Here is a 144179-nt window from a genome sequence, read left to right as displayed (position 1 = left end):
TTGGAGTGAACATTAGGGTACAGGTGTCTTAGAATCGTGGTTTTCTCAGTGTATATACCCAGTAGTAGGATTGCTGGGTCTAAATTTTGTTCCAACTCTCAATTTATACATGACTCCTGGAAAAACCCTAGTTTTGACTATACGGACCTTTATTGACAAAGTGATGTCTTTGCTTTTAAGTATGCTGTCTGGGTTTGTCATATCTTTCCAAGGAGCAAGCACCTTTTAAGTTCATGGCTGTAGTCACTATGCTCTAATTCTCCCTATACAACCAATATTTTCTGTCTGAAAAATTAAAATTCTTTTTGTTTTCTTCAGCGAATGTTAAATGACTGTGTTTGGAGGGATGGATACTCCCTAATGCCATAAATGGGAAGAAATTTCTATATTTTGTGCAGTTGAAAAGTTAAGAGAGAAAGAGACATTCTACCCCTAGTGATTACTTTACAAATGGCATTAAGAATATAATCAGAGGAAAATGCATCATGCATCTGGGGTCAGGGTAGACTACAGAAGATTTGACATTCTAATTTGGTATTAAAAAAAAAGATTTTATGAGGTTGACATGGTGGAGTTGAAATATTTTAGCTAATAGAAAAAAGATAGAATAAATACATGGTAAGTTGAAAGTTCATGATGTGTTTAAGAAGTCACAAATATACTGTCTGATGGAAGAACTGGACAAAAGTTTGGGTGTTTCAAGAGATAAGATGGTATGGGGAGGGAGGAGAGAGAAGGGTTTGGCTTGGGGAACACGTGTTTACCTGTGGTGAATTCATGTTGATGTATGGCAAAACCAATACAATATTGTAAAGTAATTAACCTCCAATTAAAATAAATAAATTTATATTTAAAAAAGAGATAAGACTTGAAAGGATAATTGGGACTACAATATCTACTATCTCAATACTATTCTAATACCAGATAAAAGAGATAAAATACATGGGAGGTTGTATACAGTAACAGACTGTAAATATTTAAATGTTGTATTAAAGAAATAGGTATTTTTTATGTGGCTACAAAGAAAATTTGGGGGCACTTCCATGGTGGCTTAGGCTGTAAAGCATCTACTTGCAATGCAGGAGACCCAGGTTGTGTCCCTGGGTTGGGAAGACCCTTTGGAGAAGGAAATGGCAACTCACTTCAGTATTCTTTCTGGAGCATCCAAGGACAAAGGAGCCTGGTGAACTACAGTCAATGGGGTTGAAAACAGTCAGACACAACTGAGCCATGAACACTTTCACTTTCAGGCAAAAGTTGAAGCAAGTAGATATGTAGGTCTGGATATTGTTTGCAATTGTTTACTTTTCCATCTGCATAATAATTATATATCCATACCCCTAAGTATGTGTCCATGTATCCTTTCCACTGAAAGTAGATGGCATATTTCTCTGCTACATTTATACGTGTATGGTCACTTGACTTGCTTTGGAAAATATGGAGTTTGAAAGTAAGGACAGGGTACCAGTTCCAAGGAAACATTCAACACATTGCATCATTTGACTTGGACTCGGGCACGTCCCTCCACTGCTATAAGAAGAATATTTCTAGATTAGCCATTGTCACAAAGACTGGGATACACAGTGAGCAAACCTGATCCTAGTCCAAAGCCTCAAGCCAACCATCCAAATCCAGGAAAGTCACAGCTGACCTGCTTACCAGTTAGAAGAAAATAAAGATTTGCACTGAGATTTTGAGAGTGCTTATTATAAACAAAAAACTGACATTTTCTAGAAAAGCCTTTTAACAACCTAACTGTCTCAAAATGAAAAGAAAAACTTTGGAGGCATTGTTTCCAGGAGTATTCAAGTAAGACTGGCAGCTATTACTTTCCATCTCCACTAGCGCTAACGGTGATTACCTTCCTCTTGGAAGACTCTAAAAGCCACTAAACACATCTCATTATTTAAACTATGCATCAGATGGCAGCAAGAATGGTCTTTTATAAAGTTATTGGGTCATTTTATGCCCTTTGAAAAGTACTTCAGTGCTTTCAAGTTCTCTTAGAAGGAATCCAGACTCTCCACCAGACCCTGTATGATTCTCTGTCATTTCTTCATCTTCATCCTGGGCCACACTGTCCTTTTCTACTTGCTACACTGCACTTCACAGTATCTACATGCCCATCTCCTCCTGGTGTAGGCCATTGGGATGCCCAGCTGCCAGGTGTTCTTTTCCCACTCATCACTCGGCTTAGAAGTCTCCTCCGTGTGCATTTCCTGGCTGTGCCATCTTTCTCTATTCCTTAAAAGCAGTTATCAAAACCAACAGTTTATTTCTTAACTTAGCCTATGTGGGGAATTAACTTTCCCATACAAATGTACATTTAATATAGGCAAGAACCATATTTGTGCTGTGATTTTATTGACTAGATTAGGTGAGTGTATATTTCAGTATCAAAAATATTAAATGAGTAAACAATATATCATGAGATACAATAGTATTAAAGTTTAATTATTGGATAGAGAATAAATAAAATGAACTCTAATCATTTTAACTCAAAAATTCCCATGAGTACTTAGTTTTTCATGATTTATTCAAATGTAACTGGAAGAATTTGGGACTATATCAAAGTCCTTTCTGTTTGTCTGTTTTCCATGGTCATTTATGGACTAACGTAGAATAACAAAGGGAAGAGCAACTGAAAGGTAGTAGTGATTATGTACTGTTCCTGAGGTTCTCAAATGATATCAAAAAAAATCAATACATACATCAAAACAAATCTGGCTTTTACAGCATGTAAGAAAGAGGCAGTCATCTCCATTTTTTAGATGGCATGTTTTTCCTCCAATGTGAGTTATACTTTATTTTTCTTGATAATTCACCAGTCTAGAGAGATGTGCATGCAATTAAATAGTAGGCTTATCTAAAATTCACAGTGGTGTAACAATTATAAGAGGAATTCAGGGTTGGAAGCACCACACAAATGTTAAATCATAGATATTGGAACAACAGAACCTGCTCCAATCACGCAAGAATCATATCAGAGCAGAACTTCTCACAGACTGTTTTATAACATTATGTGTGTGTGTGTGTGTATGTGTGTGCATGCATGAGAGAGAGAGAGAGTGAGCTCTGATGTTTCAAATTTCAAACATTAGGGAAAAAACCCAAGGTAAAGATGCATTAAAAATATTGTGAGGGAGGAGGGTTCAGGATGGGGAACACATGTATACCTGTGGCAGATTCATTTTGATATTTGGCAAAACTAATACAATTATGTAAAGTTTAAAAAATAAAATAAAATTTAAAAAAAAAAGAAAAAAAAATATTGTGAAAACATTTAAGCACCAGCTAGGGCAAACAACCTAAAAGTCCATCAGCTGATGAATTGGTAAATACAACATAGTACACCCATACGATGGAATATTGCATATTGTTATATGTACCTACCTGGGTAAGACTTTACACAGTGTGTTAAGTAAAGAAGCCAGTCACAAAATCATATCAATACAATTTGAGCCACAGCTGCTAATGGATGCAGGGTTTCTTTTGGGGGTGACAAATTTTTTTTTTAAGTCACATGGCAGTGAGAGTTGCAAAACCCACTGAACTATACATTTTAGAAGGGTAAAATTTCTAGAATGTGAGTTATATATCAGTAAAATTCTGAAACAAATGCTTATGAGGCAAGACTCTAGTATAATAGAATTGTTCAAGTTAGCAATGTTTTTGTTAGTATGGATTTGTTTCTGATGGAAATCATCTCCAAACTATCTCCTCTGTACTCTGAAAATACATCACTAAGATGTGTCTGTTTATACGTTTGTATGCCGAACAAGTTATCAATAAATTAATCAGTGAATATCAGTGTATTATTGTCCTATGCTTCACTAATTCACTTCATTCTTCAAGCACCTTACGCTTTTGAAAGAAAGCTGAGTGTGAAAAAACTGATGCTTTTGAATTGTGGTGTTGGAGGACTTTTGAGAGTCCCTTGGATTGTAAGGAGATCCAACCAGTTAATCCTAAAGGAAATCAGTCCTGAATAGTCATTAGAAGGACAGATGCTGAAGCTGAAACTCTAATACTTTTTGGCCACCTGATGCAAAGAACTGACTCATTTGAAAAGATGGTATGGGGAGGGAGGAAGGAGGAGGGTTCAGGATGGGGAACACATGTATACCTGTGGCGGATTCATTTTGATATATGGCAAAACCAATACAATATGGTAAAGTTAAAAAATAAAATAAAAATAAATAAATAAATAAAAAGACGGGAAAAAAAAAAAAAAAAAAAAAGGAAAGACTCTGATGCTGGCAAGATTGAAAGTGGGAGGAGAAGGGAAAAACAGAGGATGAGACGGTTGGATGGCCTCACTGACCCAATGGAAATGAATTTGAGAAAACTCTGGGAGTTGGTGCAGGACAGTGAGGCCTGGCATGCTGCAGTCCATGGGGTGGCAAAAAGTTGGACAAGACTGAGTGACTGAACTGGACTGGACACTGATTTTACAAGTAAGATAAGTCATAAGTGTTTCCTAAATAAGGTTAATATTTAAAATATATAAAAGTAGATAAATTAATTTGTAGTAATATAATGTTTTAAAGGCTTGGATTTCATGCATACTTTTAATGCTACAATAATGAGGGCTTAATGTCTACAACTTCTATGTCTTATCTAAGCTTAGGATATTAGTGTTAAATTATGTTAATAAACTTTTGATATCTTTTAAAAATTTTTAAAATAAAAATATATACACATTTTGCCAACATCTGCTGGATCATCGAAAAAGCAAGAGAGTTCCAGAAAAACATCTATTTCTGCTTGATTGACTATGCCAAAGCCTTTGACTATGTGGGTCACAAGAAACTGTGGGAAATTCTGAAAGAGATGGGAATACCAGACCAAATGACCTGCCTCTTGAGAAATCTATATGCAGGTCAGGAAGCAACAGTTAGAACAGACTGGTTCCAAATAGGAAAAGGAGCATGTCAAGGTTGTATATTGTCACCCTGCTTATTTAACTTCTATGCAGAGTATATCATGAGAAATGCTGGGCTGAATGAAGCACAAGCTTGAATCAAGATTTCTGGGAGAAATATCAATAACCTCAGATATGCAGATAACACAAACATTCTGGCAGAAAGTGAAGAGGAACTAAAAAGCCTCTTGATGAAAGTGAAAGAGGAGAGTGAAAAAGTTGGCTTAAAGCTCAACATTCAGAAAACAAAGATCATGGCATCTGGTCCCACCACTTCATGGGAAATGGATGGGGAAACAGTGGAAACAGTGTCAGAGTTTATTTTTATGGGCTCCAAAATCACTGCAGATGGTGATTGCAGCCATGAAATTAAAAGATGCTTACTCGTTGGAAGAAAAGTTATGACCAACCTAGATACCATATTGAAAAACAGAGACATTACTTTGCCAACAAAGGTCCGTCTAGTCAAAGCTATGGTTTTTCCAGTGGTCATGTATGGATGCGAGAGTTGGACTGTGAAGAAAGCTGAGCACCGAAGAATTGATGCTTTTGAACTGTGGTGTTGGAGAAGACTCTTGAGAGTCCCTTGGACTGCAAGGAGATCCAACCAGTCCATTCTAAAGGAGATCAGCCCTGGGATTTCTTTGGAAGGAATGATGCTAAAGCTGAAACTCCAGTCCTTTGGCCACCTCATGCGAAGAGTTGACTCATTGGAAAAGACTCTGATGTTGGGAGGGATTGGGGGCAGGAGGAGAAGGGGATGACAGAGAATGAGATGGCTGGATGGCATCACTGACTCGATGGACGTGAGTCTGAGTGAACTCCTGGAGTTGGTGATGGACAGGGAGGCCTGAGGTGCTCCTACTCATGAGGTCACAGAGTCGGACACAACTGAGTAACTGAACTGAACTGGTACACATTTTGCTTTTTATAGTTATCTGTACTATTATTTTTATCATTATCAATGTGCTAAGATTAGTAGGATGTACCAAAAATTTAGGTCATTTTATATATATATATTTTTTCTTCTACCTTAAAATTTGTAAAAGTGATTGAAACTATTCAAGATGTAATACTTAACAGGTATATGAATATATATAAATAGTTACTATGATTAGTTTCTTAAAGAGATTGATAAAGTTTATTAAGATAGGAATTTTTTATAAAATTTACAGTTAAATATATTTATTAAACTAATTATATTTTGAAGGTAAAATGAAAAATTTTATTTCCATTTTTCATATAGTTTTTTTGTGTTTATGTATCCATAACAACACACTCATACATTTTTTTTAAAATTATAAAGCCTATGAATATGAAAGTACATATCAAAGAAATGGCAATATGCTACATTTTGAAAAAATTGACTCCATTAATTGATTTATTTCATAAAGATTAAGCTGTCATATTTGTTAAACCAATTATTACATTAAAAAACAAAGAAAATATTAAATATAATTTTTTTTGAATCTGGATTATTTCCATGGAATAAGAAATGTATTCCTTGTCAAAATAACAAAATTTCCTTTTTTAAAGTTATGTATCTACTAATAGTTGTTCTTGATTGCTGTAGCTTTTTATTAACTACTTTTTTCTTTTAAAAATGATTACCTTTAGTCATACTTTTCTTTTCTATCAATTCTTATTGATTTTGCTTTTCTCAAATCCAGCCCCCAGTCTTGGAAGAGAAATAGGAAATATTTAGTGGAAAAAAGTAAAATCTGATAAATTTTCTTGTTTGCTTTTACATATTTCACCATAGTTAATTACCTAATTTTAGTAATAAGTCTATTATTATGTAAACTGCTAGAGGAGAACTGAACCTATGTGCATGCTATTTGGGAGCTCTGTGTTGTACTTGTGTTACTTTATTGTAAGTCTAAGATTATCACAAAAATATAGCTAAAATAATTAACGTTTCCCATTCTAATCATAAAATTAAGATGTATTCTTTGCTAAAATCTTCTTTGTGTTTCTTAGAATGGTTACCAATCAACACAATATTTTTTGCTTCATTTTTTAGAATGAAGGTCAATAAACATTTTTAGATTTTGTGGTATTTCCTAAGTGATAATTAACTAATCACTACTATGAACAATCTTTGTTATCCAAATAAGACAAGATTATAAAAATGACATATTGAAACTTCAGTCTTCATAGTTTTACTCTATTAGTATGTGTTAATACATATATATGGCCTTTCCATGGTACTGGTGAATTTATTTGTAGGGCAGCAATAGAGCCACAGACATAGAGAACAGACTTGTGGACACAGCGGGAGAAGGTGAGGGTGGGACTAATTGAGAGAGTAACATTGAAACATATCCATTACTGTATGTGAAATACACAACCAATGGGAATGTACTGTTTGATGCAGGTAGCTTAACCTGGTGTTCTCTGATGACCTAGGAGGGTGGGACGGGGTAAAGAATCTGCCGGCAATACAGGAGACATAGGAGACACAGGGAAGATCCTCTGGAGGGGTAAATGTTAACCCACTCCATCATTCTGGCCTGAAAATCCCATGGACAGTGGAGCCTGGAGAGCTACAGTCCAAAGGGTCACAAAGAGTTGGACGTGACTGAGCAACTAAGCACAAGCAGAATATATGTATTTACATATAGACATAATTTCCTGTTTCTACATTAAATACATGTACTTAAAGTAGCATACAGTTGTCTGCAAATATAATAACTATCTACAAACTGCCTTTGCTTCTGTATAATAATACACTTGCCAGTTAATAAGAGACAATTGTTATATGCTTTTCATATAAATCAAATGTCACTGAAGAATTGCTAATATTCTCACTGGATAATCATTAACTCAATTCTTACACATTGACTGTGTTAGCCCTTATGAGTGTATTCCGATCACTTGCATTCTAATAATTTTGGCTAAAATAACATATTGTCCAGGACTCTTCAGTTTTATCTCCATAGCAAAGATTAAATTACATCAAATTAAAACCTACTTTACTGAGGATGAATTTAGCTCAGGTTCCATGTGTGAAACTCATCAGTTCAATTCAGTTCAGTCGCTCAGTCATGTCTGACTCTTTGTGACCCCATGAATCAGAGCACGCAAGGCCTTCCTGTCCATCACCACCTCCCAGAGTTTACCCAAACTTGTGTCGATGGAGTCAGTGATGCCATCCAACCATCTCATCCTCTGTTGTTCCCTTCTCCTGCCCCCAGTCCGTCCCAGCATCAGGTCTCTCCAATGAGTCAACTATTTGCATCAGGTGGCCAAAGTACTGGAGTTTCAACTTCAGCATCAGTCCTTCCAATGAATAGCTGGGACTGATCTCCTTTAGGATGGACTGGTTGAATTTCCTTGCAGTCAAAGGGACTCTCAAGAGTCTTCTCCAACACCACAGTTCAAAAGCATCAATTCCTCAGCACTCAGCTTTCTTCATAGTCCAACCCTCACATCCATACAGGACCACTGGAAAAAATGATAGCCTTGACTAAACAGACCTTTGTGAGCAAAGTAATGTCTCTGCTTTTCATACGCTATCTAGGTGGGTCATAACTTTCCTTCCAAGGAGTAAGCGTCTTTTAAGTTCATGGCTACAATCACCATCTGCCATGATTTTGTAGCCCCCAAAAATAAAGTCTGACACTATTTCCACTGTTTCTCCATCTATTTCCCATGAAGTGATGGGACCAGATGCCATGATTTTAGTTTTCTTGATGTTGAGTTTAAAGGCAACTTTTTCAGTCTCCTCTTTCACTTTAATCAAGAAGCCTTTTAGTTCTTCTTCACTTTCTGCCATAAGGGTGGTGTCATCTGCATATCTCAGCTTATTGATATTTCTCTAAGCAATCTTGATTCCAGCTTGTGCTTCATCCAGCCCAGCATTTCTCATGATGTACTCTGCATATGTTAAATAAGCAGGGTGAAAATATACAGTCTTGACATACTCCTTTTCCTATTTGGAACTAGTCTGTTGTTCCATGTCCAGTTCTAACTGTTGCTTCCTGACCTGCATATAGGTTTCTGAAGAGGCAGGTCAGGTGGTCTGGTATTCCCATCTCTTTCAGAATTTTCCACAGTTTATTGTGATCCACACAGACAAAGGTTTTGGCATAGTCAACCAAGCAGAAATAGATGTTTTCTGAAACTCTCTTGCTTTTCGATGATCCAGCGGATGTTGGCAATTTGATCGTTGGTTCCTTTGCCTTTTCTAAAACCAGCTTGAACATCTGGAAGTTCATGGTTCATGTATTGCTGAAGCCTGGCTTGGAGAATTTTGAGCATTACTTTATTAGTGTGTGAGATAAGTGCAATTGTGTGGTAGTTTGAGCATTCTTTGGCATTGCCTTTATTTGGGATTAGAATGAAAACTGACCTTTTCCAGTCCTGTGGCCACAGCTGAGTTTTCCAAATTTGCTGGCTTATTGAGTATAGCACTTTGACAGCATCATCTTTCAGGATTTGAAATAGCTCAACTGGAATTCCATCACCTCCACTAGCTTTGTTCGTAGTGATACTTTTTAAGGCCCACTTGACTTCACATTCCAGGATGTCTGGCTCTAGGTGAGTAATCACACCATCTGATTATCTTGATCATGAAGATCTTTTTTGTACAGTTCTTCTGTGCATTCTTGCCACCTCTTCTTAATATCTTCTGCTTCTGTTAGGTCCATACCATTTCTGTCCTTTATTGATCCCATCTTTGCATGAAATGGTCCCTTGGTATGTCTAATTTTCTTAAAGAGATCTTTAGTCTTTCCCATTCTGTTGTTTTCCTCTATTTCTTTGCATTGATCACTGAGGAAGGCTTTCTTATCTCTCCTTTCTATTCTTTGGAACTCTGCATTCAGATGCTTATATCTTTCCTTTTCTCCTTTGCTTTTCACTTCTCTTCTTTTCACAGCTATTTGTAAGGCCTCCTCAGACAGCCATTTTGCTGTTTTGCATTTCTTTTCCATGGGGTTGGTCTTGATCCCTGTCTCCTGTACAATGTCACGAACCTAAATCCATAGTTCATCAGGGACTTTATCAGATCTAGTCCCTTAAATCTATTTCGCACTTTTAGGTTATACCTGAGTGGTCTAGTGATTTTGCTTACTTTCTTCAATAACCCCAGACAAATTATAAAAGTGGGACATGGGTAAGAACTGAAGCCTTAAGATCTATTTAAACTTTTGCATGTAGGTTTTTTTTGTTTGTTTGTTTGTTTTGTTTTTTTAATAATTACTTCTTTGAATGGATATGTTCTTGCCATTGTCTAGGATGGCTAGAAGATTTTTGCTGCCAAACAACAACTGTATAATTAGTAAAAAAAAAAAAAAAAAAAGCAGCAACTAAACAAGGCAAATACAATTGTAAAAAAAAAAAAATAAAAATTCTAAAATTTGTGTTTCCAACTTCTATTATACCATGAATTAATTTCAATCTGAAATCAAACTACAGAATATAAAATGGAAAATCTCATGCGTTTGCACTCAGGAGACTAAAACTTGACTGATCGAAAGACTGATATCCCATAAATGTCTTATTTATAGAAAATTGATAATGTTGGAATTCCTTAAATGATGGGGAGTTGTTCAGGGGTTGCTTTATATCAACATTGAAAATTTTGTTTAAGGTTTTTAGAGACATGAGCAAGAAATTATCTAGGTCAGAGTGGTCTCACGAAGTGAGATGAATTCAGATTTGTTTGAATGATTGCTTGGTTTGATGTGCCCCAGGAATTTTCAAATATGCTGTCTGTTTGATTTTAACAGAGTCTTATTGAATTCTTTTTTTTTTTTTTTTTCTTTACATTTTCTTCCTATAAATACAGCCTACCCCAAATCCTTAGTGGACTCATTTGTGGTGGTGGTGTTTTAGTCATTAAGTCTTGTCTGACTTTGCAACACCAGGGACTGTAGCCCACCAGACTTCTCTGGCTATGGGCTTTCTAGGCAAGAAGACTGAAGTGGGTTACCGTTTCCTTCTCAAAGGGAAATTCCCAATGCAGGGGTTGATCTCATGGATTCTTTACTACTGAGCTACCAGGAAAGCCCCAACTTATTTGTAGCCATCTATAGCTTGCATGTCCCTGATTGCAATTTCTGCAGTTCTTGAAAAAACTGGCCACTTTGAGCTTATTTCTATTTATTTCTAAATTTAGGTCTACAATACCAATTAACTTATCATGTAAGAATGTTGCCTATTGATTGAAACTATGATCAATAAGCTTTGAAAGCTTTGAATTAACCTTATCTTTGTAGGTCATCAATAAATGAGAGAACAAATGATTCCACAAAAGCAAACTTATAAGTTTATTTGAAGCATTATTAAAAAGTCTTAATTCAACATACACAAATATATTACTGAGAAGATAGATAGCTTATTTCATATTTAAGTATAGAAATTATTTTATGCCATTAGTCCTTAGCACTGACTTTCAGAGATGACTCTAATGAAAGACTGTTGAACTATATTGGAATTAATCATATCAGAAGCTCTTATGTATTAAAAATTATTTGAGTTATAAGACATAAATCCTTAGAGCCACACATGACCCAGTAGCATACTGTCTTTACTTCTTACAAATTCACCACTAAAGCTCTTTCAAGAACAGATGGCATCAGGAAGAAAACACACTCCCAAGAACTTCAAATTAAGCAGCCATTTCCCATATGTAGTCAGCTTTCACCTAAGATTCACAAAGATGCTTCAATATTAAAAGCCACTATTTGTCACACAATTTCTTTGTCTCTATCACCTCCAATTTATAGGTATCTTTAAAGCTTTCTATAGTTTAGATTTATACATTATTAATTCAGTCAGGTCCAACTCCCAGTGACCCCATGGACTGCAGCCTACCAGGCTCCTCCATGGGATTTTCCAGGCAGGAGTACTGGAGTGGGTCGCCAGTGCCTTCTCCCATTATTAAATATTAAGGATAAAATAGAAACTTGCAGGCTTTTTTAAGAAAACTTTAAGTCCGATAATGTTTTCAAGGATTAATCCTCGATGTTTTGTCAGCATTTTACAAATAAGATGAAGACTGAGATGAAAATTATTATTAAACTTGTAAAACTGAACACTGTGCCAATCTCTAGGTCACTGGATTTAAGAAATTCAGATGAAAGATGGACTTGATTTTCTTTGTTGGGGACACCACATTATATATCGGTTGACTGAGGGAAGCATTGTGGAGCCTTTTAGCAAATCATCTTTCTCTATCATTGGCATCTTAGTTCTGTATTGCATTCTGGTATAAACTTCTATAAACCCACTAATTTCATATATGATTGAAGTCAACACACACATATATAACAAATTATATGGGAAAATAATGATCCTACTCAGACTCAACTATCTTTTAAGTTCTTGACCCCATTAGTTTTTCAGACTGAGAATTATCACAGTTCTCCGACTTTTGTTTAAGTTTGTTGACCTTGAAGCCACTTTGAAGGACCGGCAGTTCCCCATTGAGACTTGGAAAATTTTAGCCCTGGCTAAAATTTGTCAGTTTGGCCTGGCATCACAAAATTAGCATTGACTGGGAGGTTTAATAACAGGGGCTTATTCCTCACAGTTCTGGAGGCTGGAGAGCACAAGGTTAAGGTGCTATCAGGTGTGATGTTTGATCAGAGCTCACTTCCTGGTCTGCAGATGTGCACCTAGCTTCCTCACTGGTAGGAGGGCAGAGAGAGAAAGCCAGCTCCTTGGAGTTTCTTTGATAAGGGGGTTAATCCCATTATAAAAGGATTGCCTACCTCATGATCTCATCATCTCCCAAAGACACACCTCTAATATTGATCAGATTTCAATACCTGAATCCCACTGTGAAAGGATTACCTACTTCATTACCTCATAACCTCCCCCAAATCCCACCTCTTATTGATTAGGTTTGAACATATGAATCTGAGGAGAGATACAAATATTCATTACTTAGCAGCCCCCAATTATTCATCCCAAACTCTGGTTCCAAAATCACTGCAGATGGTGACTGCAGTCATGAGATTAAAAGGTGCTTCCTTCTTGGAAGAAAAGTTATGACCAACCTAGACAGCATATTAAAAAGCAGAGACGTTACTTTGCCAACAAAGGTCTGTCTAGTCAAAGCTTTGGTTTTTCCAGTAGTCATGTATGGATGTGAGAGTTGGACTATAAAGAAAGCTGAGGGCCAAAAAATTGATGCTTTTGAACTCTGCTATTGGAGAAGACTCTGGAGAGTCTGTTGGGCTGCAAGGAGATCCAACCAGTCCATGCTAAAGGAAATCAGTCCTGAATATTCATTGGAAGAACTGATGCTGAATACTTTGGCCACCTGATGTGAAGAATTGACTCATTTGAAAAGACCCTAATGCTGGAGAAGATTGAAGGTGGAGGAGAAGGGGACGACAGAGGATGAGATGGCTGGATGACATCACTGACTCAATGAACATGACTTTGAGTAAGCTCCAGGAGTTGGTGATGGATAGGGAGGCCTGGCGTGGTGCAGTTCATGGGGTTACAAAGAGTCGGACACAACCGAGTAATTGAATGGAACTGAACTGAACTCTGTGTTAACCTCATAGTTAACCTCAGCAAAGTCTGCTAAACTGAGACTCTCTTCTTGCTATCTCTATATACTGTCTCAGATATAACCTCACCTTCTTTCCATCTTCTGAGGACGTCAACAGTAAACAGTTTTCAGAACAGTGTATTGTGATTGAGTTTTCCTTCTCTGTGCCATAAAGCCTTTAAATTATTTGCTCTTCACTAAACAATGATTTCAGAGTTGTTGCCAGTTTGCAATGATTTAATAAAGGTTTGGCTAAAGACTTTGGTATTGTTATTTTTTTCTTCCATGTGCATAATAATACATAAACTAAAGTTCTATGAAGAAAACTTTTAGTTCTTTCCATTTCTTATTTTTCTAGTTAATAGAGCAACAGATTAAAGTTACTGATTTTTTAAAATATATGCAACATCACATAGTTTATTAAATTATCATTCAGGGAACAAATATTTGTTAACCTACAATGTGTAGCAATTGTATTGTAAATTTTAAAATAAATTTTATTCAAAATTGTGATAATTTAATTTTCAGAAATATTCATAATAAAATCACATATGTTAAATAAATGCTGATATGTAGACATGCTAATAAATCAGATATGCTAAATTTATGTATTAGAAGATTTTGCTTTATGCTATTTTCTTTTTTTTCAAAAACAAAAGCAACTAAATTTGACAAAAGACAACAGCAAAAGTTATTTACAATAATTTTTTCTCAAATAATTCAATGGAATATCTGTGCTTCTAAATAAAAAAATGAGTCATTAAAAAAAAAAACAGCAAGAAAAAGAGTCTTTGTGCAATTAATGTTGAATAATATTACATCATTTGATCATATATTTCTTCATTTTTGTGGACAATTTTAACTTCCAAAATTCTTTAATGTTTATAGTTGAAAAACCTGATGCATCTCTGTGTAACACAGAGGAAAGAAGAGAAAACACAAATCAGAGCACTAAAACATATAAATCTTAGTACATCACTTATTTCAATGTCCTGTACCCAGAATTTTATTTGGCCTCTCTCAAACGACATATTATTGTAAGTAAACACTGAATTTCCCATATCAGTTTTCAGGTGCATAGAGAGTAGATGAATTAACTATAGCAGATGCAAAATAGAAAAATGAGATTGATATATGGTTGCTACTCCCAAGAAGTAATACATTTCAGAATAAATTAAATAATTTATTTTATTTATTTATTTAAAAATTTTGGTAACTTGTGTCTAGCAAAAGGAATAACAATAAAACCTAGATGATGATGACCAGATTTCTCTAATAGTTCTTGTCTTACAAATAGCCAATGGAAATTGTAAAGGCAAATATGAGACAACACCATGATAAAATATACATTTATGCATTTATTCTTTGGAGAGTGTATTTTATTATAATCATTATTGGTATGATCTATTAACATATTTATGTTATATATGTTTATATATATGCTGCTACTGCTGCTAAGTCACTTCAGTCGTGTCCGACTCTGTGCGACCCCATAGACGGCAGCCCACCAGGCTCCCCAATCACTGGGATTCTCCAGCCAAGAACACAGGAATGGGTTGCCATTTCCTTCTCCATTGCGTGAAACTGAAAAGTGAAAGTGAAGACTCTCAGTTGTGTGTGAGTCTTAGCGACCCCATGGACTGCAGCCTACCAGGCTCCTCCGCCCATGGGATTTTCCAGGCAAGAGTACTGGAGTGGGGTGCCATTGCCTTCTCTGGTTTATCTATATATATGATTCCTAAAGGAAATCAGTCCTGGGTGTTCATTGGAAGGACTGATGCTGAAGCTGAAACTCCAATATTTTGGCCACCTGATGCGAAGAGCTGACCATTTGAAAAGATCCTGATGTTGAGAAAGATTGAAGGCAGGAGGAGAAGGGAATGACAGAGGATGAGATGGTTGGATGGCATCACCAACTCAATGGACGTGAATTTGGGTTTACTCCAGGAGTTGGTGATGGACAGGGAGTCCTCCTGTGCTGTGGTTCATGGTGTTGCAAAGAGTCGGACATGACTGAGCGACTGAACTGAACTGATTAATATATTTTGCAATACATCTGGGATATTATAGCATTTAAAGAAAGACAAAATGTTTAAGGAAAATAAACTATTAAAAAAAAAACTGTGAGAATAAAAATGTGTTTCATATATAGTGGTAAACCAAAGAAGGAGACAGATAGATTTGATTATATGAAATTACTGAAAATTGCAATTTAGAGCATAACATGGTGTTCTATTTCCATATCTGTACTGTATTAATAAAAATGATTGACTACTTGGAGGCAAAATCAAGGTTTGGGGAGCCACAGGCTGAATTGGATAGAAAGAAAAGAATTGTGGATTCTACTATGCTCCTAAATTCTTTTTATAGTACTTAAAAAAGTACTTTTTAAAATTCTGTAAAGAAAGTTTTAACTTCTTTATGGAAATAAAATCCGCATCTAATGTTAATTCACATACTGTTCAAAAAAATCATTAGGATATATCATTTTCCTTGCAAATTCCAGTTCTCAAAATTTAATGATAATCTTGAGATTATTTATTCCATATATAAAGGTTGAATTTTATAGTCATGATGTTATGGCAAAATAGTAAGAGGAATGATGATTTATTGTGTATCAATGAGTAGCAGGGTTTAAACTTCTATAGCTCTTTATTTTTACAAACACTTCTATAGCTCTTACAGAACTCTAAGCACTTAACATATTTATTTAAATCCCTTAATTAGTACCAGTTTAAAGAAAAGAAAACCAGGGGAAATGAAATTATATAATTTACACAATGAAACATATCTATTAAAATAGGACCAAGACCATCTAGTCAGAGTCTGTGCTCTTAACATATAAGATGTCATATTAAAATATACATTAAGGGAAAAATGAAAAGGGAGGGAATTGGGGTGGAGAAAAAGGGATTACAGACAATGACAGATGATAGCTAGCTAGATGATAGATAGGTAAATAATAGATAAATGGTATAAAATACATAGATGATAGAAATATGATGATAGCTATAGATAGGTGACAGTAATAGAAGATACATAGATGATTATGGATAATTAGGTAATATAGATAGATGATAGATGATGATAGTTATTGACAGCTGGGCTTCCAAGATGGGGGTAGTGGTAAAGAACCCATCTGCCAATGAAGGAGACATAAGACTCAGGTTCAATCCCTGGGTTGGGAATATCCCCAGGAGGAAGGCATGGCAACCCACTCCATTATTCTTGCCTGAAGAGTCCCCATGAACAGAGGAGCCTATATTCCATAGGGTAACAAAGAGTTGGGCACTACTGAAGCAAATTAGCATGCATGCACATTGACAGATAGAGGATAGGTAATAGACAGATGATGGATTGATAGATAGATAGGACCAATGGACAAATGGCAGGGAGAGTTACAGATAGTTCGCTCTCTGGTTACTCTCTCCAACTTCCACTGACAGGCACAATAAAGAAAAGTACTGACTGTTTTCTCTCCTCTTCAGCATCCTTCTGCCTCTCTGTTTAGAACCTCACATGGGGAAATATCTCGAGTTCGACACTTGCAAGGGCCCAGCTTTTCAGCCACACATCTCACAGGCAGTAAATCAAAGGTATTTATTGTTGATACAGGTAATTTTAGCATCTTTATTTTCCCTTTGATGGATGAGCAGAGGATGCTAACCTCTTTCTGAATGATTGCAACTGAATAAAACAGCCATGATTTTGGGTTATTTTACTATAGGAAGCATCTTTTGCCATGGATCACTGTTTTATTTCAAGGAGATTAATTCTTCTGAAGCAGAAAAACAAATTTGTAGCATGATACTGCTGTGTAGTTCTCAGAGATGTGCAAAATTAACTGATAATGATGCTTACAGATGCTAATGAGGACAAGATATATACAGTCCAGTGCTTCGCTCATCACCCAGAGGATAAAGGACAGAGGACACTTTCTCTTTCTTATTTCTCTCCATTGTGAGCTATGGACTAAAGGACAGGATGACGTATCTTTTTACCAGAAGCAGATGACTGTTAATACAGCTATTGCTCCTGGATTGCTAATGTTAATTGCTCTCAGTTTTTTCAGATGAAAGACAGGGTTACAACATTGGATTAGAAGTTGCTCCAGGCCAATTCCATACATCAAATTGGAAGATAGATCTTTTTTTCTTGTATATACCTCTGAAGAGGTCAAATTAATGAGGTTGAAAAAAATAACTTTTTGTCTAATATCACATTATATTGCATCATGTGGTCTTTTAATTTTTTAAAATGAGTTGAATACATTGCTAATCATATTTTTGCTTATCATTAGAATTAGACTTTGTGTATCCAAATGCTACTGCATAAATTTTGCTTTTTATGATATTCTAAAATTTTGTGTATTTTACTGCCAGGAGCCGGCATATTGCATATTGAGTGCATATTGCATATTGAGTGCTGCACTTTCCACAGCATCATCTTTCAGGATCTGGAATAGCTCAACTGGAATTCTATCACTGCCGGGAGCCAGCGTGAGGAGCTCCACCCATGACAAAGGTCATGAGGAAGGAGGCTCGGCATATGCAAAGGCGGGATCAAGCCTCAGGAGTCCCCCTGGAAATTCTCGAACATCTATCCCCCAAACCAGAGTTTGCCTACTTTCTGCTTTGTGCTTTCACCTACACCTCTGACTTTACAGGGGGCTGTCCCCAACTACCTCTCTCTGAAAAAAGAGTTAGCTTACAGCTCCAGTTAATAATTCCTGGGTGTGACAGTGTTTCAACCTACAAACTCCTTTGGAAATCCTCTAGCCTGCCTGAATAGGTTTTTCTGGCCACATGTGATTGTTCAGAGCCTCCCAACTGTGAGAGGCAGGAGATGTTCCAACTGTCTAAACACAGATTCTTTTGAGTAGTTAAAAGATTGATTAGAAATTGTATTGGTGAAGGGTTTTTCACTTATTGGGCCAATGTTTGCTGCTAAGTCTCCATACTCCTTACGTACTGTGTCCTTGGCAGTGTATTGATTGATATAATGGGTGTATAGAAATGTAAGTAGTAGCCTCAATGTTTGTAACCTTGGACCCTTGAGTTAATTCTTTTCTTGATTGAGCCCACCTCACCTTTGCCCTATAGGAATGCAACTCTATCCAATGCTTTTTGGAGGCTGGTGCCTGACTTTAGAATAATCATCTTTAGAGAAAAATAAGTTTCTTAAAATGTTAACAGGCCTCCTGGCCAGAAGATGATGTAAATCACCTGAACTTTTGCATATGGTAAGTTTGAAAGCCTGGCTTCGATTAGGATCAGGAACTGCTGTCCTTGCATGACTCCCCCCCCTTCCCCCATTATCCTCTATGCACAACTTAAGGTATAAAAACTACTTTGGAAAATAAAGTGCGGGCCTTGTTCACAGAAACTTGGCCTCCCCATGTCGCTCTCTCTCTCAAATTCTGGCTGAGTCTCCATCAGGAGCACGGAACCCGCCATGCTTCCTAATTATGCCTGAGCTTCTAAGATCCGACCAGGGAGGCCTCAGTGTCTCCTCTCCTTCAGGAGGACGGAAGGACGCCTGTGGCCTACGTAAGTGGTGCAAACTTCTTGTCTTGAAGTTTTATTGGTCTCCCGCGTAAACCAAGCTACTCAGCCTCTTTTCTCCACTGAATTTTCCTACTGAGCTATCCTCATTCTATTACTCTTTATATCTTTGATAAATATTTAAATAAATAGGTCGTTTACGCCATCTCTCCTTCGAATACCCTGGATCAGCCGGGGCTGGACCCTGGCATTTTACAATGAAAATATTACTTGAATAAAGTTTCATAAATCAAATTTTTTTTTAAGTTCCTCTTTGGTGACTTCCCTCGTGCTTCAGTGGTAAAGAATGGTAAAGAAACTGCCTTCCAGTGAAGGGACTGTGGGTTCCATCCCTGGTTGGGGAACTAAGAACTGGCATGCTGGGGGCAACTAAGCCTGTGTATGGCAACAAAGAGCCAGCACAATTTAAAAAAAAAAAAAAAAAAAGCTAAAAATAAATAAGTAAAAGTTCCCTCTTAAAAGGTGAGTCTTTTTAACTTTACCCAAGTTATTTCAAGTCCTGCTATGTATTTTTACACTTAAAACACAATATTTTACAAAAGAGATGGAGTCCCAGAAGGCCTGGGTCTAGGCCATTTTGAACAAAATTTACCCTCAATCTCTCTTTCTTAAAAAATGTACACCTTTTCTCCTACACTTTGATCTTCCCTATTTTTTAAAAAATTTTTTTCTCATCAATGTTTCAGGCTTCTTTTCTCTGAAGGAAACATTTGATTATGTTTCCTTAACCAAATGAGCAAGAGGCAGTCACCTGCATTATTATTTTTTTTTTTTAATTTTCTTTTCTTTTTTAACTTTACAATATTGTATTGGTTTTGCCATATATCAACATGAATCCGCCACAGGTATACACATTTTCCCCATCCTGAACCCTCCTCCCTCCTCCCTCCCTGTGCCATCCCTCTGGCTCATCCCATCACACCAGCCCCAATTGTTGAGATAGGAGACCACCTTCAGCAACAATGGCAAGAACAAGGAGCAACTTTATGGTGCTCTCAAGTTACAGCATACAGAGCCTCACATGGCTTGAAATGTCTGTGTGGGCTTGATGCCACTGAAACAAGCAGTGTGTTTCAAAGTTAAAAACAATAATGTAACAGCCATTCAAAAAAAAAACAAAAACAAAAAACAGTAATTTCTAATCACCTATGCTAAAGCTTGTTGTAATTATAACAAGTCCCAAGAAACCTGAGAATAAAGAATTTGTCATCATTTAATGATGCTTACAGTAAATGAGTGATTTGTTTTCTTTTATAAATTTTAAACATTTTATTGTGCAACTTAACACACTGATTTTGGGGAAACGTCAAAAGGTGTGAAAATAAGCTATGTAAACAAAAATAATATTTTTGCTTAAAAATTATTGGTTCAGAATGATACCAAGTTATTATTTTGTCTGGAAGATTGTTCCCAGTCTAAATACTGCTACTGCTGCTGCCAAGTTGCTTTAGTCGTGTCTGACTCTGTGCAACCCCATAGAGGGCAGCCCACCAGGCTCCCCCGTCCCTGGGATTCTCCAGGCAAGAACATTGGAGTGTGTTGCCATTTCCTTCTCTAAGTCTAAATACAGTCATGCTTTATTCCCTTGAAGTACCACAACGTTTGTAATCTGAGTTCTGTACCTTTTCTCCTATGTTACATATTTTAAAGTACACATTTCAGTTCTGATATATCTATTATTTTTTTTATTGACTATAACTCTTTAGTAAAACATATGCACATGTAATGGTGAATAATGTATAAGCATGTCTACATATACATATATGTGTTGTTTTGATACATGTATCAAGATGTACATATATCTTGATAAGATTTTATAACTTTTAATCTATAAGGGCCAACCACAAATTTTAATATGATGTTCAACACAGACTTTGATGAGAAATAATGTACCCTCACTGAACTTGAATTCCATCAGAGTCTGAATTCTCCTGCTCTGGGGCATATCATTGAGGTTTCAGGGTAGCCAGAGGTCCTGAATGATTTCTGGAATGATTTCTTTAGTAGCTTTTAGCTCTCCTCATTGATCCATTAATCAGTTATTGACATCCTCATCAAAGAATGCACGCTTTACTAGGGGACGCTAAACCTGAAGGGAAAGTTTCATTTTATCACCACATATGTTTTAACAGAAGTTTGCACTGGGTGCTATAATAGAAGAAACCTAATATTGAGCAACTGAGCACATTACATATTCTCCAACTATTCAAAAAACCTGAAGCTGAGTTAGTCTAACCAAAATAGAAAGAGGAAAAAAAATAATCTTGTTAGACAAAAATAATATGAGCAAGTTCATTGAGGAATGAAAAAAATAAAACAAAAGGACAGGTACTTGCTAATAATTTTGTTGACTGTAATATATCAAATGCTGATAAGGGTGCCATGGGAATGAGCAACAAGACATGAAACCAGAGAAACATGTAGTGGACAGATTGTGATAAGCTCTGGAAGTCAATGAATTCCTTCAGGAGGTTACAAAGAACACAAACATGGAAGAAACCTGGAGAGGTATGAGCATAACTAGGAAGAATAAGCAGAGTTTTAGAGAATACATTGAAGGGCAAAGCTAGGATGCTCTTAATTTAGGAAACTTTCTTAGCAACCATTGTGAACAACGGCAAGGCTCTTAGGAAGAGTGAGGAAAGCTCTAAGAGTCAAGGAGAATTGACAACAAAAAATACATGATTAACAGCAATTTTCCCATCTTTCCTGTTTACCACCATGTTTTCCCTTTCTAGTGGATTATTCCATTGAAATATGCTGACTTTTCATCTGTAAAACAAGATATAAAATAAAGATAAGTGAAAGGTTGTCCCGCCTCTGTCTCCTCTTCAATCTACTTCATATTTTTACCACAAAACTGAAAGAACTGTCCATTCTCACTCTGTGAAATTTCTCTCTTCCCATTTTCTCTGAAACTCATTCAGTCCATTTTCCTATTTAACTTCACAAATGCATTATATCACTGTTTCCTGAAAAACTTTATCCATTTGGCTACTAGGAACCCACACTTTTCCATTGTTTCTGCTACCACTGCTCTTTCTTTCTTTCTCATTTTACTGTGAATACTCATTTCCAGGCCTCTGGTATAGCAGTTTTTCATGGCTCAGTGATTTAACCTCTTTTCTCTTTCTGTGTGATTTTTTTTTGTTTTGTTTTGTTTTGGTATTTTTATTCTGACTGATGGCCTTATTTGCATGAATGACATGTGATAACTTATGAATTTTAATACTTTACCTGGTCTTCTATTCTGAACTTAGGCTTCTAGGTTTTATACTGAGCTGCCTTTTCCACATTTCATAGCATGTCAGAATTATTATGTCTGAAAACAATAGCCCTTTCCATATAGATCATTCAGAAAGAGAGCCTTTCCAAATGATCTCTACCTACAATCTTTCCAGTTTTACTCAAGAGCTTCCCCACGTTCTGCTGTTCAGGACAAGTACCGAAGTAACTCCTGAGTTGAAATTGATCCTCTTTTTCTAGAATATAAGCAATAGGAAGAAATTTTGTCTGTTTTATGCATTGATGTATCTTCAGGATCTAGAAAGATACTTAATATATTGTAGTTACTCACAAAGATGTTAAAATGAAATTTGTCTTAAAGCCAGTCAGTTTTATTTATTTAGTATTTAAATTCCAGAATCAAAGGACTTGCTCTGTCTGGGTATACCACTGTGGGCCACTTGTTCTTGCAAAGACTACTGGAAGAAACTCTTAGTTCTGTTACTCTCCCTCTGTATTTTTTTCATACATCAGTAGCCAGGGTGATCCTATTAAAAGAGACATATATACTCTTCTGGTGAAGCCTTCCATTTTGTACACTGTATCACCAACCATAAAAAATAAAGCTTAACAGATCTGTTTCTTTATGGCCTTTCTGTTTCCATTGTTCTTTGTTTACTGTTCTCCAGACTTACACATTTCTCATTGTTTCTGAGACTTCTGCCTCCGGGCCTTTGCACTGTTTCCTTGGTTTGGGATACTCTGCTTTAGATATCTGCAGAATATATTCCCTCAACACTTTATGTCCTTGCTCAAATACTTTGAATGAGAACTTTCTTAGCCATGCCATTCCAGTTACAACCACTTTTCAATCTCTGAAAAAAAAAAAAACTCCCTTGCTGTATACATCTCTTTTTCACTTCCTGAATTTGAAATATGTTTCAATTTCCTTCATTTGAACTTTTAAAAGCTTTTCCACTAGAATGTAAACTCTATGAAAATAAGAACTTTTGTTTCATTTAATGATGAATAACTCCTGCCAAGTATGGCACCTGGTAACCAAATATGAAATTACTTAGTTTCCTAAACCTTGCTTTTTTTTTACTGAAGCGGCCTTGAGACTCACATTTTAGTTACTTTAAATTAGCCCTCTAACTCTCCTGTGATTCCATTTTCATATGTCTACAATCAATTGTAATGTTAATTTGGAGAAAAATTAATTTTTAAACATGATAGTTTTATTTTTTGAACATTGAAATTAAATTCAGAAACAGAATATTATTATCAAAACGTTCACGTCTTTAGTACATAACTTTGGGAACTGTTTATATATTAACTATAATTTGTTTTACTCCAATCATCTTTCAGTACTGGAGGGATTCTTGATGGATGGTGACATGTCCTATTTTAATCCCCCCTTCAAGTTCCTAGAGTGATTTCCATACAGTTGTGTTCTACACAGATACACTTTTATAGGCCAGGTTTCCACTGCCCTGCTACGTGACCAAATAGCCATGTCACTGGCCAGTTTCTACAAGATGGTTAAAGTTAAACCCTCATGTTAAGGAGTATACAATTCAGTCCACTGAGCTGATTTGTTTTTTTTTTTGTTTGTTTGTTTGTTTTTTTTTTTAATTTTATTTTATTTTTAAACTTTACATAATTGTATTAGTTTTGCCAAATATCAAACTTTAAATCTTAATTGGACCAGCAAACATCTAGTTCTTTTTTTTTTAATTTTATTTTATTTTTAAACTTTACATAACTGTATTAGTTTTGCCAAATATCAAAATGAATCTACCACAGGTATACATGTGTTCCCCATCCTGAACCCTCCTCCCTCCTCCCTCCCCATTCCATCCCTCTGAGTCGTCCCAGTGCACCAGCCCCAAGCATCCAGTGTCGTGCATCGAACCTGGACTGGTAACTCGTTTCATACATGATATTTTACATGTTTCAATGCCATTCTCCCAAATCTTCCCACCCTCTCCCTCTCTCACAGAGTCCATAAGACTGTTCTATACATCAGTGTCTCTTTTTCTGTCTTGTACACAGGGTTATTGTTACCATCTTTCTAAATTCCATATATATGTATTAGTATACTGTATTGGTGTTTTTCTTTCTGGCTTACTTCACTCTGTATAATAGGCTCCAGTTTCATCCACCTCATTAGAACTGATTCAAATGTTTTTACCTTTTTTGATCAGAGTCATGAGCTTCCAAACATTTTGTTGTCCATTTACCTCAGAACTGCTGTCCACAAACAAGCAACTCTTTGTTGGTCAACTGAAACTGTTTATATGGCTCTGTCTTAGTGATGATAGATTCTGGCAATATTTCATGCATTTACAAAGTTAGCCCTAGGGAAAAAGAGGCTCCCTACTCATAAATATATTTTCCCTACAGCCCCCCAGTGGCATGATCCTTCACAAACTGCTCTCTTTGTATTAGGGAATTCTGATCATTACTTTCCACATTAGAATGTTTTTTGGACATCTTCCATAATATCAGAAGGGTTTTAGTTTTCAAAAAATTTTTATGACCTTGAGTTATAAGAGTAGTTTTAATTAATGTCTTTATGTCAAACTGGAACTTGCCCCTCAAATAGAAAATCTCTAGTACAAATACCAGTTGAAGGTGTCCTTGGACTTTTTTTTTTTTTTTTTTTTAACAGGCATTAGTCTCTGTCTACATAGTGCTGTCAAACAGATTTATTTACAGAAGTTTCGATTCCACATGCCATCAGTTCAGTTCAATTCAGTTGCTCAGTCATGTCCAACACTGTAATCCATGAACCACAGCATGCCAGTCCATCCAGTCCATCATCAATCCCTGAGTCCACGCAAATCAATGTCCATTGAGGTGGTGATGCCATCCAACCATCTCATCCTTTGCGTCCCCTTTTCCAACTGCCCTCAATCTCTCCCAGCATCAGGGTCCTTTCCAATGAGTCAGCTCTTCGCATCAAGTAGCCAAAGTATCGGAGTTTCAGCTTCAACATCAGTCTTTTCAATGAACACCCAGGACTGATCTCCTTTAGGATGGACTGGTTGGATTTCCTTGTAGTGCAAGGGACTCTCAAGAGTCTTCTCCAACACCCAGTTCAAAAGCGTCAATTCTTCGGGGCTCAGCCTTCTTTATAGTCCAACTCTCACATCATACATGATCACTAGAAAAACCATAGCCTTAACTAGATGGACCTTTGTTGACAAAGTAACGATGTCTCTGCTTTTTACTATGCTGTCTAGTTTGGTTAAAACTTTCCTTCCAAAGAGTAAGTGTCTTTTAACTCTAGGGCTGAAATCACCATCTGGAGTGATTTTGGAGCCCAGGAAAATAAATTCAGCCATTGTTTCCACTGTTTCCCCATCTATTTGCCATGAAATTATGGGACTGGATGCCATGATCTTAGTTTTCTGAATGTTGAGCTTTAAGCCAACTTTTTCGCTCTCTTTCACTTTCATCAAGAGGCCCTTTATTTCTTCTTCACTTTCTCCCATAAGGGTGGTGTCATATCTGAGGTTATTGATATTTCTCCTGGCAATCTTGATTTTAGCTTATGCTTCCTCCACCGCAGCGTTTCTCATGATGTACTCTGCATATAAGTTAAATAAACAGTGTGACAATATACAGCCTTGACATACTGCCAAATACGTATATTACTCCTTTTTTCCAAAATAGGAAACTATTTGGAAACAGTCTGTCATTCCATGTCCAGTTCTAACTGTTGATTCCTGACAGGTTTCTCAAGAGGCAGGTCAGGTGGTCTGGTATTCCCATCTTCTGAAGAATTTTTCACAGTTTACTGTGATCCACACAGTCAAAGTCTTTGGCATAGTAAAAAAAGCAGAAGTAGATGTTTTTCTGGAACTCTCTTGCTTTTTTCATGATCCAGCAGATATTGCCAATTTGATCTCTTGTTCCTCTGCCTTTTCTAAAACCAGCTTGAACATCTGGAAGTTCATGATTCACACTGAAGCCTGGCTTGGAGAACTTTGGGTATTACTTTACTAGTGTGTGAGATAAGTGCAATTGTGTGGTAGTTTGAGCATTCTTTGGCACTGCCTTTCTTTGGGATTGGAATGAAAACTGACCTTTTCCAGTCCTGTGGCCACTGCTGAGTTTTCAAATTTGCTGGCATATTGAGTACAGCACTTTCACAACATCATCTTTTGGATTTGAAATAGCTCAACTGGAATTCCATCACCTCCTCTAGCTTTGTTCATAGTGTTGCTTCAGGCCCACTTGACTTCACATTCCAGGATGTCTGGTTCTAGGTGAGTGATCACACCTTCATGATTATCTGGGTCGTGAAGATCTTTTTTTACAGTTCTTCTGTGTATTCTTGTCACCTCTTCTTAATAGCTTATGCTTCTGTTAGGTCCCTACCAGTTCTGTCCTTTATTGAGCCCATCTTTGCATGAAATATTCCCTTGGTATCTCTAATTTTCTTGAAGAAATCTCTAGTCTTTCCCATTCTATTGTTTTCCTCTATTTTTTTGCATTAATCATAGAGGAAGGCTTTCTTATCTCTACTTGCTATTCTTTGGAACTCTGCATTCAGATGGGTCTATCTTTCACTTTCTCCTTTGTTTTTTGCTTCTCTTCTTTTCACAGCTATTTGTAAGGCCTCCTCAGACAACCATTTTGCTTAGACCACACTCCATGGCCTAAGGAAAACTTTCCTGTTCTCATTTAGCATGTCCAGTTGCCAGTTCTTGAAAGGCAGGTTTACATGCCTTCTATTTCCCAGGAATATTTTTCCAGTCAGATCCAATGTCTATCCCCCAAATATATCCAAGTAAAGGAGAAAGAATTACTTAAACTATATCAATTTTGTTCCAACTTTTGCATTAGTTTTAATTTTGTTGAACATTAAAATTGAATTCTGAAGTGGGAAACTACTATTAAAACTCTCACATCTTTGATGTATAGCTTTGAGAATTATTTATATTGAAACCATAGTTTGTAACTTAGGAGTCATGAATGTAATTTGTAAGAAGATGAGAAGATGGAAGTTAAACATCTGTAAAATAAGATAAAATGGAAAAAAATATACAAAGCTTGAACTTCCTGTAACATATTTTCATTTGTTCCAGTTTGTTTGGATTTCTATCCATAAAATGAATTAGATTTTGATCTGACATGAATTTCCATAAATCTAAAATTGTGAATTTAATTACAAAGTTTTAAAAGTCAGTATAAATCAATACAATTCTCATAGATAACTATTTAGATTAAAATTAATTCTTTGGAATAATATTGTTATAATTTAAACAGAAATAGATTTAATCTATCCTATTTCATCTTACATGTTTCAAACTAGGCTTCAAATCAATATGGGTAGTACTGTCTTAAAAAGCCAAGAAAAATAGTATCAATAGGAGAAAAAGAAAAAAGAAAAAAAATATAAGACTCTGTGTCATTGTGACATTGGCAAGAAATAAAGATGAATAGACATCTGATACCTTTGGATGTCTGGATAATGCTGAATGCAATATATTACTCTAATAAAATGATATACAACAATCTTTCAAGTGTTTAATTCCCTGCTTGGCTGGCTGCTTTTCCTGGACTTATAGTCCCCTAATCTAATTCCATAAAGATCTGACAAAAGATCTAAATACTGTTTAAGAGCTTAGACAAGAGAATTCCCTCTCTCTCTTTTTTTTCTCCACTTCTAAATATGAGAAAATTTTGAATGATAAACGTCCCTTTCTCATTATTCTTTTTGTTTTTCAATTTCTTTACTTTTAATGACCTCTCCTTCACTTTGCATAGGAAACAGTAAAGTAGAAGTTGTAGTGGAACTATTTTCAATTGATAATTTTAAAAATTAAAGTGCCACACATCAAACAAAGGAACTAGCCTTTTGCCTCTTTTATTCATGAACTTACCCTTTCTAAACAGAAAAATATCCTGATAATTTTCTGATCTTAGAGTTTGTAGATCAGTTTTGTACATCAATGTATATTCTGTGAAAGGCATCCTATGACATCTTTCCTGCTCATTCAGAATGGTTATGTGTCCTTCTTGGAATCAGGAGCAGATGGAGGCTCTCTTATCACATGAGTTTAGTGAGAGGCCTCAATAAGTCAACCCAAATTAGTCTCTATTGTTTTCCCTAGTGACACACCAAAACCCAAGGAGTCACAGCAAGATAATCATTCCGCTTTATTGCTTTAAATCAATTGGTGGTTTCTTCTTCCTGTGTCACAGGAGAAAGTGCTGATTATCTCTTTAAGACCCCTGGGTATGCCATTGACATAAACTGTATTTACTCTCTGTTAAATACAACAGTGATTGAAAACAACATGACCATCTTGTCTATGATTCATCAAAAATTATTCCAATTAGACTGGTAACTGTGTGGCATTTTCTGTATGGCACTCACAGGAATCATCATGTTCTTCTCAATCTATTATTAACTCGACCATTTATTCCTTTGCAGCTTTACTCAGATGAGAAAAAGTGAGTATGGACTAACCATATAATTAGATTAGAAGACCTGATTTAAATGGGGTTCTTCATTGTTTCACACGCCTATACATTTAAAAAATATTGAGTTAAAAAAAAATGGCTGAATAGCTAACAGACCTTCAAGAATCTAGAACATCACAGTTTAAAAAGGTAGAATCTCAGAGACAGTTTTTTCTTCCCAAAGGAGAAATACATCTATATTCTAAACCCCCAGAGTTCTTCCTTGTCTCTTAGGAGAGTGAAAGAAAGTGAAGTCACTCAGTCATGTCCAACTCTTTGTGATCCCATGGACTGTAGTCTACCAGGTTTCTCTCTCCATGGGATTTTCCAGGCAAGAGTACTGGAGTGGCTTGCCATTTCCTTTTCCAGTGGATCTTCCTGACCCAGGGATCGAACCCAGGTCTCCTGCATTGCAGGCAGACGCTTTACCCTCTGAGCCACCAGGGAAGAGTAAATATTTCCAATTCCATGTTTGTGGAGACTTTCATCTTTCTACATCACCCTCCTAGTTTGATCCTTTCATACTGTACATGTAGTGAGTGATATGTGACTTTCATAACACCACTTGTAGGGTATTTTCATGGGGGACCTGTGCTGCCAGTTTATTCTGTCTGCTGTCTTAATGCTGAGGGCTGAACAAGGGGACTCATCCTCCTGCCAGCAAATATGCATGTGTGTGTGTGTGTGTGTGTGTGTGAGGTAAACTTTCAGACTCATTATTTTTTATTCAATAGGGTATAGATCCCCAGGTGTAGATACAGTGGGTATCCCTTACAGAGCAGCAGAGTTGAGGGATGCCTTATATCTATTTCGAGTAAAAACAGCTCCAAACCTGTAATTGTTAAAATAAATTTTGAAGGAACATTACCCTCCAATATAACTCTAAGAGTTGTTTCTCCTGGAAATTAGAAATCAAAGGAAGAAATCTCAACATGTTTATACTTTTGTCTTTGATACAATGATACCATTCACTGGATCACTTTTCTTAGCTTCAGGTTCCTCATCTCTTAAAAAGTACTATGATATATCAAGGTTCACATAATTCACAAGCCTATTATTAAAATTATTATATAATAGAAAAATGTTATGCTGTTTAATGAGTTATTTGAGGTAAGTCTACCTTTCTAGACTTCCCTGGTGGCTCAGATAGTAAAGCGTCTGTCTACAATGTGGGAGACCTTGATTCAATCCCTGGGTTGGGAAGTTCCCTGGGGAAGGAAAAGGCAACCCATTCCAGTACTATTGCCTAGAAAATTCCATGGATGGAGGAGCCTGGGGTCCATGGGGTCGCAAAGAGTCAGACATGACTGAACAACTTCACTTTCACTTTCTTTCTACCTTTGTATTCTCTATCATTTTCAATGTTCTAAGTTCAAAATACTTTGAAAAATAAAAATGTAATTCAGTAAATATTACATACTTTCTCCTGCTTGAAAGTTTACAACACTATGTAGTACTGAGAGTTTGATAAAGCTCAATATCAATTTTTTCCACTTGGAATCCCATCAATTTACTTGACCATAGAAAACTGTTTACTTAACAAATTTTGTTGTTGTTGTTCAGTCACACAGCCATGTCTAACTCTTTGCAACCCCATGGACTGCATGGACAGGACCCCATGGACAGGCTTCCCTGTCCTTCACCATCTCCCAGAGCCTGCTCAAACTTATGTCCATCGAGTCGGGGATGCCATCCAACCAACTCATCCTCTGTCATCCCCTTCTTCTGCCTTCAGTCTTTCCCAGCATCAGGGTCTTTTCTAAAGAGTTGGCTCTTCCCATATGGTGGCCAAAATATTGGAGCTTCAGTATCATTCCTTTCAATGAATATTCAGGATTGATTGATTTGATCTCCTTGCAGTCCAAGACACTCTCAAGAGTCTTCTCCAGCACCACAGTTCAAAAGTATCAATTCTTTGGCATTTAGCTTTCTTTATGGTCCAACTCTCACATCCATACATGAGTACTAGAAAAGCCATAGCTTTGAGTATATGAACCTTTATCAGCAAAGTAATGTCTCTGTTTCTTAACACACTCTTTAGGTCTGTCATAGCTTTCTTCCAAGGAGCAAGTGTCTTTCAATTTCATGGCTGCAGAAACCATTCACAGTGATTTTGGAACCCAAGAAAATAAAGTCTGTCACTGTTTCCACTGTTTCCCTGTTCTATTGGACATGAAGTGATGGGACCAGACGCCATGATCTTAGTTTTTTGAATGTTGAGCTTTAAGCCAGCTTTTTGCAACATATATTATCTATCTCAGGGAACAACAATATACAAGCAAAAGCCTTCAATGAGCTTTCTTTTAACACCTCACGGAATAATGAATAATGTTAGGTTCTAGATCCTGCTGTCTCGTAAGTACTAGAAGTTTTTTTTTGTTTGTTTGTTTGTTTTGTTTTGTTTTGTTTTGTTTTTAGAATTATATCCACTTTTACAGCTTTCTTTCATCTTCTGTGGGGGAAGCACTCTATTCCATCTCTGTGTTATTTATGTATTTATTTATTTTTCTCAATCAGCTGGACAGAGGAGCTAAGAGTACTACAAGAGCAGGGATAGGCAGGACTGAGAAAAGCTGCTGCTGCCATTGCTCCTAAGTTGCTTCAGTCGTGTCCGACTCTGTGCAACCCCATAGACCGCAGCCCACCAGGCTCCCCCGTCCCTGGGATTCTCCAAGCAAGAACACTGGAGTGGATTTCCATTTCCTTCTCCAATGCAAGAAAGTAAAAAGTGAAAGTGAAGTCGCTCAATCGTGTCCGACTCTTAGTGACCTCATGGACTGCAGCCTACCAGGCTCCTCTGTCCATGGGATTTTCCAGGCAAAAGTAAGGGAGTGGGGTGCCATTGCCTTCTCCTGGTGAGAAAAGCTAAGAGGTGGTGAAAAAACTTCAGCAAAGCAGCAGATTTCTAGTCTCTGTTATATAACATAACATGGTTTCTTATTTTTAGAATATCAACATTTCACTTAAAAGAAACAAGCAAATGTGACTTGTAACCATTCATAATTCTGTTGTAATTTCAAGTATTTCACAATGATAAGAATGCAACTACAATGACACTTTTATTTCAGTTCTCCATGCTTCTTTATTTGGCACCAGGAGATATGAACTGATGCCAAGCTGTTAAATTGTAAGCATCGTCAGGTCTGCTGGATAGATGCTTTACGTACTTAGACCAAAGCTATTACAAGTCTTGACTACTTTCCCCATCTCTTCTTTTCTCCCTAAGGGCTGTTCAATCAAGACTCTATAAAAATTGTTGAACTGTTCAGCTTTTTATTGAGAGCCTTGATGCTACAGCCCCACGGGAGTCCACTGAAGAGAGGATTAGCCTCATTACAATAATGAGGCAAAGAGAATGCCAAGGACAAGGAGAGGTATAAAACCAAAGACTGCAGCACACTGTAATTGGCCAACTTAGTCACCTTTAAAAAGGAGGAAGGTGAGCAAGACACCAATGTTAGAAGAAAACTAATGCTATAGGACAAACAGCTTTCATTCATAACTTGTGCTTATTCATTTTTATTTACACAGAAAAAAATGGAGCCTATTAAATAGAATGATCTTCTCCCACTAAAAAGTTAAGTGCACATGGATATAGAGCCATTTACTTATGCTTCATTTCATACATAAAGTCTATGTATTAAGATAGGCTGTGTCGCAATTATTTTTTTACTTTCTTAAACTGAAATTCTTTCCCAATTAGACACTAATTTCCCATTCCCCCTCCAGGTACTCCCATCCCCTGGCCCCTGGTATCTATTAATGTAGTTTCTGACTCTATGAGTTTGACTATTCTAGCTGTCCTGTATAAGTAGAGTCAAACAGTGTCTGTCTATACTTAATGTATTGGACTGCATTTTTAAGGTTAAATTTTATACATGTCCTACAGAGTGTCAGTAAGATGATGAATTTAGAAAACAGATGATAGCACAGCAATGCAAATGTACTCAGTGCTACTGAAATGTATAGTTAAGCATGGTTAAGATAGTATGTTTTATATTATGTGACTTTTACCACATTAAAAACAAACAAACAAAAAAACAGGCCACATTTGAAACTTCTTTTTTATTTTTGTAGAAGCATCCAACTGCAAATTATTAACCACATCTCAAGAACTTTGGCTTAGATATCTTCTCAAAATATTCAAATTTATTTTAAGAAATTTTGTAAAAAAAAAAAAAAAAAAGAAGAAAATGTAAAATATAACCCATAGGAGCTGGAATAACTTTATATGTGGGATGAAAAGAGCAACAGTATAATTTGGAGAAAAAACTTATTAGACCCAAAGATGTCTACTCTCATTTGAGCATCTCATTTATTCATTCAGTCACTTGACTTGATCAGGCACTCTACTTGGCCTTGGGGATACAGGCATAAATAAAACCTAAATTCTGACCTTAAGGCATCTGATCAAATCATCTTAAGTGACTGGTAAAAGGTAAACAGCTTCAAGAACATTATTAATAATATTTATTTCAATAGAGACCAAAATATGAAACAGTGATTATCTTGATTTTAATAAATCTGAATTAATAATTCAGCAATTATTTTGGTAATGAGCTCTAAATTATTTGGAAAATTGTAAATTGTTGGATAGTGATAGGTTCTGTTGAGCATGAAGAATTAAAGGTATTTCACATGATGAACGTGTCCATGTTTTATGAGTTTTATACAAAACTTAGTAGGTAAGCTAGTCAGTTCAGTTCAGTCACTCAGTCGTGCCCGACTCTTTGCGACCCCATGAATCGCAGCATGCCAGGCCTCCCTGTCCAGCACCAACTCCCGGAGTTCACTCAAACTCATGTCCATCGAGTTGGTGATGCCATCCAGGCATCTCATCCTCTGTCGTCCCCTTCTTCTCCTGCCCCGAATCCCTCCCAGCATCAGAGACTTTTCCAGTGAGTAAACTCTTCGCATGAGGTGGCCAAAGTATTGGAGTTTCAGCTTTAGCATCAGTGCTTCCAATGAACACCTAGGACTGATCTCCTTTAGAATGGACTGGTTGGATCTCCTTGCAGTTCAAGGGAAGCTTCAGAGCCTTCTCCAACACCACAGCTCAAAAGAAGCAATTCTTTGACACTCAGCTTTCTTCACAGTCCAGCTCTCACATCCATACATGAACACTGGAAAAACCATAACCTTGACTGGACTGGCCTTTGTTGGCAAAGTAATACCTCTGCTTTTGAGTATGCTAACAAGGTTGGCCATAACTTTGCTTTCAAGGAGTAAGTATCTATTAATTTCATGACTGCAATCACCATCTGCAGGGATTTTAGAGCCTCCCAAAATAAAATCTGACACTGTTTCCACTAATTCCACATCTATTTCCCATGAAGTGATGGGACCAGATGCCATAATCTTAGTTTTCTGAAAGTTGAGCTTTAAGCCAACTTTTTCACTCTCCTCTTTCACTTTCATCAAGAGGCTTTTTAGTTCCTCTTCACTTTCTGCCATAAGGATGGTGTCATCTGCATATCTCAGGTTATTGATATTTCTCCCAGCAATCTTGATTCCAGATTGTGCTTCTTCCAGCCCAGCATTTCTCATGATGTACACTGCAAATAAGTTAAATAAGCAGGGTGACAATATACAGCCTTCAAGTACTCCTTTTCCTGTTTGGAGACAGTCTGTTGTTCCATGTCCAGTTCTAACTGTTGCTTCATGACCTGAATATAGATTTCTCAAGAGGCAGGTCAGGTGGTCTGGTATTCGCATCTCTTGAAGAATTTTCCACAGTTTATTGGGATCCACACAAAGGCTTTGATATACTCAATAAAGCAGAAATAGATTTTTTTTTCTGGAGCTCTCTTACTTTTTCCATGATCCAGCGGATGTTGGCAATTTGATCTCTGGCTCTTCTGCCTTTTCTAAAACCAGCTTGAACAACTGGAAGTTCATGTTTCACGTATTGCTGAAGTCTGGCTTGGAGAATTTTGAGCATTAGTTTACTAGGATGTGAGATGTGTGCAATTGTGCGGTAGTTTGAGCATTCTTTGGCATTGCCTTTCTTTGGGATTGAATGAAAACTGACCTTTTCCAGTCCTGTGGCCACTGCTGAGTTTTCCAAATTTGCTGACATATTGAGTGCAACACTTTCATAGCATCATCTTTTAGGATTTGAAACAGCTCAACTGGAATTCCATCACCTCCACTAGCTTTGTTCATAGTGATTCTTTCTAAGGCCCACTTGACTTTACATTCCAGGATGTCTGACTCTAGGTGAGTGATCACACCATCATGATTATCTCGGTCATGAAGATCTTTTTTGTACAGTTATTCTGTGTTTCTTTGTATTTTTTTTTTTTCTTGCCACCTCTTCTTCTTACTATCTTCTGCTTCTGTTAGGTCCATACCATTTCTGTCCTTTATCGAGCCCATCTTTGCATGAAATGTTCCCTTGATATCTCTAAGTTTCTTGAAGAGATCTCTAGTCTTTTCCATTTTATTGTTTTCCTCTATTTCCACATTCCTGACAGAATGTGGTCCACTGGAGACAGGAATGGCAAACCACTTCAGTATTCTTGCCTTGACAACTCCATGAACAGAATGGAAAGACAAAATGATAGGATACTGAAAGGGGAACTCCCCTGGTTGGTAGGTGCCCAATATGCTACCAGAGATCAGTGGAGAAATAACTCCAGAAAGAATGAAGGGATGGAGCCAAAGCAAAAACAATACCCAGCTGTGAATGTGACTGGTGATAGAAGCAAGGTCCGATGCTGTAAAAAGCAATATTGCATGGAACCTGGAATGTTAAGTCCATGAATCAAGGCAAATTGGAAGTGGTCAAACAGGAGATGGCAAGAGTGACTGTTGACATTCTAGGAATCATTGAACTAAAATGGACTGGAATGTGTGAATTTAACTCAGATGACCATTAAATCTACTACTGTGGGTAGGAATCCCTTAGAAGAATTGGAGTAGGCATCATGGTCAACAAAAGTATCTGAAATGCAGCACTTGGATGCAATCTCAAAATGACAGAATTATCTCTGTTCATTTCTGAGGAAAACTATTCAATATCACAGTAATCCAAGTCTATGCCCCAACCAGTAACACTGAAGAAGCTAAAGTTGAACGGTTGTATGAAGACCTACAAGGCCTTTTGGAACTAACACCCAAACAAGATGTCCTTTTTATTATAGGGGACTGGAATGCAAAAGTAGGAAGTCAAGAAACACGTGGGGTAACATGCAAATTTGTTCTTGAAATACAGAATGAAGCAGGGCAAAGGCTAATAGAATTTAGCCAAGAGAACACACTGATCATAGCAAACACCCTCTTCCAACAACACAAAAGAAGGCTCTACACATGGACATCACCAGATGGTCAACACTGAAATCAGATTGATTATATTCTTTGCAGCCAAATTTGGAGAAGCTCTATACAGTGAGCAAAAACAAGACTGGGAGCTGACTGTGGCTCAGATCATGAACTCCTTATTCCCAAATTCAGACTGAAATTGAAGAAAGTAGGGAAAACCATTAGACTATTCAGGTATGACCTAAATCAAATCCCTTATGATTACACAGTGGAAGTGAGAAATAGATTTAAGGGACTAGATCTGATAGATAGAGTGCCTGATAAACTATGGGTGGAGGTTCGTGACATTGTACAGAAGACAGGGATCAAGACCATCCCCATGGAAAAGAAATGAAAAAAAGCAAAATGGCTCTCTGGAGAAGCCTTACAAATAGCTGTGAAAAGAAGATAAGTTAAAAACAAAGGAGAAAAAGAAAGATATAAGCATCTAAATGAAGAGTTCCAAAGTATAGCAAGGAAAGATAAGAAAGCCTTCCTCAGCGATCAATGCAAAGAAATAGAGGAAAACAACAGGTAAGCTAACTTATCTAAAATTGCAAATTTAAGAATATTTAAATTAATGTTCCAGATTTCTTTATTTTTATTCATTTTATTTTATTTCTTTATTTATATTTATATTACTAATTCTCTTGTATAAAAAATAAGGTCTTTTCTACTCACCAAGAGTAGAAGACACAGCCTTGACTCATCAATCTTATTTTCTCAATCAGTTTCACATTTCATCCTAGAATCAGATCAGTTCAGTTCAGTCGCTCAGTCATATCTGACTCTTTGCCACCCCATGAATTGCAGCACGCCAGGCCTCCCTGTCCATCACCAACTCCTGGAGTTCACTCAGACTCATGTCCATTGAGTCAGTGATGCCATCCAGCCATCTCATCCTCTGTTGTCCCGTTCTCCTCCTGCCCCCAATCCCTCCCAGGATCAGAGTCTTTTCCAGTGAGTCAACACTTCACATGAGTTGGCCAAAGTACTGGAGTTTCAGCTTTAGCATCATTCCTTCCAAAGAAATCTCAGGGTTGATCTCCTTCAGAATGGACTAGTTGTATCTCCTTGCAGTCCAAGGGACTCTCAAGAGTCTTCTCCAACACCACAGTTCGAAAGCATCAATTCTTTGGTGCTCAGCCTTCTTCATAGTCCAACTCTCACATCCATACATGACCACAGGGAAAACCATAGCCTTAACTAGATGGACTTTTGTTGGCAAAGTAATGTCTCTGCTTTTGAATATGCTATCTAGGTTGGATGTAACTTTCCTTCCAAGGAGTAAGTGTCTTTTAATTTCATGGCTGCAATCACCATCTGCAGTGATTTTGGAGCCCCAAAAAATAAAGTCTGACGCTGTTTCCACTGTTTCCCCATCTATTTCCCATTAAGTGATGGGACCAGATGCCATGATCTTCGTTTTCTGAATGTTGAGCTTTAAGCCAACTTTTTCACTCTCCACTTTCACTTTCATCAAGAGGCTTTTGAGTTCCTCTTCACTTTCTGCCATTAAGGTGGTGTCATCTGCATATCTGAGGTTATTGATATTTCTCCCAGTTATCTTGATTCCAGCTTGTGTTTCTTCCAGTCCAGGATTTCTCATTATGTACTCTGTATATAAGTTAAATAAGCAGAGTGACAATATACAGCCTTGATGTACAGAAAGCAATAAATTGGCCATAATTACCAATATCTCTACTCTGATGTTTCTCAGTTCTGGTGGTGTCCATGTTTCTCTCCTTGGCTAATAGAGAAAATGTCAATGCTCATGTATCACTCAGACCAATTACATTTCATCCTTGGGTGCACTGTAGGCATGTAGTCTTTTAATTTTAATAATAAAAAAAATAACTGAAAATTAAGAGCAACCTTAATTGTTTTAATTCTAAGAGTCTCCTTTTTTTTTTTTTATTAGAAGCCTCAAGTAAGTAATTTGAGACACTGTGGAGAAGATATTTTAAATGGTACAGATGAGAATTGATTTGTACGTCATAAAAAATTAAAAGTTTACCAATTAATTATTAAAAATATAGCTATAAACATTAATAAATAGTTTATAAGTAATAAAATAGGGACATATGATACTTCTAAAAACATAGTCTATCTTTTGTTTTATTTTGAGGTTATTTCAAGTTTACAGTGAAATAACAAGTATAATAAGATAACTTTTTTTCTAAGACATTTGAGAACAAATTTCTGACCATTTTCTGGGCAAAGATGCCCACCAATTTGAAATCTCAAGTGAAGAGTATTCCTACCAAAGAAATAAACAAATAAACAAATCAGTAATTTAACAATGATGTAATCTTCTAAGTTACACTGTTAACTCAAAGTTCCAAGTGATTGGTTGAGGCAGAAAGTGCTTTTATTTGGGGTTTGTGAAGACTGGAAAAAGTACAAATCCAGGAAGATGCTTGAATTGTGTTCTGCTAAACTATACAATGAAAATGGGAAGGGTTTATGAAGACAAAAAGCCACGAAATTAACATGAGTATGAGTTGTTTGTCAGGAATTAGGATTGGCGCTGTCACAAAATGTGTTTGTTAAGCAAGGATTGGTCAGTTTTCAGACTAATTACATAATTGCAAAAGGGGGAGCTTTGAAACAAGCTGCAGGTGGTAGCTGCTAGCAGATATTGTTTTGAAAATAGCTGGTGATGTCCTTAAGTTTGATACAATTTAGAGAAATTTCAAGTTCTTTTTTTTTTTTTTTTTCATTTCAACCTTATCACCAGTACTTTTGTTTTTATTAACATTTTTTTTTTTTTTTACAGTAGGTCCTTGTTGGTTGTCTGTTTTATTTTTATTTTATTTTTTTAATTTAATTTTATTTTAAACTTTACATAACTGTATTAGTTTTGCCAAATATCAAAATGAATCTGCCACAGGTATACATGTGTTCCCCATCCTGAACCCTCCTCCCTCCTCCCTCCCCATTCCATCCCTCTGGGTCGTCCCAGTGCACCAGCCCCAAGCATCCAGTATTGTGCATCAAACCTGGACTGGCAACTCGTTTCATACATGATATTTTACACGTTTCAATGCCATTCTCCCAAATCTTCCTGCCCTCTCCCTCTCTCACAGAGTCCATAAGACTGTTCTATACATCAGTGTCTCTTTTGCTGTCTCGTACACAGGGTTATTGTTACCATCTTTCTAAGTTCCATATATATGCGTTAGTATACTGTATTGGTGTTTTTCTTTCTAAGTGATGCAGGAACATACCTAAAACCAAACATCCACAATGGACACCAGGTTCCATTTTGGATGCAAGCATAGTTACTCAATTTTTATTTTAAAATCATCTTAAATATATCAGAATTTCCCCCTTATGATCAAAATCTTTCCTTTGGAAGGCACTGATTATCAATTTTCGTCTAATTATGTTCCTTTTTGTTGCCAGAGGGAGTAATAATTTGCTCTAGATTCACAGCGTCTCTTGGAGCTGGGATTGGTTTACCCTAGGAGATCTGTGTTGAAGGGGAGAATGAGAAGAGAAGTAGATTACAGAACTGGGTCACATTTGAGTAACAGAGAAGTTTCAAGGATATGGTCCCTTCTAAGTCATATCTCAGTGTTTCAGGATGAGCTGATTGTTCCCCAAGAGGAAAGATGTAGTGAAACTTCAAGCCATTGTGCAATCATAACTTTGGTGGAAACTTTGGTCTTAAGCAAGCTGGTTACACACAGCATAACAAGTCTGAATACCATTAAGACAAAACCAATAATGAAAATCAAAAGAAGAATGGTCTGTAGTCTGAAGACCTGAGAGAGGCCAGCTAAAATGTCAGAAAACTTATTATTAAGCCCTCTGAGTGCAAAGTTAGAATATTCTTTAAGAGTTTTGGCAGGTATAGTTTACTTGTTTCAGGTTTCACCTAGAGGAGGTATTGATCCAAGTGCAACAAGAAGTATTAACACTAGCACAGATGCTTCACTGGGCAACAAGGAGATGATCTAATGCAAGATGGTTATCAAATACTATGTGAGCAAGAGAAGGACCTTTGCTGATCTCCAATAGCTCTTGCAGAGCTCTAATAATCCTATTGACAGTATGAGTAAGATATCTTTTAACCTCTAGATCAGTGGAACATGTTCCAAAGCAGGAACCCCAAATTCTGAGGAGGCAACTGAATTGATCCCCTAAATATCCTGCAGAGAGGTCACATCCTTGAGAATGAGTACAGCTATTATCTTCATAGAAATCGTCTTCATGGAAGTCAATTATTGTGAGGTCTCCCCCCTCCTTTTTTTTTTTTTTTTTTAAGATTTTAACTAACAGGGTTAGAATTTAAGCTCGTAAGCAGTTTTATTTTTTAAATAATTTTTTAATATAAATTTATTCATTTTAATTGGAGGTTAATTACTTTACAATATTGTATTGGTTTTGCCATACATCAACATGAATCTGCCACAGGTATACACGTGTTCCCCATCCCAAACCCCCATCCCTCCTCCTTCCCCATACCATCCCTCTGGGTCGTCCCAGTAAGCAGTTTTAAAATAGTGACTCCAGTCAAATATCCCAGTACATAAAGCCCTCTTATTCTACAATTATCTAAACACTCATGTGCTCAAGATTAGTTGTTGTACCTATAAGCAAATATAACCACTTTAGGGGCACATCCTACTACAGGTATTGCTGCTGCTGCTGCTGCTAAGTCGCTTCAGTCGTGTCCGACTCTGTGGAACCCCACAGACGGCAGCCCACCAGACTCCCCCGTCTCTGGGATTCTCCAGGCAAGAACACTGGAGTGGGTTGCCCTTTCCTCCTCCAATGCATGAAAGTTAAAAGTGAAAGTGAAGGCGCTCAGTCGTGTCCAACTCTCAGCGACCCCATGGACTGCAGCCTACCAGGCTCCTCCGTCCATCGGATTTTCCAGGCAAGAGTACTGGAGTGGGGTGCCATTGCCTTTTCTTACAGGTATTGACGTTTTTTTTTTTGTTTGTTTTTTGTTTTTTTTTTCTTTTTGTAGGTGAGTAACCACTTTTCTAATCATGGGCCAGTACTTGGGAGTTTCCAGTCAGTCAAATTGAGCAGACAGGTAGAAAGAGGAGTGTGTCCTACATTAACCCAAACAGTTTGGATTCTAATTTCCACATATAAAGTGGAATTATATATTTTGTCTGTAATATTTATATTGTCCTTATTATAGCACATGGTCAGTAAGTATGATATAGAGGGTAGGGAAGAGAAGTAATTGGTATTTACCGTGCAAATGGTGATATTTTCTTTTTTTTTTTTTTTAGTTTCCTTTTATTTTATTTATTTTTAACTTTACAATATTGTATTGGTTTTGCCATATATCAACATGAATCCGCCACAGGTATACACATGTTCCCCATCCTGAACCTTCCCCCTCCTCCCTCCCCGTACCATCCCTCTGGGTCGTCCCAGTGCACCAGACCCCTCCAAAAAATGTTTTGACTCTTATCATAGTCATAAGCGTTAGACTGGTTAGATCTAGGTCTCCCAGTGTCCCTTGGAATTGTTTCCTGTGGAGTCAGGAAGAAACAAGGGACAGTCTAGGACTGGGTAAAAATCTGAACACAGCAAGTGATCTCTGAGAATTCTCTTTTATGAGCTATGGTAAAGTTAGATGCATTGGTGAAATTGGTCACAATGATGGGGTCTTTATTTTTTGCAAAATACCCTGTAAGGAAGTGGTAACATGTCCAACAATCAGATAAATTTCCTGAAGTTGCAAGAAACAGATATTTAGAAAATGTCATTGTCTTTCCAGGTACATGAATGAATGGAAAAGACAGGAAACAATAGAACTACAGAGAGGGATTTTAAAAGGTCTTAAATTATATTGAGGACCATTTGACTATGACTATAAAAGAATTAGGCAGATGGTTTCTGTGAGTTTTTCAGGTGACAAGAGTATGACATTTAAAAAATAATAATATTTGTTAGTGAGAATGTGTAGGATTACTATGATTGATAGTAGATTATGCATATATTTTCAGTTGCTAAGTTGTGTCCCACTTTTTGTGACCCTATGGACTGTAATCCACCAGGCTCCCCTGCCCATGGGATTTTCTAGGCAAGAATATGGGAGTGAGTTGCATTTCTTCCTCCAGGGGCTCTTACCCACCAAGAAATTGAACCCATGTCTCTTGCATTGACAAGCAGATTCTTTACCACTGTGCCACATGGGAAGCCCAATAGTAGAATATATATGAAGAAAATAAACACTTAGGTATTCACTACAATTTTAACTCCTTCAAGAGTTTCACCAAAACCACCACTATACCAGTCCCACAGAAAGTAATAGGACTAGGAGCAAACATTGCCTCACAAAAATTAGATAGAACTCTCCAATATCATAGATATCAGGCATAAAGTACACTGGCCTGATCTGGATCCTCGGAAGAGCTGTCTGTTCCAGATGTTGCCTCCTTCTGATCCAGAAAATAGTTGTTTGCTTGTTTCTGGTTAGTTTCAGTTGGAGGTCACCAATGGGTTGAGAGATCCAGTCAGGATTATGCTAAGCCCTGCAGTTGTGTCTGACTCTGCAGCCCTAAGAACTGTAGCCCATCAGGCTCCTCTGTCCACAGGATTTTCCAGGCAAGAATACTGGAGAGGGTTGCCTCCAGGGGATCTTCCCAACCCAGGGATTAAACCCTGGTCTCCTGCATCTCCAGCACTACAGGTGAATTCTTTGCCACTGAGTCACCAGGGAAGCCCCCAGTCAGGATTGGGAACACTTTTTAAATGAGAAACATGATTCAATGGCATCGAGTTCTGCTACACATGGGTGAGTTAGCAATTCCTTATATGGTCCTTTTTCTGCAGTCATGAAATTAAAAGACCGTTGCACCATGGAAGAAAAACTACAACAAATCTAGACAGCATATTAAAAAGCAGAGACATTATTTTGCTGACCAAGTTCTGTATAGTCAAAACTATGGTTTTTCCAGTAGTCATGTACTGATGTGAGAGTTGGACCACAAAGAAGTCTGAATGTGGAAGAACTGATGCTTTTGAATTGTGGTGCTGAAGAAGACTTTTGAGAGTCCCTTGGACTGCAAGGAGATCAAACAATCCTAAAGGAAGTCAACCCTGAATATTCCTTTGAAGTACTGCTGCTGAAGCTGAAACTCCAATACTTTGGCCACCTGATGCAAATAGCCAACTCATTGAAAAAGACTCTCATGCTGGTAAACATTGGAGACAAAAGGAGAAGTGGCAGGAGTGTTTGAGATGATCAGATGGCACCACTGACTCAGTGAACATAAGTGTGAACAAACTCTGGGAGAAAGTGTAGGACAGAGGAACATGGTGTGCTGCAGTCCATAGGGTTGCAAAGAGTCAGACAGGACTTAGCAACTGAACAACAGTAACAACTGAGGTTGTGAAGGCTTTTTTTTTGTTTTCTCTCTCTCTCTCTCTCATAAACATAGTCAACTGACTGTAAATCATATTCTTTGTGGTCTCCATCTCCCAGAAGGCTGCTATTAAAATATTTCTATACTAGTGGGTACTTCTCTGTCAACTCCATGCTAAAGAGTCCACCTGCCAAGGCAGGAGATATGGATTCAATCCCTGCATCAAGAAGATCCCCTGGAGAAGAAAGTGGCAACCCACTCCAGTATTCATGTCTGGAAAACTCCATGGACAGAGGAGCCTGGCAGACTACAAACCACTGAGTTGCAAAATATTTGGACATGACTTTATGATTAAACAATACTAGTGAGATATTTATCCTTAATAATTTGGACAGTTCCTGTCAGTACATTAAACTTTCCTCTTTAATCAAACTGGGCTCATATAACTTACTATATATGTTCACTGATGTACCAGTAATTATTTCAAAAGGAGTATATAGGTGTTTTCCAAAAGAAGTAGACCTTAGATAAATAATACTAAGGTCAGGACTTTTGGCCAAGGGTAATTGAAAGGTTCAACTGATTTAGTCAAGTGAGTCTTAACTGTACAATTGGTATGTTACACTAATCCAGCAGTGAAAATGAAAATGTTAAAAAATATACTCAGTTATAAATTGAATAATTTGTCCAGAAAGAGGTTACTCAATTTCTGAGAAGCTCAGAGGGAATACCCCATGTGGGGTTTAATTTTTTAATTGTACCCATTGTAAATATGATAGCCCTCCAAAATGGAAATGACTCAACCCAGTTAGAAAACATGCATATCAATATAAGTATATATTTATATGTTCAATGAAGTGGCAGTTGGATAAAATCCATCTGCTATTCATCAAAGGGTCCAAAAGTTAAAGGGAAATGGCCTTTGGAAGAATGAATAGCTTTACAAAATTATGTATTGAGCAAAGGTGAATTTACATCTTCAGTTCAGTTCAGTCGCTCAGTCATGTCCGACTCTTCGTGACCCCAAGAATTGCAGCACGCCAGGCCTCTCTGTCCAGCACCAACTCCCAGAGTTCACTCAAATTCACGTCCATCGTGTCGGTGATGCCATCCAGCCATCTCATCCTCTGTCGTCCCCTTTTCCTCCCGCCCCCGATCCCTCCCAGCATCAGAGCCTTTTCCAATGAGTCAACTCTTCGCATGAGGTGGCCAAAGTACTGGAGTTTCAGCTTTAGCATCATTCCCTCCAAAGAAATCCCAGGGCTGATATCCTTCAAAATGGACTGGTTGGATTTCCTTGCAGTCCAAGGGACTCTTCGGAGTCTTCTCCAGAACCACAGTTCAAAAGCATCAATTCTTAGGCACTCAGCTTTCTTCACAGTCCAACTCTCACATCCATACATGACCACTGGAAAAACCATAGACTTGACTAGACAGACCTTTTTTGGCAAAGTAATGTCTCTGCTATCGATATCAATATGCTGTCTAAGTTGGTCATAACATTTACATCTTCCTTGCTATTTAGTGGGAGACTTCCAATAGTATTGCTTTTCCCACAATATAATTATGTATGGGCCTTGTGGGTGACCCTATGGACAATTGATAGAATATGTTCTTGAAAACATTGAGGCAGAACTAGGTTATTATTAAGTATATATATATATATATATATATATAGGCTATGATCGTCCCAAAACTTACAATATTTTTTAAGATATTTGTTTTATTCCTCTTGGAATAAATTTTGGGGGGCTTCAGCCAATAAATCTTACATGTTAATAAAAGATTTAGTGATCAAAACTGAGGTTTTACCTAAAGTAAAACAATATTAAAAAAAAAAAAAAAGCGTGCATGCAGGTGCTAAATCATATCAGTCATGTCTGACGCTTTGTGACCCTATGAACTGTAACCCACCATGATCCCCTGCTCGTGGGATTCTCCAGGCTAGAATACTGGGTAGCAATGCCCTCCTCCAGGATATCTTCCAGACTCAGAGATTGAACCCGCATCTCATGTCTCCTGCACCACTAGTGCCACAGAAGCGGCTCTTGCCATTGTATTGGCCAGATTATTTTCTTTACTTCCTTCTGAGTTTAGTTTTAAATGGTCTGAGATCTTATAATGGCCACAAGTTTTGTTTATTTAATGTCGTCAGCAGGTAAAAGACACATTGGTTATTTTTAATTGGTTGCTCTTTGGAGGTCAAAAAGCCCCTTTGCTTCCATAGCATGCGGCAATCCTGGGTGACACTGAAGGCATATCAACTATCAGTATAAATACTGGAAGTTTGATTTTTTGCTATAATATAAGCCTGGGCTAAAGTCATTGTTCCAGCTTGTTGGGCCAACATGACTAAAGGAAGTAATACTTTCAATAATTTCATGGTAGGACACCATAGCATATCTAGCCTAGAATTTTTCTCGATCAGCCTTCAGAGAAGAGCATTCAGTAAATAACATCAAGTCCAGATTATGCAAAGAAGTTTCCTCTACATTCAATTTGTGTGCTATGTGCTGTTTGCTCAGTTTTGTCCTACTCTTTGTGGCCCTACAGACTTTAGCCCACCACGCTCCTCTGTCCAGGGAATTTTCCAGGCAAGGATACTGGAGGGGATTGCATTTTCTACTCCAGGGGATCTTCATGATCCAGGAATCAAATCATCATCTCCTGTATTGGCAGGTGGATTCTTTACCACAGTGCCACCTGGGAAGCTCAATCTAGAAGTCAGTAAATGATAGGCCAAATCAAGGCAGTCATGATGTTTTTAGTCCAAGGCAAAGGAAAAAAGGTAGCAAAATTAAGAATGTGACACTGACATATAGTGACATTTGAGGGAGACAAAAGAAGAATTATATAGGAAGTCAATCTACTAGAGCAAAAGCATTGAGTGTGATGAAAACTTCAAAGAACTTCAACAGAATGGGCTATGTAAATGGTCAGGGGAGACTCCATAACAATACCTTTAGCAATTTTAAGTAAGGCTGATGTACTGAAAATAGCTCCCATGCTGCGGTGGGGCAAGCCTTTGTAGACAGAATCTAATTGATGACTATAATAACTTACTGACCTATTTTGATCACTGTTTCAGAATTAATACTACTAAAGCTAATTCCTATTATTCATGTATATTCAATAAAAAAAGCATTTTTGAGTTAGTTTGCCTGAAGTCTTGGACTTTAGTAAGCTGTTCAATTGTCTAAAAGCTAAATGGCATCTTCAGTCCATTGAAAGGGATCTGGATTACCGAATTTTAGTAATAATTATAATGACTAAGCCATAAGAGAAGAGTTTGGAATCCAGTTTCTACAGTAACTAATTAATCCTAAAAATCCTCTGAGTTGTTTTAAGTCTTAGTGATTGGGAAGGCTGAGCTTCCTTTAATTCTGTTTAGGTCAATTAGTAACTTCAGATGTCCTAGGTATTTCACTTGAGACTGATAAAACAATAATTGTCTCTGGAAACTTTAGGACCCTTTATAACTAACTGTTTAAGAAGACAGAGATTGTCCAGGTGAAAGGCTGCATATTTGGGGAAGAAAGGAGTAGATCTTCTACATATTATAGTAAAGTAGCCTTTTGGATAAACAATATGTGCAAGATCTGATTTTAGGGCTTGGGAATAAGTAAGGCTTCCTGGGGCATTACCATCCAGGTATGTTCTTGGTCATTTCCAGTGAAAACAAACAAATCTTGTTTGTCTGGGTCCACAGGGATGCTAAAGATAACCTTGCACATATCAGGCACTGCCAAAATTTTACTGCTTCAGACACTGCAGGTAAAAGGGTATGAAGATTCGGTGGAATGGTATGATAACATTGTTAATGCCTCTTGAGTCACGGACAAACTACAGTCTTCTTCCTTTCGATTCTTTAACTGAGAGGATGGGAGTATTATAAGAAACTATCATACCATTTTTTTTTTAAAATATTCAAGATAACAGTATACTGGATCCCTTTCTGAAAGAAGGTTGCTAAATGTTTGGACCAGGTGTATTTATTTATCTATTTCTATTTTACTTGGGGCTGCTGAATGAATTTTTCCCTATATCTGTGGAAGATTGAGATCATAGATGGTTTGGTAACATTTGTGAAATGTCATCCTTTGGGATGCAATGAGTATAAGGAAAGGAAAGGTGCATATGTGTGCTCAGTCATGTCTGACTCTTTGTGACCCTATAGACTGTAGCCTGCCATTGGAATTTTCCTCTGCCTAAGGAATTTTCCAGGCAAGAATACTGGAGCAGGTGGCCATTTCCTTCTGAAAAGAAAATGGGAGCTCCATGCAAAAGCTTAAACTTTAAATTATTAGATTCATACTTTTGTTGATTTGTATTATCCTTTAGATTTTAAAACATTTTCCTCTTTTGAGGAAAGACTTCTAAAACATCTCTTTCAAGAGATGCATGGGAGTGGAAGACATGAGAAAATAATATTCCTGAAAGGGAGCCCAAGTTGAAGTGGCATGAGTTAAGATTTAAAAATGGTCATAGGGCAATAAGAAACCCCCACCATTGAAATAGTTCCAGTACTCTGAGGAAGTTCAGTTCAGTTCAGTTTATCAGTCTTGTCCACTATTTGCTACACCATGGACTGCAGCACACCAGGCCTCCCTGTCCATCACCAACTCCCAGAGCCCACTCAAACTCATGTCCACCAACTCTGAAGAAGGAGGTGCTTTAAAGCAGTGGGTTGAGAAGAGTTATCAATTAACTTATCAATTAAGAGTTATCAATTAAGTCTTGATATCAACCAATATCAATTAAATCTTTAGTCTTTTTCCCCAAAACAATAAATTCAATCCCTCCAAAAATGCTATTGAAGAGAAAACAAACAGACCAAAAAAAAAAAAAAAAATCCCATAATTTCCTCAGAACAATACTGAAGAAGAAGGGAATAAAGGTGGACAGAGTTTTACTGTGGTTTAGGTTTATAATCTGGGGGGAAATAAGAAGGGTTTTATTTTTTAATCTAGGGAAATCTCTTCTGACATGTACAAATTTTTTGCAGTAAAAGCAAATGTTCCTCTGAGAGCCATAAGTGTTAGAGGATCTTTTATTTTATTTTATTTTTTTTAAATTGAAGGATAATTGTTTTACAGCATTTTGCTGTTTTATGTCAAACCTCAACATGAATCAGCCACAGGTATACATATATCCCCTCCCTTTTGAACCTCCCTCCCATCTCCCTCCCCATCCCACCCCTCTAGGTTGATACAGAGCCCCTGTTTGAGTTTCCTGAGCCAAACAGTAAATTCCCTGTCATTGATTTAGCTTGACTGCTTAATTACTGATGTTGTAAATTCATTATTTGAGTAGATCTTTTTCTTGACAATTTTTTGTATAACTTTAGAAAATCCAATTGCCAGGTTAACTAACTTATGAGCAGCCATGGTAGCTAAATTTAGCTGGTACCTTTTAACAGAGGCAGGGGGATGGGCAAGGTCTTTATCAAATCCATATGGAAAGAGTTGAAAAGGGTTTATGTTATTTTCCATCCCTGAGTGTTGTTTGAAAATTTTCTCAAACATCTCAAAAATTAAAGAATAGATTGATCAAGTTTTGGATGTATAATTAATTATTTTCAACCAGTAATTTTAGGGAAGACTTCTGGAATGACCAGGGAAGGGTTTTAGCTAACACTTGGGTTTTTTCTTGGTATTCCACTATATCCTTTTGTAAATCTGTAGGGTTTTTCCAACCTATCTTCTTGAGCCATTTCTTTGCTCTCTTTTCTCACTGACATATATGTGAGACACAGGTCAGTATGGTTGGACCAATAAGTCTAGATCACTGTATCTAATTTTTCATCAAAAGAGATAGGGTCTAGAAGAGGGTCAGGACATTGTTTAGCTCTGTCTCTTCAGCTTTAGTCCATGGGACTAGACAAATGAGGGTTCTCCTTACCCTGTGGGTTTGGTTTTTTAAAAGGCTTTTAGAGCAAGGGCTTTGAGAGGGGGCTTTAGGTTCAGTGGCTTCCCTGATAGCTCAGTTTGTAAAGAATGTGCCTGCAATGCGGGAGACCTGGGTTCAATCCCTTGGTTGGGAAGATCTCCTGGAGAAGGGAAAGGCTACCCACTCCAGTATTCTGGCCTGGAACATTCATTGGATTGTATAGTCCATGGGGTTACAAAGAGTTGGACAGGACTGAGCAACTTTCACTTTCACATTAAGTCCAGTAGAATCAAACTGATGGTGGAGGGAGAGATTCAGCAGTGGGAGAATGGTGAATTCAGAAAGAGATGGGTAAAAGGATAAAGGAAGGGGAAGAACACTCAGAAGGGAAGAAACACAAGGAGAAGACACTGCCTGGGCAGGAGCAGGATGGGAGGGAGAGAGTTCAGTTGGTTTTTCAGGTTTGGAAACAGTTTGAGTCATTGTTTTCATTTACAACCTGGAGAGAGATGACTGTTTCAGTGTTATGTTTAGATGCTTCTCAATATCTATTAAAATAAATCTATTCATTTTGCTTAGTTCTTATGCATTTTTTCTAATTGAGCACAGAGGTAAATTAACTTGGGGATTTTGGAACTTTCCCACTTTGACCAATGTAACCTTAAATCACCTCAGGTGAGTTGGACTCATTTAGGTAGATATTTAGAGGATGAGTACCATAGAATGTGGGTGGATTCTTTACCAGAATCCACCCACAGTGCAGAAGACCTTGGTTCAATCCCTGGATTGGGAAGATCCCCTGGAGAAGGGAACAGCTACTCACTCCAGTATTCTGGCCTGGAGAATCCCATGAACTGTACAGCCCATGGGGTCGCAAAGAGTGAGACAAGACTGAACAACTTTCACTCACCATAAATGCTAAACCTAAAGCTGGTTCTTGTTACTGAGGGATGGGGGGTCATATTCCTTTGAAACTTTAATATAAGAGCTTCCCATTATTTGAGAAATCATCCAGGACAAAACTCAAATATACTCTGCTGGAGATGGAAATCTTCAAGCAAAGCTAGATTGCCTACTCTATGGTAGAGACAGAATCCTCTTCCCCAGATGAAGAGAGGATGAAAGTCGATATCTAGAAATATCCAAATAGATATAACTTCTAAGGGACATTGAATCCAAGGAGGGACTTACCCTGTAGCTCAGACATAATTGAAGAAAGGCTAGATACAGTGGTTGCATGTATGTACCATTCATGACCTTGAAGAAGCTCGAGATTACTACTGCGTGTCTCCCTGGATCCTGTCTCCTGAACCACATTAAATATATTTTGCCTCATCCAGGTCTCTGCTACCGAAATTCTTGGTTAACATAATTGTATAATATTATAATAATTTATAATCATCATTTATGATTCCATCATGTTCCCAAAAATGTCCTTCATCAGTTCAGTTCAGTCACTCTGTCATGTCCGGCTCTTTGGACCACATGGACTGCAGCATGTCAGGCCTCCCTGTCCATCACCAACTCCCAGAGTTTACACAAACTCATGTCCATTAAGTAGGTGATGCCATGCAACCATCTCATCCTCTGTTGTCCCCTCTCCTCCTTCCTTCAATCTTTCCCAGCATCAGGGTTTTTTCAAATGAGTCAGTTCTTTGCATCAGGTGGTTAAAGTATCAGAGTTTCAGCTTCAACATCAGTCCTTCCAATGAACACCCAGGACTGATCTCTTTTAGGACAGACTGGTTGGATTTTCTTGTGGTCCAAGGGACTCTCCAGAGTCTTCTCCAATAGCGGAGTTCAGAAGCATCAATTCTTTGGCCCTCAGATTTCTTTATAGTCAAACTCTCACATCCATACACGACTGCTGGAAAAAAGCATAGCCTTGACTAGACAGACCTTTGTTAGCAAAGTAATGCCTCTGCTTTTTAATATGCTGTCTAGGTTGGTCACAACATTCCTTCCAAGGAGTAAGTGTCTTTTAATTTCATGGCGGCAGTCACCATCAGCAGTGATTTAACCAAACGATTTAATCCAGGATAATTATTTCATTCTGTTACTCTTTTCTCAGCTTCCTTCAATGTAGAACAGCTCTACAGTCTAGTATTGATACTGATGATCTTGAAACTTTTGATGATTACAGCCATTATTTTGAGGAATAGGGATCTATTTGGCTTTATTTAATGTTTCCTCATGCTTTGATTCTGATAATGATTATTTGGAAAAATATCATAGAAGTCAGAAATAATGATGGATTCTTCTTATTGCATCCATTATATGGCACACAATTTAATTTCCCCCATTATTGGTGACATTAACATTGATCCCTTGACTAAAGACCTGTCTGATGACTTCACTGTAGTCAAACACTTTTTTATGTTATAATCAGTAAATATTTTGGGGAAAACTATATAAATATTTCATTATTCTTTTAACTTTTATTATTAGTTTTAGTGTCCTTTGTTTTTCTTGACTGAATTAATTATTAATGTAATGGTATTGCTCTTTATGATTTCTTTAGCAAGAGATATTAAATCATTGAGTTCAGAATGTGTGTGTTAGTACTTCAGTTGTGTCCCACTCTTTGTAGTCCCATGGACTGTAGCCTTTCAAACTCCTCTGTCTATGAAATTCTCAAGGTAAGAATACTGGAGTGGGTTGCCATTTCCTTTACCAGTGGATCTTCCCAACCCAGGTATCTCACCTGGATCTCCTGCATTGCAGGCAGATGTTTTACTACTTGAGCTACTAAGGAAGCCCAATACAATTTGTGAAAAAAAAAAAAAAAAAAGGAACAAGTTCATGTTTAACTCTTTTAGTTGAATATTCTTACCTAGAAGGTACTTTTCCTTATTCTTCCAGACTTGGATTTAATTTATTATTGTCGTACTTATCTCTCTTTTAGCATATTCATTTCTTCCTTCTGTTGCTTTATTTAGAGGTCTAGAAGATGGGTTTATAGGGCATATGTGCTCAACTTACTGTTGGAACTGCATTTTCACCTTTAATAATTGTGCTACTTGAAACTGATCTGTGGATATATTATCTTATAGTGATCCACGTGGTATTTCTTTATCCAATTTCTCCACATTTCTAGTGGGTGTTGTGAGGCAATTCTCACTGAATATTTCAATATTTTGGAATGCTCTTTGCCTTCTACATGAATTTCAGACAACAAGGTAAAGCAAATTTTACTTCCCTTGTCATTATTATTGTTGCTGTTATTGCCATTTTTATTTCAATGTTAAGAAAACAGCTCTCCATGATTTCTATGATACAGGTTTTCTGAAGTGAATTCATTCCAGTCCAGTCCTTAGAATCCAGTCCCTTTTAATCTATTAAATTTCTTTCACATTAGACACTTTTGATCCAGTAAAGGTTAATCTGTGAAAATGCTTTCTTACATTTAAGAAGTTATATATAACAAATAAAGCAATAAAAAGAAATATATTCCATACATAAGACAATAGACAAAAATAATGTATGTTAAACAGACAGAGGAGAACAACAGAATGGGAAAGACTACAGAGCTCTTCAAGGAACTTAGAGATACTAAGGGAATATTTCATGCAAAGATGGGCTTGATAAAGGACAGACATGGTATGGACCTAACAGAAGCAGACGATAGTAAGAAGCGGTGGCAAGAATACACAGAACTGTACAAAAAAGATCTTCACAACCAAGATATTCATGAAGGTGTGATCACTCACCTAGAGCCAGACATCCTGGAATGTGAATTCAAGTGGGCCTTAGAAAGCATCACTATGAACAAAGCTAGTGGAGGTGATGGAATTCCAGTTGAGCTGTTTCAAATCCTGAAAGATGATGCTATGAAAGTGTTGCACTCAATATGCCAGTAAATTTGGGAAACTCAGCAGTGGCCACAGGACTGGAAAAGGTCAGTTTTCATTCCAATCCCAAAGAAAGGCAATGCCAAGGAAGGCTCAAACTACTTCACAACTACACTCATTTCATACGCTAGTAAAGTAATGCTCAGAATTCTCCAAGCCAGGCTTCAGCAATACATGAACCATGAACTTCCAGATGTTCAAGCTGGTTTTAGAGAATGCAGAGGAACCAGAGATCAAATTGCCAACATCCGCTGAATCATGGAAAAAGCAAGAGAGTTCCAGAAAAAAATCTATTTCTGCTTGACTGACTATGCCAAAGCCTTTGACTGTGTGGATCACAATAAACTGTGGAAAATTCTTCAAGAGATAGGAATACCAGACCACCTGATCTGCCTCTTGAGAAATTTGTATGCAGGTCAGGAAGCAACAGTTAGAACTGGACATGGAACAACAGACTGGTTCCAAATAGGAAAAGGAGTACATCAAGGCTGTATATTGTCACCCTGCTTATTTAACTTTTATGCAGAGTACATCAGGAGAAATGCTTGGCTGGAAGAAGCACAAGCTGGAATCAAGATTGCTGGGAGAAATATCAATAACCTCAGATATGCAGATGACACCACCCTTATGGCAGAAAGTGAAGAGGAACTAAAAAGCCTCTTGATGAAAGTAAAAGAGGAGAGTGAAAAAGTTGGCTTAAAGCTCAATGTTCAGAAAACGAAGATCATGGCATCTGGTCCCGTTACTTCATGGGAAATAGATGGGGAAACAGTGGAAACAGTATCAGACTTTATTTCTTTGGGCTCCAAATTCACTGCAGATGGTGACTGCAGCCATGAAATTAAAAGATGCTTACTCCTTGGAAGGAAAGTTATGACAAACCTAGATAGCATATTGAAAAACAGAGGCTTTACTTTGCCAACAAAGGTCCATCTAGTCAAGGCTATAGTTTTTCCAGTGGTCATGTATGGAAGTGAGAGCTGGACTGTGAAGAAAGCTGAGCACCAAAGAATTGATGTTTTTGAACTGTGGTGTTGGAGAAGACTCTTGAGAGTCCCTTGGACTGCAAGGAGATCCAACCAGTCCATTCTAAAGGAGATCAGTCTTGGGTGTCCATTGGAAGGACTGATGCTGATGCTGAAACTCCAGTACTTTGGCCACCTTATGCGAAGAGTTGACTCATTGGAAAAGACTCTGATGCTGGGAGGGATTGGGGGCAGGAGAAGAAGGGGATGATAGAGGATGAGATGGATGGATGGCATCACCGACTTGATGGAAATGAGTCTGAGTTAACTCCGGGAGTTGGTGCTGGACAGGGAGGCCTGGCATGCTGTGATTCATGGGGTTGCAAAAAGATGGACACTACTGAGCGACTGAACTGAACAGAACTGATAGAGACGGAATCAGAAAAGGGTATAAAGGAGAAGCGATGAAAATTCAGAAGTCGCTTTGGATAATGATGAAAATGAATTAATATTCCTAATATTTCTATGAAAGATAAACTAATCAATTTGAGGAGACTTTCTACTTCATATGGAACAGTCCCAAAATGAAAGACTACAATCAAGGTCATTCTGCTTGTTTCCTGAATCAAAGAAACCTAAAGTGTGAGGAGTATCACTCTCCCCATCTTTTTCCTCTTCTCAGGCCACTTTTAAGAATGAAAGTTAAGGAATACACACAGGAATCTTCATTATCATTTCCATTTATGTTCACTCTTCCCCAATATACACCTCAACTCTCATATACTGGGCATTAATTTTTTTTTTAATCACCTAAATATAGATTTTGTCAGAAACTATCTCTTAAAAGTAAGAGAAGAGATAAGCATAAGTTTACTATATTAATTTATATTATCATTTAGAAGCTGTGTGTGAAGCTTTTTGTCTGAGAGTAGAACAGAAAAGAGAGTATCACTAAAGTATAACAAATATGTGTATTAAATTTTACTATGTTGTAGAAAATAGTAAGGGATGAAACAATTAAAATGACACCAAAGGACAAATATTTTAATTAAAGGAATGATCAGGTAAAAGAACAGATCTTTTTATTTCTACATTAAATACATATATTTAAGAAAGCACATAGCATGTTTAGGAATTTACTAAAACTGTTTAGTAAATTGAAATTAGAGTGAGAAGAAAGAGATTTATCTGGAGGGAAAAACAGAAGCTGAATTAGGGAATGCTTTTTTTAAACAGATGTTAACCCAAGAGTTTTAAGAGAGCACACACATGGTCAGATAGGAGTTTTCAGAAGAATATGTTTTTGCAATGCAGGGAGGGGACTAGGAGAAGGGTGATCCAGTTGATTTTGAGTCCAGTTGCAAAGCTGTTGCTTACTGCAAAATATCAGCTGGATGTGTAGATGCATTTGGATGTGTAGAGATTCTAGAAATATTTTGGAATGAAGGTTTGCAGAGCATGGTGATTTGACACCTTGTGATGAGTAGTGAGAACACAAATGATAAGACATAGAGTGAACCCTGATTTCCTATTTCAGCCTTCAAGTAGATAATGCTGCTTTTTAGTAATAAAAGAAACAATAGAGGAAAAGCATATTTGTAGGGAGTGAGGGAGTCTTTAGCCTAGAACTGACTTTGTTGTAGGTACCTGTGGGACATTTAAGTGGAAAATTTTAGTAGACATATAAACCTACAGGACTGGAAATTACAGGAGAGATTTGGAGTAGGGATACAGATATGGAAGTCATAAGCAAGATAAAGAAAATACACACTCCCAGGGAGACGGTGAAAAAGAGGAGAAAAACTGACTGTGATAAACAGAAACATTTAAGAAGAATCAGAGAGAAAGATATTCCAAAAGCACCTGAGAAGGAGCAGCAAGTGAGGTGGAGAGCTATAGAGAAGAGTGACCCTTTGTTGTTCAGCAAGGCACTTAGCTGAACAATTTAGAGTTACCTCTGATGTTTGAAACCTCAAAGCAAAGCAACGTGGTTTCTGCCACCCAGAAGCAACTCTGTTTAGATGCAATTTTTACTGTAAATAGCTCTAGAAAACTAAAAGTATAAAAACAAGAGATCACTTAGGTCTGACTCACAATAAGTAGCACTGACAATGTGAGAAAGAAAACAAAGTCATTTCAGGGTATCTTAAGAAAAACCCAAACATGAAAAGTCATTTTGTTTTAGAATTTTTCAGAAGTTTTTGTGTCTCTCCTAAACATAATTTTTTTAATATATTCCCATGTTAAAAGTATATTTTGTTAGAAAAAAATGTATTTGAAATGTCTCTGTGCTAGAATTGTCACTCAGGTCTTAGCCATCTTACTAGGAGATAGAACTAAAATAGATATACTGTTTTCAAATTTTTGCCAAAAATCCTGGCAGAATAATTCTCTAATCTTTTGGAAGAACAAATAATGTGAATCATCTTCATGTACAGAAATGCTTCAACATTTTCATTTCCAACATTTTCATTCTAATTTTAGTGTTTGTAGACTATATTATATGACACAGTGACAACTACTATGTATTTCTTATGCAGGATGACTGCCACATATCCAATCTCCTTTTTTTTTTTTTTTTTTCCCCAGACAGCACCAACAGCAAGACTTCTATTTTTAAAAATGATGTATTTCAAAAGCAAAAGTTGGTATTTTGTTGTGTTAGCAATGGTCTTACTAACAGATGATACAGTTACTGACTTAATAATACATGTATGCAGATATACCAAAAAATATAGGCTTATAATAAGTGTTAATATATAACAGCTGATCCTAGTATCAAATTCTTATTTTCCACTTCAATAATCCAATTTTATATGGGCAGCAATGTAATTATCTAAACAGTTTTATCCCTAGCTTTCTATACAGCTAGACAGGAATATGGGATTGGGATCTAGTTAGCAAAGTAATTCTCAAAATTCTCCAAGCCAGGCTTCAGTAGTATGTGAACTGTGAACTTCCAGATGTTCAAACTGTATTTAGCAAAGGCAGAGGAATGAGATATCAAATTGCCAACATCTATTGGATCATAGAAAAAGCAAGAGAGTTCCAGAAAAACATTTATTTCTGCTTTATGGACTATGCCAAAATCTTGTTTGTTGTGTGGATCACAACAAACTGTGGAAAATTCTGAAAGAGATGTGAATTCCAAACCACCTGATCTGCTTCTTGAGAAATCTGTATGCAGGTCAGGAAGCAACAGTTAGAAATGGACATGGAACAACAGACGTGTTCCAAACAGGAAAAGGAGTATGTCAAGTCTGTATATTGTCACCCTGGTAATTTAATTTAAATGCAGAGTACATCATGAGAAACACTGGACTGAATGAGACACAAGTTGGAATCAAAATTCCCAGGAGAAATATCAATAACCTCAGATATGCAGATGACACCACCCTTATTGCAGAAAGTGAAGAAGAACTAAAGTGCTTCTTGATGAAAGTGAAAGAGGAGAGTGAAAAGTTGGGTTAAAACTCAACATTCAGAAAACTAAGATTATGGTATCTGGCCCCATCTATTCAAGGCAAATAAATAGGGAAACAATAGAAACAATGAGATAATTGTTTTTGGCTACAAAATCACTGAAGATGGTGACTGCAGCCATGAAATTAAAAGACGCTTGCTCCTTGGAAGAAAAGCTATGGCTAACCTAGACATCACAATAAACAGCAGAAACATTATTTTGCAAGCAAAGGTCCATCTAGTCAAAGCTATGCTTTTTCCAGTAGTCACACATGGATGTAAGAGTTGGACTGTAAAAAAAATCTGAGGACTGAAGAATTTATGCTTTTGAACTGTGGTGCTGGAGAAGACTCTTGAGAGTCTGTTGGACTGCAAGAAAATACAGCCAGTCCATCCTAAAGGAAATCAGTCCTGAATATTCATTGGAAGGACTGATGCTGAAGCTGAAACACCAATACTTTGGCCACCTGATGTGAAGAACTGACTCATTTGAAAAGACCCTGATGCTGGGAAAGATTGAAGGTGGGAGGTAAAGGGGTCAACAGAGGTTGAGATCATTGGATGGCACCACCCACTCAATGGACATGAGTTTGATTAAACTCCAGGTGTTGGCAATGGATAGGGAGGGCTGGCATGTTGCAGTCCATGGTGTTGCTAAGAGTTGGATATGACTGAGTGACTGAACTGAACTGAACTGGACTGGACTTCTACTTTTAGGATGTTAAAAATTGAGTTCAGTTTTGCTTAAGCCACTGTTTTCAATGTGGTAGCCTGCATATTGGTCCTGATAAGTAACTAGGTCCTAATGCCTGGAACATGTGAATATTACCTTACGTATTGTAAAAGTAACTTTGTAGATGTGATTAAGGATTTTGAGAAAGGGAGGTTATTCTAGATTGTCTGAATAGGTTTAATTATATTGAAAGGAGCCTTTAAAAAGGGTGGTAAATCATATTTGATTGTTGAGATAGATGCTACTCAGGAGCCGCTGGTATGAAAATTCAGTAAGAAACAATGAGCCAAAGAATGCAGTTCTAGAGACCAGGGTAAATCAAGGGAACCCGTTCTTCCCTAGATTCACCAAAAGGAGCTCAGCTCTGCCAACATCTTAACTTGAGCCTAAGGAAACTGATTTAAGATTTCTGTCTTCCAGAGTTATAAGAAAATTTCAGTGTTTTAAGTTACAAGTTTGTGGCACTTTGTTATAACAGCAACATAAAACTAATACAGTCCTTTCTTTCTGTAGGTGAACATAATATTTTATAGTTGTAGGTGAAATAACATAACACAAAATGGGACTGTTAAGAAAGCATGAATAAATAATTTAAATTTAATATTTTAAATTGTTTCAAGACAAAGATGAGTTTATTAATCTATGTGGTTGATACTGATAAATAGTAGCTAGTACATGACAGGTAATGGATAAACATTTTATCATTGCATACACTGACTCAATGGGCATGGGTTTCGGTGGACTCTGGGAGTTGGTGATGGACAGGGAGGCCTGGCGTGCTGTGGTTCATGGGGTCGCAGAGTCAGACACGACTGAGCGACTGAATTGAACTGAACTAAAAAAAAAAGAAAGGATTTTTGAAAAAGAAAACAATCAGTTATTTCCTCATCCATTACCTGAATGCAACATTAAATCTCATTCTTTTGTTGATTTGTAGTTCTGCAGGTGTACAACGGCTGTTTAGATTAATAAATATTATATGAGGAAGTGAAAATGCTTTGGGGAATCTACATGATTACACCAAAATAATCAAATTTCAAGATTAATTACTTGTTTATTGAGTCTGAAATATTATGGCAACTTTCAATAATTTTCAAAGAAATGATCTCTCTGTTGAAGATATAGGTTTGCCCTTACTTCAAAATTTATTGATATAAATATTTTATGGTGACAAAAATTTCATGCTGTAAAATAAAGTTTTGCCAAATATCAAATTTGATATTTGGCAAAACTAATACAGTTATGTAAAGTTTAAAAATAAAATTAAAAAAAAAAAAATAAAGTTTTGCTTCGTGACACTGTCTATGTAAAAACACAAGCAAAACACTCAATTCTATGTTTTTTAATAAAAACAAAGAAAGCAATTTTATGTTTAAAGTCAAATAGCTATTTTATTCAATTATATTTCTAAGTTGATTCTGAAACCTATTTAGTGACAATACGATTTAATGGATCTTAAACTACAGTGGATCAGAAATATAGTCCATTGTTAAAATGTAGAGATGCAGGGCCTGTCCAGTAAGCATGGATAAAATATAGAAATCTGTATTAGAACAATTTCTCCATATCATCCTTACACAGGCAGCCAGACATTTATATCTATGCATTAAAAAATAAAATTGCCATAACTTTTTTGCATTACAATTAAGAGACAGCTTGAGTTACTCATCTTACTCCAGTACATTTTGTTTTAGTGCAAATATTCTTGTGAAACTCATAATAAATAGTGTTATAATTGGAAAATTTCCTTCCTCTAAACAAGTGACTCTATATTCATAGTTTCCTATGTAGATGACTTTTTTTGAGGGAGGATTCCCAGGGTGGAACATTAAGAAACATCTGTCATCTTTGCAGAACCTCATAAAACAAGGGGCACTGAAGTTTTACCAAATGGATTATGCTACATAAAACACTCACAAAGTACCTTCATGTATTGAAACACCATGGAGTGCATTTTACAGTTTTCTAAAAGGTGGTTAATATTATACTGTAATCTGCATGATAAATTTTCAGAAACTTGCTGGGTAAAATGAAGTATCTAGGGACTATAATAAAAACAGCAAAAATTGAACATATTCTTTCATGTATAAGATAACATGTTTTAATTTTTAGCAGAACTAAAAATTTCAAGAATGACTAGTATGCTTTGGTTCATATATATCTATATAATAATATAGATAAATAATTATTTTTATAGTTAAGATAATTCACAATTTTAAGTTGGAAATTAATAGAAACATTTTATTAATAAATAACTCACTTAACTCATGGTGTCCTTACTGTTTGTCAAGCACTCTGCTACAGCCCAATATAATTAAGCCACATAAGGATCCCATGAGATGATGTTATTAGAATTCTTCAGAGAAAGAGAATCAATAGAAAGTATACATATTGAGTGTGATTTATTTTATGTAATAGGCTTACATGATTGTAGGGACTTGTGAGTATGATATGGAAAGGGCAGGGCTGCAGAATGGAAATTCTAGTAAGAGCTGATGCTAAAATCTTGAATCTAAAGGCAGTCTGAAAACAGAATTTCTTCCTCTGCAGAGAGTTTCTCTGGAGGCCTTTGGTTGATTCTATAAGGCCCAAAGATCTTGCGGAAGGTGATTTATTTTACTCAAAGTCTAAGTCCAAGGTCAGGGGAGGGAGCAGAGAGGAGCTACCCCACGTCCAAGGTAAGGGGCAGTGGCTGACAGGAGCTACCCCACGTCCAAGGTAAGGAGTAGTGGTTGCACTTTGCTGGAGCAGCCGTGAAGAGACAATACACGTCCAAGGTAAGAGAAACCCAAGTAAGACGGTAGGCGCTAAGAGAGGGTATCAGAGAGCAGACAGACTGAAACCACAATCACAGACAACTAGCCAATCTGATCACATGGACCAGAGCCATATCTAACTCAGTGAAACTAAGCCATGCCGACGGGGCCACCCAAGATGGATCGGTCATGGTGAAGAGGTCTGACAGAATGTGGTCTACTGGAGAAGGGAATGGCAAACCACTTCAGTATTCTTGTCTTGAGAACCCTATGAACAGTATGAAAAGGTAAAAAGATAGGACATTGAAAGATGAACTCCCCAGGTCGGTAGGTGCCCAATATGCTTCTGGAGAGCAGTGGAGAAATAACTCCAAAAAGAATAGGGGGATGGTGCCAAAGCAAAAGCAACACCCAGTTGTGGATATGACTGGTGATTGAAGCAAGGTTCAATGCTGTAAAGAGCAATATTGCATAGGAACCTATGTCAGGTCCTTGAATCAAGGCTAATTGGAAGTAGTCAAACAGGAGATGACAAGACTGAACATCGACATTCTAGGAATCAGTGAACTAAAATGCACTGGAATGGGTGAATTTAATTCAGAAGACCATTGTATCTACTACTGTGGGCAAGAATCCCTTAGAAGAAATGGTTTAGCCATCATGGTCAACAAAAGAGTTTGAAATGCATTACTTGGGTGCAATCTCAAAAACAACAGAATGACCTCTGTTCATTTCCAAAGCAAATCATTTGATGAATGATACTGGATGCTTGGGGCTGGTGCACTGGGAAGACTCAGAGGGATGGTATTGGGACGGAGGAGGGAGGAGAGTTCAGGATGGGGAAGATGTGTATATCTGTGGCAGATTCATGTTGATATATGGCAAAACCAATACAATATTGTAAAGTTAAATATATATATATATATATATATATATATATATATATATATATAACAGTAATCCAAGTCTATGCCCCAAGTAGTAATGCTGAAGAAGATGAGGTTGAACGGTTCTATGAAGACCTGCAAGACCTTCTAGAACTAACACACCAAAAGATGTCCTTTTAATTATAGGGGAATGGAATGCAAAACTATGAAGTCAAGAAACACCTGGATTAACAGGCCAATTTGTCCTCGAAGAACAGAAAGAAGCTGAGCAGAGGCAAATAGAGTTCTGCCAAGCGAACGCACTGGTCACAGCAAACACTCTCTTCCAACAACACAAGAGCAGACTCTACACAAGGACATCACCAGATGGTCAACATCGAAATCAGATTGATTATATTCTTTGCAGCCAAATTTGGAGAAGTGCTTATACAGTTACAAAAACAAGACCGGGAGCTGACTGTGGCTCAGATTATGAACTCCTTTTTGCCAAATTCAGATTTAAATTGAAGAAAGTAGGGGAAAACACTAGACCATTCAGGTTTGACCTAAATCAAATCCCTTATGACTATACAGTGGAAGTGAGAAATAGATTTAAGGGACTAGATCTGATAGACAGAGTGCCTGATGATCTATGGATGGAGGTTTATGATATTGTACAGGAGACAGGAATCAAGAGCATTCCCAAGAAAAAAGAAATGCAAAAAAGCAAAATGGCTGTCTGAGGAGGCCTTACAAATAGCTGTGAAATGAAGAGAAGCAAAAAGTAAAGGAGAAAAGGAAAGATATAAGCATTTGAATGCAGAGCTCCAAAGAATAGCAAGGAGAGATAAGAAAGACTTCCTCAGGGGTCAATGCAAAGAAACAGAGGAAAACAATACAATGGGAAAGACTAGAGATAACTTCAAGAATATTAGAGATACTAAAGAAACCTTTCATGCAAAGATGGCCTCAATAAAGGACAGAAATGGCATGGACCTAACAGAAGCAGAAGATATTAAGAAGAAGTGGCAAGAATACACAGAAGAACTGTACAAAAAAGATCTTGACAACCCAGATAATCATGATGGTGTGATCACTCACCTAGAGCCAGACATCCTGGAATATGAAGTAAAGTGGGCCTTAGGAAGCATCACTACGAACAAAGCTAGTGGAGGTGATGAAATTCCAGTTGAGTTATTTCAAATCCTAAAAGATGATACAGTAAAAGTGCTACACTCAATATGCCAGCAAATTTGGAAAACTCAGCAGTGGCTGAAAGACTGGAAAAGTCAGTTTTCTTTCCAATCCCAAGGAAAAGGAATGCCAAAGAATGCTTAAACTACCACACAGTTGACATCACCTCACACACTAGTAAAGTAATGCTTAAAATTCTCCTAGCCAGACTTCAGCAATACATGGAATGTGAACTTCCATATGTTCAAGCCGGTTTTAGAAAAGGCAGAGAAAGAGATCAAACTGCCAACATTTTCTGGATGATTGAAAAAGCAAGAGAGTTCCAGAAAAACATCTATTTATGCTTCATTGACTATGCCAAAGCTTTTGACTCTTTGGATCACAGCAAACTGTGGAAAATTCTCAAAAAGATGGGAATACCAGACAACCTGATTTGCCTCTTGAGAAACATGTATGCAGGTCAGGAAGCAACAGTTAGAACTGGTCATGGAAAAACAGACTGGTTCCAAATAGGAAAAGGAATATGTCAAGGCTGTTTATTCGCAACCTGCTTATTTAACTTAAATGCAGAGTACATCATGAGAAACGCTGGGCTGGAGGAAGCACAGCTGGAATCAAGATTGCTGGCAGAAATATCAATAACCTCAGATATGCAGATGACACCACTCTTATGGCAAAAAGAGAAGAAGAACTAAAGAGCCTCTTGATGAACGTGAAAGAGGAGAGTAAAAATGATGGCTTAAAGCTCAGCATTCAGAAAACTAAGATCATGGCATTCGGTTCCATCACTTCATGGCAAATAGATAGGGAAACAGTAGAAACAATGGCTGACTTTATTTTTCTGGGCTCCAAAATCGCTGCAGATGGTGATTGCAGCCATGAAATTAAAAGACTCTTGCTCCTTTAAAGGAAAGTTATGAATAAGTTAGACATCATATTAAAAAGTAGAGATATGACTTTTCAACAAAGTCTAGTCAACGTTATGGTTTTTCCAGTAGTCATGAATGGATGTGAGTGTTGGACTATAAAGAAAGTTGAGTGCTGAAGAATTGATGCTTTTGAACTGTCGTGTTGGAGAAGACTCTTGAGAGTCCCTTTGCCTGTAAGGAGATCTAACCAGTCCATCCTAAAGGAGATCAGTCCTGGGTGTTCATTGGTAGGACTGATGTTGAACCTGAACCTCCAATACTTTGGCCACCTGATGTGAAGAGCTGACTCATTTTTAAAGACCCTGATGCTGGGAAAGATTGAGGGCAGAAGGAGAAGGGAACCACAGAGGATGAGATGGTTGGATGGCATCACCGACTCAATGGACATGGCTTTGGGTGGACTCTGGGAGTTGGTCATAGACAGGGAGGCGTGGCGTGCTGCGGTTCATGGCATCGCGTAGTCGGACACAACTGAGTGACTGAACTGAACTGAACTACTGATGTAAAAGTTAATCACATCCAAAAACAGCTTCAAACTAACATCTTGATTGATATTTGGCCATATAACTGTCAGACATAGACTAGTCAAGTTGACATATTATGTTAACCATTAGAGGTAGATACTATTTTTATTCCATTTTCAGTTCAGTTCAGTTGCTTAGATATGTCCAACTCTTTGAGACCCCACGACCTCAACATACCAGGCTTCCCTGTCCATCACCAACTCCCGTACCCTATTCAAACTCATGCTCATCGAATTGGTGATACCATCCAACCATCTCATCTTCGTCATCCTCTCAATCTCAATCTTTCCCAGCATAAAGGTTTTTTCCAATGAGTCAGTTCTTCACATCAGGTGGCCAAAGTATTGGAGTTTCAGCTTCAGCATTAGTCCTTCCAATATTCAGGACTGATTTTCTTTAGGATTGACTGGTTGGATCTCCTTGTAGTCCAAGGGACTCTTAAGAGTCTTCTCCAGCACCACAGTTCAAGAGCATCAATTCTTCAGCACTCCGATTTTTTTACAGTCCAACTCTCACATCCATACATGACTACTAGAAAAACCATAGCCTCGACTAGAGGGACCTTAACTGGTGAAGCAATGTCTCTGCTTTTTATTATGCTGTCTAAATTAGTTATAGCTTTTCTTCCAAGGGGTAAGTGTCTTTTAATTTCATGGCTGCAGTCACCATCTGCAGTGATTTTGGAGCCCTCACAAATAAAGTTTCTCACTGTTTCCATTGTTTCCCCATCTATTCACCATGAAGTGATGGGACCAGATACCATGATCTTGGTTTTCTGAACGTTGAGTTTTAAGCCAACTTTTTCACTCTCCTCTTTCACTTTCATCAAGAGGCTCGTTAGTTCTTCACTTTCTGCCATGGGGTGATGTCATCTTCGTATCTGAGGTTATTGATATTTTTGTTGGCAATCTTGATCCCAGCTTGTGTTTCATCCAACCCAGCATTTCACATGATTTACTCTGCATATAAGTTAAATATGCAAGGTGACAATATATAGCCTTCAGGTACTCCTTTCCTGATTTGGAACCAGTTTGTTGTTCCATGTCCAGTTCTAACTGTTGCTTCTTGACCTGCATACACATTTCTCTGGAGGTAGATAAGGTGGTCTGCTATTCCCATCTCTTGAAGATATTTCCACACTTTGTTGTGATCCACACAGTGAAAGTCTTTTGTGTAGTTTTAAAATAGTAGTAGATATATTTCTGGAACTCTCTAGAGAGGATTAATATGAGGCAAAGATAAATCAAAACTTTATCCAAGATCATAAAATAAGTAAAAGTGGTATGTACTTCAGAGGTATGCTAAGTCACTTTAGTTTGTTCAACTCCTTGTGATCCTAGGCTCCTCTGTGCATGGGATTTCCCAGGCAAGAATACTGGAGTGGATTGTCATTACCTCATTCAGGGTATCTTCCTGACTCAGGGATAAAACCTGCTCCTCTCTTGTCTCCTGCATTTTTCAGGTGTGTTCTTTACCACTAGTACCACCTGGAAAGTGCAAAAGTTATATCGAATGATTGAATCCAGGCTGAAGACTACCTTTGTTAATGTGATTAACCAGTGAATACCAATGCTTCTTTCAAAGAACATTTCTTCATCTTGCCCACAAAAACTCATACACTGAAATTTTGCAGCATTAAGTATGTGATGTCATCTGTAGCTATTTATTTACCAAGGAGAACAGTAACCCCATAAAAGAAGTCAGGCTTCACTTGTGATTTTATGTTCAAATCTCAAGTAGTTATGTTTATCTTGCAAGAATGCTAGGAGAAAGAGGAGATATATCATTTCTGAGACCTTGATCAGAATAGCAAAATAAAAAAGACAATTTATGTAATTATAGTATACATAGATTTTACCTATACTATAATTGCATAAATTGTCTTCTTTATTTTGCTATTCTGATCAAAGTCTCAAAAAGTATGTATGTATGTGTATGTGTATATATATATATATATATATATATATATATAGTATAGGTAAAATGCAAGGCTATTCAAGTTCCTTTACTACTTAGGTAGGAAAAGAAAAATCCTTTTCCCTAAAATAAATGTTGCTTCCATGGTGGCTCAGATGGTAAAAAACCTGCTTGAAATACAGGAGACCTGGGTTAATTCCAGGGGTCAGGAAGATCCCCAGGAGAAGGGAATGGCAATGCACTCCAGTATTCCTACCTGGAAAATTCCGTGGACAGAGGAGCCTGATAGGCTACAGTCCATGAAGCTGCAAAGAGCCAGGCATGACTGAGTAACTAACATTAAAATAAACATTCTCCAGTTTATTTGAACATTGTAGTTTTTCATACTTTGAAGTTAGAGTTTGTTTATAGGGAGAATTTTTTAAAAGACAGCATACTAAATAGGTCTGCTGCTAAGTCGCTTCAGTTGTGTCCTACTCTATGTGACCCCATAGACGGCAGCACACCAAGGCTCCTCTGTCCCTGGGACTCTCCGGGCAAGAGCACTGGAGTGGGTTACCACTGCCTTCTCCAATGCATGAAAGTGAAAAGTGAAAGTGAAGTCGCTCAGTCGTGTCCAACTCCCAGCGACCCCATGGACTGCAGCCCACCAGGCTCCTCTGCCTATGGGATTTTCCAGGAAAGAGTACTGGAGTGGGGTGCCATTGCCTTCTCTGACTAAATATGTCAGGGAATATATAATATCGCTTATGAATATCTTGGGATTTTTTTCCCCTCCTTTCTCTTACCATCACTCTGTTTCCCTTATCTTAGCCAGAACCTAATTATTAGCTTGTATGTTGAAAATGGAAATTATTTAATATGTGAATCTTCCTTCTACCTAAAAGTTTAGTAATTCTATTGTGACTTAGAACTCAGCCTTACTCCTAGCTGCAGGTAAACACTGATCTGCTTTCTGTCTCTGTAAATCTGATTTCTCCTTTCCTACTTTTATGTAAGTGGAATCATCTAGAAACCCTTCTTTCCTATATGACTTCCCTGCTGGCTCAGATGGTAAAGTGTCTGCCTACAATGCGAGAGACTGGGGTTCAATCCCTGGGTCGGGAAGATCCTCTGGAGAAGGAAATGACAACTCACTCCAGTACTCTTGCCTGGAAAATCCAATGGACAGAGGAGCCTGGTAGGCTGCAGTCCGTGGGGTCGCAAAGAGTCGGGCCCAACTGAACGACTTCACTTTCACTTTCCTATATGGCATCTATCAATCCATAGATCATGAGGTTCACCTGTATTTCTGCATATATCACTGATCATCTTTTTTCTTGAGCATTATCCCAATGCTTAGACCACAATGTGTTATCCTTTCACCTGCTGATGGATACTTGTGTTGTTTCTAGTTTTTTTCAAATAAAGTAAAAATGCAAAATGGTAAGATTACATTAGAAAGCAATTTGAGAGTTTCCTATAAGTTAACACCACGGATGGCTTTAATGTTCCCCTAGCATGACTTAACTTCAGAAAGATTTCTTCCTGGCATAAAGCTCTGCTTTTCCTTAGAGCATTTGTGTTAGAAAAACTTCAATTGAAAATTCTTCCTCTGCCCTTGATGAATTAGTTTAGCTTCTTACCAGGGAAATCCATGGAAAACTTTTTCTATAAAATATGGGGTCATCTCTTTGAAATGTAGCCATCAAAAAAGATAAAGCCTAGTCTTTGTAGAAGAGTAGGCACCTGACTTTAATGTAAGCCTATTAACAAGCACAGATAGCCTATTCACATTGACCAACCTCCCCTGTTAACCTCCCCACCATAATTTTCCAAGAGTTCATCACAATGATTAAAACCGTTCCTGTCTTTTAATTCACTAGAGATCAGTTTAATGTCTCTCCTTACTGAAATGTTGCTGTTTCTCAGTAGCTAAGTCTTGTCTGACTTTTTGCAACTCCAAAGACTGCAGCACACCAGAATCCTCTATCCTTCACTATCCCTGAGTTTGCTCCAACTCATGTCCATTAAGTTGGTGATGCCATCCAATCATTTTATCCTCTGTCATCCCCTTCTCCTCCTGCATTCAATCTTTTGAGTATCAGGGTCTTTTCCAGTGAGTCAGCTCTGTGCATCACGTGGCCATAATATTGGGGCTTCAGTTTCAGCACCAGAACTTTCAATGAATACTCAGGGTTGATTTCCTTTAGAATTGACGTCTTTGATTTCCTTGTAGTCCAAGGGACTCTCAAGAGTCTTCTGCAGCACCATGATTTGAAAACATGAATTCAAGCACTCAGCCTTCTTTGAGGTTCGACCCTCACATCCATACATGGCTACTGGGAAAAAACAAAACAAAACAAAAAACATAGTTTTGACTATACAGTGCTTGATTGGCAAAGTGTGTCTCTGCTTTTGAATATGCTGTCTAGCTTTGTCATAGTTTTCGTTCTAAGGAGAAAACATCTGTTAATTTCATTGTTGTAGTCACTGTGCACTATGATTTTGGAGCCCAAGAAAATAAAATCTGTCAATGCTTCCATGTTTTCCTCTTCTATTTGCCATGATGTAATGGGACATATATCATAATCATAGTTTTTTTAAATATTGAGTTTCAAGTCAGCTTTTTCACTCTCCTCTTTCACTCTTATCAAGAAGCTTTTTAGTTCCTTTTCATTTTTTGCCATTAGAATGGTATCATCTACAAAAATGAGATTGTTGTTATTTCTCCCAGCAATCTTCATTCCAGCTTGTGAACAATACAGCCAAGCCTTTCACATGATGCACTCTGCATAGAAGTTAAAATAAACAGGGAGATAATATACAACCTTGCCATACTACTTTCCCAATTGTGAACCAGTCTGTTTTTCCATGTCTGGTTCTAACTGTTGCTTCTTGAACTTCATACAGGTTTCTCAGGAAACAGGTGAAGTGATCTGGTACTCCTATCGCTTTAAGAATTGTCCTAAGTGTGATCCACACAGGAAAAGATTTTGTGTAGTCAATGAAGCAGAAGTAGATGTTTCTCTGGAATTCCCTTGCTTTCTCCATGATCCAATGAATGTTGGTAATTTTATCTCTGATTCCTCTGCCTTTTCTAAACACAGCTTGTGCATCTGGAATTTCTTAGTTTACATTATGCCAAAGCTTAGTTTGAAGGATTTTGTGCATAGCCTTGCTAGCATGTGAAATGATTGCAATTGTCCAGCGATTTTAACATTGTCTGTCATTACCCTTCTTTGGGATTGGAATGAAAATTGACCTTCACCAGTCCTATGGCCACTGATGAGTTTTCCAAATTTGCTGACATTTTTAGTGCAGCACTTTAACAGCCTCATAAGTGCAGCACTTAACAGGCGAACTATGTCACCTCCACTAGCTTTGTTCATAGTAATGCTTCCCTAAGGCCAACTTGACTTCACACTCCAGGATGTCTGGCTCTAGGTGAGTAACCCCCTGCCCATAGTGGTTTTCTAAGTCATTAAGACCTTTTTTGTACAGCTTCTATGTGCATTCTTGCCTCCTGTTCTTAATCTCTTCTGCTTCTGTTAGGTCAATATTTAAGTTTTTTTCTGTGCTTTGTCATTTCTGTCCTTGCATAAATGTTTGCTTGATACCTCCAATTTTCTTGAAGAAATCTCTAGTCTTTCTCATTCTATTGTTTTCTTCTATTTTTTGCAGTGTTCATTTAAGAAGACCTTCTTATCTCCTCTTGCTGTTTGCTAGAACTTTGCATTCAGTTGTGTATATTTTTCTGTTTCTCCGTTTCCCTTCTTCCCTCTTCTTTGCTGGTTCTCTTTTTCCCTCAGCTATTTGTAAACCTTCTTCCACAACCACTTTGCCTTCTTGCATTTCTTTTTCTTTGGGATGGTTTTGGTCAATTTCTCCTGTACAAAGTTATGGCTATATGTCCATAGTTCTTTAGGAACTCTGTGTACCATGTCTAATCCCTTGAATCTATTTGTCACCTCCACTGCATGATCATAAGGGATTTGATTTAGCTTATACTTGAATGGCCTAAACAAAACCTTATTGTCATAGTCTCAGATAAAATCTACCTCTGCTGATTTAACTGTCTGGTGCAATTTTTCTTTGACATTATATGACTCAGAGATTCCATCCCTAGCTAATTATCAGAGAAAAAATAAAAACATATCTACATTAAGATACGTACATTGATAATGTTGAACTTTACCAAGGCTTGTAGAAAGCTAGTATTTTTTTTTTTTAATAAATCTCTTTCAAGTTCCAGGGAATGGTTTACTGAATCTCTCTTTACTATATTGCTCAGAGATTCCCTCTTTGTTAAACTATGAAATGACCAGTTACATTCTCCTCAAAATGCCTTTCTGTGTCTCATAAATGATTGCTAATATTTGTCCCCAAAATTCAATTGAAAAAAGAAAAAAAATGCCTATATATCTGATTTGTTCAAACTTTAAACTTCTCTCTTTACTCCCAGGTTCCAGATTTTTGACTCAGCCTCAGCTTGAGCCAGCATACAAACTTTGCTTAACAACCTCTGCCAAAGATAGAATAGGCTGATGGCAGAGTAAAGCTTTCTGTAACAATTGTCCTATCATCACCTGCATTTACTCTTCTCATTTCTTCAGATCCTTTCCCTGTCACTTTGTTTACTCTTCTCTGTAAAAGGGAAGCTCTTCTCTGCCTGCAATGAGATATTTCAGACCTCATAGTATTCTTCCCATTATCATGTTCCCGCTCCTCCTGTTGTGAAATTGTCTTCCTCTTATTGCAGTACTCGATTCAGATAAAGTCTTTCTTTTCTGAAGTCCAGATTTGTTTTTGTTTGATGATACTAATGTTGATAACTTCTTTTAATTATAAGCATGTTTTCTTTGGATAAACAATGAAGTGTGTGTTTGCCTGAAATGTTTTGCTCTTGTCAAGGACAGAATCACATTGTCATAGATTTATAGAATGTTCTCATTAAAAGAGAACTTCAGTCATTTCTAATATACTTTTTCACTTTTCATAGGATGAATCATAAATCAAGGAAATGAGGTATTTTGACTAGGGTTACAGAATAAGTGATTTGAAAGATAAGGTTTAGAATTTTGACATTATGATTCTTTGTCAACTACAAATTTTCTTACAAAACAACTGCTTAATTTTATAATTAATACCCAAATTTTCACAGGAACGACTTTTAGTGTATTTTGTGTAGGTTCCAAAACATATCAATTTCTCATTTTTAAAAGATAAAGTAGTCTTTTCTTGTTTTTAAATTTTGACCCTAATGATATTGTTTGCATGCTTTGTAGACATCCAACAATGATTGCAGAATCACATTTTAAATTATCAAGTCATAGTTATAATCCCCAGTGTCTATAAATTATGATTCATTTAATGTTTCCTTTCATTTGCCACAAGGCAATGATGACTCTGCCATAAATCACTAACATTTTCCACTAATGGGCTTGTCTGGTAAATCAGCTGGTAAAAGAATCTGCCTTCAATGCAGGAGACCTGGTTTGATTCCTGGGTCAGGAAGATTCGCTAGAGAAGAGATAAGCTACCCACCTCAGTATTCTTGGGCTTCCCTGGTGGCTCAGCTGGTAATGAATATGACTGAAATCAGGGAGACATGGGTTCAATCTCTGGGTTGGGAATATCAGAAGACTTCCATGGACTGTATAGTCCATGAGAACATGAAGAATCAGACATGACTGACTGACTTTCACTTCCACTAGCTCTTTTCTCTTTGAAAGAAGAAAGGCAAACATACTACATCTAGTAGTCCTTTTATATTTTTTGCTAAGATTTGCCTAAAATAGTGAGAATATTCATATTCATAAGTGTACTTATTCTTTTTGATATATTTTACAGATGTCAGCATAGTTTTAATAATAGAAACACTAGGACCATTACCAGATAAGGCAATGGCACCCCATTCCAGTACCTTGCCTGAAAATCCCATGGACGGAGGAGCCTGGTAGGCTGCAGTCCATGGTGTTGCTAAGAGTCAGACACAACTGAGAGATTTCACTTTCACTTTCCACTCTTATGCATTGGAGAAGAAAATGGCAACCCACTCCAGTGTTCTTGCCTGGAGAATCTCAGGGAAAGGGGAGCCTGGTGGGCTGCCGTCCATGGGGTCGCACAGAGTCGGACACGACTGAAGCGACTTAGCAGCAGCAGCAGCAGGACCATTACACTTTTATTCATTGATGTGTTTACTCATAGTTAAGCATCCTTCCTTTAAATATTAAAATAAATACAAATAGCCTTATTAGAGATATATATGAACTGCTGTCAAGTCAGTTCAGTGCAATTTTTCAGTCATGTCTGACTCTGCAACCTCATGGACCTCAGCACACCAGGCTTTCCTGTTCTTCAGTATCTCCTGGAATTTGCTTAAACTCATGTCCACTGCGGAGAAGGCAATGGCACCCCACTCCAGTACTCTTGCCTGGAAAATCCCATGGATGGAGGAGCCTGGTGGGTTGCCGTCTATGGGGTCGCACAGAGTCGGACATGACTGAAGTGACTTAGCAACAGCAGCATGTCCACTGAGTTATTAATGCCATCCAGCCATATCATCCTCTGTCATCTCCTTCTCCTCCTGTCTTCAATCTTTCCCAGCATCAACGTCTTTTCCAATGAGTTGGTGCTTCTCATCAGGTGGCAAAGTATTGGAGCTTCAGCTTCAGTATCTTTCCTTCCAATGGATATTCAGGGTTGATTTCCTTTAGGATTGATTGGTTTGATCTTCTTGCAGTCCAAGGGACTCTTTCATGATTATACTCTTCCTTCGTTTTCAAATTATTTTTTGATGTATTGAAATAATAAATTTTCATTATCAAAATATTTCAGCAAGATACTTTACTAGGTACTATACTAAACATTTTACATATTTTAATGTATTTAAGCCTCCCAATAATTCCTTGGGATATATAATATTATTCTCAGTTTAAAATAATGTAAAGCATTGTATCTTTGGTAAGTGTTATGGCTATGATTAGGTGTTCTTAGGGGTTTCCCTGGTGACTCAGACAGTAAAACTCTGCCTGCAATATGGGAGACCTGGGTCTGATCCCTGGGTCAGGAAGATCCTCTGAAAAAGGGAATGGCAAACCACTCCAGTATTCTTGCCTGGGGAATTCCATGGACAGAGGAGCCTTGGAGGCTACAGTCCATGGGATCAGAAAGATTTGGGTAAGAATGAGGAACTAACACCTCCAACCTTAACCTTTTTGTTGTTCAGTTACTCAGCTGTGTCCAGCTGCAGTACTGAGACTGCAGTACCCCAGGTTTCCCTGTTCTTCACTATCTCCTGGAGTTTGCCCAAACTCATGTTCATTGAGTTGGTGATGTCATCCAACCGTCTCATCCTCTATCACCCCTCCTTCCTCCCATCTTCAATCTTTCCCAGTATCAGGGTTTTTTCCAATGAGTCAATTCTTCACATTAAGAATTGGAGCTTCAGCTTCAGCATCAGACCTTTCAATGAATATTCAGAGCTGATTTTCTTTAGGACTGACTGATTTGATCTCCTTGCAGTCCAAGAGACTTTTAAGAATCTTCTCCAACACCAAAAATCAAAACCATCAGTTCTTCGGTGCTGGGCCTTCTTTATCTTTGAACTCTCACATCCATACATGACTACTGGAAAAACCATAGCTTTAACTAGACAAACTTTTGTCAGCAAATTATTTTCTCTGCTTTTCAATATGCTGTCTAGGTTTGTCATGGCTTTTCTTCTAGGGAGCAAGCATCTTTCAATTTCATGGCTACAGTCACCTGAAATCATCTACAGTGATTTTGAAGACCAACAAAACAAAGTCTCTCAGTCTTTCCATTGTTTCCCCATCTATTTTCTATGAAGTGATGGATCCAGATGCCATGATCTTCGCTTTTTGAATGTTGAGTTTTAAGCCAGCTTTTTACATTCGTTTCTTTCACTTTCATCAAGGGGCTCTTCAGTTCCTCTTCACTTTCTGCCATAAGGGTGGCTCTTTTATGTTGCTTCTTGCCTCTGATAATCCTATGTTTTTATGTTTTATTATATCCTAGTACCATAGAATTATTCCATTATCTCTTTAAAACTTAAAAAAAAATTCTCATTTTCTGCAGAGTATAATAGTAATGCTACCATTATAGTAGTCACATAGTACTGATGACTATACACACAAAGGTAATATATTTCTCTCCAAAATTCTCATCCCTATCCTTCAGTAGGCAGAACTTCTTTTTTGTTAAAGTTAAGTAAAAATTGAAGTTCCCTGGTTATGTTCCCAATTTTCTGGAAGATGACCCTGTCAGCAAGGCAAAGAAAGAATTTATTACATGGTTTTATTAGATGTACAGTGGAGGAAAATGATTTCTTTCTAAAACCTCATCCAAGTACACTCTATCAGGCTTCCACTATCATTTCATTGATTTAGAACCAAATCAAAACCATTGTTGAAAATTTTATCTGTAGATATAAAAGCCATACATTTGAAGGTAAAACCTCAAGTTGTTGCTAGCATCATAGCAGTTTAGATAAGCACTGTAATCCTGTCTTGAAAAGGTGCCTGTGCTTCTGAGGATGGGCCAGCTTGTGACCAAAAGAGATGAGAAATCAGCCAAGTTAGGAAAGAATAGAGTCACAGGCTAAGACTCTTGTGCTCAATTTGGGTGAGGGACATGAGGAAGCATCCCTCACAGATTCACCTATTGCCACATATATATGCTTTTATTCTTCCAGAATAGTATGATTTCCAATTATTTAAATGAAGGACTCATCATATCCATCAGAGATTTTATTGTAGAAAATGTGTTCATAATTTACTGAAATAAAGATTAATAACATAAAACACATTTTCTGAATTTAACTAGTTATATCAAAGTTTACTGACTCTGGGTGATCGAATCCATAGATAAAATGCTTTTGTTTGTTTTAGTTCCTAAGTAAAGTCTGACTCTTCTGTGAACCCAGAGACTGTAGCCCAGGCTCCACTGTCCAAGGGCTTTCCCAGGCAAGGTTATTGGAGTGGGTTTCTCTTTTCATCTCCAAAGGATCTTCCTGATCCAGGGATCAAACCCAAGTCTCTTGCTTTGGAACATGGATTATTTTTCACTGAGCTACCAAGAAGGCCATAGATAAAATATATAGGGATAGTTCAAACATAGTCAGATGATGTCTCGTCACATGAGATAATAGCTTGAGTTGGAGGAAATGAGTGTAAACTGAAACAGTTGAGAGACATTGCTACTTTCTATTATCCATGTAAATTATGGATTTTAGTAAATATTTAATATAATACTTAAAAAGAGAAACTGAAAATCTGGAATGTAACCCGAAGAAAGCAGAGCACATAGCCAAGATCAATGATAATATACCAAATGTGGAACAAATGAAACTTTCCTTAGGATGAGGAAAGGTTACATGAAAAAACATTGTATATTCCAGAAAGTATTTGGAGAATTACTGTAAAGAGTTGATAGAAGATCTTTTCTATTATTTGCTAAAGTAAATATTTAGAGCTGAAGATTAGGACACTAAGAAAGTGCATAGGAATGACTATCAGCAGCAGGGCAGATTTAAAATTAAGATAAATGAAACTGTTTTATCAGATTAAATATTAAAATAGAACATATAGAATCATTGAAGATATGTAAATTTGTACTAATGGCACAAAGTATTTCTTACGATGGCATCAACTTTGGCTGCAAACTAGTTACCTGTACTATTCAGTTCAGTTCAGTTCAGTTCAGTCACTCAGTCGTATCCGACTCTTTGCCAACCCATGAATCGCAGCGTGCCAGGCCTCCCTGTCCATCACCAACTCCCGGAGTTGACCCAGACTCTCGTCCATCAAGTCAGTGATGCCATCCAGCCATCTCATCCTCTGTCGTCCCCTTCTCCTCTTTTCCCCAATCCTTCGCAGCATCAGAGTCTTTTCCAATGAGTCAACTCTTCGCATGAGATGGCCAAAGTACTGGAGTTTCAGCTTTAGCATCATTCCTTCCAAAGAAATCCCAGGGCTGATCTCCTTCAGAATGGACTGGTTGGATCTCCTTGCAGTCCAAGGGGCTCTCAACAGTCTTCTCCAACATCACAGTTCAAAAGCATCAATTATTTGGCACTCAGTACTACTACATCAAAGACATTAATTATCAGAAAGACAGAGATGGTTAGTAAGTCATAAAAACCAAAGCAAAATATGAATCAGAAAAGCACTATTAAATTCTTTTTTTTTTTTTTTTTTTTTTTAATTTTATTTTATTTTTAAACTTTACATAACTGTATTAGATTTGCCAAATATCAAAATGAATCCGCCACAGGTTTACATGTGTTCCCCATCCTGAACCCTCCTCCCTCCTCCCTCCCCATTCCATCCCTCTGGGTCGTCCCAGTGCACCAGCCCCAAGCATCCAGTATCGTGCATCGAACCTGGACTGGCAACTCATTTCATACATGATATTTTACATGTTTCAATGCCATTCTCCCAAATCTTCCCACCCTCTCCCTCTCCCACAGAGTCCATAAGACTGTTCTATACATCAGTGTCTCTTTTGCTGTCTCGTACACAGGGTTATTGTTACCATCTTTCTAAATTCCATATATATGCGTTAATATACTGTATTGGTGTTTTTCTTTCTGGCTTACTTCACTCTGTATAATAGGCTCCAGTTTCATCCACCTCATTAGAACTGATTCAAATGTATTCTTTTTAATGGCTGAATAATACTCCATTGTGTATATGTACCACAGCTTTCTTATCCATTCATCTGCTGATGGACATCTAGGTTGCTTCCATGTCCTGGCTATTATAAACAGTGCTGCGATGAACATTGGGGTACTCGTGTCTCTTTCCCTTCTGGTTTTTTCAGTGTGTATGCCCAGCAGTGGGATTGCTGGATCATAAGGCATGTCTATTTCCAGTTTTTTAAGGAATCTCCACACTGTTCTCCATAGTGGCTGTACTAGTTTGCATTCCCACCAACAGTGTAAGAGGGTTCCCTTTTCTGGCACAAAGACAGAAATATAGATCAATGGAACAAAATAGAAAGCCCAGAGATAAATCCACGCACATATGGACACCTTATCTTCGACAAAGGAGGCAAGAATATACAATGGATTAAAGACAATCTCTTTAACAAGTGGTGCTGGGAACTCTGGTCAACCACTTGTAAAAGAATGAAACTAGAACACTTTCTAACACCATACACAAAAATAAACTCAAAATGGATTAAAGATCTAAACGTAAGACCAGAAACTATAAAACTCCTAGAGGAGAACATAGGCAAAACACTCTCTGACATACATCACAGCAGGATCCTCTATGACCCACCTCCCAGAATATTGGAAATAAAAGCAAAAATAAACAAATGGGACCTAATTAACCTTAAAAGCTTCTGCACATCAAAGGAAACTATTAGCAAGGTGAAAAGACAGCCTTCAGAATGGGAGAAGATAATAGCAAATGAAGCAACTGACAAACAACTAATCTCGAGAATATACAAGCAACTCCTACAGCTCAACTCCAGAAAAATAAATGACCCAATCAAAAAATGGGCCAAAGAACTAAATAGACATTTCTCCAAAGAAGACATACAGATGGCTAACAAACACATGAAAAGATGCTCAGCATCACTCATTATCAGAGAAATGCAAATCAAAACCACTATGAGGTACCATTTCACGCCAGTCAGAATGGCTGCAATCCAAAAGTCTACAAGCAATAAATGCTGGAGAGGGTGTGGAGCACTATTAAATTCTTATAGTTTAAACAGACATACTTCTAACTCAAACATCGATAAGAAAAAAAAAAAAAATCTTTGGCTCATTTAACTGGAAAGACAGAGAATGGTTCTAGTTTTAAGAAGTATTGGATTTTAGGTCTCAAGGAATACCAAGTAGGCTCTAATTCATCTATAAGCTCCTTTGTCTATGTCGGCCTTCATTTAAAATGCAAAGTCCTTTTGCACATGAACTTGATGATTGTCAGCAACCTATATTCTCCAAGCTTAGAAACACCAGAGGAAATGCATTTTTTCTCCTCAGATGTCAAAACCATAAATTAATCTGAGTACCTTTATTGAATTTCAGCCTCTTCTATAATTGAACACCGAGAAACAAGTAAATAGGACTAAGTTATTATCAATAATTCCAAGAAGGAAAAATAAATAATAATATAAATTAATCAACACAGATCAGCAATTTGGTTAAATCCTAGCTTTTTTTCTGTAGTTGGCATGCATATACGTGCATCATTCACAACATTTTTTAGAAGCCCACCTCACTTCCTATGAAATCCTTTTGTTAAATGCTCCTTACACAGCATTTTCATGTTGTAGTAACCTTAACCCTGCTACTTCTCTCCTGTCTGTCACCAGCAAAGCCCATCATGAATGCTTAACACCTCCTGACTCCTTGTGATTAACTGTAGAAAATTTAGGGCAGTGATATTGACTTTTCATCACACATTGATGGTTCTTATTTAAAAGGCGGCAATAGCAAATATTATGCTGGGTGTGTAATTGCAAATCATTTTGACATAGTTGAGACAGCATCATTACTTATGGTCACTTTGGCTTAACAGGCTGAATCATATGCTTTTCATGGGGTTGCACTTCAGTTGAGGGCAAAACAGCCAGAAGTTATACTGATAGTAGATATATATTCGGAGAAGGCAATGGCACCCGACTCCAGTACTCTTGCCTGGAAAATCCCATGGATGGAGGAGCCTGATAGGCTGCAATCCATGTGGTCACTAAGAGTCAGACACGACTGAGTGACTTCACTTTCACTTTCCTGCATTGGAGAAGGAAATGGCAACCCACACCAGTGTTCTTGCCTGGAAAATCCCAGGGATGGGGGAGCCTGGTGGGCTGCGGTCTATGGAGTCGCACAGAGTCAGACACGACTGAAGCGACTTAGCAGCAGCAGCAGCAGCAATAGATATATTCAAAGCAGCTGTTTATTTTGAAATATTGTGGAAGCAGCATGTCTTCCTTACTTCAGGCAGAAAAAATTATATAAAAATAAAATTACTACAGGCAGTACTTACACTTGTCACTTAAACTATTCTTAAGATTCCAAAGCATTCTTAAATTTGACTTTCTGGAAGCTAAAGTAAATATCTTGCCAACATTTCTTCAAAGAGCTGTACCTAAAAGAAACCCAGATCATCCAAATCTCTTTTCAAGGGAATATTTCTCCAACTGACATCTTATAAAAAAATGGCTGGAGAAGTCCATCATTGTTCTCAGTAAAGAAAAAACAAGGTAAAATTTCAACAGTTGTTGGTTTGATAAAAAGGGGAAAACTCTGGCTTTAACAAAATAACAACTGAGTCCTACTAGGAACTATAAAGTTCCCACTCCTCACCACTGTGTGTATATTGAAATATTGGTCTACAGAAAATATTATAGATTTCATGAATCAGTATTGATGGGGAAATATTAGTAAAGCTGCAAAAATTTCCTATCTCACGTGTTCTGGCTGTCTGAAATATAAATGAGCAAACTCAGTCATGTTTCTCTCATACATTTTAGGCCATCTAATGGCTCACTTGAGGTCTGATATACTGAGTTCATACAGCTTTCTCCATCTCATGGAGATACATACATAAACACACACACACACACACACACATACACACACACACATATTCAGTTCAGTTCAGTCACTCAATAGTGTCCGATTCTTTGCGACCCTATGAACCGCAGCATGCCAGGCCTCCCTGTCCATCACCAACTCCCAGAGTCCACCCAAACCCATGTTCATTGAGTAGGTGATGCCATCCAATTATCTTATTATCTGCCGTCCCCTTCTCCTCCTGCCCTCAATCTTTCCCAGCATCAGGGTCTTTTCCAATGAGTCAGCTCTTTGCATCAGGTGGCCTAAGTATTGGAGTTTCAGCTTCAACATCAGTCCTTCCAATGAACACTCAGAACTGATTTCCTTTAGGATGGACTGGTTAGATCTCCTTGCAGTCCAAGGGACTCTCAAGAGTCTTCTCCAACACCACAGTTCAAAAGCATCAATTTTGTGCTCAGCTTTCTTTATAGTCCAACTCTCACATCCATACATGACTACTGGAAAAAAACCATAGCCTTGACTAGATGGACCTTTGTTGGCAAAGTAATGTCTTTGCTTTTTAATAAGCTGTCATATTGGTTGGTCATAACTTTCCTTCTAAGGAGTAAGTGTCTTTTAATTTCATGGCTTCAATCATCATCCACAGTGATTTTGGAGCCCGGAAAAATAAAGTCAGCCACTGTTCCTACTGTTTCCCCATCTATTTGCCATGAAGGGATGAGACCAGATGCCATGATCTTCGTTTCCTAAATGTTGAGCTTTAAGCCAACTTTTTCACTCTCCTCTTCCACTTTCATCAAGAGGCTCTTTAGTTCTTCTTCACTTTCTGTCCTAGGGTAGTGTCATCTGCATATCTGAGATTATTGATTTTTCTCCCGGCAATCTTGATTCTAGCTTGTGCTTCCTCCAGCCCAGAGTTTCTCATTATGCACTCTACACATAACTTAAATAAGCTATAGAATTTAATTATGATCTGCATATTTTCATATAGGACTGAAGCTTTACCTTGCAGATAGGCCTCTTCTGTGCCTTAAGTCCTTTTGCGAAAGATTATCCTTTCCTGGAGATGACGCAAACTTTCGGGTGATTGAGGAACACATTTTATCTGCCAGATGATTTTACAAATCTGTGCTGTTTGGCTGTTTTTACAACATTTATACTGTGCTTCCCACCCTCCTTATTCTGGTTTAGTCACATGCACTAATGGCATTATTAAGACTCAATGACAAGACTTGTAGAGGCTCTTCAAATACTATGACCCAAAGCATCACCATTGGGCCTTCTAAGTGTCAGATTCACCCTTCTGGAATTCATAAACCCTCATCATTTGTAATAGGCATGTAATGTTCCATGCATGTAGTTCCTGCTTCTTTTGACCCAGAACTGATAAAAAGAGAGATATCCCAAAATAGCAAAGCTAAAAACCATATGGTAATCACAACAAATACAGAAAAAGTTTTTGACAAAATTCAACACTCATTTATGATGAAAAACAGAAAAACAACAACAAAAAAAACCTCTTCAGAAAATGGGCACAGAAGGCACTTACCTCGACATAATAATTGCCATATATGACAAACCCACAGTAAACATTATTGTCAACAGTGAAAAACTAAAAACATTCCTTTTAAGATGAGGAAAAAAGCAAACATGATTCCATTCATCAGTATTCACCACTATTCAACATAGTTTTCACCTCTATTATTCAACATTCACCACTATTATTCAAAATAATTTTGGAAGCTCTACCCATGCAATGAGAGAAGAAAACTAAATAAAAGGAATTTATATTGGAAAAGAAGAAGTAAAATTCTCATTGTTTGCAGATGACAGGATACTATACTTAAAAAATGCTAAATATATTTCCAGAAAATTACTAGAGCTAGTCAATGAATACAGTAAAGTTACAAGAATTAAAATTAATAAACAGAAATCCTTTGCATTCCTATGCTCTAAGAATGAAAGATCAGTAATAGGAATTAAGAAAACAATCATTGCAACAAAAATAAAAAAAAAAAAGAAAACAAAGCCTAAGAATAAATCTACCAAAGGAGACAAAATGCTTGTATGCAGAAAACTGTTAAACACTGATGAAAGAAATCAAAGACAATACAAGCAGATGGAGAAATATAACATGTTCTTGGATTGAAAGAATCAATATTGTGAAAATGACTATACAACCCAAAACAATCTATATAGTTCAAAGCAATCCTTATAGAATTATCAACAGCATTTTATACAGAATGAGAACAAAAAGTTTCACAATTTGTATGGAAAACAAAAGACTGTGAATAGAAAGAAAACGGAGCTGGAAGAATCAACCTTCTTGACTTAAGACTATACTAAAAACCTACAGTCATCAAGAGAGTATGCTACCAGCACAAAAACAGAAATATAGAATAAAGGGACAAGGCAAAAAGCCCAGAGATAAACCCATGTACCTAATCTTTGACAAAGAATCCAGTAATATATCGTGTAGAAAAGACAGCCTCTTCCATAAACAGTTCTGGGAAAACTGGAGAGCTACATATAAAAGAAAGAAATTAGAACACTTCCTGATACCATACACAAAAATAAACTCAAAATGAATTAAAGATCTAAATTTAAGGCCAGAAACCATAAAAGTTTTAAAGTGAAACATATGCAGAACATTTTTTAACACAAAATTTCAGCAAGATTCTCTTTGACCCACTGCCCTAGAATAATACAAATAGAAATAAAAATAAACAAGTGGGACAAATTAAACTTAGAAGCATTTACACAACAAAGATTATATATATATATATATACATACATACAGAAAAAAAAAAAGATGAAAAGACAGTCCTCAAAATGGGAGAAAATATTTTCAAAAAATCAACTGACAAAGGGTTAATACCCAAAGTAAAAAAGCAGTTCATGCAACTCAATATCAGAAAAACAAAAAATCCGATTGAAAGTAAGCAGAAGATATAAACAGACATTTTTCCAAAGACAACAGGCAGATGGCCAACAAACTTATGAAATAATGTTCAGCATTGCTCATTATTAGGGTAATGCAAGCCAAAACTTCAATAAGGTATCATCTCATACCAGTCAAAATGGCCATAATCAGGAAATTCTACAAACATAATGCTCAGGAGGATGTGGAGTATAGGTAGCCTTCTTGAAAATGTAAACTGATACAGTCACTATGGAGAACAGAATGGAGATTCCTTAAAAAAACTACATATAAAACACCATATGACCCAGCAACCCCACCACCGGGCATATACCCTGAGAAAACTACATTTTTAAAAGATACATGTACCACAAGGTTCATTGCAACATTATTTACAATAGGCAAAATACGGAGGGGTCTTAGATGTCCATTGACAGATAAGTGGATCAAGAAGTTCTGGTACATATATACAGTAGAGTATTACTCAGCCATACAAAGGGATGAATTTGAATCAGTTGAACTGAGGTGGACAAACCTAAAATCTGTTACACAGAGTGAAGGAAGTCAGAAAGAAAAAAAAAAAACAAATATCATATATGAACAGATATATATGGGATCTAGAAAAATGTATAGATGAACCTATTTTCATGGCAGGAGTAGAGACTCTGACATAGAGAATAGACTTACAGACACATAGTGGTAGGAGAGGGTGGGACAAATTGAGAGAGTAGCATTGACATGTAAACACCACCAAGTTTAAAACAGATAGCTCATGAGGAGCAGCTATATAACACAGGGACCCCAGCCTGGTGCTCTGTGATGACCTAGAAGAATGAGGTCAAGGGGTGGGAGAGAGGCTCAAGAGGGAGGGGATATATGTATCCTTGTAGCTGATTCATGTTTTTGTATGGCTGGAACCAGCACAACATTGTGAAACAATTTTCCTCCAATTAAAATAAATAAATAAGTAAATAAATTATATATATATATATATATTCTTGGCAGGAAAACTATGACAAACCTAGAGAGTGTGTTGAAAGCAGAGATATCACTCTGCTGACAAAGGTCTATATAGTCAAGGCTATGGTCTTTCCAGTGGTAACATGCGGTTGTGAGATCTGAACTGTAAGAAGGCAGAGCAATGTAGAATTGATGCCTTTCAACTGTGATGCTGGAGAAGACTCCCGAGAGTCCCTTGGACGGCAAAGAGATCAAACCAGTCAATCTTAAGGAAATCAACCCTGAATACTCACTGGAAGGATTGATGCTTAAGCTCCAGTATTTTGGTCCTCTGATTTGAACAGTTGACTCATTGGAAAAGCCCTTGATTCTGGGAAAGATTGAGGACAGAAGAAGAAGGAATCAGAGGATGAGATGGCTGGATGGCATCACTAATGCAATGGGCATGAACTTGGACAAACTTTGGGAGGTGGTGAGGGACAGGGAGGCCTTGCATACTGCAGTCCATGGGATCACAAAGAGTTGGACATGACTGGGTGACTTAACAATGACAACGTGTGTGTGTGTGTGTGTGTGTGTGTGTGGTAGAGCAATCTTTTCAGAGTTTACTCTTAGGAGATAAAGACATTAAGCATCACACTTTGAAACCTGGAGATTCCATCTATTGGGAAAGACACCTCTAGAAGAATTATCTTCTACCTCACTGGGAAGTCCCCCATTAAGTACTGCTATCTAACACTTGTGCCACCAAACTCTAAGGACCCTTGGATTTATGTGGCACACCTAAATAAAGTATCAAACCCTGATCGGACCTCCATTCACCTTGTAATCTGAAAGAAAAAAAAATAAGAATTGAAACAGATGTATCTGTTTTCCCAAGATATCTGGTTCAGGAGGCCTGTTTAAAGCTTGCTAAAGCTTTGATGATGATATAATGCTTGAGAATATCTCCAATAATTACAATTTTAATAATACTGGAAAACCTAATTCCTGATCAGCAATGGTTTTAGAAAAAAATGTTGATCAAAAGAGGAATGTAAAAATATTAATGAATAGAAGCTTTAATTAGACAAAATCAGGAGAACAAAACAGGGAGCTCTCATGCCCTGCAAATATAGCAGAGGCCAACAGAAACAAGAAAGAGTCCCTCTTCTTACCTGATAAGAACTCGGTCAATGAAAGGTCATGGACCCTTTGTTTGCCATAGTCTTCCCTACTTTTTCTCCCTCGGTTTAAAAACATTCTCCTCCTCCTGCATATGGGGACTTGCAGAGACCTCACCATTGTTGCAGACCAGAATTGCAAATATTTGCTGATCCTGAACAAACTCATTTTCACTGGCAAAATAAATGGCAATTTACTTATTTTAGTCCAAAATGTGGTTTTAAAATCTTGATTACTTTGAATAATGTGCAATGAACATAGGAGTACAGATATTTGCTCAAGGTCCTGATTTATTTTCCTTCATATATATATCCAGGAGCATGACTGCTGGATAATATTGCAATTCTATTTTTAATTTTATGAGGGACCACTATACTATATTCCCTAATAGCTAAACCAAATTACATTGCCACTACCAGTGTACAATGGCTCCCTTTTTGCCATACCCTGCTCAAGCTTCTTTATGTCTTTGTAGCCATAATAACAGCTGTGAGGTGATTTCTCACTGTGGCTTTGATTTGTACTTCCACTATGGTTCATGAGATCCAATATCATTTCATGTGTCTGTTGGCCATCTGTCTATTTAGGTCATCAGCTTGGTTTTCAAACAGAGTTGTTCATTTTTATGGTGTTGAGTTGTATGACTACTTTGTATATTTTGAATATTAACCCCTTATCACATATATAATTTACAAATATTTTAACTCACTCCATAGGCAGCCTTTTCATTGTGCTGATGGCCTTTTTCAATTTGAAGAAGCATTTTAGTTTAACATAGTCTCAATTGAATATTTTTATTTTTGTTTCTCTTGCCTGAGGAGACAGACACTAAAATATTGTGAGAACAAATGCAAAAATCACACTGTCTATGTTTTCTTCTAGGAATTTTATGCTTTCAGATCTTATACTTAACTCTGTAAATTCAATTTTAAGGTAATTTTTGTGTATAGTTTAAGATATATGCTTGGCTTTATTATTTTCCAGTTTGCTGTCCAGTTTCCCCAACAAAATTTATTTTAAAAGGTCATCACTTGCCATTGTATATTTTTGGCTAATTTGTTATAAATTAATTTGTCAAATATGCATTGGTTTGTCTCTGGGCTTCATTTTCTGTTTCATTATTATTGTGTCTATTTTATTCCAATATCATTCTGTATCGAATGCTATGGTTTTATAATATAGTTTGAAATCAGGGTGTGTAATACTGTGTTTTGTTCTTCCTTCTCAAAACTACTTTGACTTTTCAGAGTGTTTCATTCCATTCAGTTCACTTCAATTCAGTTCAGTCACTCTCAGTCATGTCCAGCTCTTTGTGACTCCATTGAGAGCAACTCGGCAGGCCTCCTTGTCCATCACCAACTCCCGGAGCTTACTAAAACTCATATCCATTGAGTCAGTGATGTCATCCAACCATCTCATCCTCTACTGTTTCCTTCTCTTCCTGCCTTAAATCTTTCCAAGCATCAGGGTCTTTTCCAATGAGTCAGTTCTTTGCATCAGGTGGCAAAGTATTGGACTCTCAGTTTCAGCATCAGTCCTTTCAATGAATATTCAAGACTGATTTCCTTTAGGATGGACTGGTTAGATCTCCTTGCAGTCCAAGGGACTCTCAAGAGTCTTCTCCAACATCACAGTTCAAAAGTATCAGTTTGTCAGGTCTCAGTTTCTTTATAGTCCAAAACTCACATCCATATATGGCTATTGGAAAAAAACAAAAAACAAAAAACATAGTTTTGACTAGATGGGCCTTTGACTAGATTACCTTTGCAAAGTACTGTCTCTGCTTATTAATATTCTGTCTAGGTTGGTCATGACTTTTCTTCCCAGGAGCAAGCATCTTTTAACATCATGTCTACAGTCACCAACTGCAGTGATTTTGGAGCCACAAAAAATAAAGTTTCCCACTATATTCACTGTTTCCACATCAATTTGCCATGAAGTGATGGAACCAGATGCCATGATCTTAGTTTTCTAAATGTTGAGTTTTAAGTCCACTCTTTCACTCTCCTCTTTCACTTTCATCAAGCGGCTCTTCAGTTCTTCTTCACTTTCTGCCATAAGGATGGTGTCATCTGCATATCTGAGGTTATTGACATTTCTCCTGGAAATCTTGATTCCGGCTTGTGCTTCTTTCAGCCCAGCGTTTCTCATGATGTACTCTGCATATAAGTTAAATAAGCAGGGTGACAACATACAACCTTGATGTACTCCTTTCCCGATTTGGAACCAGTCTATTGTTCCATGTCCAGTTCTAAATATTGCTTCCTGATCTGCATACAGATTTCTCAAGAGGCAGGACAGGTGGTCTGGTGTTCCCATCTGTTTAAGAATTTGCCACTGTTTGTTGTGATCCACATAGTCAAAGGGTTTGGCATAGTCAATAAAGCAGAAGTAGATGTTTTTCTGGAACTCTCTTGCTTTTACTATGATCCAATGGATGTTGGCAATTTGATCTCTGGTTCCTCTGTCTTTTGTAAATCCAACTTGAACATATGGCAGTTCATGGTTCACATACTGTGTTAAGGCTGGCTTTGAGAATTTTGAACATTACATCGCTAGCATGTCAAATAAGAGCAATTTTATGGTAGTTTGAGCATCCTTTAGCATCGCCTTTCTTTGGGATTGAAACGAAAATGGACCTTTTTCCAGTCTTTTGGCCACTGCTGAGTTTTCCAAATTTGCTGGCATATTGAGTGCAGCACTTTCATAGCATCATCTTTTAGGATTTGAAATAGCTCACCTCCACTAGCTTTGTTCATAGTGATGCTTCCTAAGACCCACTTGACTTCTCAGATGTCTGGCTCTAGGTAAGTGATCACACCACCGTGATTATCTGTGTCCTGAAGATATTTTTGTATAGTTCTTCTGTGTATTCTTGCCACCTCTTCTTAATATCTTCTGCATCTGTTAGGTCCATACCATTTCTGTCCTTTATCAAGCCCGTCTTTGCATGAAATGTTCCTTTTATATCTCTAATTTTCTTGAAGAGATACCTAGTCTTTCTCATTCTATTGTTTTCCTCTATTTCTTTGCATTGCTCACTGAGGAAGGCTTTCTTATCTCTCCTTGCTATTCTTTGGAACTCTGCATTCAAATGAATATATCTTTCATTTTTCTGTTGCCTTTTTGCTTATCATCTTTTCATAGCTATTTGTAAGGCCTGTTCAGACAACCATTTTGCCTCTTTGAATTTATTTTTCTTGGGTATGGTCTTGGTCACTGCTTCCTGTACAATGTCAGGAACCTTCATCCATAGTTCTTCAGGCACTCTTTCTATCACATCTAGTTCCTTAAATCTATTTGTCTTTTCCAAAGAAAATTTGGAAAAGATTTGATTTAGGTCATACCTGAATGGTCTGTTAGTTTTCCTACTTTCTTCAATTTAAGTCTGAGTTTGACAATAAGGAGTTCATGTTCTGAGCCACAGTCCACTCTCAATCTTGTTTTTGCTGACTCTGTTGAGCTGCTCTATCTTTGGCTGCAAAGAATATAATAAATCTGATTTCAGGGTTGACTATCTGGTTATGTTCAAGTATATAGTCTTTACTTATGTTGCTGGGAGACAGTGTTTACTATGACAAGTGTGTTCTCTTGGCAAAACACTATCACCCTCTGCCCTGCTTCATTCTGTACTCCAAGGCCAAACTTGCCTGATACTCCGGGTATTTCTTGACTTCCTACTTTTGCATTTCAGTCCCCTATAATGAGAAGGACATCTTTTGGGGGTGTCAGTTCTAGAAGATCTTGTATGTCTTCATAGAACTGTTCAACTTCAGCTTCTTCAGCATTATTGGTCAGGGCATAGACTTGATTTACTGTGATATTGAATTGTTTGCCTTGTAAACAAACAGAGATCATTCTGTCATTTTTGAGACTGCATCCAAGTACTGCATTTCAGACTCTTTTGTTGACTGTGATGGGCACTCCATTTCTTTTAAGGGATTCTTGCCCACAGCAGTAGATATGGTTGGTCATCTAAGTTAAATTCACACATTCCAGTCCATTTTAGTTTGGTGATTCCTAAAATGTCGATGTTCACTCTTGCCATCTCTTGTTTGACCACTTCCAGTTTGTCTTGATCATGGACCTGACTTTCCAGGTTCCTATGTAATATTGCTGTTAGAGCATCAAACTTTACTACCATTACCAGTCTTATCCACTACTGGGTGTTGCTTTTGTTTTGGCTCTGTCTCTTCATTCTTTCCGGAGTTAGTTTTCCACTGATCTCTAGCTAGTAGCATATTGGGCAGCTACCAACCTGGGGGTTCATCTTTCAATTTCCTATCTGTTTGCCTTTTCATACTGTTCATGGAGTTCTCAAGGTAAGCATACTGAAGTGATTTGTTGTTCCCTTCTCCAGTGGACCATGTTTTGTCAGAACTCTCCACCATGACCCATCCGCCCTGCATGGCCCTACATGGCATGGCTCATAGTTTCATTGAGTTAGACAAGGCTGTAGTCCATGTGATTAGATTTCTTTTTTTTTATTGTTGACATGTTTTCTTTACTGAATTAAAATTATACCAGTACAAAATAACAATGTATATACAAAGGGATTTGATGCAACACAGTATATACAATTATCTTTAAAAAGTTATGATACAAGTTACAATGATTATGAATATAAAATTTGTATTAAAATAGTCTCCATAAGTGATTTATTTGACTGTTTTGGTTCAAAGTCGTCATTTGAGAATCTGATGATCACTTTCTTTCACTTTATGGTCCATCAAAATCACTTGGCCAGATATATCAATAGGAGATGAAATTTCATTTGTATATAATTTTTGTTTGGCCCGTTTTAGTCGAGACACATTTTCTTTACTTACTTCTACATTTGAGAACTTTGAAGAGCTCATCGTTTCAATTATCTTCTTTGCTTTTGATTGAAGAATGGTTGGAGAATGTTGTAAGAAGTCTCCAAATTTCTGTAGCATTCCTTCTTTTTTCTTAGCAGAAAGATTAGTTTGTGATTAGATTGGTTAGTTTTCTGTGATTGTGGTTTTCATTCTGTCTGCCCCCTGATGGAGAAGGATAAGAGGCTCACAGAAGCTTCCTGATGGGAGAGACTGACTGAGCAGGAAACTGGGTCTTATTCTGATGAGCAGGACCATGTTCAGTAAATCTTTAATCCAATTTTCTGTTGAAGGATAGGACTGTGTTCCCTCCCTGATTTTTGACCTGAGGCCAAACTATGGTGGATGTAATGAAGTTAATGAAAAACCCATGAAGACACTGCTATACTTAGTTCTCCCAATCTTGCAGCATGCCACCACTGACCCACACCTCCACTGCAGACCCTTGGACACTCACAGGCAAGTCTGGGTCTATATCTTGTGGGGTCACTGCTCCTTTCTCCTTGGTCCTGGTCCACACAATATTTTGTCTATGCCCTCCAAGAGTGTGTTTCCCCAGTCCTGTGTAAGCTCTGGTGGCTCTATGATGGGGTTAATGGCAGCCTTCTCCAAGTGGGCTTATGCCATACCCAGGTCTACTGCACCCAGAGCCCCTACCTCTGCAGCAGGCCACTTCTTACCTATACCTCTTCAGGAGACGCTCAGACACAGTTCTGTCTCAGTCTCTGGGGGTCTCTGGGTCCTGCTACACACAAGCTATGTTTGAGCCTCTGAGCCTCTCTGGCAGGTATGGGATTTGATTCTAAATGTGGTTTGCACCCTCCTACCAGCTTGCTGGGGCTTCTTCTTTGCCCTTGGACATGGGATATCTCCTCAAAATCTCTCTGGTGCCATGCAGCCACTGCTCCAACACCTACCATCTTGCTGAATGTTTCATGGTTACACACAAAAAAGTTAACAGTTTTTAATTTCCATTTCTATAAAAGTGTGCCAGTAAATTTTTGATAATAATCATATTTAATCTTTAGATCAGTTTTGGTAGTATTGATATTTTCACAATATTAATTTTTCCAGTCCAATAACTCAGGAATTATTTCCATTTATTTGTATCATCTTCAATTTATTTGATCAATACCTCATAGTTTGCAGTGTCCAAGTCTTTTTCATCCTTAGGTAAATGTATTGTTAGTTATTTTATTGTTTTTGATGACATTGCTTTGTGATTTATCTTTCAAATAATTCATTGTTAGTGTTTAGAAACCCCATTGATTTTTGTATTTAATTTTTCATCCTGTAACTTTACCTAAATCATTTATTAGTTCTAACATTTTTAGTGAAGTCTTCAGGGATTACTCTATATGAGATCATGCCATCTACAAGCAGAGATCACTTTGCTTTTTTCTTTTTCCTTTCTGATACAGGTGCCTTTTATTTATTTTTATGATCCAATTTCAATAGCTGAGAATTCCAGTACTATGTTGAACAGAAATTATAAGAGTAACCATTATTCTCTTGTTTCAATCACCAGATATTTTTCAGCAAACTTTCAGCAAAATTCCATAGAGCACACTGTTTTACTATTTTTCTGACCAACAGTATATACTGCTTCATTTCAACTAAATTTTATTGAAAAGAAATACAGGAAAACAATAGAATGGGAAAGTCTAGAGAACTCTTTGAGAAAATTAGAGATACCAAGCCAATATTTCATGCAAAGATGGACACAACAAAGAACAGAAATGGTAAGGACCTAATAGAAGCAGAAGAGATTAAGAAGAGGCGACAGGAATACACAGAAAAAAAAAAAAATACAAAAAAGGTCTTAATGACCCAGATTGTCACAATGGTGTGGTCACTCACCTAGAGTCACACATCCTGGAGTGTGAAGTCAAATAGACCTTAGGAAGCATTACTATGAAGAAAGCTAGTGGAGGTGATGAAATTACAGTGAGCTATTTTAAATCCTAAAAGCTGCTGCTGCTAAGTCCCTTCAGTCGTGTCCAGCTCTGTGCAACCCCATAGACGGCAGCCCACCAGGTTTCCCCATCCCTGGGATTCTCCAGGCAAGAACACTGGAGTGGGTTGCCATTTCCTTCTCCAATGCAGGAAAGTGAAAAGTGAAAGTGAAGTCGCTCAGTCGTGTCCGACCCTTAGTGACCTCATGGACTGCAACCCACCAGGCTCTTCCATCCGTGGGATTTTCCAGGCAAGAGTACTAGAGTGGGGTGCCATTGCCTTCTCCTAAATCCTAAAAGACAATGCTAGTAAAATGGAAAGGAGTATGACAATTTGGAAAGGAATACAACAAGGCTGTATATTGACACCCTACTTAACTTGTATGCAGAGTACATGATGAGAATGCCAGGATGGATGAATCACAAGATGGAATCAAGGTTGCCAGGAGAAGTATCAACAACCTCAGATAACACTACCCTAATGGCAGAAAGAGGAGAAGGCAATGGCAACCCACTCCAGTACTCTTGCTTGGAAAATCCCATGGACGGATGAGCCTGGTAGGCTACAGCCCATGGGGCTGCGAAGAATCGGACATGACTGAGCAACTTCACTTTCACTTTTCACTTTCATCCATTGGAGAAGGAAATGACAACCCACTCCCGTATTCTTGCCTGCAGAATCCCAAGGACAGAGGAGCCTGGTGGCCTGCTGTCTATGGGGTCGCACAGCGTCAGACGCAACTGACTTGGCTTAGCAGCAGCAGCAATGGCAGACAGCAAAGAGGAACTAAAGAGCCAATTGATGAAGGTGAAAGAGGATACTAAAAAAGCTGGCTTGTAACTCGACATTCAGAAAACTAAGATCATGGTATCTGGTCCCATCACTTCATGGCAAATAGATGGGGAAGAAATGCAAACAGTACAGACTTTATTTTTTTAGGCTTCAAAATTATCTTGTATTTTGATGGCAACCATGAAATTAAAAATGCTTGTTCCTTGGAATAAAAGATATGACAGACTTCAACAACATATTTAAAAGAGGAGACATCACTTTGCAAACAAAGGTCCATAGAGTCAAAACTATGATTTTTTCAGTAGTCATTTATGGATGTGAGAGTTGAACTGTAAAAAATGCTGAGTGATGAAGAATGGATTCTTTTAAACTGTGGAGCTGGAGAAGACTTTTGAGAATCCCTTGCACAGAAAGGTGATCTAACCAATCAAACCTAAAGGAAATCAATCCTGAACATTCTTTGGAAGAACTGATACTAAACCTGAGGCTCCAATATTTTGGTCACCTGATTCTAAGAGCAGATTCATTGGAAAAGTTCCTGATCCTGGGAAAGACTGACGGAAAGAGAAGGGGATGACAGAAGATGAGATGGGTGGATGGCATCACAGATTCAATATACATGAGTTTGAGCAAACTCCAGGAGATGGTGAAGAATGGGGAAGCCTGGTATGCTGCAGTCCATGGGGATGTGAAGACTCAGACACAACTTAGTTCTGAACAAAACAAAACAAAAGAAAAAAAAATGAGAAGTTTAAGAAAAGATATATAAAAGAAGTGAAATGACACAGAAGGAAATTATATAGATTCATTAAACAATAGCAAGCAAAATATTTTCATCACATTTTGAAAAAGTTGAATATTTGACTCTACCTGAAACTACTTTCTAAACATTAATAATAATATTGTGTGTGTGTGTGTGTGTGGTTCTCTGTGTGTGTATTAAGTCATGTCTGACTCTTTGTAACCCCATGAACTGTAGCCCTCCAAGCTCCTCTGTACATGGGATTTCCCAGGCAAGAATATTTGAGTGAGTTGCCATTTTCTTCTCTAGGAGATCTTTGTGACACAGGGATCAAACCCACATTTCCTACACTGTCAGGTGGATTCTTTACCACTGAAAATATGATTGCAAGTTTACTAAATATTTTGCAAACGTACCAACGCTCACTTGTAATTATCAGTTTTCTAACCTATTTTTCTCCTTGAAGTTGTTCACCTATTTCACAGGCTCATTTGTTATATTTATCATTTTTACCATATCTAATTCGATACAATAGGATGATTTGGCTCATTCTGGTCATGGTGTGGCTCTGTAGGCCTGACTCTTGAAATATTTTTATATCTCAAAAGAAAATCCTATTATTGCAAGGTAGTTTTCAGATTAAAATGTAAACTTGCCAGTCCATTGCCTTCCTTGTTTGCAGTCCCAGGGTTGATGAGACAGAAGTTCTTAGGTACTAATACAAACACCTGTAACATAACCATAATGAACTCTGTATCATAAATAATAAATCTCCAAAAAAGTCTTTTACTTTTTTTCTGATCATATAGAGATAATGTTTTGCCTATTATCATACTTATCTTGTTCACTTTTATATTGTGGATACAGAAAAGAAGAAATAGAAATACTCTTTGGAAGATATACATGGATTTGAATCAAGTCAGTTCAGTCGCTCAGTTGTGTCTGACTCTTTGTGACCCCATGGCCTCACTGTCTGTCACTAACTCCCAGATTCCACCTAAACCCATGTCCATCAAGTCGGTGATGCCATCCAACCATCTCATCCTCTGCCGTCCCCTTCTCTTCCTGCCCTCTATCTTTCACAGCATCAGGGTCTTTTCAAATGAGTCGGCTCTTCCGATCAGGTGGCCAAAGTATTGGGGTTACAGCTTCAACATCAGCCCTTCCAATGAACACCCAGGACTGATCTCCTCCAGGATGGACTGGTTGGATTTCCTTGCAGTCCAAGGAACTCTCAAGTCTTCTCCAAAAGCATCAATTCTTCGGTGCTCAGCTTTCTTTGTAGTTCAAATCTCACATCTATACATGACCACTGGTAAAACCATAGCCTTGACTACACAGACCTTTGTTGGCAAAGATATGCTGTCTAGATTTGTCATAACTTTCCTTCCAAAGAGTAAGAGTCTTTTAATTCCATTGCAGCAATCACGATCTGCAGTGATTTTTGAGCTCAGTAAAATAAAGTCAGCTGCTGTTTCTACGGTTTCCCCATCTATTTACCATGAAGTGATGGTACCAGATGCCATGATCTTAGTTTTATGAATGTTAAGCTTATTTAGGCCAGCTTTTTCACTCTCCTCTTTCACTTTCCTCAAGAGGATCTTTAGTTCTTCTTCACTTTCTGCCATAAGGGTGGTGTCATCTACATACCTGAGATTATTGATATTTCTCCTGGCAGTCTTGATTCCAGCTTGTGCTTCTTCCAGCCCAGCGTTTCTCATGATGCACTCTTTATAGAAGTTAAATAAGCACGGTGACAATATACAGCCTTGACATACTCCTTTTCCTATTTGGAACCAATCAGGTGTTCCATGTCCAGTTCTAACTGTTGCTTCCTGACCTGCATACAGGTTTCTCAAGAGGCAGGTCAGGTGGTCCGGTATCCCCTTCTGTTTCAGAATTTTACACAGTCTGGTGACTGCAGCCGTGAAATTAAAATATGCTTGCTCCTTGGAAGGAAAGTTATGACCAAACTAGATAGCATGTTCAAAAGCAGAGACATTACTTTGGCAACAAAGGTCTGTCTAGTCAAGGCTATGGTTTTTCCAGTGGTCATGGATGGATGTGAAAGTTGGACTCTGAAGGAAGCTGAGCACTAAAGAATTGATGTTTTTGAACTGTGGTGTTAGAGAAGACTTTTGAGAGTCCCTTCGATTGCAAGGAGCTCCACCCAGTCCATTCTAAAGGAGATCAGTCCTGGGTGTACTATGGAAGGACTGATGCTAAAGCTGAAACTCCAATACTTTGGCCACCTCATTTGAAGAGTTGACTCATTGGAAAAGACTCTGATGCTGGGAGGGATTGGGGCAGGAGGAGAAGTGGATGACAGAGGATGAGATGGCTGGATGGCATCACCGACTCGATGGACATGAGTTTGGGTGAACTCCGGTTGTTGGTGATGGAAAGGGAGGCCTGGCCTGCTGCGATTCATGGGGTCGCAAAGAGTCAGACACGACTGAGCAAATGAATTGAACTGAACTGAACACACTCAAAGGCTTTGGCATGGTCACTGAAGCAGAAAGAGATGTTTTTCTGTAATTCTCTTGCTTTTTTGATGATCCAAAAGATGTTGGCAATTTGATCTCTGGTTCCTCTGCCTTTTCTAAAACCAGCTTGAACATCTGGAAGTTCATGGTTCACGTATTGCTGAAGACTAGCTTGGAGAATTTTGAGCATTACTTTACTAGTGTGTGAGATGAGTGCAATTGTGTGGTAGTTTGAGCATTCTTTGGCATTGCCTTTCTTTGGGATTGGAATGAAAACTGACCTTTTCCAGTCCTGTGGCCAGTGCTGAGTTTTCCAAATTTGCTGGCATATTTTGTGCAGCACTTTCACAGCATCATCTTTCAGGATTTGAAATAGCTCAACTGGAATTCCATCACTTCACTAGCTTTGTTTGTAGTGATCACCTCCACTAGCTTTGTTTGTAGTGATGCTTTTTAAGGTCCACTTGACTTCACATTCCAGGATGTATGGCTCTAGGTCAGTGGTAACACCATCATAATTATCTGGGTCATGAAGATCTTTTTTTGTACACTTCTGTGTATTCTTGCCACCTCTTCTTAGTATCTTCTTCCTCTGTTAGGTCCCTACCATTTCTGTCCTTTATTCACCCCACTTTGCTTGAAATGTTGCCTTGGTGTCTCTAATTTTCTTGAAGAGATCTCTAGTCTTTCCCATTCTATTGTTTTCCTCTATATATATATATATATATTTTTTTTTTTTTTGCATACAACTCAATAAATAAGTGGGGACTAAGTCAGCAAGTAAAATACAATTAAGAAGGAATCAGAATTTACTATGTCAACTTTTAAAATCCATAGACCAAAATATGGGTATAAAATGATTATTAATCAATTATGTGTTTGCACACAGTCGTATCTGACTCTTTAATGCCCCATGGACTGCAGTCTACCGGGCTCCTTTATCCATGGAATTTTCTAGCCAGCCTACTGGAGTGTGTTGCCACTCCCTACTCCAGGGGATCTTCCAGATCCAGGGATTGAACATGCGTCTCTTGGCAGTCTGATTGTTTACCACAAGCTCCACCTGGAAATTCCATTAGTTAGGAAATTTAAATAAGTTCATAAAGGGAAATAAGTTGAATAATTAAGCTTATTGATTTCAAGTTTAAATGGGGAAACTTGAAGTCAAATTAAGGGACAAGAAAATGTTTCCTATTCATTGGGGGCTTTAAGCCTGAAGTTTTATACACATTTTTCTGACCTGTACTGGTTATTCAAAGACTCCTCTGTGACTAGTGACAGTACATGAAAAGGCATCTGTACTACACTTTGAGAAATAAAAAAATTAAAATAAATGTATTAGTCACTTAGTCATGTGACCCTGTGAACTGTAGCCCACCAGGCTCCTCTGTCCATGGAATTCTCCAAGCAAGAACACTGGATTGGATAGCTATTCCCTTCTCCAGGAAACCTTCCCAACCCAGGAATTGAACTTGGCAGGCAGATTCTTTACCATCTGAGCCACCAGGGATTATACAAAGCAAAAGAATAGTACAGAAAAGTGTAAATAAGTAGAGAAATGTTACATTTAGAAGTAACAGGAAGTGAGAAAACATGGAGTCAGTGGTTTAATAAAGATTTCTGTCACCAAAGAGAACATCTGCATCCATGAAGATCTAGTAACGTGCTATGTCTTCACTTCTACTCTGGCTCATTATATTGTTATATTTTCAGAACTTGCAGTTAAAATGAATCTTGATTTCGAGAGAACTATCTGCCAACATTATTTTAGAAAACAGACACAAGCTTTTTATCCACTTAAGTAGCTGTAATGCTCTTGACTGGAGAACATTTCTGAGGGGAAAAAAAACAAAACAAAACATTGTTGTGTGGGAAATAACGGTTCAGGTGTAGAACCTTATCTTATACTATAGTTTTGTTGCATTTGATGGAACCAAAACATAAGGCCTTCTTAGTATCATGCCTTTCTAAGAATCTTGCTGAGCTCTCTGGTTAAGCCTAGTGTTATGTTTACATTATCTTAAGACCACAAGATGGATAAAATAATGATTCTTAAATTTATCACACACCAGAATTAACTGGAAAACTGATAAAAATACAAATTGTGAAGTCTTACTTCCAGAGTTTCTGAATCCCTAAGTCTGGGGTGGAGCCCGAAAATTTGCATTTATGGTAACATCCTAAGTGGCGCTGATGCTTCCTCTCTGGAGACCACCTTCTGTGGATTAGTTCTATAAGCCATAGCATAAATATTGCTACCATACTCATTTTGAAAAAGATACTAGCAATTTAGATCCAGTTAGTTGGCCTTGATTCATATAGCACTATGCATTGTACATTATATGGCATTTCTACTATTTGTTAATATATATTATGTGATATAAATTGCTTAAACTAAGCACAGACATATTTATACTTTTAGGAAAACAAGCAAGGGATATTAGGAAAACAAGCATGGGATATACTATAAATCAAGAATGCATTACTCCCAATTTATTTGCATATTTTATGTAATTTTATAAAATTTTCATTATTTGAAGACATATAGATATCTGCAGATAGAATCCAATTGTTTGAAGTAACACAAATATGCATAAAAACTTGACATACTGAAAAATTGAAATGTATTATGTTGTCATTTGCAGTTTAATAGTGTTATCAGAAAAATTATAGGGGCCCTTAGGCCACCAGTTCAGTTCAGTTACGTTCAGCTGCTCAGTCATTTCTGACTCTTGCGACCCCATGGAATTCAGTACACAAGGCTTCCCTGTCCACCAGCAACTCCTGGAGTATACTCAAACTCATGTTCATTGAGTCCGTGCCATCCATCTCATCCTGTGTTGTCCTCTTCTCCTCCTGCCTTCAATATTTCCCAGCATCAGAGTCTTTTCCAATGAGTCTGTTCTTCCCATCAGGTGGCCAAAGTATTGGAGTTTCAGTTTCAGCATCAGTTCTTCCAATGAATATTCAGGACTGATTTCCTCTAGGATGGACTGGTTGGATCTCCTTGCTGTCCAAGGGACTTTCAAGAGTCTTCTCCAACACTACAATCAGAAGCATCAATTCTTTGGCATTCAGCTTTCTTTGTAGTCCAACTCTCACATCCAAACATGACTACTGGAAAAAAACAAATCTTTGACTAGACAGACTTTTGTTGGAAATGTAATGTCTCTACTTTTTAATATGCTGTCTAGATTGGTCGTAACTTTTCTTCCAAGGAGCAAGTGTCTTTTAATTTCATGGCTGTCAGAGTACATTATAGACCACCAGAGTACTTTATAAAAACAACCTTTTTATACAATAAATAGGACATTAATATAAGTTAGAAAATAAATGGAACATGATGATAAACTATACTGCAAGATAAAAATCAATATCATGAGTAATATTTTTCCTTTGATGGTATTAATATCGTGACTATGGTTTAAATGAAGTCCTAGTTGACACAGAACATTTCTGCACTGAATAAAAGAACAAGACACTAAAATATGTTTCAAACTTAGTTTTTGTAAACCTTTACATTTCTTTAAAGGTTACTTCTCAGATTTTACCTTTCCTTTTAATATTCATCCAGACTAGATGTTTATACTTCTTTTCCTAAATAAATAAATAAATAATAAAAAGTTAATAATTGTCTTCCTAATCTTCCTCTAAACATTATTATGTTAAAGATAAGCCAAGGAAACAATATGATAAAATAACTGACTAAAAAGCATCAAAGAGACAAGAAATTTAAATGGACATTGAGGTGGAGTTAGAGAAATTAAGCAAGTTAGGCTTGTAGCACAATATAAAAACATACATACATAAATTTCTTCAATAAATAAAATAAGACACTAAAATATGGTACAATCTTTTTAACCTGTATATTTCTAAGGTATTGCTCAAATTTTACTGTTTCTTATTTTTCTCTTTTAAGAGTGAAATAACTCGATTTATAGTTTGTTTTAAAATCTGTGTCTATGCTTTTAATGTTATTAATTTGTAAAAATTGCTATAACAATATATTTGAATCATTTCTAAGTGTTATTTTGTATTGAAATGTTTTCTCTGTATATGTTAGTATGTGCTTTTCCCTATGATGATTTCCTTCTTTAATAATTTACCTGAACAGCTTTCTACACCAAAAAAAAAAGTTTAATATATCTATATTATTTTCTGGATTTTTAAATATTTTTTTAAATAAGTATAGCTGGTTCACAATCTTGTGTTAGTTTCTGGTGTACAGCAAAGTGATTCACTTATACTTCTGTAACCATAAGTTCGGAGAAGGCAATGGCATCAAACTCCAGTACTCTTGCCTGGAAAATCCCATGGATGGAGGAGCCTGGTGGGCTGCAGTCCATGGGGTCGTGAAGAGTCAGACACGACTGAGAGACTTCACTTTCACTTTTCACTTTCATGCATTGGAGAAGGAAATGGCAACCCACTCCAGTGTTCTTGCCTGGAGAATCCCAGAGACGGGGGAGCCTGGTGGGCTGCCATCTGTGGGGTTGCACAGAGTTGGACACGACTGAAGCGACTTAGCAGCAGTAGCAGCGGCAACCATAAATTTGCTTTCTATGGTAATAAGTCTGTTTCTGTTTTGTAAATAAGTTAATTTGTATCATATTTTAGATTTCATATATAAATGCTGCTGCTGCTGCTAAGTTGCTTCAGTCATGTCCGACTCTGTGCGACCCCATAGAAGGCAGCCCACCAGGCTCTGAGGTCCCTGGGATTCTCCCAGCAAGAACACTGGAGTGGGTTGCCATTTCCTTCTCCATTGCGTGAAAGTGAAGTCACTCAGTCGCGTCTGACTCTTCACGACCCCATGGACTGCAGCCTACCAGGCTCCTCCATCCATGGGATTTTCTAGGTAAGAGTACTGGAGTGGGGTGTCATTGCCTTCTCTGATATCATATGATATTTGTCTTTCTCTTTTTGACTTACTTCACTTATCATGATGATCTCTAGGTCAATCCATTTTGCTGTGAATGGCAATATTTAATTCTTTTCTATGGCTGAGTAGTGTTCTATAATATATACACCACATCTTTATCCATTTACATGTCAATGAACATTTAGGCTGATTCCTTTTCTAGATCTTATTTGTTATCATTGAGTAGTATTTTAGATTTGCCATTCTTAACTAAACTGTAAGTTAATCATTATCATTTTAAATTAATTATATTTGTTATCATATTGTACTAAGTATTTGCTAAGCATACTTTCTTTGATCAAATTTGTTTCAGCCACAATATCAAAGGACACACACATTTGTATATATTTGTTTAAGTTTTGAAAGATATATATTTTATTTTCCGTAAGAATTGAAGCTGGTATTTTAGTGCCTTTTGGAAATTATTTTTGAGTGTGAATTTTTTTTTATATATCTATTTTTGTTGTTCATAAACTGTTCTAAATTTTCTTTTTAGTTGCCTTTAGTATTTTCTCATATATTTTGCTTTTAGGTTCTTTGTAACTTTTTTTATATTTATTCAAAACTAGTTTCCTTTATGTGCCTTTTCATTTGAAGTTCATATATCTTTCTTAATTTAAGAGAATTTGCAGATTGTATCTATTTGAATATTGGCTATGCTGCTCAGATGCTCAGTCATGTCGGACTCTTTGCAACTCCATGAACTATAGCCCATGAGGTTCCTTTTTCTTTGGGATTATCCCAACAAGAGTACTGGAGTGGGTTGCCATTTCCTCATCCAGGGTATCTTCCTCACCCAGGGATCATATCTACATCTCTTATGTCCCCTTCATTGGCAAGTGAGTTCTTTATCATTAGTGACACCTGGGAAGCACATTACCTTTTCATTATTTCCTGTTGGTTTTACTTCTGGAGTAACTATGAAAGGTGTGCTTGAACCTTGCTTTACTGAACTCACTCTACAGAATAGTTAAATTATTGATGTGCTTTTTATTTTTTTTTTCATTTTTATTTATTTATTTTTCATATTCATGTTTCCTATTTATATTTTTTGCTTTTTTCATAAGCTCCTGTCTTTGGTCATGGATGTAATTATTTCCTTTAGTTCTGAATAACTTAAGCACATTTATAAACTGCCTTCATAAAATTGTATTTTTTTTTTAATTTCCTTCTCTTTTAGTTTACAAATTTATCTTTACTGGTAGTTTCTTTTTCCTCCATCCTCTCTTCTTCCACATCCTCTTTTTTTTTTTTTTTTTGGTGACTTTGTAAGTGGCTTTTGGCAGGGAAAACCTTTTTTTTTTTACTATGATTATTTTTATTTATTTTTATGTTTTACTTATTTTTTTCCTCAGTTTTATTTATGTATTTAATTACTTTACAATACTGTATTGGTTTTGCCATACATTGACATGAATCCACCATGGGTGTACATGTGTTCCCCTTCCTGAACCCCCTTCCCACCTCCTTCCCCATCCCATTCCTCTGGATCATCCCAGTGCACCAGCCCTGAGCACTGTATCTCATGAATCGAACCTAGACTGGCAATTCGTTTCACATATGATAATTTACATGTTTCAGTGCCATTCTTCCATATCATCCTGCCCTTGCCGTCTCCCACAGAATCCAAAAGACTGTTCTATAAATCTGTGTCTCTTTTGCTGTCTTGCATATAGGGGTATCATTACCATTTTTCTACATTCCATATATATGTGTTAGTATATTGTATTGGTGTTTTTCTTTCTGGCTTACTTCACTCTGTATAATAGCCTCCAGTTTCATCCACATCATTAGGACTGATTCAAATATATTCTTTTTAATGGCTGAATAATACTCCACTGTGTATATGTACCACAGCTTTCCTATCCATTCATCTGCTGATGGAGATTTAGGTTGCTTCCATGTCCTATTATAAACAGTGCTGCGATGAACACTGGGATGTATGTGTCTCTTTAAATTCTGTTTTCCTCAGTGTGTATGCCCAGCAGTGGGATTGTTGGGTCATATGACAGTTCTATTTCCAGTTTTTAAGGAATCTCCACACTGTTCTCCATAATGGTTGTACTAGTTTGCATTCCCACTGACAGTGTAAGAGGGTTCCCTTTTCTCTGCACCCTCTCCAGCATTTATTGCTTGTAGACTTTTGGAAAGCAGCCATTCTGACTGGTGTGAAATGGTACCTTATTGTGATTTTGATTTGCATTTCTCTGATAATGAGTGATTTGAGCATCTTTTCATGTGTTTGTTAGCCTTTTTTTTTTTTTTTTTTTTTAATTTTGGGCAACAAATCTCTGCCAGAGCTATTCTTTTGTCTAACTTTAAACCAGGCACCCACAGGGTCTACTCAATTTTGCCTGACTTATTGCTTTTTTTTCCAACAGATTGAAGAAGTAGAAATGAAGGATAGGTAATTAAGAGATAACCAGATCTCTTCCCTAGCTTCCCCTTCGGTAATCTCACAGACTGTGCAAACAAGATAGCATCTAAAGAAAGATTATAAGAACTTGACAAGCTTGCACACAAGCCTACATATGGTAGGGAACAGTGATGACTTTGACTCCCCATCTCAATGATCAACTGAGGTTATATCCCTGTTTCCCTTTAAAAGTTTTCATGGCAGTGTTTTTGGAGGATGCTGAGTCCACCATCTCACAGATTGCCAGTATTTTGATTAAAGGCATCTTGCCTTTCTATCAATGTTTGTGTATACTGATTTTATAAGCAGCAAGCATGTCAAGGCCGTATATTGTCACCCTGCTTATTTAACTTATATGCAGAGTACATCATGAGAAATGCCAAGCAGGATGAAGACAAAGGTCTGTATTGTCAAAGCTATGGTTTTTCTAGTAGTCATGTACAGATGTGAGAGTTGTACCACAAAGAAGGCTGAGTGCCAAAGAATTGATGCTTTTTAACTGTGGTGCTGGAGAAAAGAAGACTCTTGAGAGTCCCTTGGAGATCAAAGGCACTGCAAGGAGATCAAACCAGTCATTCCTAAAGGAAACCAACCCTGAATATTCATTGGAAGGACAGATGCTGAAGCTGAAGCTCCAATGCTTTTTCCACTTGATGTGAAGAACTGACTCATTGGAAAAGACCCTGATGCTGGGAAAGAGTGAAGGCGGGAGGAGACGGGGACAACAGAGGATGAGACTGGGATTATTGGATGGCATCACCGACTCAATGGACATGAGGTTGAGCAAGCTCTGGGAGATAGTGAAGGACAGGGAAGCTTGGCGTGCTACAGTCCATGGAGTCTCAAAGAGTCAGACACAACTGAGTGACTGAACAACAGCAACCACAAACAGTAGAGCTCCATTGCATAACAACTTTATTTTCATGCTCACCTTCTCTCTGCCTTTCCTATCAAGTCTCATGGAGAAAACATTAATATATCGGTAACTTGATTGCAATATCATGGAGGGTTATTGAATATTTATTCCATGAGCCAGTGCTGTTATCACATTGTGAGAGGCTGTGTCAATCTATCTGGTCACAAGTAGAAAGTAACAGTCTCAAGCAGTGTATGCATTTTGTAAATCTTTGGTCCATGTGGTAAATATAGGTCAAATCCTTGGTCATACACAGAAGAATTAAATTATCTTTCCTTCACAAGAGTTAAACTTCAGGACATCATTGTCCATTTTCTATTCTGGTTTCTACTTCCACAATTGCTTTATCTGTTTGTTTCATTTAAGGTCCACAGGGAGTTGTTTTTTTTTGTTTTTTGTTTTAATTAAAAAAAATTACAGTTGCTGTTATGAGTGAATTTCTGCATAAGTTATTCACTATTATTTTGACCAAAATTACAGATATACACATGTATACCCAGGGCTTCCACTCTGGCTCAGACAATAAAGAATCTGCCTGCAATGCAGGAGACCTGGGTTTGATCCATTGGTTGGGAAGATCCTCTCGAGAAGGGAATGGCTACCCACTCCAGTAATTTCTCCAGCTGAGAAAATCCCATGGACAGAGGAGCCTGGGGGGCTACAGTTCATGGGGTTGCAGAATCAGACATGACTGAGCGACTAACATTTTTTTTTCACATGAATACAAATGTATTTGCTTATATGTATATGTTATATATTCTTTTATAAGACTGGTTTTCTCTTTTGAATTGAGGATGCAGAGTATCAATTTTATATGAAAGAGCATTAACTTTTCTAATTTTTTTTTATATCTTTATTTCAGTGTCTTTGTCACATTGTTGTGTTGTTTAGTCTCTAAGTCATGTTTGGCTCTTTGAAACCCCATGGGCTGCAACACGCTAGCTAGGCTTCCCTGTCCTTCCCTAACTTCCAGAGTTTGATCAAACTCATGTCCATTGAGTAGGTGATGCCATCCAACAATCCCATTCTCTGTCACCCCCTTCTCTTCCTGCCATCAATCTTTCCCCAGCATCAGGATCTTTTTCAATGAGTTAGCTCTTCAGATATGCTGGCCAAAGTGTTGAAACTTCAGTATCTGTCCTTTCAATGAATGCTGCTGCTGCTGCTAAGTCGCTTCAGTTGTGTTCGACTCTGTGAGACACCAGAGACGGCAGCCCATCAGGCTTCCCCATCCCTGGGATTCTCCAGGCAAGAACACTGGAGTGGGTTGCCATTTCCTTCTCCAATGCATGAAAGTGAAAAGTGAAAGTGAAGTCGCTCAGTCGTGTCCGACTCTAGCGACCCCATGGACTGCAGCCCACCAGGCTCCTCCATCCATTGGGATTTTCCAGGCAAAAGTACTGGAGTGGAATGTCATTGCCTTCTCCTCTTTCAATGAATAGTCAGGATTAATTTCCTTTAGGATTGACTGGTTTGATCTCCTTGCAGTTCAGGGGACTCTCAAGAGTCTTCTTCAGCACCACAATTTGAAAGCATCAATTCTTCAGTGCTTAGTCTTTTTTATGGTCCAACTTCCACATTTTTACTTGACTACCTGGAAAACCATAGCTTTGACTATACAGATCTTTGTTGGTAAAGTGATGTCATGCTTGTCATAGAATAATGTAAAGACTATTCAGTGATCATCAAAAAGTTTAAGGATGTTAGTTAGGTATACTTTCTTACAGAGTGCTAGAATTACAAATTTATTCTAATACTGAGTCACTTCATTTGTGAAATCTGACTCCATTTAGGAAATATCTTTTTTGACATATCTGTTTTCAATGTATGCACAAAGTTATTTAAAATGTCTTTGACAGTTTGGGTAATATGCAATATTTTGAGAACTGGTTATATCTCATATAATGTGTCATTTGATCTATAGGCTCACCAGCTATATGGTTTCTCACAGCAGCTCTTCTAATGGCATTAAATGTACTTAATAGGGGAGTGTACCCATTGCTGCTTGAAAATACATTGTATTTTTAAGAAAAAAATAAATTATTAAACTGCCATTATGTTCTTGGATATGCTTCCTGTGGCTACATCAAACACAACTCTTATTTTTATTTTAATTAATTATTTATTTTTTTATATAATTCCCAAAGATTACTCCCATTCAGTTACCACAGAACATTTGCCACATGATTCCATTCCCTACACTTTTATATTTCAGATACATTTGTGGTTAATATTAGTGCATATTCATTATACCTTAGCTTATATATATTTATGGATACAGTACATCATATAGAATTTATATCATCTGTATATATATACAGATGATATAAATACAGATATAAATATATATATACAGATGATTTATATATATATATATATCCTCTTAAAACAATGCTGCACTTTAAATATTTACAGAAATAATCATATTGTGTAACCAGGATCTTTGTCATAAACTGTTTGATATAGCTGTCTGATATAGCAATCTGCACACATCTGTTTTGAGAACTGCCAAACTGAATAATAAGAAATCTTAACAGAAAGAAAAAAAGTTGGAATACTTTAATGCAAAGAGAATATCTAAATACGGTCTACAAGAAAATCTTTTGTAATGCTGCTTCCTAGAGGTTGGAATATTAATCAAAGCTAAATACTAATTCCCTTTCTTACTTGTACATATGGAACTCTGATTTAATTTAAGTAATGCCATATTCATAAGCCTTATTAAAATTAATTGTTATTTTCATTTTTAAATCTGGTTTGTCAAAAAATTTGATCTCAAAACTATATTTTTTTTACTTTCCATTTATATTAACAAAAATTATGAAAATTTGAGAGTAAAGCAGAAGAAAATTAAAACATCTGTTATAACTTAAAAGGACCAATTAAAACAATCTCCTTTTATTCATTAGTGTTGCTTAAATGTATGAACTTATGATTTGTTTATCTTAAACTATTTAATATGCAGTATTTTCCATGATAGTGTCAACCTCTTGAAAATAAAAAAATGTACTTACAATAAACCTTTAATTCATTAAATTGGAAAGAAAGAATTCAGTGCCGATTTGCTTTTTTATTTGGAGGCCAATACACTGCATATTTTCCTGGTAGGCTGTGCCTTTGCTTACTCTCACACGCTTTATTCACCTTGCCACCAACCTCTGAGGCATTCACACCAGTATCCCTATAGACAGCTTAGATATGCACACCCCTTTCTCCTTCACCCACTATGGCTATTCAATTACTAGATAACATAATCTGTTCTCTAAATGTATATAAAACCCATTCCTTATCTCCACCCTCTTTCTACAATAATCTCCCAAATGGGGAACATTTTAAAATTTCTCCTCCTCTAGATTCATTTACCCCATGAGTCACAAGTGACTTTTCAAACATTTTCATATCTAATACTAACACATTCATCAGTAAACATCTTGGAGAGCTCCTCCATTTTCTTCAGAGTAAAATTAATCCCCATATTAAAGTCATTCCTGATTTTGCCCCAATGTCCTCTCCTGCTCCATTCTTTTTTTTTTATTATTAATTAATTTTATTTTATTTTTAAACTTTACATAATTGTATTAGTTTTGCCAAACATCAAAATGAATCCCCCACAGGTATACTTTTATAGTGATTACTATGATTCAGGTACAATTCTATATGCTTTACCCATACCAATCCTATAAGCAGACACTGCCATTATTTCCTTTTAGACAGCTGAGGAAGGGCAGAGCAGTAAAATAACTCAGCCACAATCACACAGTTACTAAAGGGCAAAGTCTGCATTGGAATCCAGGTTCTCTGGCTCTAGAATCTGCCATCAATAATTCTTCCTCTCCCCTCTGTTCTGCCTCAGGAAAACAATAGGCAAATTGTAAGATCATGATTGGATGACCTATGTTTCCTTTCTTCTAGATGTCTTCATACAGTCTGTACCTTCTCTTTGGAATGAGTGTGTGTGTGTGTATTTCTGTATATATATATATATATATATATATATATATATATATAGTATGCATTTTTCTCTCATATGAAAAAAATAATATGTACTTTTTACAAATTCAAACCAAACTTCTCTGAGACTTTAATTCTTAAGTGCTTTCCTTACTCTGTTTTCCTTGCCTTTCCATAGTAAATAAGATATCAAGTGCACATATATTTAACATAAAATAAGAAAATAAAAGATTTTATATTCCCACTTTTTTCATGAAAGGCAAACCTTTGTTTGAGAAAAATTTCATAGCATGTTGGGCAAAAATTAATGTCTTCAATAAAATACACATCTGGAAAGTAAAAAGTTGTAGTTCAGTTATTACTAGAGCATGATTCTCAGTGCCTTAACTGATGGCAAACAGTATTTGTCTTTTTTTGGTTTGTCTTATTTTATTAAGAGTATTACGCTCTAGGTCAATCCAAGTTTTTGCAAATGACAAAATGTCATTCTTATTTATGGATGAGTAATATCTATCTATCTATCAATACACAACTACTCCCTCTTGAACTTCCATCCCCTCCACTCCCCTGGATTCCACCCCTCTAGGTCATCACAGAGTGTCAGACTCTGCTCTCTATGTTAGCTAGTCTCTACAAATTTGGTAGAATTCACATATGAAGCCATCTGGCCATGGACTTTTGTTTGTTGGAATATTTTTTTTTATCACAGTTTCAATTTCTGTGCTTGTTATTGCTATATTTATATTTTCTATTTCTTTCTGGTTCAGTCTTGAAGGTTATACTTTTTGAAGAATTTGTCCATTTCTTCCAGGTTGTTCATTTTAATGCCATATAGTTGCTAGTAGCAGTCTCTTATGATCCTTTGTATTTCTGCATTGTATGTCATAATTTCTTTTCCTTTATAATTTTATTGATTTAAATCTGGCTAATAGTGTGTCAGTTTTATCTTCTCAAAGAACCAACTTTTAGCATTATTGATCTTTGCTATTATCTCAGTTTATTTTTTAAATTTACTTCTGCTTTCATCTTTATGATTTCTTTCCTTCAAATAACTTTATTTTGTTCTGGTTTTTTGGTCTTCTTTTTCTAGTTGCTTAAGATGTAAGTTTAGGCAGTTTATTTGATTTTTTTTGAATAAGTTAGACTTATGTTGCTATAAACTTCCTTTCTTAGCACTGTTTTTACAGAATCCCACAGATTTTGACTTGTATTTTCATTATTAATTGCTTCTTGATTTTTTTTTTAATTTCCTCTTTGATTTCTTCAGTGACCCCTTGGTTATTCAGAAGTGTGTTGTTTAGCCTCCATGTGTTTGTGTGTTTACAGTTTTTGTTGTTGTTGTTCCCTGTAGTTGATATTTAATCTTATAACATTGTGGTCAGAAACAAAAAAAAATACTTGATAGAATTCCAAGTTTCTTAAATTTCCAAGGCTTGCTTTGTGATTCAAGATGTGATCTATCCTGGAGAATGTTCTATGTGCTCTTGAGAAAAAAAGTGATTTCTATTTTTTTTTTTTTTTTTTTTTTTGTAATGAAATATCTTGCAGATATCAATTAGGTATATCTGGGCCAATGTGTCATTTAAGGCTCCTGTTTCCTTATTAATTTTATATCTGGATGATCTGATATGAATACTGTTATTCCTGCTTTCTTTTGATTTCTGTTTGCATGGGCTACTTTTTTTTTTTTTTTTTTTCAGGCACTTGCTTTCTGTCTGTATTATTCCTAGGTCTGAAGTAGGCCTTTTGTAGGCAGTATTATTTTTGCCTTTTTTGTATCCATTAATCAGGTTTGTGTCTTTTGGTTGGAGGATTTAACCTATTTACATTTAGTGCAATTATTGATATGTACGATCCTATTATCATGGCTGTTTCTCTTTGCATGGGACTCTCTGGGCTTCCTGAAGTTGGATGGCTATTTCCTCTCCCATGTGAGGGCAGTTTCTGACTATAGTCTCTACAAATCTTTGGTCATTCCCATTCTTTTTCTCTTCCTCTGTGTATGTATGTGCTTCCTTGCTCAGTTGTGTCTAACTCTTTGTAATCCCATAGACTTTGGTCCACTAAGCTACTCTGTTTATATGATTTTCCAGCAGTGGGGTGACATTTCCTCCTCCAGAGGATCTTCCTGACTAGGGACCAAATCCAGGTCCCCTGTGTCTTTAGCAGTTGCAGATGGGTTCTTTACCACTGAGCCACCTGGGAAATCCTTCTTCTGAGAGCCCTAAAATTCAAATATTTCACTTAATGTTGCCCCAAAGGTCTCTGAGACTATCCTCATTTATTTTCATTCTTTTTTTCTTTTTTCTGTTCTGCATCAGTTATTTCCACCATTCTATCTTGCAGCTCACTTTTCTGTTCTTCTGTATCAGTTATTCTGCTATTAATCCCCTCTAGTGTATTTCTTTTTAATCTCAATTATGTGTTATTCATTGCTGATTGTCTATTCTTTGTTTCCTCTTGGTCCCTGTTAAACATTTCTTGTACCTTCTTCATCTGTGCCTTCATTCTAGTTATCTGTGCCTCCTAGATCATCTTTACTATCATTACTTTAAATTTTCTTTGGGTATACTGCCTATTGACTCCTTGTGTGTTCTTGTGGATTTTTACCATGTTTCTTCACCTGGTTCATGTTTCTCTCTCATCATTTTGTTTGATTTACTGTGCTTTGGGTCTCCTTTGCGCAGGATGCATGGTCATAGTTCCTTTTATTTATGGAATCTGAGCCCATTGGGTGTGGTTGGACCAGTGCCTTGTGATGGTTTCCTGGTTGGGGGGACTGGTGCCTGTTCTGGTTGGTGGAGCTGAATTTTTTCTGTCTGAAAGGAAATGAAGCATTCATTGGTGAGTTTTAAGGTGTTTAGGGGCTTGTTATATCTTTGGGCAGCCTGTCTGCTAATGGACAAAGTTGTGTTCCTAGTTTCCTGGTGGTTTAACATGAAGTATTCTAAACTGGAGCTTGCTGGCTTTGGGTGGGACATGATCTTAGTATTGAGATGGAGGTCTCTGGGTGAGCTCTTGCCAATTAATGTTCCATGGGTTCTAGAGTTCTCTGGTGGTCTAATATCTTGGACTCAGGTTTCCTACCTTGAAGATTCAACCCTGACCCATTATTGTAGCACCAACACCCCACATCCACACAACAGAGAACAGAAAGAAAAAGATTGGGGTGGGGTGGGGAGGAAGGCAAAAAACATATAAACAAACAAACATAAAAGAATGGACAGAAAAAACCTCAAGACAAATGATGAAAGCAACACTCAGCAGACAAAATACCCAAAGAAATTCACACATTCACAAATAGAAGAGATAAAAAAGAGCAAAAGAATAAAAAACAGGAACCAAAAAAGAAGAGCTATCAATCCAATGAAATGAACATGAATACTAAAAAGTAAACTATCAAAAATGCAATATTGAAAACATGGAAAATGCAGTATAACTAGAGTACTGTAAAAATAGAAAAAAATATTTATTTAAAAATGAAAAAAAAAAACTTTTTTTTTTAAAGGAAAATGTAAGGGGTGTGTGTTTGTGTGTGTGTGTGTGTGTGTGTTAGTTGCTTAGTTGTGTCTGACTCTTTGCAACCCCATAGACTGTAGCCCACCAGCCCCCGCTGTCCATGGGCATCTCCAGGCAAGAATACTGGAGTGGGTTGCCATTTCCTTCTCCAAAAGGAACTATAGAAAGAAAGAAAATGAAGTCGCTCAGTCGTATCCAACTCTTTGCCACCCCATGGACTGCAGCCTACCAGGCTCCTCCATCCATGGAGTTTTCCAGGCAAGAGTCCTGGAGTGGGTTGCCATTTCCTTCTCCAAAATGTAAGTTAAAGATAAAAATTAAATAAATAAAAATAAACTGTAGAATAATATGAAAAAGAAAAAAAAATGCTATATATGTATATGGTATGTTCATAGGTGTGAGTGTGTGTGTGTAGATAGAGAGACAGAGAGAGATAGAATGGTACTGATAAGAATGTCCTCCTGTGTCCTTCATTTTTCTCACCCCACAGTTGAGTGCCAGGCCATCTGCCTACTCAGGAAGTCCTCCAATATTTCTCAGAAGGCTCTGGACCTCCTGTGGGTGCTGTGGGGTCAAGTCAGTCTTTCAGATCTGGTCTTACTCCAGATTGTACTTGCTTCCAAAGTCCACAATTTACCCCAGACTCCAAGGTCTCAGTCTAACTGCAGGGATTTTCTCTGTTGCACCTGCTACTGAGGAGTGAATTTCATTCTGCTTGTTCAGTAACACAGCCTCTGGTGCTCAGCTTTGATTTTGGCCCCACCTCTGCTTGTAGGTCACCCTCTAGGGTCTGTTTCTTGACCAAATAAGAAGGGACAATGATAGCAGCTTACTAGGGCTCACTTGCTCAGTCAGGCTGGGGAGAGGGTGGGGTTTGTAGCCACAATTGGGATGTGTGGGGAGGCTTGTGGGAAATTGCTACAGTCTGAGGCAGTTTGTTAAAAAATAAAATTAAATGACGCTTACTCCTTGGAAGTAAAGTTATGACCAACCTAGATAACATATTCAAAAGCAGAGACATAACTTTGCCAACAAAGGTCCATCTAGTCAAGTTCTTCCAGTAGTCATGTATGGATGTGAGAGTTGGACTGTGAAGAAAGCTGAGCACCAAAAAATTGATGCTTTTGAACTGTGGTGTTGGAGAAGACTCTTGAGAGTCCCTTGGACTGCAAGGAGATCCAAACAGTCCATTCTAAAGGAGATCAGCCCTGGGTGTTCTTTGGAAAGAATGATGCGAAAGCTGAAACTCCAGTACTTTGGCCACCTCATGTGAAGAGTTGACCCTTTGGAAAAGAGTCTGATGCTGGGAGGGATTGGGGGCAGGAGGAGAAGGGGACAATAGAGGATGAGATGGCTAGATGGCATCACTGACTCGATGGACATGAGTTTGTGTGAACTCCGGGAGTTGGTGATGGACAGGGAGGCCTGGCATGCTGGAATTCCTGGGGTCACAAAGAGTCGGACATGACTGAGCAACTGAACTGACTGACTGAGGCAGTTTGTGCACTCCCCTTGAGGAGATGGCCCCAGATCATGCGTCTTTCAGCAGAGACGCGTTGCCCAGGCTCCTGGGAAGGCGGGGGCAATGACTTGTACTTGCTCACAGCTTGGTGGCAACTCTGGAGCAGATGCATTACCTCTGCGACTGCAGCCGCAATTTTTACCCCAACTTTAGCACTCCCGCTGGCTTTGGCATATCTACCACTGAGGTCACAGTCCACAATCGTAGCTCACCCCACCTATGCCACTCATAAAGGCAAGGCCCTGTGGTCTGCAAGCACAGGGAATTAGAGGGTCTTCGTGCAGTGATCTCTTGCTTTTCTGCCAGGTTCCTGCTTTTCCCTGGACTCCCTTAGCTATGTTGTACTAGCCCCTGCAGAGCATCTCATGACAGTCAACCACAATCCTCGCCACGGGGTCCAATACCCAAAGCCTGAGCCTCAGTTTCCAATCCCCACTCACCATGGTGGGTGTGCAGCAAGCATTGTCTCAGCTGGGAAGTGTTGGTCAACAATGATCCTTGTCATGAATTATCTCCATTTTATCTTCTGAGCATCTGTTGTATTCCCCTCTAAGGTTCTGAAGCCCCCACCCCACCCCCCACGCCATCCTATCCCTACCAATGACAGAGATTCCAAGTGTGTGAAAACTTGTTCTTTTTCATGGCTCCCCCCTTGAAGCAAAAGTCCCCATCTCAAATTGTTTGCCCCTTTATTTTCTTATATTTTTTGCCCTACCTCATGCTCTGAATATTTTCTGCCAGCATTCAAAAATTGTTCTGTAAGAGTTGTTCCACATGCAGATGCATTTTTTATATTATTGTAGGGAGGAAGGTGATTTCCCCATCTTATTCCTCCATTGTATGTTCTTGCCTCCTTTGTCATAGATTAATTTTCCATGTAAGTGTGGATTCATATCTGCATTTTCTTTTCTGCTCCAATGATCCATGCATCTATTTGTGTGTGTGTGTACCATACTGTTTCATTACTGCAGCTTTGTAGTAAAGTTTGAAATCAGGGACTGTGATACCTCCAGCACTGATATTCTTTCATAAGATTTTTTTAGGTATCAAGGTCTATTATGATATTGTACAAATGTTAAAATTATTTGTTATAGCTCTGTGAAAAGGAACACTGCTATTTTGATAGGGATGGCATTAAATCTGTAGATTGCCTTGGGTAGTATAATCATTATAACAATATTAATTCTTCCAATCCATGAGCACAGCATATCCTCACATGTATTTGTTTTTGTCTTCCAGTTTCTTTCATTGGCATCTTATAGTTTTCTGAGGACAGGATTTTACATTCTTAGTTATACTTGTTACTAAGTATTTTATTATTTTAACGTGACACTAAATGAGATTATATTCTTAAATTCTCTTAATGATAGTTCATTTTTAGTGTATAAAATAAATTTCTGTATAGTAATTTTGTATCTTGCAACCTCATCAAATTCATTGCTAATTTTAGTAATTTTTTTCATGATAGTTTTAGGATTTTTTTGTGTGTAGTATCATGTAATTTGCAAACAAGCTAATATTTATTACTCATTTTCTGTCTGTTTGATGTGTCTGTTGGTATAAATGCTGTGTTACACTCCAATACTATTATTGTGCTACTATCAATTTCTTCCTTTATATTTGTTAATATTTGCTTTATATACATAGCTGCTCCTGTGTTGGATGCATATGTTTAAAATTGTTATATGTTCTTCCTAAATTGACCTCTTTATTACTATTATTTAATATCCTTCTATGTCTCATGTTACAGTGTGTTTTAATGGCTATTTCATCTGCTATTGATAGTGCTACCCAGATTTTTTTTTTTTTTTTTTCCATTTGCTTGGAAAACCATTTTCTATCCCCTTATTTTCAGTCTATGTGTCTTTATATATAAAGTGAACATCTTCTAAGTAGTTATATGTAAATTTTGTTTTTGTATCTATTCAGACACTTTATGTCTTTTTCCAGAGCATTTAGCCCATTTACATTAAAAGAGTTGTTGATAAGTATGCATTTATGACATTTTGTTAATTGGTTTGGGGTTGTTCTGTGGTTCTTATTTGTTCCTTTCTTCTACTATTGCCTTATGATTTGATGATTATCTTTACTGTATATGTTTAGATTCTTTTTGTTTGTGTGTATCTATCACAAATTTTGGCTTTGTGGCTACCATGATGAGTATATGTATACACATACATGTATTGCTATATATACATATATATATATATATTCCTTTAAGTTGCTAATTTCTTAAGTTCAAACACATTTTAACAATCCTGAATTTTTATCCCTCCATACATATTTAAGTTTTTTTGTCATCATAGTTTAAAACTTTTTGTTTTATGTATCATTTTGCTTATTGTAGATATCAGCAATTTTGCTTCTTTTACCTTTTAATCTTCCCACTAGCTGTATAAGTGATTGATGCACTACATTTTCTATATATTTGCCTTTACCAATGAGATTTTTTTCTTTCATAGCTTTGATATTTCTAGTTGTGGCCTTTTCTACTCTACTTAGAAAAGTCCTTTTAACATTTCTTGTAAAGCTTGTTTTATGGTGCTGAACTCTTGGATTTTGCTTGCCTATAAAAATCGTAATATCTTCTTCAAATTTGAACAGTATCTTTCATGGGTAGAATATTCTTGGTTGTAAGTTTCTTCCTTTTATCCTTCAAATATATTGTGACACTACCTTCTGGGCTGCAGAACTTTTACTGAAAGACAGTTGATAGGCTTGACATTGTTCTGCAGTAATTAGGTGTGGTTCCATTGCTCTTCTAATATTCTCTTTTTATCTTTAATTTTCACCAAATTAATTGCAGAGCATCTTGGTGTGGTCCTCTTTGAGTTGATCCTGTTTGGGACTCTCTGCTTCCTTGACCTGGATGTCTGTTTCCTTTATCAGATTAGGGAAATGTTTATCTATTATTTCTTCAAATATATCCCTTCCCCTCTTATCTCTCTCTTCCCTGGGACTCCTATAATGTGAATGTTAGTATACATGATATTTTCTCAGAGATCTCTTAAACTATTCTCTTTTCTTCTTCTTCTTCTTCTTCTTCTTCTTCTTCTTTTTTTTTCTGTTCGGCCTGACTTTTCCATTACTATGTCTTCCAGTTTGCTGATTCATTCCTATATCTCATCTAAAATACTGTTGATTTCTTCCAGGGCACTTTTTGTATCAGTTACTATATTCTTCATCTTTATTTGATTCTTTTATACATTTTCCAAATCTGTTAGAAAATTCTAACTTCTCATTGTATTTATTCATTCTCCTGACTTCTTTGAACGTCTTGATGATCACTGCTTGAACTCTTTATCAGGTAAATTTCTTACCTCCACTTCACTTCAGTTCATTTTTGGCTTTATCTTCTTCCTTTCTTGGATCATGTTTCTCTTTTGCCTCATTTTGTCTAATTCTCTGTGTTTATTTATAATATAAGTTTGGTTGCTTCTTTATCCAACTTGGAGTGGTGGCCTTATGTAGGAGGTGTCCTATACATCCCAATGACATATGCCCTTTGGTCACCAGAGCTGTATGTTGTAGAAGTGACCTCAGTGTGGGCTGTGTAGGCCTTTGTGCTGTGGTGGGCTGGCTCTTTTGGGTGAAGTAGGCATAGTTGGTCCCCAATCTAGTTGATTATGAAATTTTCCTAGTGCATGATTGCCATCCCCTGATTGGAGGGGGACCTGATTCCTAGCACACATGGCTGCATAGCCCAGGGAGCCCTGAACTGGTACTAGCCCACTTGTGGGTGGAGTCACATTCTAAGGTTATTGACTTCGGTGTCAGAGGTCCTGGAACTAGTTTCAGCCACCTTGTGTGTGGGGCTATTATCTGATATGGATAGTTGTAGGATACAGGGATTCTAGGAGTTGATACTGCCCCATTGGTAGATGGGACTGGATCCTAGGAGGTGACAGGGCTGGTATTGGCCTGTTGGGAAGATATAGATATTCACGGGATCCTGGGGCTGATGGCCACTGATTGGTGGTTTATGGCTCACTGGTGGATGGCTATAATTGCTGGGGTTTTTGTCAGTAGGGTCTAAAAAGCCTCAAAGTTGGTGCTGGCTTGCTGCTAGGCCGAGTTGGAGTCTTGGGAATACTGAAGAGCTGGTGCTGACATGCTGATTGTTGGTGTCATGCTCTGAGGTCTCTAGTGTCAGGGCCCGGTAGTCTCAGTATTAGTGTTGCCACACTGATGGGCGAGGCTGAGTCCTAGGCCCTCTTTGGGGTGGAATAGGGTCCTCTGGCTGATGGATGCTTAGAAGTTTCTATAACAGCTGATCTGCTTATGCATAGGGCTAGATCTCACTTGGATAGCTACTTGGTCTGTGGTGGGAGGAAGGTCTCAGGACTGATGTGAAATAGCTTGTGGATACAGGTAGGTCCTAATGCTAATAGCTAGAGGAAAGATTCCAGGATGGCACTTGTCAGCATCAATGCCCTTGTGGTAGAATGAAATGTCCAAAGTGGCTGCCATCAGTGTCTATGTACCTCAAGTGAGTCATATGTGTACCTTGTCTTTCTGGGAGGCTCTCTACGTTAGCAAGTGGATCCTTTCCTCTGCAAGTACTGCTTCTGCCCTGGGTACTAGAGAAAGCAAAATTTTGTGTATATCCTTTAAAAGTAGCTATTTGGTATAGCTCTCTGGGTCCAACAAAAGTGATCCCCATTGGCCTTCAAAGCCAAATGTTCTGGAGCTTGTCTTTCTGGTACAGATCACCTTGGCTGAGGAGCTCAATATGGGACTTGGATCCCTCTCTTGGAGATATCCTCTGCAATTATTTATTCTGCCATTTTTGGGCTACCCATTAGGGTTTGTGGATCTTGACTATATTGTGTCTGCAATCCTCCCATGCATCTTGTTTTGGTTTCTTCTTTATATTTTTAGTTGTATATCTTTTCTGCTGACCTTTAGGTCATTCTCACTGATTGCTGCTCTCTACACAGTTATAAATTCAGTATGCTTGTGGGAATATATGAGCTCAGAGTTTTTCTACTTTACCATCTTTGAACAATATATTCTATACTAGTTTTATCCCCAAGGACCCTAGCACAACTCTAGTCATGCATCCGTCATACATAGTTCTCAAAAAGAAACAAAATGCACATTCAAGTTACAGCAATTTAAAAAGAGTTTAACAAAGGAGCTAAGTCAAAGTATGTCCAAAGTAAAGAGAAAACACATGGAATAGTAAATAGACTACTTCCATTCTTTCTAAAAGGGGTTGGAGAAGATCACAGTTAATGGAACCAGCAAACAGGAGCATTTGGAGAAGAATACTGTGTGTGGAGCTGTGAGTTTTGATGGAAAGATGCTTCCAGTCTAGGGCCACCCTATAGGGAGGGTGACCTATAGAAATAAACACCTAATCACACCACCGCTCTCCCAACAGTTTTGTCCTAGGGCTCCCATTGATGGAATCCACCTGGAATCCAGGGACCAGGAAGACTCATTGGTCTCATCTATGCAGGTCAAACTCCTTGGTTGGGGAGCAGAATGGAAGGGTAAAGGGTGAAGCTGATGGGGGCAAGATGAGGAGCCCCAGCAAACATCCTTCATAGGAAAGAATGATGGCTCTCAATCTTTAGGGGCTCAATGTCAGCATCTAAATAACCCCTCTATATTAAGGATTAAAAACTTAAGTTTGTTTAAGATTGAATGTATAAGCAGAGTAGAATATATTAAATTAATTCAAAAAATGTTAATCATTGTGGTTGTTAAAAGCTAATCTATTTTAGGATTAGAGAGACAAAATTTATGCAAAATGATTGGCTGCTGAATTGACTCCTTTAACATTTTTTGCTATTTGATTTGTTTGGTCAGGAGATATAAGATTACAGATCTACACTTCTGCTATGTTTCATCTGTATATCGCAGAATATGAATACCTGTCACTATTGATATTTTTATATCAATCAGTAAGAAACTGCAATATGATAACTAGTTTTGTCATTAAGATACACAAAGCAATTACCTGGTGATTTGTAGCAGTCTATTACTATTGATGTAATTTTTGTTCATTTAAAGATTCTTACTGACTTTTGGTCAATTAAAGCAAATTAAATGAAAATAAAACATTATAGCTGGAAAATAATATGAAGAATAATGTGTTTATATATATATATATATTTGAGTAATTGAGTCACTTTGCTAAATAGCATAAATTAATACATTGTAAATAAGTAATATTTACATTATATTTCCTGACCAAACATTGTAAATCAATAATATTTCAAATGAAATACAAACAATAAAACAAACAAAAAGATTGTAGGATAGCAATTGTTTCTAGTGGTTCCTGATTTATTTTTTGTCTGCTTAAGTAGTATAAATTTCAAATACTTGTTGTTAGTACACATACTGGTGTGTACTACACATACTTATAATATGTACACTTGCTTTGGAAAGTATTATTTAAAGTGACTATGTATGCCAATGAAGAGATGGAGGAAAAGGATACTACAATGAAGAGTTTTCAATGGTGCATAATTTGATATAAGCAAGATAAACTATAAGGGTATTTTTATTCCTGGTGTTATGTGAATTTAGGTAACCTGCACATTAACTAGTCTTGCATTCAAAAAACTAAATATGCAGGATAAAATTGTATATGTAGACCTGAGTTGACCAGAAACTAAGGGATTCTCAGAAAATAAATGCAAATTTTAACACTAGTCCTGAAACCTAAGAAAAGAGTTAAGCTTTTTGCTTTGGAGAAGGCCTCAAAACCTGGTTTCTGTTTCTACTGACAACTGGCATACAAAAGACAGGAGAAAAACCTAAGCACTTCACCCTAAATAGGAGTCCCCTAGGAGTCTTATAGAATTGTTTCTACCTGTAGTGAATGAGAGAACTAAGGATAAACCTACTCCTGAGAAGGAGTGAAATTAAGAGCTACCTAACTTGAATTTAGCTTTGTGAGGAGGAAAAGAAATTATTTTTGAGAAATTACAAGCACAGACTAGATACCATGCAGTTTTGCATCCCAAATCCATGCTATTTTTTTCTGGGAAAACCCCAAAAGTATTGTAAATGTTTTCCTGTGTTGGAGAAGCCCATCAAAAAATGGCTTGCGCTACTACTATTCAAAATCATCATCAATCAGGCCACATTCCCAAAGGTAACAAAATTATGAACTCACAGTCAAGAATGGCCAAAAACAGATAAAATATAGGACCATGAGAAATAGAAAGTAGAATGAAGAATGAAATGAGCTTGGTAAATATTCATATGTGGTAATTATAAATCATTGACTATAAAGTAAATACGCTTTTAAAAGTAAAAAAAAAAAGTTGTTAAAATATGTATAAGTACAAGAGGTGTTAAGTTGGCTTAAAACTCAACATTCAGAAAACTAAGATCATGGCATCCAGTCCCATCACTTCAGGGAAAATAGATGAGGAAACAATGAAAACACTGAGACTTTATTTTCTTGGGCTCCAAAGTCACTGCAGATGGTGGCTGCAGCCATGAAATTAAGTAATTAATCTCCTATTAAAATAAATAAATTTATATTAAAAAATAAAATAAAATCAAGCCTGAGGAGTCCCCCCCCCAAAAAAAAAATATAAATAAATAAAAGATGCTTGCTCCTTGAAAGAAAAGCTATGACAAACCTAGACAGCATATTAAAAAGCAGAGACATTACTTTGCCAACAAAGGTCTTTCTAGTCGAAGCTGTGGTTTTTCCATTAGTTATGTATGGATGTGAGAACTGGACCATAAAGAAAGCTGAGTGCTGAAGAATTGATGCTTTTGAACTGTGGTATTGGAGAAAACTCGCGAGTCCCTTGGACTGCAAGGAGATCCAACCAGTCCATCCTAAAGGAAATCAATCCTGAATATTCATTGGAAGGACTGATGCTGAAGCTGAAGCTCCAATACTTTGACCACCTAATTCAAAGAACTGACTCATTGGAAAAGACCCTGATGCTGGGAAAGATTGACGAAAGGAGGAGAAGGGGATGACAGAGGATGAGGTTGTTGGATGACATCACGGACTCAATGGACATGAGTTTGAGCAAGCTTTGGGATTTGGTAAAGGAGAGGGAAGCCTGGCATGCTGCAGTCCATGAGGTCTCAAAGAGTCGGACACGACTGAGAGATTGAACTCAACTGAACAGGAGGTGTAAGACTAAGCAAACTGATCTGAAAAGCTTTTGAAGAAATTTTTCAGAAATAAAATGAAACACCATAATTTAAAAAAAAAAATCAAGGTAATATTTAAATAGTGGAAGAAATTTTTAGTTAATTGGGGCATATTAATAATTACCTAGAATGCAGTGAAGAAGTCAGGCAGTGCTGGGTGTGATCATTCAAAAGCAAGTATGAGGAAAGAGATGGCAGTTCTGACATAAGCCTATGAAAAGATGGCACAATCCTAAAGAAATGGGTTATTATAGCTTAATATTTGCCAAAGTCAATGAAAGATACTCAAGCTCAATGATTGCAGTTAAAGCAAATTAAATTAAAAAAATGTAACCAGACTTACCTTACTAAGAGTATAGAATAACAAATACAAATATAAGATCTTAAAAATCAGCATTTCAATTATTTTTTAAAACAAACAAACAAACAAACAAAACAGAAACAAAATCCATGAATAAGTTGTTCACAAGCATTATGCATCTCAAAAACAACAAAAAAATAGAAATGAGATAGAGTACAAAAAAATTTGAAAATATTTTAAAGAATACATGAATGTAAAAAAAAATGAGGGAAAAACATAATAAGAGACTGCTTATATAAGACAGTTAAATAAATCCAAAATTTTTGTCAGAGGCCAAAAACATTTAGATATTTCAAAGAACACAGGAATGTTTAAAAATCAGATTAAAATATATTAAAATGATGCTTGCATAAGATGGATAAAATCAATTCAAATAAATTAGTGATCACGTGTAATGCAAGAGTGTTAAACTCTCCAATCAAAATACAAAAATTGTCAGACTATTAAAAACCTCATAAAATGAGGTAGTAGGTTGTTTACTTCAGATACTCATATATAAGGACATGGAACTTTTTTTCATTGTAGCTTGATTTTAATTTCCAAATAAGATTAGAAACAGGTCTGGCTCACAGGTGACTTGCTTTATAGAAAACAGTGGAATAATCAATTAAAATATCTGGAATTAGTCTGATGCAGCAGAGAGTCTGCCTATGTGTTTCACAAATTTGCAAGTTTTTATTGCCAGAGATTAACTATCAGAAATGTATGAATAATAAATTTAAGTCTACATTAGATATAAATTATGTATTTAAAATTGATTATACATTCTCAACAAGAAGATAAATGATTAGAAAGCAATAATGAGAAGAATCAGAGGGGTTTTTTTTGGTATTTATTTATTTAACATTTGACCATAGTATCTAAACATGAAAATCTTCTAGAAAGGAAAATAGTTAAATATCATTTGGAATTGATCCTGAAATAAAAACTCACCAAAAGTTCGCATAATAGGCAGAATATGAAAGATATACACTTCCCAGTCCTCAGATCTATGAATAAATTTAGGTTATAGAAAAAAGTGGAAATAAGGTCTTTGGTGGAATTCAGGCTGCTAATCAGCTGAAGTGAAGATGTGAGAGTGTCAGGGACTATTTCTGTGGGCTCAATAAAACACAAACACCCCTAAAAGCTGAAGAGGGAGACAGACACGCCAGAGGAGATGTCACAGTGGAATCAAGATTACAGTGATGCAATTTGAAAAGAATTTTGCCCATTTTTTTTTTTAACTTTGATGATAGAGGAAGGGGAACATGAGGAAAAGAAAGCAAACACCGTCTAGAATCTGGAGAGGCAAGGAAACGATTATCCTCCAGTAAAGTAATGTAAAGAAAGGTAAGATAAGGTAAGGCAAAGGAAAGGAAAGGAAAGGAATGCATCGCTGTCAACATTCTGATCTTAGCTGGGTGAAGCTGTGAGACTTCTAACCTCCATAAACAATAAAATAATAAGCCTGTGTTGTTTTAAGCTTCCACTTGTGGTAATTTGTTACAATAGTAATAATAAAGTTAATAGATATTGTTCCTAAGAAGGCAATCAGATACTGTGTTTTTATAGTAATTCTATTCTACCATCAGAAAGGCTAACAAGAAGTTCTAGATTATGAAAGTTAGTCAAACTTTATTAAACCACTGCTATGCATTTAACAGTTTGTAGCAGTGATAAGGAGAAGGCAATGGCACCCCACTCCAGTACTCTTGCCTGGAATATCCCATGGACGGAGAAGCCTGGTAGGCTGCAGTCCATGGGGTCGCTAAGAGTTGGACACAACTGAGCGACTTCACTTTCAATTTTCACTTTCATGCATTGGAGAAGGAAATGGCAACCCACTCCAGTGTTCTTGCCTGGAGAATCCCAGGGACGGAGGAGCCTGGTGGGCTGCCGTCTATGGGGTTGCACAGAGTTGGACACGACTGAAGCGACTTAGCAGCAGCAGCAGCAGCAGCAGCAGCAGTGATAAAAACTTAAGTATAGTCAGAGTCTTGCTGTTCATACTGTGCTCACTGTTCACTGAACCCAGGGTAGGCAAGACTTGAGCTAGGAGGCTGGGAGAAGACTGGAGGAGTTATAGGAACTGCAGACATATTTATGCTCTCCTGGCTGGCACAGCAGCCGTAACACAGCCTCTCTCCAGCTGATGGTGACGCCATAGCAGCTGCCATAACATAACCTCACATAACATAGCCATGATGTTGCTCCAGCGTAGCCGCAAAGCAGCAGCAGCCGGGGCTTTCATGGTGAAGCTCATACAAGTGTACTGCACAAAGTAGCCCATAACCAAGCAAGTATCTCATGACATGCATCCCAGTGCTATAAATGGTCAACAGTTACATAATCATTATTCACAAAATGTGGGGCAAGAGCAAGAGTCCACGGGGCAAGAGATTCTGACCATGCCTTCTTGGTTAATTTGCTCTTTCCCTACAGTCAGTTAAAATATGTTTAAAGAGCTGGAGGAAAAAGAATATGTATATAATACAATATTAAAGCACACAGTGTTAATCTAGAGTTAACAATGGCTTAGAATAATGAAAGAAGACACATAGTATAATCTCTAACTTGGAGGAGTATAAACTCTAATTCCGAGAAAGAGAGAGTGGTACCCACCTCTTGGATTAGTCTGAGTGAGAGGATTCAGCCAGAATGAGCATGCATATAAGGGCACCCAGAAGGGAGAAAGCCACTGCACAAGGACTTAACCATCTGCAAATCCCTCTCACACATCTCACATTTTGCATCTAGGAGATCCAACCAGTCCATTCTGAAGGAGATCAGCCCTGGGATTTCTTTGGAAGGAATGATGCTAAAGCTGAAACTCCAGTACTTTGGCCACCTCATGCGAAGAGTTGACTCATTGGAAAAGACTCTGATGCTGGGAGGGATTAGGGGCAGGAGGAGAAGGGGACGACAGAGGATGAGATGGCTGGATGGCATCACTGACTCGATGGACGTGAGTCTGAGTGAACTCCGGGAGTTGGTGGGACAGGGAAGCCTGGCGTGCTGCGATTCATGGGGTCGCAAAGAGTTGGACACAACTGAGCGACTGATCTGATCTGATATACTGTATCTCATACTCCTAAAACACAATGTGTTTGCTCCTCTGGCTCTGATCAATACCCTCACACAGCCTGGCCAGGTTTTTCACTCCTTACTCAAATGAACTCATCAGTTCTTCATCTTTCAAGATGCAGCTCCAGAACCACAGTTATGTGAACTTCTTTCTCTTGTATGGCTGTTTTGCCTGTTTGTCATAGGGCTCAAATCAACTTGTCTGAGGTATTAATATGCCTCTCTTCTCCTACTGTCATATCTTCAATGGTTCCTCATGAAATAAATTTTAGACTACCATCATTTGTATCTCACCTCCAGATAGAGTGTGTTCCTCTTTATAGGTACTGTTTTTTTTTAAGTGGGGACTAAAGTAGGCACCTTATTTCCTTTTTTTTTTTTTAAACAGCAGCATATCAAATTTTGAAATATCCATAAATCACAAATGCACTTAAATCTCAGAAAAAGACAGTACTTATTAAACTTTTATCCCTCTTATTTTGGTCAGTTGAATCTTTTGTCAGCTCTTTTTCACAAAAGATAAAATAAGTCTCTGAAATATGATTTGAATTATGTTTTCTGCAACTCAAATAATTTGTTGCTGTTTGATGATGGAAGTTGGATAATCATATTTCAAGTTTAAAGAAAAATAAACTGATTCTTCATAATTATGATACCCGGAAACCCTAAATAAGTCATTTTTTTTTTTTTTTTTTTGCAATTCAGTAGGAAAAGTGTGTATTCATAAAAAAACTATAGAAATCATTTTACAGTTGAATGTTTACTATGAGCTTAACTTCATTTCTTATTGTTTCTTCTTTTTACAAATGTTGGAATATTCTGAAAAAATAGCATTTTATGTAAATTAGAAAACAGAGAAGCAGAAGTACCATTTGGCAGATTTGCATCACATTTCAGTGACTATTGAATTTGTTGGAAATGGGTTTTGGAGGGTGAAAATTATAATAATGGCTATATTTAAATTTATGTAAGTACTACCAATAAATAAGCAAAACTATAATGGACAAAATTTCTTTTTAAAAAAACTATTTTGGCATTTAAGGGAAATAGTGGAAAGCTATGATATTGGAAAATATAGACTATCCCAAGAGGTACACAAATTGAGACCAGCAGAAAAAACAAGTAGTCCTAATGTTTTAAAATTTCTGGTTTTCCTTCTCTCCAGAAAATTTCATTTTAAAAAAACATACATGTTGGTGCAATAATATTTACTGAACCTTTCCTCAATGTCTTGTTGGTTCTTTTGTAAGTAACAATGTTTCCAGGAACAAAGAAAAGGAAATTATATGCTTGGGAAATGTTAAATGTGAAAGCAACATAAGTGTTTTTGGTGACAAATTTTCAACATGAAATGGATTTTCTCCAGAACAAGATAGAAAAAATTGTGGAGCCTCTGCTTTCCGGGTTTATTACCTCTTTATTTTATTTATTTATTTTTTTAAGATAAAGAACAAGTTATAATAGCTACTAGAATAATTATGTCAGAAAATTAGATTGCACATTGATTGCAACAAATCCTGGCTTTTATATTAAAAGTCAGATAATTCATCTTGATAACAACAGATTAAACATAGGCTAGACATTAAGTGCATGTGCATTCTATTAAATTTCTTCATAAGAAACCAGGATAGAGATCAAGAATACTTTCATATAAATGAAAGCATCATGATAAAAAAAAAAAGTTTCTATAATGATGAATATATTTTTTAAAGTGGAGGTTTGCATGGCTTCCAAAATAGGACAGTATTTTGTTAGACAACAAGGATATGACAAGTTTTTGTGTATTAAATGATTAAGTATCACTTGGGTTTGCCCTCTTTGTAAGAGAGGATAAGGAATTCTAATTATGGAATAAAGAATTAAATAGATTTTTGATGATAAAGAATATTGACTATCTCTATCTCTTCACCAATTATTTTATCCTTTCTCCAGGCATGGAGCTAAATCTCATTTCTAATCCTCTCTTTTAGCTAAATGTTACCATGTGATTGAATCATAGTCAACGGAACTGAGAAGGTATAAATATCATTTCCAGGCTACTTTCTATGGTTTGATGCAAAAAAATAAAAATAAAAGGGGAGGATCATGGAAGCAACACCTTAAAATTAGCAATGACACAAATGAAAGAATACTATTTATTATTCCTGAATGAATAATTGGAAGGGAATTCCTTCCTGATACAAACTGTGCTACACCACCAGGATGTTTTTATCTTGTGATTACACTAATATAAGGACATATATGTTACAGATCAAACTTTCGAGTAGCTAGTTTATGATAAGCAGTTTTCCCCATAGGGATAAAAAGATGAATAAAGCGCTTGTATTACACAAAAAGACATAGACTCAAAAATTAACCCTGGTATGTATTTCAACCATGTGCTGTGCTTAGTTGCTCAGTCATGTTTAACTCTTTGCAACTCCATGGACAGTAGCCCACCAGGCTCCTCTGTTCATGGGATTTCCCAGGCAAGAATACTGGAGTGAGTTACCATTCCCTTCTCCAGGGGATCTTCCTGACCCAGCAATCAGATCCAGGGATCCAACCTGGGTTTCCTGCTTTGCCGGCAAATTCTTTACTGCCTGAGCTACTAGGGAAACCCTTAGAAATGCACTTATCTGTTCCTCCATGGGTAAGAGTTGAAGCAGGGACACCAGAGGTGGTAATTGTAGAAGTCTAGGGAAGAAGAAAAAGTATCTTGGACTAGGGTGGTGGCACAAGAAATGGGGTGAAGGATTATACTTTGGAGATAAGATCAATAACATTACAATTAGCTTTGATTAAGTGGTATCAGGGAAATAAAAATTGTTAAGGGTGACTGCTAGTTTGGGGTTTGATGATCTCCTGATACTGAGAAGGCTGGAGAAGATTATAGTAAGGAGGTGGGGGACATTTAGTTTGAAATGTTTTATAAATGTAAGTGAATATTAAAGTTGTTATACTAATTAGTATGCCTGTATGAACCTAGAACTCTAGCTCATTTAAGGAGGGAGGGTGTACAGTATGTAGACGGAATTGACATCAAGAAGCTAAGTAGGTTGACTGAAGAAAAACTGCAGATTGAAAGTTGAGGAAAGATAAGAAAGAGGAAAAAAGAAACTGAGCCCTTTTAGGGCTCTTTAGGTGAAGAAGGTCAATCTGAGGATACTGTAGAGGCATGCCGCAGCGTGGGAAAGGAAGAGTGGAGTTTGACATAACAGAACTCAGGATAGAATGCATTCAAAGAAGGGGATGATTAACTGTGCATGATAATAATGAGCAATAAATCATTGACGTGAATCATAAGAAAGAATACAAACCCTGAAGGGGTATACTTTTGTACAAAAATATATTCTGAAAAATTTTGGATGCAGAATGTACCAATATTAGAAATTATGCTGTAAAAAGCTTTTTCTTCAGTGAGTTATTCTTTCAGTGGATGAAGATGAGTTATAAACCCTAAAGTTTTAAATAAAATGAGCCTATGAAATACATATTTTTTAAGCTTTTATTGAGGACCCTTTAAAAATTACTTAATATATTTCATATTTTAGACTACTGTGTCAATCCACTTTTAACATCTTAAATGGTATTATACTAATTATACATAATGGTAACATTTCTAGACTGTAGGAAATCTGAATTAATCATTCTTTCTCTGATTTTTATTTCCTCCATCTCTCTCTCTCTTTTTCTTCTCATACCCTAGAGAGTGGAAATCAAACAAGGAAATTGTAATTCTTGATTGAGTCAATAGCTTTAAATATTTCCCTTATTTTTTGTCCATTAGAAATGTTATTTTTTTCTTTTTTACTCATTTTTACATTAAAAAATCTCTGAAAATTCTAGCAGTAAGTTTTATCTTGAATTGCTTTGTTTTAGAAAGACAATGTATAGTGCTGTGTGTGTGCGTGTGTATGATTCAGAGAAAGTTGTAGAGAGAGAACATTGGAGTTTATTACATAAGTTAGTTTGTCTGGGACTATATTCTATCTTATGGTGGTTATATGATGTTACTTAATTTTTGTTTGTATCGCATTCCTACCTGCAAAATAAGTAACATGATAGCATTTACATTCTTATTATCATTGTCAGGTTTAAATATGGTACTACGTTTGAGCTCTTAGAGTATTTGGCATGTTAGAATATCATTTCATTGCTATTGTTCTTAGTCTACATAGAGTATATTTATAACTTATAGGGTAAATTTTATTTTTTGCCGTTCTTTCATTGTATCATTTGTAGTTTTGTTTATAAATCACGGGAATAGGCGAGATGTAATGACCAGATACCCAAAAACTTGGAGTTGATGATTGAAATGTTTCCAGTCAATTGTTTATCATTAATATCATGGGGGAAGCGTATATTATGTCACAGTCTGAATAGAAATACAGTTTCAAAAAATGTGAACAGACCTAAAAGGTGATATTTCACAACTATACTTTTTAAGAGCACTCTAGTTTTGGAAATCAGTTCTTTAGAAAAGATGTATATAGTCATCTAAAGATGACTGTATTTCCCACTTGTACCCAACATAAATTTCCTCTTCTATCTAAAGATAGAATGCAGATATGCCAAAACAGGAATTCCAAAAACTGACTTTTGGCAAACTAAAAGCAGAGCTATTTAAGTCAAACTGCCACCCCACTCATTCCCCTCCACATAAACAGAGTTACATAAAAAAGAATTCTGGCCTGATAATGTGTCATCTAGTATTTCCCAGTAACAAAGGTAACACTGCCACTTGGGATGGGCCACAAGCTACAGTATCACCATTCAGTAATTGCAGCACCTAGAAACACCCCTCATGCTCCCAATGCCTCTAAATGGCAAAGGATTATCCTAGTTGAAAGCAGTATTTCCACCATTTTTATTGAGAACTGTGAAAAGTACAGGTGTTAGAATAGATGGCACTAGTGGTAGAGAATTCACCTGCCAATGCAGGAGACAAAGAAACTCGGGCTGGACCCCTGCCTCAAAAAGATCCCCTAGAGTAGGAAATGGCAACCAACTCCACTATTCTTGCATGGTAAATTCCATGGACAGAGAAGCCTGGTGGGCTACAGTCCATGGGGGTGCAAAGAGTTGGACATGGATATATGTTCAACATTTGATATATATTAAATGTAATATATATAATGCATATTCTTTCTTCAGGAAATCAATTAAGATACTAATTATTTTGGAATTTCATTAAATTTAAAATTTTTGGAATTTTAAAACTTTTTGGTATTTCTTTAAATTTAAATACATATTCTATGATTATATAGTCCTTGAAAAATCTCCATATATGTACCTTTTTATTGACTTATTCAACTTATATTAAAAATATTAGTCTCAAATTTTAGCAGTGAAGGTTCTGTATAATTAAACTTCTAGAAATGAAAATTAGACACAATAAGCCTGTGAGGTTTCTATGCTGGGGCCACTTCTCTTGTGTTTTGATCAGACGTACTGGCTGGAACTAAGGTTCCCCTTTATAAGCTCCTTTCACTGAAGCACTACTTCACATCTGCCCGTTGATGCCCGGTCCCCAGTGCTCTTGTTTTGCATTTCCTGAGTATTCATTCTCTTGCATTTTTATTATTCTAATCCTTCTTCATCTGCATACTTTTCCATAAAGTATATATTTCCATACCTTATATATTTATAGTATATATACTCCAAAGCCAACTCTGCCAAGGAAAGTTAACATTTTTCTAATGATTAATAGAGGAAGACTTTTTGCCAAGGACCAAATGGACAAATAAGGAAAACAAATGAGGCTTCTTGTATCATTTATAGAAGCTCCTCAGAATTAATTTGATAACTGATTAAAGACACAAAAGAACCAGTATTTTTACCAAAGAGTAGAGGTAAAAGTCCTGTTATATTAATGTTAATTGATCAGTCGGAAATGCACAATAAGCTGGATCGGATTAACTCTAGATGGTGCAGTTAGTTCCTTAACAAAGAAACATTTACATTGTTCAAATATTCAACGTAACCAAATTAATTCCACTTAGTTTTCTAGGTCAATGCTTTCATTAAGCTTACATAGACAGTCCATTTTCACCAACTGCTATGGTCATTATTTTTATATGTTGCGAGTTTTACTTATCTTGCCTGATAGACCTAATAGGAGTGCCATGATTCTTTCAGTTCAGTTCAGTTGCTCAGTCGTGTCTGACTCTTTGAGACCCCATGAATCACAGCATGCCAGGCCTCCCTGTCCATCACCAACTGCCGGAGTTTATCCAAACTCATGTCCATCGAGTTGGTGATGCCATCCAGCCATCTCATCCTCTGTTGTTCCCTTCTCCTCCTGCCCCCAGTCCCTCCCAGATTCGGGGTCTTTTCCAGTGAGTCAACTCTTCTCATGAGTTGGCCAAAGTATTGGAGTTTCAGCTACAGCATCAGTCCTTCAAATGAACACTCAGGACTGATCTCCTATAGGATGGACTGGTTGGATCTCCTTGCAGTCCAAGGGACTCTCAAGAGTCTTATCAAACACCACTGTGCAAAAGCATCACTTCTTCATCACTCAGCTTTCTTCACAGTCCAACTCTCAAATCCATACATGACCACTGGAAAAACCATAGCCTTGACTAGATGGACCTTTGTTGGCAAAGTAATGTTTCTGCATTTGAATATGCTATCTAGGTTGATCATAACTATCCTTCCAAGGAGTAAGCATCTTTTAATTTCATGACTGCAATCACCATTTGCAGTGATTTTGGAGCTCAAAGAAATAAAGTCTGATACTATTTTCACTGTTTCCCCATCTATTTCCCATGAAGTAATGGGACCAGATGCCGTGATCTTAGTTTTCTGAATGTTGAGCTTTAAGCCAACTATTTCACTCTCCTCTTTCAAATTCATCAAGAGGCTTTTTAGTTCCTCTTTATTTTCTGCCATAAGGATGGTGTGGCCTGCATATCTAAGGTTATTGATATTTCTCCTGGCAATGTTGATTCCAATTTTTGCTTCTTCCAGCCCAGCATTTCTCATGATGTACTCTGCATATAAGTTAAATAAGCAGGGTGACAATATATAGCCTTGATAAACACCTTTTCCACTTTGGAACCAGTCTGTTGTTCCAGGTCCAGTTCTAACTGTTGCTTCCTGACCTGCATACACGTTTGTCAAGAGGAGGGTCAGGTGGTCTGGCATTCCTATCTCTTTCAGAATTTTCCACAGTTTATTGTGATTCACACAGTCAAAGTCTTTGGCATAGTCAGTAAAGCAGAAGTAGATGTTTTTCTGGAACTCTCTTTTTCCATGATCCAGCAGATGTTGGCAATTTGATCTCTGGTAACTCTGCCTTTTCTAAAATCAGCTTGAACATCTGGAAGTTCACAGTTCATGTATTGCTGAAGCCTGGCTTGGAGAATTTTGAGCATTACTTTACTAGTGTGTGAGATTAGTGAAATTGTGTGGTAGTTTGAGCATTCTGTGGCATTTGCTTTCTTTGGGATTGAATAAAAACTGACCTTTTCCAGTCCTGTGGCCACTGCTGAGTTTTCCAAATTTGCTGGCATATTGAGTGCAACACTTTCACAGCATCATCTTTCAGGATTTGAAATAGCTCAACTGGAATTCCATCACCTCCACTAGGTTTGTTCGTAGTGATGCTTTCTAAGGCCCACTTGACTTCACATTCCAGGATGTCTGGCTCTAGGTGAGTGATCACACCACCGTGATTATCTGTGTCATAAAGATCTTTTTTGTACACTTCTGTGTAGTCTTCCCACCTTTTCTTAATATCTTCTGCTTCTGTGAGGTCCATACCATTTCTGTCTTTTATCGAGGCCATCTTTTCATGAAATGTTCACTTGATATGTCTAATTTTCTTGAAGAGACCTCTAGTCTTTCCCATTCTGTTTTTTCCCTCTATTTCTTTGCATTGATCGCTGAGGAAGTCTTTCCTATCTCTCCTTGATATTCTTTGGAACTTTGCATTCAAATGGGAATATCTTTCCTTTTCTCCTTTGCTTTTTGCTTCTCTTCTTTCCACAGCTATTTGTAAGGCCTCCCCAGGCAGCCGTTTTGCTTTTTTGCATTTCTTTTCCAAGGGGTTGGTCTTGATCCCTGTCTCCTCTACAATGTCATGAACCTCTGTCCATATTTCATCAGGCATTCTATCAGATCTAGTCCCTTAAATCTATTTCTCACTTCCACTGTATAATCATAAGGGATTTGATTTAGGTCATACCTGAATGGTCTAGTTGCTTTCCCTACTTTCTTCAATTTAAGTCTGAATTTGGCAATAAGGAGTTCATGATCTGAAGCACAGTCAGCTCCTGATCTTGTTTCTGTAACTGTATAGTGCTTCTCCAAATGTGACTGCAAAGAATATAATGAATCTGATTTTGATGTTTGCCATCTGGTGATGTCCATGTGTAGAGACTTCTCTTGTGTTGCTGGAAGAGGGTGTTTGCTATGACCAGTGCATTCTCTTGGCAAAACTCTATTAGCCTTTGCCCTACTTCTTTCCATAGTCCAAGGCCAAATTTACCTCTTACTCCAGTTGTTTCTTGACTTCCTATTTTTGCATTCCAGTCCCCTATAATGAAAAGGACATCTTTTTTGGGTGTTAGTTCTAAAAGGTCTTGTAGGTCTTCATGAAAGTGAAGTCACCCAGTCGTGTCCAACTCTTTGCAACCACATGGGCTGCAGCCTCCCAGGCTCCTCCATCCATAGGATTTTCCAGGCAAGAGTACCGGAGTGGGTTGCCATTTCCTTCTCCAGGGGATCTTCCCGACTCAGGGATTGAACCTGGGTCTCCCGCATTGTGGGCAGACGCTTTACCCTCTAAGCCACCAGGAAAGGTCTATGTAGGTCTTCATAGAACCATTCAACTTCAGCTTCTTCAGCTTTACTGGTTGGGGCATAGGCTTGGATTACTGTGATATTGAATTGTTTGCCTTGGAAATGAAGAGAGATCACTCTGTTGTTTTTGAGATTGCATCCAAGTACTGCATTCCAGACTCTTCCTTTGACCATGATGGCTATTTCTTCTAAGGGTTTCCTGCCCACAGTAGTAGATATACTGGTCATCTGAATAAATTCACCCATTCCAGTCCATTTAAGTTTGCTGATTTCTAGAACATCGATGTTCACTCTTGCCATCTCCTGTTTGACCACTTCCAATTTGCCTTGATTCATGGACCTAACTTTCCAGGTTCTATGCAAATTTGCTCTTACAGCATCAGACCTTGCTTCTATCACCAGTCATATCCACAACTGGATATTGTTTTTGTTTTGGGTCCATCCCTTCATTCTTTCTGGTGTTATTTCTCCACTGTTCTCCAGTAGCATATTGGGCACCTACCCACTCAGGGAGTTCCTTTTTCAGTATCCTATCATTTTGCCTTTTCATACTGTTCATGGGCTTCTCAAGGCAAGAATACTGAAGTTGTTTTCCATCCCTTCTCAGTTGGACCACATGCTGTCAGACCTGTCCACCATGACCCGTCCATCTTGGGTGGCCCCGCACGGCATGGCTTAGTTTCATTGAGTTAGACAAGGCTGTGGCCCATGTGATCATATTGGCTAGTTTTATGTGATTATGGTTTCAGTGTGTCTGCCCTCTGATGCCCTCTAGCAACACCTACCATCTTACTTGGGTTTTTCTTAACTTGGACATGGGGTATCTCTTCACGGCTGCTCCTTTTTTTGGATGAGGTCACCCCTCCTGACCTTGGACATGGGATAGCTCCTCTCAGCCACCGCCCCTACCTCGAACGTGGGGGTAGCTCCTATCGGCTGTGCTCTGCATGGTCCATTGCAGCCACCATGCATCTGCGTGGTCTGTCACAGCCGCCTCACTTCTTTACTAGCTATTATTTCATCAAAAATTGCATCTCCTCTTTTCTATTTTTTAATTTGAAATTCAGTCAAGCATCCATTATTGTTAAAAATGTATATGAATGATTGAAATATGTGGTAGCTAAGAAGGGGCATTGACTGTTCAATACTTGTGTGATGAAATCTAATATACCAGGCAACCATAGGCTTCCCTGGTGAGATTACAGCACTTTATTCAAACTGCTAACAGTTCTTAGCCTCAATGAAATAATAAGAGTGATTTTGAAAACATTTTTTAAAGTATGATATTATTTCTTCAATATTAGAAGAAATATATAATTGACCAAGGAAAATTTTTAAACTAAAATCTGCCTAAAATCTCTAAACCCTTAAAAAAGTTGTTTTTCTAACAAATGCAAAAAAAGGACCAAAAAAGTATATAAAACAGACAGCAATGAAGTCAAAGTGAATAGTTAAGTAAAATAAAAAATAAAACAACCTAGATAGTGTTAAATTAACCTTAGTAGAAAATAATGGAAATAAAGAGAGATTAAGAGAGTAAATGAGAGTATTAAGCAGAATTGGTTATAACTAAACAAGAAAACCAGTTTTACCTTTTTTCTGACTTTGAAATAAGTAGCAAGTACTATGTTGGAGTATTGGTTATATGATGATGCTGGGGAGCCCTCCACTTCTGGGCATCCTCCAATGTCGATTGGCTCAAGCCAATAACTCCAGCAGGGACTTATCCCAAGCCACTGGGCAGCACGTTGACCAGCAACAAGCAGCCAGTGAGTCTTTACACACTCAAGACAATCAACTCTTGGATAACCAGGGCACAGAGAAGTTTTCTGGCTACATGGAGCAGCTGAAGGGAATGAGCCTGCCAGTCAGGGAGAGCCTGACAAAATGTTGTCCACTGGAGAAGGGAATGGCAAACCACTTCAGTATTCTTGCCTTGGGAACCTCATGAACAATATGGAAAAACAAAAATATATGACACTGAAAAAATCAGCCTCCCAGGTCTGTAGGTGTTCAATATGCTACTGGGAAATAGCAGAGAAATAGCTCCTGAAAGAATGAAGAGGCTAAACCAAAGCAGAAAGGATGTTCAGTTGTGGATGTGTCAGGTGATGAAAGTAAAATCCAAAGCTGTAAAGAATGATATTCCATAAAAACCTGGATTATTAGGTCCATGAATCAAGGTGAATTGGATATGGTCAAATAGGAAATCACAAGAGTGAACATCAACCTTTTAGGAATCAGTGAACTGAAATGGACTGGAATGGGCCAATTTAATTCAGATGATCATTATATATACTACTGTGGGCATATTTTTTTTAGAAGAAATGGAGTAGCCCTCATAGTCAACAACAGTCCAAAATGTACTTGGGTACAGTCTCAAAAATGACAGAATGATCTTGGTTTGTTTTCAAGGCAAACCATTCAACATCACAGTCATCCAAGTTTATGCCCCAACCATTAATGGTGAAGAAAGTGAATGATTCCATGAAGACCTACAACACCTTCTAGATCTAACACCAAAAATGATGTCTATGACATCAAATGACATTAGAATGCAAAAACAGGACATCAAAAGATACCTGAAGAAACAAGCAAGTTTGGCCTAAGAGTACAAAATAAAGCAGGCCAAAAACTTATAGAATTTTTTAAAAAGAATGAATTGGTCATACCAAACAACCTCTTCTAGCAACACAAGAAATGACTGTACACATGGAAATCACCAAATGGTCAATGTTGAAATCCGATTGATTATATTCTTTGCAGAAAAAGAAGGGGAAGCTCTATATAGTCAGCAAAAATAAGAACTGGAGTGACTGTGACTCAGACCATCAGCTCTTTACTTCTAAATTCAGGCATACATTGAAAACAGTAGGGAAACCCACTAGATCTTTCAGTTATGACCTAAGTCAAACACTTTATGATTATACAATGGAAGTAACAAATAGATTAAAGGGATTAGACCTAGTAGACAGAATGCCTGAGGAACTATGGACAGCGGTTCATAACATTCTATAGGGGATGGTGACTAAAATCACGCCCCCCACCCCCAAAAAAAGAAATACAAGAGGGCAAAGTGGTTGTGTGAACCCTTACAAATAGCTCAGAAAAGAAGAGAAGTAAAAGGGAAAGATATACCCAACTAAATGCAGAGTTCCAGAGAATAGCAAGGAGATATAAGAAAGCCTTCTAAGTAAACAATGCAAAGAAATAGAGACAAACAATAGAATGGGAAGAATTAGAGATCTCTTCAAGAAAGTTAGAGACTCCAAGGGTATATTTCATGTAAAGATGGGCACAATAAAGGACAGAAATGGCAAAGACCTAACAGAAGTAAAAGAGATTAAAAGAGGTGGCAATATTACAAAAAGAAGAACTGTACAAAAAATTTCTTAATGACCCAGATAACCATGATGGTGTGGTCACTCACCTAGAGCCAGATATTCTGGAGTTTGAAGTCAAGTGGGCCTTGGAAAGCATTACTAAAAACAAAGCTGATGGAATTCCAGTTGAACTATTTCATCCTAAAAGATGATATTGTCACAGTGTTGCACTCAATATGCCAACAAATCTGGAAAACTCAGCAGTGGCCACAAGACTGTAAAAGATAAATTTTCATTCCAACCCCAAAGAAAGGTAATGTCAAGGACTATTCAAATTACCATACTATTGCACACTTTTCACATGCTACCAAGATAAAGCTCACAATCATTCAAGCTAGGCTTCAGCAGTATGTGAGTTGAGAATGTCCAGATGTACAAGCTGCATTTAGAAAAGGCAGAGGAACCAGAAATCAAATTGCCAACATCAACTGAATCATAGAAAAAGCAAGGGAATTAAAAAAAAAAAAATCTACTTCTGCTTTATAGACTACCTTAAAGATTTTGACTGTGTTCAGTTAGGTTCAGTACCTCAGTCATGTCTGACTCTTTGTGACCCCATGGAGTGAAGCACACCAAACTTTCCTGTCCATCATCAAATCCTAGAGCTTGCTCAAACTCATGACCATAGAGTCAGTGATGCCCTTTAACCATATCATCCTGAATAGTCCCCTTCTCCTCCCGCCTTCAATCTTTCCCAGCATTAGGGTCTTTTCCAATGAGTTGGTTCTTCTCCTCAAGTGGTCAAAATATTGAAGTTTCAGCTTCACCAGCAGTCTTTCCAATGACTATTCAGGAATGATTTGCTTTAGGATCGACTGCTTTGATCTCCTTACAGTCCAGGGTACTCTCCAGAGTCTCCAACATCACAGTTCAAAAACATTAATTCTTTGGTGCTCACCTTTCTTTATAGTCTAACTCTCACATTAGTACATGACTACTGGAAAAATCATAGATTTAACTAGACAGAACATTGTGCTGTCTAGACAGAACATATGCTGTCTAGATTGGTCTCAGCTTTTCTTCCAAGGAGCAAGCATCTTTTAATTTCATGGCTGTAGTAACCACCTGCAGTGATTTTGGAGCCCAAGGAAATAAAGTATCTCACTGTTTCTACTGTTTCCAAATCTATTTGCCATTAAGTGATGGGACTGGATGCCATGATCTTAGTTTTCTGAATGTTGAATTTCAAGCCAACTTTTTCACTCTCTTCTTTCACTTTCATCAAGAGACTCTTTAGTTCTTTTCTGCTTTCTGCCATAAGGCTGGTGTCATTTGTGTATCTGCAGTTATTGATATTTCTCCCAGCAATCTTGACTCCAGCTTGTGCTTCTTCCAGCCCAGCGTTTTTCATGATGTACTCTGCATATAAGTTAAATAAGCAGGGTGACAATATACAGGCTTGATATTATCCTTTCCCAATTTGGAACCAGTCCATTTTCCATGTTCAGTTCTAACTGTTCTTTCTTTACCTGTGTACAGATTTTTCAGGAGGCAGGTCAGGTGGTCTGGTATTCCCCATCTCTGTAAGAATTTTCCAGTTTGTTGTGATACACGGAGTCAACAGCTTTGGAATAGTCAATAAAGCAGAAGTAGATGCTTTTCTGGAATCCTCTTGCTTTTTCTAAGATCCAACATATGCTAGCAATTTGATCTCTGGTTTCTTTGCCTTTTTTAAAACCATCTTGAACATCTGGAAGTTCACAGTTCACATACTGTTGGAACCTGGCTTGGAGAAATTTAAGCATTACTTTGCTAGCATGTGAGATGAGTGCAATTGTGCAGTAGTTTAACATTCTTTGTCATTGCCTTTGTTTGGTATTAGAATGAAAACTGACCTTTTCCAGTCCTGTGGCCACTGCTGAGTTTTCCAAACTTGCTGGCATATTGAGTGCAGCATTTTAACAGCACCATCTTTTAGGATTTTTAAATAGCTCAGCTGGAGTTATACCACCTTCAATAGCTTTGTTCATAGTGATGCTTCCAAAGGCCCACTTGACTTCACATTCCAGGATGTCTGGCTCTAGGTTAGTGGTCACATCATTGTGGTTATCTGGGTCATGAAAATCTTTTTGTATAATTATTCTATGAATTTCAACAATGGTGGAAAATTCTTAAAGAGGTGTGAATACCTAATTACCTTACCTGCCTTCTGATAAACTTGTACCTTGGACAAGAAACAATGGTTGGAACCAGACATGGAACAATAGATGGGTTCAAAATTGGGAAAGGAGTATATCAAGGCTGTATATTGTCACCCTGCTGATTTAACTTATATTTAGAGTACATAATGCAGAATGATGGCTGGATGAAGCACAGGCTGGAATCAATATTGCCAGGAGAAATATCAACAATCTCATATATGAAGATGATACCACTTTAATGACAGAAAATGAAGAGAAATTAAAAAGCCTCTTGGTGAAGGTGAAAGAAGAGAGTGAAAAAACTGTCTGAAAACTAAGCATTCATAAAGCTAAGATCATGGCATCCAGTCCAATCACATCAGGGCAAATAGATGGGGAAAAACTGGAAAGAGTGACAGGTTTATTTTCTTGGAGTCCAAAATCACTGTGGCCAGTAACTGTAGCGTTGAAATTAAAATATTTTAATTGAAGAAAAGCTATGACAAATCTAGACAGCATATTAAAAAGCAGAGACATCACTTTGCTGAAAAAGGTGTGTATAGTCAAAGCTATGGTTTTTCCAGCATTTGTGTGTGGATATGTGATTTGGACCATCAGAAGGCCGAGCACTGAAGATTCATGCTTTCAAACCGTGGTCCTGGAGAAAACTTTTGAGAGTCCCTTGAATAACAAGGAGATCAAACCAGTAAATCTTAAAGGAAATCAACCCTGAATATTCTTTAGGAGGACTGATGCTGAAGCTGAAGCTCCAATACTTTGGCCACCTCATTAGAAAAACACATTCACTTGAAAAATAGCCTGATACTGGAAAGATTGAGGACAAGAGGGAAAGGGGACAAGAGAAAATGTGATGTTTGAATGGCATCACAGACTTACTGGATATGAGTTTGAGCAAATTCAGGGTGATAGTGAAGGACAGGGAAGACTGTCATGCTGCAGTTCATGGGGGTCCCAGAGAGTTGAACATGACTGGGTCATGAACAGCAACAACATTGTTTATTCAATTGCTTAAACAAAAAATGATCTTTAAAGTCCTGTACAGCTTGAAATTATATGTGAACATTATATTTAAATTATTTTCTATTCTATCCTTTATTTTATTCATATGAACTGTAAAATAGTGAATCATGAGGCCAGCTGGTGTCATTAAGTACTAAGTAAATATTTTTGAAGATGTACATGAGTCAATGTATTTATCATTTCCATTTCTTTTTTGTAATAGATATTATTTTCTTGGTAATGGGGATTAAGATTAAGGTTGACTCTTTTATATCCTATGCCAAGGTTTACTGCACCACCACCTGCAGATGTTCATTAGTAAAACCTGGGCCTGCATGCTGACCAAAATAAAGATTGTAAAAGAATGTTCTCCACTCTGACATTTTCTCAATAAGGACATGATATTAACCTCCCGTGCAATAAAATAGTTCCACCCAATTTCCCAGAATGAGTTTTTAATTTAACTGGTCATTTGAAGTGCATTTATGTATAAAGAATGTATAGCCTTATCTGAAAGTAGGAAACCCCACCTATAGATTAAAATTTTTAATGTCAGGCTGAAATGTAAGAAGAATATTGATGGAACTAGTGAAGGTTAAGAAGAGAATAATGCCTACAATAAAGTTTCTGGAAGTTTATCAGAACAATCAAATGTAAATTTATTTAATAGAAAATAAAAAATTCAATAATGTATTTTAATGTTTAACTTAAAAGATGAGGACCGACAGAACTAAGTATATAACAAGATAATTATTTGGACAAACATTCTAATGAACAAATATGCAAAGAACTAGAAATAGTACTAATGCATTGAGAGTGATTAATGTTCCTTCTTAAGATAATAAGTTACTCTAAAATGCTATAATGAAATTGTATCATCAATGACATTAGAAGAAAGCAAAATTGAAAATGAAGTCACAAAAATCTAGACCTATAGCAATGCTTGAGAGAATTTATAAAGCACATCCAGAAATAGATCATATTCTTTTAATTCTAATTTATAGGTTGATGTCATGTTTATCAAAGAAAAACTTTACTTAAAAGTTAAGAACTGATTAGAAAAACATCCTTTCCTTGTTATTATGGTGTGTGGACGCTTGCATTCTGATATCCTATTCATATTTTAACACATTTTAGTATTGAATAAAGAATTTGGTTGCTTGAACTAATTCCTTAAATTAGTTAGTTTATACCAAAATGGTATATAAACAAGTGACAAGTCCACTCTATTCTGGGTAGTGTTTGTAATAATTTAAAATAAGACAAAAAGAAAGTTTCTTTTATCTTAAATAGTATATATTAAAGCAATTTTTCTATCTTTTTGAGGCTATTTAATGTTTACTTTTAAGGAAATGTATTCTATACTAAGATTGAACTTAACCTATATCTAAAACTTAGCTATCAAGCTCAAATACTGCATGGGTCAGAAGTATAAAAATTACATTTATAAATGAAGGGTCTTTATTCTTTCCAGGAGCACAACTTCTAAATCAGATAATAAAACTGTCATATTTTGAAAGTCCAGCTTCACACCAAAACAATTTTTATTTTCATTAGAGTTTTTTTAATAATAATAATAAAGAAATGATAAATGGTTTTAAAAAATTGATAATTACACAAAAATTAGCAACAAAATGTATTGGTGGCAATCCCATACGAAGCTATTACAAGAAAAAAAGAATTTATAAAAAAAAGGGGAAAAAAAAGTTTTTGCTGACAACCTTGATGCTATATTTTAAAAATTTTGTTACTGGATGACTACAGCAACTGGAAACGTCCAGATGTTTAAAGTCTGATTACACAACCCGACTTGTCTTCCCCTTCCTGTTTCCACATATCACTCTTCATAAACTCATCATTCGTGATGATTTGGCAGGCTCTTCCAGCTCAGAAAAGGTATGTAACGATGCATATAAAATGACAGGAGATTCAGCTCCCAGATTTTTCGTATAGCATATCAATTTTGTATTCAGCTTGCCTAATGATGCCATAACATGGAGTACTGCCTGTGAAAATCTGGCAAATACTTCAGATAAGAGTCTTAATTCTGGTGAATTAAGAATTCATTCATTCTGCACTAATGCATTTATTTTCTATATTTTCTTTTATCAGGTAGAAATTAATTACCAATGAGACGTTTTTTAATTCCCTAATTTAACTCTATTTGTTCTTTTTTCTAATTAGCTTTCATTATTTTAATTTTTAGCTTCTCTTCCTGTTTTATTGAGATATAATTGGCATAGCCCTGTGTAAGTTTAAAAAGCATAATGACTGGCTTACATAACTTAAGAAATTATTACCACAATATATTTAGTGAAATTTCATAATGTCATATATCAGTTCAGTTCAGTTGCTCAGTCGTGTCTGACTCTTTGCTAACCCATGAATCGCAGCACGCCAGGCCTCCCTGCCCATCACCAACTCCCGGAGTTCACCCAGACTCACGTCCATGGAGTCAGTGATGCCATCCAGTCATCTCATCCTCTGTCGTCCCCTTCTTCTCTTGCCCCCAATCCCTCCCAGCATCAGAGTTTTTTCCAATGAGTCAACTCTTCGCATGAGGTGGCCAAAGTACTGGAGTTTCAGCTTTAGCATCATTCCTTCAAAAGAAATCCCAGGGCTGATCTCCTTCAGAATGGACAGGTTGGATCCATATATATGTTATATATACACAACACTAAAGAAATGAAAAAAAAAATGGTGATGAAAACTCAGGATTTACTAAAAAAAAACTTTCATAAACAATGTACAGCAATATTAATTATATTTATCATGTTGTACATAACATCCTTAGTACTTGCTTATGTTATAATTAGAAATGTGTACCTTTTGATTACTTTCCTCCAGTTTCCCTTTCCTCTAAACTCCATCTTTGGTAACCAAAATCCTGATCTGTTTTTATAGGATTTTTTGTTTGTTTATTTTACCATCTATCACTATACAAAGGTATTACATAGTTATGGACCATATTTCTCACACTGTATCTTTCAGAACTCTCACTCATTTGTTTTGTAACTGGAAGTTTGTGCTTCTTTTTTTTTTTAATTTTATTTTATTTTTTAAACTTTACATAATTGTATTAGTTTTGTGCTTCTTAATCTCCCTCACTTTCTCTTTTCTGCTTCAACCTTCTCTCTGTCAATTGCTTGTTTGTTCTCTGTATGTATGATCTGTTGTTTACATTGCTGTGTTTTTTAATTTGTTTTGTTTTAAAAATTCATTTATCAGTGAAGTTATACAACATTTTGCTTATTGCCATATGACTTATTTCACTAGCATAATAACCTCTAGGCTCATCCATGTTTTCACAAATAGTAATATTTCATCATTTTCATCACTGAGTAATATCCCTTTATGTGTATATGCATACCATATCTTCTGTATTCATTCATTCAATCACAGTCACTAAGGATGCTTTCACATCTTGGCTATTGTAAGCAATGCTGCAGTGAATATTGGGGTGCATATATATTTTGTTTTTTTAATATAAATTTATTTATTTTAATTGGAGGCTAATTACTTTACAATATTCTACTGGTTTTGCCATACATGCATCAACATGAATCTGCCACTGGTGTACACATGTTTTCCATCCAGAACCCCCCTCCCACCACCCTCTGCATACCATCCCTCTGGGTCATCCCAGTACACCAGCCCTGCACATCCTATATCATGCATCGAACCTGGACTGGCGATTTGTTTCACATATGGGATAAATACCTAGGAGTGGAATTGATGGATCCTATGATAGTTCTATTCTTAACTTTCTGAGGAAATACCATACTGTTTATACAGTGCATGCATGAGTGCATGTGTGCTCAGTTGCTTCAGTCATTTGTGACTCTTGGAGACCCTATGGACTAAACCTGCCAAGCTCCTCAGTTCATGGGATCCTCCAGGCAAAAATATCAGTTACCCTGCCCTCCTCCAAAGGATCATCCTGACATAGGGATTGAGCCCCTGTCTCCTGTATCTCCTGCATTGTAGGAAGATTCTTTAACAACTGAGCTCCTGGGGAAGCCCCATTTAACTTTCTGAGGAAACACCATACTGTTTATACTGTAGCTGCATCAATTTACCTTACTATCAATAGTGCAAAATGTTTGCTTTTATCCTCATTTTCACCAACATTTGTTATTTGTCATATTTTTACATTAGTCTTTCTGATAGGTGTGAGTTGACATCTCATTTTGGTTTTGATTTGTA

The sequence above is a fragment of the Bubalus bubalis genome, chromosome 10 (genome assembly GCF_019923935.1).
Source record: "Bubalus bubalis isolate 160015118507 breed Murrah chromosome 10, NDDB_SH_1, whole genome shotgun sequence".
NCBI classification, from domain to species: domain Eukaryota; kingdom Metazoa; phylum Chordata; class Mammalia; order Artiodactyla; family Bovidae; genus Bubalus; species Bubalus bubalis.
Note: the sequence above shows the minus strand (reverse complement) of the source record.